The sequence below is a fragment of the Ascaphus truei genome, chromosome 6 (genome assembly GCF_040206685.1).
Source record: "Ascaphus truei isolate aAscTru1 chromosome 6, aAscTru1.hap1, whole genome shotgun sequence".
Lineage (NCBI taxonomy): Eukaryota > Metazoa > Chordata > Amphibia > Anura > Ascaphidae > Ascaphus > Ascaphus truei.
In genome coordinates this window covers 99,282,653-99,426,831 of record NC_134488.1, presented here as the reverse complement: position 1 = coordinate 99,426,831, position 144,179 = coordinate 99,282,653, and the positions used below count along the sequence as shown (strand labels likewise).

General features: G+C 44.7%; 1 protein-coding gene across 2 annotated transcripts; it reads left to right on the top strand.

Annotated features, from left to right (window-relative positions):
* The first annotated feature begins 54,541 nt into the window (after positions 1-54,541).
* Positions 54,542-134,589, top strand: FAM83E (family with sequence similarity 83 member E). Of its 2 annotated transcripts, none has more exons than XM_075605343.1 (6): positions 54,542-55,003; positions 57,599-58,251; positions 78,302-78,469; positions 80,995-81,119; positions 98,535-99,303; positions 123,791-124,155. In XM_075605343.1, exons 2-6 carry the CDS (start codon positions 57,802-57,804, stop codon positions 123,869-123,871), a joined length of 1,593 nt encoding a protein of 530 aa, XP_075461458.1. In that variant the 5' UTR covers positions 54,542-55,003; positions 57,599-57,801; the 3' UTR covers positions 123,872-124,155. The 2 variants fall into 2 exon arrangements, with proteins under 2 accessions (XP_075461458.1, XP_075461457.1); XM_075605342.1 differs by lacking the exon at positions 123,791-124,155 and adding an exon at positions 133,947-134,589 and having other exon boundaries at positions 54,546-55,003.
* Positions 134,590-144,179: the final 9,590 nt, after the last annotated feature.

Sequence of the window (144,179 nt, the reverse complement as noted above, 5' to 3'; positions counted from 1 at the left end):
ATCATCCTCCAGCTTGGGGGTGTCGGAAGGGTCTTTGGGGGTTGGGGAGAACCGGACTGGGGATAGAATGGGTAGTTTTGATTCCGGGGAGGGATCCCGGGGAGGAGGACAATTGGGACGGGTATCTAAGTCCCGGTGGGTGCCGGAAGAGGAGGATATACCGTCTGGTGAGGCCCCGAAACACAAGAGGTGGTCCAGGCCCTGTTCTGCAGGGACTTCCGGGGTGTGCTCCTGGGGAGGTACCGACGAGGGGGACTCTCAGGAGTGGAACGAGAAGCCCAGGGAGACCCGTTGGTGGGCACCCTTATTCGAGGGGTATGTGGGTTGGATGGACCGCACGCGTTTTTTGCTACAAACAGATGACATTGTAGATTACTGGTGGGCTAGAGGGGAGTTCACGCCCGCAGAGAAGAAAAAGGAAATGCAATATCAGTGGCTCATGATAGACCGAAATGAAATAGAACCCATGGGCCCTGGTATATTATCTGACCCCGTAGATCCGGATGAGCCCCTATCATGGGTGTTACCAGGGAGAGCAGGGAACGCCAACCTAACTAGGAGTAGTAGGGCTGAAAGGGCGATCATCGCGAAATACAAGTACTCCCATGGGTTGGAGTATCCGTATGTTCCTGAACCCCTCATGGAGGAGATCGAGGAGAATAGGTACAAGTGGCTAAGAGAGACCATTGAGGAGTACATGGTCAACAAAGGGGGTGCCATTACTGGTAGTAAGGCAGAAGAGAGGATAGAGCACCTAATAAGGGTCTGGAGTATTGGGAGGAGTGTGTACAAACACAGGGTAGTATACAGGCCTGAGAGGGGGTTGCCGCGTAGCTATCATGTGACTGTTCTAGACATGGGGGGTCGAGAAGTAAAGAAACCTGACCCAAGGCACTATTATTAGGGGGTACTAGTGGCATTACGCGGGCTCGTGGCTGCTGGTCAGGGCGCGCTTGGCGTGATGTGAACTGTTTCATTGTATTATGAATCTCATGTGTGATGTTCTAATAATAATGTTCCATTTTACAGTGCTTCCTGACGAAAGTTGTTCAAATTTAGGTCCCAGCCGGGGCGGTGGGATTCACCAGGGGGAGAATGTAACCATGCTGTAAAATGGTTGCAGTCATCTCTCCTGCTGACAGTAAGGCCTGGTAAGTTATGGGCATGCCAGCAGTAATTATGGAGGTTTGCCCTCACACCCTGGTGAGGTGCCCTATGTATGGATGGGAGTGGTCACAAGCTCTGACTCCCTGGTTGGTGATGTCAGAGTTGTGTCAGCCCCCAGAGGATACATAAGGCACAGCACTGATCAAAAAGTTAGTTCTGTCTAGTCTAGAAGTTGTCAGTTATCAGAGGAAGATCAAAGTTAGTGTATCAAAAGGACTAATGAGACTGTGACCAGGGACCTGGCACAGGTGAAGTATCCCTGCGGGGATAGGGAATCCCTACATTAGGAGGACACACCTTTCAAAGGGAAGTACGGTGAACAATGGAGGGCTGAATACACCCCATTGTGGAGGGCAGCTGGCCCACCGTACAAATAAAGATGTCCTTGATTACCAACACTCTCGCGTGCAAGTGTGGAGTTATTGCATGGAGAGGGGCACCACAGAGGAGTACCTCGCCAGGACCATCCCCGAGTGACCGAAGGGACCCTGATGAGGTGGAGGCGCTGCACTGGATACTGCACACTACCTCAGCTGCCTGTCTGGGTTGCCAAATCCCCACACACCATCATGCGGGAGACTCAGGAGTCCTGTTGCCAACAGGTGCACCACCAGACACTACCATGTAATGGGGACTGGTTAGACTACAGGGGCCAATATGAGATTGGGTGGGTCAGGCCATTCCAGAAAACCCGTTACATAATATTACAAAGGCATATGAAACACTTAGGCTGCGGTCCCAGTCACCGCCACAGCGCACGGCTCGGCGTGCGCTGTGCTATCAAGTCCCGCCCCCCCAGTCCGGCCGGTTCCGGTCCCTACCTTGTCGCGCACCTTTCCCCAGCCTTATGCTTTAAAGCTGCAGTCCAGCAATATCCTGCATGTGTTTTTTTTTTTAATAAATCAGTTCTGTAGTAAGAAAAAACACTTTTAGCACTTTCTGTTTTTAAAAAAACAACTTTGAAAGACCAATTTTCTTGTATTCTATTTTAACAACCATTTGCTAAGGCACTGCCCCTTCATGTCCTATCACAAGCCCTGGCACACCCCTTTGTCAGCCCTGCCCTCCCTCTAGCACATGTCAGTGCAGGAGTGCTCATGAATATTCATGAGCTTCCACTGAGTGACAGAAGCAGAAGAAAAACATATGCCATCTCTAATGATGTCACCAAATTTCGCCGATCAATACATGGAGAACGAATTAACCTGCAGCTATGCAGTTCTTTAGGTAAGTAGAGATTGCCCACATGAAACTATTGAAGTAAAAAAAAAAATTCAAATAAAAAAGACTGAACTGCAGCTTTAAGAATAGAAAGGGAGTCTTTAAAGATATTAAAATGAAAATAAGTTTCTAAAAAAATTAAAAAAACCAGTGGTACTTCAGGTTTGTAAATAGAAAAATAGCGACCCATAGATCTACATTATAACCACAGCTTACTCCATGTTCATCCATAGTTTGTAATTAGTGGACATTATACTGGAAATTGGATTAGTATTTGTGACTTTTTGTCATATACATATTTCATATAGACAGACTTTTTTTGCCCCACTAGATGGAGCCCTGGGTTTAATAAATTCACCTGCACAGAAATAAGACTATAATTACAGCAAGGTGCCCAAGAAGAGAGCTGAGTGAGGGAGAGAGGGAACCCAGAGAGTAGTTAGTCTGCAGTGGAAGTCAGTACAAGGTCGATGTTGGTGCTATTTAGCTTGATTTCTAAGAATTCAGTTTGTATTTAGAGGAGCAGGTCTACTTTGCAGTTCTCAGAACTACTTAAAAAATTAATTTTTTTTAATATAAATTGACTTTCTTTTTATTCACTCGGATAGAGCTTCAATTCAAATGTCAATAGAAACACATTTTTGGCGGAATTCTTTAAATCGATCACTGTTATTTTCAAAGACATTTTTCTAGAAAACTGCTGCTTGTAAAGCAATTTTTCACTAAATCAGCCCCTAACAAGTACAGCAGGGCCCTGCTTCTCGGCGCTCCGCTTTTCAGCGATCCGCTGATACGGCAGCACTGAGAAGGGGGCCGCCATGTTGAATTTGTAATCGCACATGCGCAGAACGGGCGGGTGGTCCCGACGCGCATGCGCAGACCGCAGGTCGCACAGAACGGCGAAAATGACGGTTTGCGCATGCGCAGCACTGAAAATCGCCGGATCCTCTTTCCGGCGATTTTCACTATACGGCGGGCCTCTGGAACGGAACCCGCCGTATACCCGGGCCCTGCTGTATATATATATATATATGTATGTGGGGGGAGAAGGGAAAGGGAGGGAGAATGGGGGAGGGAGAATGAATAATACAACATACATGGGGGATGCTATTAGACAAATAACATTATAATATTTATTTTTTAGTGATATCATAACATTTTTAATGTGTCCCAGATTTTAATTGTGAAAATCTGGTCTACTTATTGAAGCTTAGTGAACCCTGGCAAAAAAAAAAGGGGGGGGGGGGTACTTTCAGGCCCAAAACATATGTACCTCATTTTATATTTAACTAGTCATTTTATATTTAACTAGTGATACCGTGTTATCTTTAACATTAGATCAGTCAATCTTTATTATTCTGTTTTTGTAATTAATAACACATGAAATGTTGTTAAGAAGCAGGTATAACGTCTCCACGCTTGGTCTTTTCATTGTTACTGCTAACAGACCATAGTCCTGCGACAGTTAATGTGGGGCCCTTAAACCAGCTCTGATCGCTTCCTTCCTCTGTTATTCTTCATTATACCAAGAATTTTATCTGCAGATTTATGCAGACACTCAAAAAGTAGGAATTTCACCTATAACCATTGAAGAAAATACAATATTTTGAAGGCATCTCAGGCTGAGAATATATGAGGGTACACACAGAGTCTTTGTATCTTCATATAATATTACAAACATACTACACGATACTGTATACTTTTCTCTATATAGTTTAATTTTTTAATGTCTCAATTTGTGGCTGCACTCCCCAATTTGGAAGTAGCATTAACAAAAAAAAACTGTTTGCATTTGGGTCTGAGAGGCAACCAGTATAAGTGCAACAGTTTTTCATCTATTTCTATATCTTTGCAATTCCAAACTTTTATATACACCCATTTTCTGGGGGTTTTCAGGGAATCGCACATTACTTGTGCTTTTTTCCTTCACTTTTATTTCTATACAGTTGGTAGCATCTAAGGTTGTTTTTTTATATATCTCAGGCTGTGCAACTTTTTCAGAAGGATAATGTGGACATTTGTTTCACACATTTTAGTGCAATCAGTCTCACAGATGTCATAATGCCATGGTTTGATCCAGAACCCACAAGTGTCACCCATTTGGCTCCTTAAAAATTGACATCTCACTGGTGCTCAAGAGATAAACATGAGAATATGAAGAGGATTGATACTGGGATTATACGTTTATGGCGTAAAGATGCTCTGGTTAATTATTCCAAAATGTGCAGTGATTTTGATTAAGTTATATTACATTTCTGTCAAAAGTCACAAGGGGAGACATCTTTAAGAGTTCCCACAAAAATGGTGGATGGAGGAAGAGCTGGAGGTTTAGGCAGTTTGATGGACCCCCTTGCTACCAGAGAGGCCTGCAACACATTGCTTTGCAGTGAAGACGGCTAGTGGAGCTGCTGCATTACAAAAACCTGCTTTTATGTAAGTACTGAAAGGTGCAGCCGCTCCAAAAGAGGGGGAAGGAGGTGATCAAAGCAATAATACATTTACACATCATTCCCAATATCTTTTGTTTTCCCCCTACCAATGCCTTGGTTTTTGTTTTTTTAAATGATGTCAAAGACACAGTCAGTTTATGGGGCTTTGACAAGGTGACACCATATTTCCACTGTATATAGTACCACAAAAATACAATACAGTACGTTTGAGTTTATCTGCATATCTTTCACAGGACAACAAACCTCTCCCAGATGTTAGGCACAAAACATGCACTGAGGTTTATCTAGTTTCCCCCTTAGGCTCAGCAGGAAGGACTGAACTGCGAATGATGCTGCCACTGGCCCATCTCTCATTCTTGCACAGCTGTGAGCGCCAGAAGCTCACTAGTCTCAAAAGGAATGTGAAGTATCACATACACATTATATAAGTTACGGTGGGTAAAAAGGGACAAAAACCCTCCACCGTACAGTAAATAAAAATACCACTTGTGAGCACATTCACATGTCTCAGATATGTCTGCCACCCTGCTCTTTTCACCATTATCTCTTGGCATACAGTGTTTCCACTGCAACCATGGATTCTTGGAAATGACATGCAAATTGATGACACTTTGCTCATTTGCATGTCATTTCCCAGAGTGTCACATTATCACATAGGAGCAGGGTTGCCACCACTCTAGGTTTCACCCGGAGACTACGAGTTTTGGCCACATATCTCCGGGCAACAGGTATATCTAGTAAACCTCCAGGTGGCGGCGGAGGCAGCCGATCACTGCATATCCTCCTGCAACTACTGCCAATATGGATGGCGCTGCGTTGCCATGCCAACGGAACCGCTATGTGATGCAACAGTATCACATGACACCCGTTGCCATGACATCACAATGTCATGCGCCACCGCATTGCCATGACAACTTGATGTCACATGACGCATAAGCGCCATGAGGCGCCATTGTCAGGGTAATTTGATGTCGCACAGCCATATTGACAGGGGTAGCTGGGAGAGATGTCTGGAGGATGCCAGAGGATGTCGCTGAAGGTAAGTGCTACATTTAAAAAAATTCTCTGGCTTGGCCTTCAGTAGAAGGTGGTAACCCTGCATAGGAGTTTATGTAGGGAGCAGGGCCGCCAACAGAAGGGGAGAGCCAGGACAGGTCCTCTCTGACATCGGCGCGCACCGGAAGTAAGCTTGGCCCAGCTTCCGGCGCGCGACGGCATGAGAGGTCTGGTGTGGGACTGAGTGAGGGAGGTCTGCAGCTGTGGGAGAGCTGGGGCCTGGCGTGAGACCATCCCCAAGGTAAGGCCGCGCTTATAGTCCCGGTGACGGCGACGTGACATTGCATCAAAACAAATATATTGAATCCGTTGCGTGTGCTTATAGTAGGAGCGGCGTGACGGCTTGGTCGCGATCGCTTGAAGTCAATTCAATTTGATTTTTTCAGCGACCGCAGCGTGACATCAGCGTCGCCGTCGCCAGGACTATACACGCGGCATAAGTCTGTTTTTTATATGTATTAGGGGGTGTATTTTGATAGGTATTGGGGTGTGTGGGTGTATCTTTATATATATTGGGGGATGGGTGTATTTTTTATATATTATTGGGGATGGGTGTATTTTTATATATTATTGGGGATGGGTGTATTTTCATATGTATTGTGGGTTGGTGTATTTTTATATGCATTGGGGTGTATTTTTATATGTATTGGAGGAGTTATATTTATTAGGTTTTTTTTCCCAGTATGTATTTGGGGTGTAGGGGGGTTTGTATGTATTTAGGGGGGGTTGGGTTTTTTGGTATGTATTTTGTGGTGGGTGGTTTGTGTGAGGGGAGGGGGGATTGAGTAAGAGTGGGTGGGGGGTTGGGGGGGGGGCACCGTCATGGACGGGAACCGGGGGGGAGGAGTGGGGGGACAGATGTAACTCTAGTCCTGGGCCACGGAAAATCTATCTGCGGCCCTGGTAGGGAGAGAGCAAACTACTGAAAAAAGGTCACAAGATAAGAACATCTGCTGAAACATCTCACAGCTACTGCTAAGCCATTCTCTACTTTATCCCCAGTGAGGAGATAGAAAGCCTTTCACCCCAAACTAAATCCCAAATGTCAGAATATGAATCCAAAGTTAAAAACCAGAAGAATTCCAAAAGCCCTAAAAAAAAGAATAGTTGCAGAAAGCCAGATATAGATCATACTCTATTTTGCCTCTCTCTTGTCTGCATTTACTTTGTGGCAATGCATCAAGTCACACAACATTGATGTGCCTGCACTTTATAAATTATTTGGCCTCTATAATCCACAAGAAAAAGGGGAGGGAGTCTGCACATATTTCTTACAGTAGTCAAATGGCAGCTAATTTATTGTAAAGCTCAACTCTCTTAATCTGGTCTGTAACTGTTACATACGCCTATAATATATATTATCTTTAACTGTATGTATGTAAGTCTTTATTTGTATAGCGCCAGTAAAGTACATAGCGCTTCACAGCAGTAATAGTTACAATCATATAAATAATAAGATATAAATAACACATAATAAGATATAAATAACAAAAAGGGGAGAAGTGCTTCAGACTTAAAAGTAACATTTAGTAACATCCCTGCTCCGAAGAGCTAACTGTGCATGCAATGTCTTGAATATACGGTAATGTATAACCCTGTTCACTTATGTTACTGTTTTTGTACCATGTATTATTTACTACTATTTATTACTTCCTGGTAAAACATTTTTATAAATAAATATATAATAAAACTGAAAAGTATGTGATTGTTAGTAGATGTGTTGAATCTGATTGGTCCATGTGTGCGCCCGCCCCCCTACGACTCTCATTGGCCAAGAGGTACGCTCCACATACACACACAGACATTGGTCCCTCTGTCCGCCCGCCCATGGTCAGCCTCCCCCACGACTGTCATTGGCCAAAAGGTACACTGACATCACTGACACACACCTACTCCACTGTCACACACTCACACTGACACACCATACCCCCTGAGACTGTCATATGAGACTTCACCCCTGCGGAGTCACACACCTTGATAAATTTAATCCATCTCAGACTATCACCCCTGTCTAAATTTTCTCCTTCCCGCCTGCTCCACACTCACTGTGCCTTTCACCTTGGTAACTTTAAGACACCTGAGACTATCACCCCTGTCTAATTTTTTACCTTCCCGCCTGCTCCACACTCCTCCTACACCTCTGCCCGCTGCACACTCCCTACACCTCCACCCGCTGCACACTCCCTACACCTCCGCCCGCTGCACACTCCCTACACCTCCACCCGCTGCACACTCCCTACACCTCTGTCCGCTGCACACTCCCTACACCTCCGCCCGCTGCACACTCCCTTTACGCCATACAAATTTCACCAACGCCCTCCACACCACCTTCACCTACTCAAAATTTGACCCTTCACAAAATTTCCGCCTTCCCGCGCAGCTGCCTTCCCGCGCAGCTAAGCACACAAAATTGCCCACTTCACATACTGTAAATGTCCGCCTTCCAAACATTTTCACCTTCCCGCGCTGCTACGCACAGTACATTGCCACCTTCACCTTCCAAAAATTCACAAAAACAAATCTTCTATTAATTCTTTCCGTCTTCCAAACATGTCCGCCTTCCCGCACCCACCTTCACCTACTCCAAATTTCAGCCTTCACAAAATGTCCGCCTTCCCGCGCAGCTATAAAATTGCCCACTTCACCTACGTACTGGAAATTTCCACCTTCACCTTCACAAAATGTCCACCTTTGGCCCCTTAACCTACTCAAAATGTCCGCATTCACACTATTTCTGCCTTCCCACACGTTACAAATAACACTGTCGACGGGACGCAAACACGCTGCACACTCCCTGCCACCTTACAACATTTCACAAATAATAAAAATCACAAAACATTTCACCCTTCCTTCACCCACGCTCACCACCAAACCCGGCCGCTCCGCAACCTCCCCATCCGCATAACTACCCCCCCCCCCCCCCGCCTCACACAAACCCGGCCGCTCCGCAACATCCCCAGCCGCACCATCACACTCACCTGCGCCGTCCTGCACCGGCTCCCGGAAGGAGGGGAAGCGCGGCATGGCCCTCCTGCCCCAGCCGCAAACTCCAGGCTCCTCCCCCCTCGCTCCCAACGAGGACCGGAGGGGAAGCGTGGCGCGGGCCTCTTGCCCCCTCTGCCAACTTCCCGAACCCACCTCCTGCCCCAGCAAGATGCCACGGGGACAAGATGCCACGGGGATATCAGTGCCAGGAGGGGAACCGTCGGTCGCCAGGAACCACCACCTGGTCAAGGTAAGTCACCCACCCTCTCCCACCCACCCACTGTCACCCAGTTACCCACCGTCTCCCACCCACTGTCACCCAGTTACCCACCCACTGTCAACCTGTCAAAGTTAACCACCCACACACCCTGTCAACTCCAACTCAACCCACACAGTCACCCACCCACTCACCCAACCCACCCACACAACCCACCCACACACCCATAAACCCACTCACCCACACACTCACCCACACACTCACTCACCCACACACTCACCCACCCACTCACCCACCCACCCACCCAGTCACTCACCCACCCACCCAGTCACTCACCCAGTCACTCACCCACCCACCCAGTCACTCACCCACCCACCCACCCAGTCACTCACCCACCCACCCAGTCACTCAAGTCACTCACCCACCCACCCAGTCACTCACCCACCCATCCGCCCAGTCACTCACCCACCCACCCAGTCACTCACCCACCCACCCAGTCACTCACCCACCCACCCAGTCACTCACCCACCCACCCAGTCACTCACCCACCCATCCAGTCACTCACCCACCCACCCAGTCACCAACCCATCCAGTCAGTCAGTCACCCAGTCAGTCAGCCACCCACCCACCCAGTCAGTCAGCCACCCACCCAGTCAGTCTCCCACCCAGCTAGTCACTCACCCAGTCACTCACCCAGTCAGTCACTCACCCACCCAGTCAGCGAGTCAGTCACCCAGTCAGTCACCCACCCAGTCAGTCACCCATCCAGTCAGTCACCCACCCAGGCAGTCACCCACCCAGTCAGTCACCCACACAGTCAGTCACCCACCCAGTCAGTCACCCACACAGTCAGTCACCCACACAGTCAGTCAGTCAGTCACCCACCCAGTCAGTCACATACCCAGTCAGTCAGTCAGTCAGTCACCCACCCAGTCAGTCAGTCAGTCAGTCAGTCACCCACCCAGTCAGTCACCCACCCAGTCAGTCACCCACCCAGTCAGTCACCCACCCAGTCACCCACTCACCCAGTCAGTCACCCACCCAGTCAGTCAGTCACCCACCCACCCAGTCAGTCACCCACCCAGTCAGTCACCCACCCACCCACCCAGTCAGTCACCCACCCAGTCAGTCACCCACCCAGTCAGTCACCCATCCACCCACCCAGTCAGTCACCCACCCACCCACCCAGTCACCCACCCATCATCACCCAGTCACCCACCCAGTCAGTCACCCATCCACCCACCCAGTCAGTCACCCACCCACCCACCCAGTCACCCACCCAGTCACTCACCCACCCACCCACCCAGTCACTCACCCAGTCACTCACCCACCCACCCAGTCACTCACCCACCCACCCAGTCACTCACCCACCCACCCAGTCACTCAAGTCACTCACCCACCCACCCAGTCACTCACCCACCCATCCGCCCAGTCACTCACCCACCCACCCAGTCACTCACCCACCCACCCAGTCACTCACCCACCCACCCAGTCACCCACCCACCCAGTCAGTCAGTCAGCCACCCACCCACCCAGTCAGTCAGTCAGTCAGCAACCCACCCAGTCAGTCAGTCACCCCCCCACCCAGTCAGTCACCCACCCAGTCAGTCACCCACCCACCCAGTCAGTCACCCACCCAGTCAGTCACCCACCCAGTCAGTCACCCATCCACCCACCCAGTCAGTCACCCACCCACCCAGTCACCCACCCAGTCACCCACCCACCCAGTCAGTCACCCACCCAATCAGTCACCCAGTCAGTCAGTCAGTCAGCCACTCACCCAGTCAGTCAGCCACCCACCCAGTCAGTCACCCAACCACCCACCCACCCAGTCACTCACCCAGTCAGTCAGTCACCGACCCCACCCACCCACTCAGTCACCGACCTAGCAAAACCCACCCACCCACTCACCCACCCACCCACTCACTCACCCACCCAGTCACTGGGGCTCACCCACCCAGTCACTGAGGCCCACCCAATCACTGAGTCCCACCCACCCACCGAGACCCACCCACCCAGTCACTGAAGGCCACCCCTTCACCGAGAAAGTCACCGAGGCCCAACCCCAGTCACCGAGGCCAACCCTGTCACCGAGGCCAAACCTGTCACCGAGGCCCACCCACCCACCCAGTCACCGAGATCCACCCACCCACCCAGTCACAGAGGCCCACCCACCCACCCAGTCACCGAGACCCACCCACCCAGTCACCGAGACCCACCCACCCAGTCACCGAGACCCACCCACCCACCCAGTCACCGAGGAGTCACCGAGACCCACCCACCCACCGAAGCCCACCCAGTCACCGAGGCCCACCCACCCAGTCACCGAGGACCGCACACCCACCCAGTCACCGAGGCCCTCCCTCCCACACAGTCACGTAGGCCCGCCCACCCACCCAGTCACAGAGGCCCGCCCACCCACCCAGTCACAGAGGCCCACCCACCCACCCAGTCACAGAGGCCCACCCACACACCCAGTCACAGAGGCCCACCCAGTCACCGAGGCCCATGGTCACCGAGGCCCACCCAGTCACCGAAGCCCAAAGTCACCAAGGCCCACCCACACACCCAGTCAGTAATATATGTGACAATCATATAAATAACAAATAAAATAATTAACCCATAAAGGGGAGAAGGGCTTCAGACATAAAAGTGAACCTTAGAAAAAGGAGTCCCTGCCCGAAGAGCTTACAATCTAATTTGTTGGTAGGAAGAATGTAGGAGGGCGTTCTGGTAAGTGCGGCTGCAAATGGCCAAGGTGTTACGTTGTGCTCACCACAAACTAGACGAGACCCCTGTGCTGAGATGGGAATAGGCAACCACCAGCCACAGACATGGGAACCTCGTCCGGAATGTAGAATGGTCTTGCTGGCCAAGTCTAGGGCAGGAGAGATCAGAATAAACATATACTTTCCGGGTCCGATGCAGGAGAGGTCCGGAGCGTAGCTGGTACTATTGCCAAAGTCAGGACTGGAGAAGGGTGGATCGTCGGAGTTCAGAGCCAGGGTTAGGGTAGGAGAGATGCGGATCGTCAAAGTTCAAGCCAAGGTCAGAGTTCCAGAGAGCGAGGGGTCCAAAGGCAGCTGGGTCGGTACACGGGGGAGCAGAACTAGAACAAGATAATGAGGCAGGTTAAGCAGAGGAAAACACAAAGTAACGTGAGTCTATGCTCAGCCAAAGTGCCAGTGGCACAGCTGCATAAGTAGCAGGCACTGACCAATCCCCCAGGGGGTGGAGCGGAGGCGCGATCCCCGCAGAGTCCAGTCATAGGCTGGATGAGGAAAGGCAGCTGACAGTGATGGAGCTAATGAGCTCTTTCTGACCCGTCGCTCGGGAGTGTCATGCGCTGATGACGCGCCATGCGTCTGGCCTCCAATCCCGTGATACGGGGACTGCGCCTGCGCAGCGCGTCAGCGGGGAACGCTGCTCCCGTGGGGAGCGCTGTGCGCGTGCGGGGAGAGACGCGAGAGGGAGGGCGGCAGCGCAGAGGGCTATCAGCCAGTGTCGGAGCGGACCGCAGGTAAGTGTGGGCAAGCAGGAACTGCGCGGGGACGCGCGTGTGTCCACGAGTCCTGACACAAGGTTAATGTATGAAGTGTTAATTATCAGCCATGGAGCTACTCATATGCTTCCTTAAGCAGGTGTGTTTTGAGGGGGTATTAAATGTGGATAGAGAGGGTGCTAGTCAGATATTGAGGGGAAGGGCATTCCAGAGGTGTGGGGCAGTTAGTGGGAAGGGTTGAAGGCGGGAGAGGGCTTTAGATACAAAATGGGTAGAGAGAAGACATCCTTGAGCAGAACGTAAGAGTCGGGATGGTGTATAGCGAGAAATTAGGGCTGAGATGTAAGGAGGGGCAGAAGAGTGTAAAGCTTTAAAAGAGAGGAGAAGAATTGAGTGCGTGATACCGGATTTGATAGGAAGCCAGGAGAGGGATATCAGCAGGGGAGACGCTGGGACAGATTTTGGAAATAGTAGACTGATTCTGGCAGCAGCATTTAGGATAGACTGTAGGGGAGACAGGTGAACGGCAGGAAGGCCAGACAGCTGGAGGTTACAGTAGTCAAGACAGGAGAAAATGAGGGTCAGTGTCAGAGTTTTTGCAGTCGAGCAACAGAAAAAAGGGCATATCTTGGTAATATTGCAGAGAAAAAAACGACAGTTGTTTGCTGCTTTTGAATGTAAGTGTGAGAGAAGAGTTGAGGGTGAGCCCTAGGCAGCATGCTTGGGCTACTGGGTGAATGATAGTACTTCCAACAGTATTATTGATGTAGCCAGGTCCCCTGAGCCGTTGCTGGCCCCCCCCTCGGGACACACCGCGGCGGTAGGAAGGTTAGAGCCGCTCGTGGGGAGGTGCGGGGGCGTGTGCGCGCATAGCATGGCTCTTGAGCACGCGGCCGGTTGCCGGGGACGCGATCGGGCCATTGCTAAGGCCGCGGTCACGTCGTTAGGGTCCCGGCGGCTAGCGGAGCAGGGCGCCGCCATTGAGAGATAGCTCGCGCATGCGCAGTTAGAGCAGGCGCCGGGAGAACTCCAGACAGCTTGCGCATGCGCAGATAGTGGCCCGCGAAACCCTAGCCTACCAGGGAAGGCTCTAGGCAGGGACTACGAGTCCCATGAGCCTCTGCGCGCCCCACGTGATGCCAGGGAGCCAATAGGGCATAGTGACTCCCTGCAGGAGCAAATAGATACTTTTCGCGGGTTGTCTGCACGTTGGCAGTTGGTGACCGGAGCAGCTAGGGGAAGGAGGTAGGGTGCAGGAGTCAGTGACTCCCTGCACTAGGCCAGCAATCCCCCCAGGCCCCAGATAGCCCTGAGTCACCCTAGTGGAGTGTTGTAGGGACAGGCCCTAGGTTAGGGACCTTGCCCCATTAGCTATTTGATAGTAGGGAACAAGAACATTGCGTGTCTTGCTGGGAGAGAGCTGGACTATTTTCAGGGTGGGATCGCCCCTGATGGATCATCCTACGGTGGATCCCGGATATCGTGCAGGAGCTCGCCTTGACCCTTTGTGAAGTCTGTTGCAGGTCCGAGCACCGGAGTGCCCGACAGGTAACCCATAACATCAAGTGCACCAACAAGGCCTATCACCAGACATAGTGGCTGCGCAGTCACACACACACCTGTATCTGACTTGGTAGTGCGAGACATTGGGTGGGGTTAGCGGACACGGGGTGGGACCATTCAGTGAAAGTGTTAGCGTCTGCCGTGACGCATAAAGTGTTAGCGTCCGCTGTGACGCATAAAGTGTTAGCGTCCGCCGTGACACATAAAGTGTTAGCGTCCGCCGTGACGCATAAAGTGTTAGCGTCCGCCGTGACGCATAAAGTGTTGGCGTCCGCCGGGGCGCAAGATAGCGTTAGCGTTGTGAGAGACGCAGTGGTTAGTGTCTCCTCTAGAGAGGGACACCCATTATCCAGTGTGATAATATATATGTTGTATGCTGTTCACAAGTAAAAGGTATTTGGTTATCTCACATATCGTGTATATGGTTATTGTATGAGGTCCTGCGAGGAACAATTCCTGCTCTGCTAGGAACCATCGCAGGTGGCTGCACCGAGTAAGTGGTTACTCATAGTATCATAATTGCCCCAGGTTCCCTTTGGCGGAAGCTCAGCCCTCCTGTGAGCCAACAGGTAAAGCACCACACACGCTGTATGTTCTTCGCACCCACACTATAATCTGTGATTGGGTGGGGGAATACCCGTTACATTTTGGAGGCGCTGCTGAGATCTCAGACCTGGGGTGCCCTGTCCATTTTTTTTATTCTCTCCTAAAATGTCACCACCATTACCGTACCTGTCGCGCTCAGAAGTGTATGAATGGGCCATGGAGCTGGAAGTGGCTCCGCCCCACACGGCTGCGGTGTGCTGCGTCCCGGTAGATACTCCGTCATTGGCTATACGAGTGGCCTTGCGGCAAAACCATAATCTCCGGGGTGCTGCCACCATAGCCGTGTTAGATCAACGGTTGGAGGACAAGGAGTATTGCTCCGTGTTAGTGAGTATAGGGCAAGATATAAATGAAGGCCAGGGTCCGTCCAGCTTGTGGTTCGAGGGTTCGGCCGGTACAGGTTGTACGGTGGTGTACCCGGAACGGCCCATAAAACCCGAACCCCTCAGCCACCGCACGAACTTGGAAGAGATTGCTATGCATACATCGCCTTCCCCCTCTGAGAGTTATTGAGAGTCTAATTTGGGTGCACTCACCGATGGCAGTCCCCCGCTAAGTATTGCCCAGCCATCTGCTATCTTGGGAAATGAATTCAGAATGCTAGCTCAGGCTATCGCCGAGCTGGGACCGACCAAAGCTGAGGCGTCGATCCAGCAGCAGTATCGCAAACTAAAAATCTTTTCAGGAACTAAGCCGACCCCAGCTGGCGAAGAAGCGTTTGACTTGTGGAACGAATACACTGCCCAGGTTGTAGAAGAGTGGACGTGCCCTGAGTTGGCAAAACGACAACGCATAATGGAGTGCCTGCGGCCGCCCGCTTCCACCACAATATGGCTGGCTAAGGATCAGCATGCGAATGTCACCGCACAGCAAATGTTAGAGACTCTTGAGTGGGCTTACGGCCGAACTGAGGACGAAGGACAATTGATGACGCGGTACTTCAATCTTCGCCAGAAACTCGGAGAGGAGCTATCTGATTACCTTCAGCGAATTAGAGCGGTCATATGGGAGATGCGAAAAAGGGACCAGATTAAGGCCACCGAGGTGAATGTGTATTGCTGGAACCAAATTCTGAGAGGAGCACTACCCGACCATTCTATCGTCATCATGATTAAGTGTTCCCGGATGCAAGGTGACCCCCCTTCCTGGGAGGAGCTAATGGATGAGATTAAGAAACATGAAGCCTACGCCCGGTTGCATACTCCCGCCAAGGTTAAGGAGCCTTCCACCAGTGACCCTGCTAAGGCCGCTGGGGCCAAGGCCAAGAACACCCCGACCCAGGACGAGGAGGTCGCAACTAAGGGCTCGGCCTCCAAAGCTAGACCCGCCCGTAAATCATCTTCTCCGTACAGGGGCCGCTCTGAACCAAGAGACCTCCTTTGCTATACCTGCGGTAAGAAGGGCCACTTCTTCCGTGATTGCCCAGAAAGGGAGGACCTCCCCGAGGACAAAACTCCCGACGAAGAAACCCAGCCCGGTCGATGGTATGCCGAGTACAAACTGTCGGGTCTGACGTGGTGACCCCCCCGGGAACTACCGATGCCCCTGCGGAGGCCGACGCCTCCAACCGGGAAGCTTACAGCCAAGTAGGCCCTACAGCTATCATACCGGTGTTACTAGAAGGGATCTATGTGTCGGCTCTACTGGACACGGGGTCACAAGTGACCATCATATACCGCCCGTTCTATGAACAGCACCTCCGACACTGCCCCCTGAGAGCGGCCGATCATGTGACCGTACGGGGGCTAAGTAATGAAGACTACCCCATTGATGGGATTGTAAGGGTTCAAATGGAAATACTCCAGCTGAACACCGGCAAGAGACACCCCATGCATGTAGCGGCCCTGGTATGCCCGGAGCCCCAAGACCAGTGCAAGTACCCGATCATCTTGGGCACCAACGCTGATATAGTACAGGCGGTGATCCGAGCGTACCTGAAAGAGACTAACGAGTTGCCGCTAGCCACCGCTCTCTTAGATACGGTCCTACGAGAGGAGTGCAAATGGGTATACGCCCTGGAGCGACACTGGGATATCTACAATCGTCAACGCGGGCTGACGACCATATTACCAGGGGGAGTGCAAAGAATGGCCGTCTGGTGTTGTTATTCCGAACGAGATGGGAGCGATCAGTTTTTCTCTCTGGAGAGTACGCCTGAAGAAGAAGAGGTTCGGAGAGGGTATAGGGTACTACCCGAAGTGAGGGAGTGGACGACTAAGATCCCTCTACGAACCCATGTGTATGTGCAGAATCTCTCCCCCTTCCCGATGGAATTTGATGCCGACCAGAAGTTGGTTTGCATATATCTGGTCAGCCCTGTAGAAAACATGGATACAAAAAAGACACAGCGCACAACGCTCATAGTGTACAAAAAAGACACAGCGCACAACGCTCATAGTGGTAGAAAACATGCCTCAGGTGAAGGATGAGCGGTTAGTCGAGCTGGACTTCAACTTCGGTGAGTCGACGCTGTCCACCCAGTGGAAGGAACGGCTGGCAACCCAGTTGAATCAACGACGACAGGTGTTCTCCACGAATGAGATGGATGTGGGGTGCAGTCGCAGCGCCCAACATACCATTCGACTGAGTGATGCCACTCCGTTCCGAGAACGCTCTCGTCGCATCGCCCTGCGATGAGGAACGTCATTCACGATATGGAAACTGCCGGGATTTTGACGGAGTCTCGGGGGCCCTACGCGTCACCCATAGTGGTGGTGCGTAAAAAGAACGGATCCGTACGCCTGTGTGTCGACTATCGAACTCTGAACCATCGTACGATACCAGATCAGTACAACCTCCCTCGCATTGAAGAGATCCTGAATACGCTGAATGGAAGTCAATGGTTCAGCGTGCTCGACCTCCGATCCGGGTACTATCAGGTACCTATGACTGCGGAAGATCAGGAGATAACAGCCTTTGTCTGCCCACTTGGATTCTACCAATTTACACGAATGCCCCAAGGTATATGTGGGGCGCCGGCTACCTTCCAACGACTGATGGAGAAGACTATCGGGGACATGAGCCCTCGGGAGTGTCTTGTATACCTGGACGACATTATTGTCTTTGGAAGAACCCTGGAAGAGCATGAAGACAGGCTGCTTAAAGTGATCGACCGTCTGGGGAAGGAAGGATTGAAGTTGTCCCTAGACAAGTGTCGGTTTTGTAACACCTCGGTGACCTACGTGGGGAACATCGTGTCTGCTCAAGGGATCGCCACAGACCCTGCCAAAGTAGAAGCGGTAGTAAACTGGCCGCGTCCCGAAAATGTCGCCGAACGTTCTTGGGGTTCTGTGGGTATTACCGTCGATTCGTGGAAGGGTACTCTAGTAGAGCTAAACCCCCGATCAATCTGTTGAAGATATACCCTTCAGAGAACGGGAGGAAGGCTGTATCGGCACGCCAACCGTTTGGTGATAAATGGACGTCTGAGTGTGAGCAGGCCTTCCTGAAATTGAAGAAATGTCTGACCGAAGCACCGGTGCTTGCGTATGCTGATCCCAAACAGCCATACGTTCTGCATGTGGATGCCAGTCTCAATGGACTGGGTGCCATCCTGCACCAGAAGCACGCCGAGGGTCTTCGGCCTGTAGCCTACATCAGCCGCAGCCTGACGCCCAGTGAACAGAGATACCCCGTCCACAATTTGGAGTTCCTGGCTCTCAAGTGGGCTATCACCGAGAAGCTCCACGATTACCTGTACGGTGTTACCTTCGAGGTAAGGACGGATAACAATCCCCTCACATTCGTCAATATCTCGGCCAAATTGGACGCCGCCGGACACCGCTGGCTGGCCGCCCTAAGCAACTACAGGTTCTCCATGAAGTATAAGCCGGGACCTTTGAATATAGGGGCTGATGCTCTATCCAGACGACCCGGGTTAAGTGCTACTCTAGATGATGATGAATGGGAGGAACTCCCGGGACCTGGGGTGCGCGCTATGTGTAGTACTGCCGCCATCCTCAATGATCAAGTGGCCTTCTCCGAATTAAGGGTGGCCGATTCCTTGGGGTGCCAGTCGCAGGCCGTACCCGCCGCCTACTGCGACCCAAAAGGGATGAACATAACGCACGACAAGGTGCTACGGTGGAAGGATCTGGTAGACTACCAAATACGAGATCCTGTCGTTAGTATCATCAGGCGAGCCGTCGAAAAGAAGAACCCAGCCCTTCTGAAACGCGCGCCCAATGACTTGGTGGCCTTGCTCATGCGGGAATGGGACAAATTCGAAATAGACAATTGCTTACTCTATCGGGTGGTGCAATATCACAACCACCCGGATAGGCGACAACTAGTCCTCCCTAAGAACTTACAATACCTGGTGTTGAAGTCCCTACATGATGATCATGGACATCTTGATATAGACAAGACCTTTGGGTTGGTCAGAGATCGCTTTTTCTGGCCCAAGATGCGAGAGGCCGTTGAACGTCACTGTCGCCGCTGTACTAGGTGTATACAGCGCAAGACCCTGCCTACCCGAGCAGCCCCCATGGGCCATCTAAAAAGTTCTGGCCCCATGGACCTTGTGTGTATGGACTTTCTGTGCATTGAGCCTGATAGCCGGGGAATATGCAACGTGCTGGTCATCACGGACCACTACACCCGGTATGCCCAGCCTTCCCCACGAAAGATCAGAAAGCCATAACAGTTGCAAAAATATTATGGGATAAGTACTTCGTGCACTACGGTCTCCCCAACCGCCTTCACTCCGACCAAGGGCGGGACTTTGAGAGCACCTTGATCGGAGAACTACTCAAAATGCTGAACATCACCAAGTCACGAACGACCCCCTATCACCCCGAAGGAGATGCACTGCCCGAGCGCTTTAATCGAACCTCACTGGACATGCTCGGAACACTACAGAGTGCTCAGAAAACTGAATGGAGTCGACACGTGGAGGCCCTGGTGCATGCGTACAATTGCACCAGGCACGAGTCAACGGGATTCTCTCCATACTTCCTCATGTTTGGGCGAGAGGCGAGACTGCCTGTGAACGTACGTCTTAGAGTTTCGACGGATGGGATACATAATGCTACCCTTTTCAAATACGTGCAAAGACTTAAAGACAGTTTACAGCAGGCCTATCAACAAGCTGAGAAGGCTACAGCTAAGTTGAACACTGGCAATAAAAGACGATACGATCATAAGGTCAAATATCGGGAACTTCGTCCTGGGGACGCTGTGTTGCTTAGAAATCTGGGAGTCCCGGGAAAACACAAGTTAGCTGACCGATGGAGAGATGGGGTGTATGAAATAGAGTCTCAGATGCCTGGCCTCCCGGTCTATCGCATCAAAGACACTGAAGGCCGGGTAAAGGTATGGCACCGAAATCATCTTCTTCCCATCACACAAGTGGGAGATGGGGACGCAGAGATGCTGGCCACACCGCTCAACGGTGATTCCGACGTTCCAGAGATGGGTCAAGAGACTGTCCATAACTTTGAAACGCCTGAAGACCCTATGGAAGGACCCTCTCAAAGGGACTACTCTGCGGATGGGGCATCTCCCGGAGGAGCTACGGGTAAAGGGCACCGTAGGCCAATGCCTACTAAGGTGGCACCAACAGGCCAGCCTTTGGATGTACAGAGCCCGTGCTTTGTGCCTAACAGAGACTGTTCAGAGACATTTCTCCCCTCAAGGGAAGAGGCTGAGCCTCAGGACTGTGTTTATTATACCCCAGAGGAAGTTGCGGAAGAACAGCTTCGCCGGAGTCAAAGAGTAAGGTACCCTCCAAACCGGGTAACCTATGATCAAATTGGGGCACCCCATTATGAGGCTCAGCAGTGGGCTCGCGGCAGAGTGCAGTCTGTCATTGTGATGTTCACTGAAATGTGCAATCTGATCTAGAGATAGTTAAGATCGTATGTGGTTGTTGCATTTTTATTATATAACTTCTGTACATAGTTGTAGTAAGTTGTGTCCCAAGCGAGGACGTTGGGTATTTTACCAGGGGGAGGATGTAGCCAGGTCCCCCGAGCCATTGCTGCCCCCCCCCCTCGGGACACTCACTGCGGCGGTAGGGAGGTTAGAGCCGCTCATGTGGAGGTGCGGGGGCATGTGCGCGCATAGTGCGGCTCTTGTGCACGCGGCCAGTTGCCGGGGACGCGATCGGGCCGTTGCTAAGGCCGCGGTCGCGTCGTTAGGGTCCCGGCGGCTAGCGGAGCAGGGCGCCGCCATTGAGAGATAGCTCGCGCATGCGCAGTTAGAGCAGGCACCGGGAGAACTCCAGACAGCTCGCGCATGCGCAGATAGGGGCCCGCGAAACCCTAGCCTACCAGGGAAGGCTCTAGGCAGGGACTACGAGTCCCATGAGCCTCTGCGCGCCCCACGTGATGCCAGGGAGCCAATAGGGCACAGTGACTCCCTGCAGGAGCAAATAGATACTTTTTGCGGGTTGTCTGCACGTTGGCAGTTGGTGACCGGAGCAGCTAGGGGAAGGAGGTAGGGTGCAGGAGTCAGTGACTCCCTGCACTAGGCCAGCAATCCCCCTAGGCCCCAGATAGCCCTGAGTCACCCTAGTGGAGTGTTGTAGGGACAGGCCCTAGGTTAGGTACCTTTCCCCATTAGCTATTTGATAGTAGGGAACAAGAACATTGCGTGTCTTGCTGGGAGAGAGCCCAACCCTATTTTCAGGGTGGGATCGCCCCTGATGGATCATCCTATGGTGGATCCCGGATATCGTGCAGGAGCTCGCCTTGACCCTTTGTGAAGTCCGTTGCAGGTCCGAGCACCGGAGTGCTCGGCAGGTAACCCATAACATCAAGTGCACCAACAAGGCCTATCACCAGACATAGTGGCTGCGCAGTCACACACACACACCTGTATCTGACTTGGTAGTGCGAGACATTGGGTGGGGTTAGCGGACATGGGGTGGGACCATTCAGTGAAAGTGTTAGCATCCGCTGTGACGCATAAAGTGTTAGCGTCCGCTGTGACGCATAAAGTGTTAGCGTCCGCCGTGACGCATAAAGTGTTAGTGTCCGCCGTGACGCATAAAGTGTTGGCGTCCGCCGGGGCGCAAGATAGCGTTAGCATTGTGAGAGACGCAGTGGTTAGTGTCTCCTCTAGAGAGGGACACCCATTATCCAGTGTGATAATATATATGTTGTATGCTGTTCACAAGTAAAAGGTATTTGGTTATCTCACATATCGTGTATATGGTTATTGTATGAGGTCCTGCGAGGAACAATTCCTGCTCTGCTAGGAACCATCGCAGGTGGAGGCGCTGCACCGAGTAAGTGCTAACTCATAGTATCATAATTGCCCCAGGTTCCCTTTGGCGGAAGCTCAGCCCTCCTGTGAGCCAACAGGTAAAGCACCACACACTGGTAACGTTGTATGTTCTTCGCACCCACACTATAATCTGCGATTGGGTGGGGGAATACCCGTTACATTAACATTCAGAAACTTTAGTCTGTAAAGCAGGTGTAAGGTCAGGGGTAGAAAAGTAAATTTGTGTGTCATCAGCATAGAGGTGATATTTGAACTAAAGAGATGTGATTAAGTCAGTTAGAGAGTATGTAAAGAGAAAAGAGAAGGGTCCCAGGATAGAGCCCTGGGGTACCTCCACAGAGAGATCGATAGAGGTGTTAGCAAAAGAGACACTGAAAGTATGATGGGAGAGGTAAGAGGAGATCAAGGATAGAGCTTTCTTACAAATGCCAAGAGTATGGAGAATGTGAATTAGAAGAGGGTGGTCCACAGTACCATATGCTGCAGAGAGGGCGAGTAATATGGGCAGAGTGTAATGACCTCTGTCTTTGGCAGCATGGAGGTCACTAGTTATTTTAGTGAGGGCTGTTTCAGTGGAGTGAGCAGTTCGGAAGCCAGATTGTAGAGGGTCTAGGAGAGAATAGGTGTTGAGAAAATGGAGCAAGCGAGAGAATATAAGACGTTCAAGGAGTTTAGAGGCAAAAGGCAGAAGGGAGACAGATCGATAATTAGAAAACAGGCAGGGTAAAGCTCAAGATCAGATGTGTTATAAATTGTTTTGTATTTGATACAATTTTCAAATTACCTGAAAATTTCAGTGAACCTTTTAGGGATGCCCGGGGAATCCAAGGGTTCCTAGAAAACCCAGTTGAAAAACACTGGTCTAAAGTAATGTTGTGAGTTTAGGTGAAACAGAAAAATGCTTGGGACATTTTTTGCGCAAATCCGAGGGTCAATGTATGCCTCTCTCAAGTTATTACTTGTTTGGGGAATAGAAAATCATTAACATGATTTTTGTATTTACTCTTCCAGGTAATCATCATAATTAACATACTTCTGTTGTAAAACTTCTTATTGCCTGTTATTTGCATTGTGTAAAACCGGTTAATCTACTGATTATAGTTTCTCTATAGATCAGGTTCCTTTGATAGACTACACTATGAGTTCAGGATTCAGAAACACTCCAGTCTTCCTTTATTGCACAAATATTTGCAATGCCCATGTGATAATAATGCATCAGAAACGCTCATCACGTGGTCACCTGCCTTTTATTTATTCATTAGCAGCATCTCTTAGTTGACTTTCTCCAACCCAACACTCGTACACTAGCAGGTAATTTCTTAAGGAGCAGCTAAGAACCATCACATATATTTCATTTTTGTATTATAACATCAGGTGTATATTATCGCCTGATAGACAGAGCTCTAATAATCCCCAGTATGATATACACTTACATACTGTAGTTACATAGTAGATGAGGTTGAAAAAAGTCATATGTCCATCAAGTTCAACCTATGCTAAATTTAGACGACAGATACTTAGCCTATATTTGTACTTACAATATATTAATCCACAGGAAGGCAAACCAACCCCCACCCCATGAAATATCATCCAATGAAATCTCATAAGAGGAAAAATACATTCCTTCTTGACTCCAAATATTAGCAATCAGATTTCTCCCTGGATCAACATCCTTTTCATGTTTACTTATTTGGTATATCCATGTATACATGTCCTTACTAAAAAGATGTCCAACCTTTTTGTTGAAGATACAGTATCTATTGTCTCTGCCATCACAGTCTCCATGGGTAATGAATTCCACTTTAACTGCCCTTACTGTAAAGAACCCTTTCCTTTGTTGCTTGTGAAATCTCCTTTCCTCCAACCTTAAGGTATGTCACATGCCCACATAGGGGGTTATGTAGTAAGAAAGTGGTCTATGCCAACGCATATGCGTAAAAAAATCAGAATTTAATTATAATGTCTGAAATGTGACATATTTGTTAAGTGTATTTCTACTGTTGTACAATTTGGTGCATACTGCGCTGGTATTCTGCACTCACAAAATGACCTACGCCACCTTTAAGTTGACAAAGAAAATCAATGGAGAAAGATGCAAAACAAGGTAACGGAAGCCACATACTTCTTAATTCATAGATGTGCACAAATATAAAGGTAACTCCACCAACTTACTCCATAAATCCCTCATCTCGCCACAGACATACCCACAAAGGGTGCAACTAAGATTACTATGAAGACATAGCCTGGTACAGGTATTTTTAAGCATGACGCATTTAAATAAAGACTTTTCAGCTATATTTTGTGCCTTGATACATAGAGCCCACAATGTTTGCCAAAATCACAAACATAACAATTTAAGGCATGGAGAGAACACCTAAAGAGGATGTAGGTCAGGGGTGGTCAACCTCTGTCTTCAGGCATGCCAATAAATGGGCACAAATTGAGGTGAACAACAAAAGACAGGGGTGCACAATGCTCCGTCCAATTGACAAAACATATATGGTAAATAGTATAAAGTTTAAATACTTCAATAATAATAATAATTACTTGGTTATTTAGTTTAACCTTTTGGCCAAAGCGTTGTAAGCCTGCATACCAAACGTCAAGGTATAACCAAAAATGCAGGTCCTACACTACACTGTGAACCCTTCCTTTTACCTCTGTATGAGGGGAAAGAACCATAGTAAGTCCTGTACTTGCAGCAGAGTGAAAGACCTCTCAAGTTAAAAAGGTGAGGAGGAGTGAGCTCTGGGAGGTCTTTCACTCTGCTGCAAGAACAGGACTTACTCTGGTTCTTTCCCCTCATACAGAGGTAAAAGGGAAGGGTTCACAGTGTAGCGTAGGACCTGCATTTTTGGTTATACCTTGACGTTTGGTATGCAGGCTTACAACGCTTTGGCCAAAGGGTTAAACTAAATAACCAAGTTATTATTATTATTATTGAAGTATTTAAACTTTATACTATTTACCATATATGTTTTGTCAATTAGACAGAGCATTGGGCACCCCTGTCTTTTGTTGTATACATTTGCCATGCCCAGTAGCACTCTTTTTGACATAAATATATATTTTCATGATGTGGTGGGTGTAGAAGTTTGAGCTAGCTGGGAATGTGTGCACAAATTGAGGTGGCCCACTGTCCTACTACATGCACTCTCCCCCTCCTTTTTTGCCCAATTCCTTCAATTTTCTCACTCATTTACCCCCCTCCTCTCTCACCCAATTCCTTGCCTACTCTCTCTGCCCCCTCCTCCTCTTTCACTCCCCCTCCTCCTCTCTCACTCAACCCCCTCTCTAAGAATCTTACCTTGGAGGGTGGGGGGAAGCCATGATCCCATGACAGAGGTGAGCTGGGGCCCCGCAGGCAAAATTGGGCCCGACTTCTGAGCGGGGGATAGCGTGAAAGGCCCCCACAGTTTAATAGCAGCTGATCCCCCAAACGATTGTCACACGGGCCATTCCAAATGCCGTTGTGGGATGTAGATGGTTGTAAAGAAGATTAATTGCAAATACTGGTATTATAGTTCCACAATGTTCAACATTTAGCTAGTCATGCAGCAACATGCGCCCATGAGGAAGCAACATACATAAGAGCATCAGGCAACAGGACAGAGGCCCACATACAACTCAAGTTCACTAGAGCAGCTACAACACACACAAGGTGAGAGAGAAACGAGAAATGAATTAACTGCATATGTGTCTACTATATCTGGACAAAATCCTACCATGAAGTGCTGTGCCCAGTCCCGGATTTACAGTTCAATGTGTCAGCATTTACAAGTGATGTTTGTGCATGGCATGGGATAATATTTGTCTTCTTCTGTTGTGTCAAGCTAACTCCTCGGATAAACAGATTCCTCCCTTGGCTTTCTGTGACTGAGCACCGTTTACTCTTTACTCACTCCTATCTAGGAGTAATCTGGGTAGGACAGAGATTTCATATCCGCTCCATTTTCTCACGTATGCATACTGTATTTAATCTGCAGCTGCCTCAGCAAAACTGTATCAGTAGTTCTCTAAAATATTCTAATATGTTTTGCAGCTAGATCATTTTAACATTAGGCAGCAGCTGCAGGACATCAATCACAAGATCCATTTTTAAAGGTGCAATTACTGCCTTTTACCAGGGAAGTCAAGCAAGCCAAATGTTTTCTAAACACAAATTTTTATTAATCCCAACTGACTTCTGGTCCCAAATGCCAGCCCGATAACATTTAACCCTCAGTAACTGTACAACTTAAGTTTTATATACTCTGATACACATGCAGAAACACAGTGCACACATATTAACAAACTGATGCACACACAAAGGCACTAATATGCAGTCCAAAGACTGACACACGGCTACATACAATGATATACACAGGTTTTTACATGCACACACACAACAGAGCTGGTTGCAGTGTTAAAATTGACAATGGAGGTGATGGCTGAGTTTAATCTCGGTCAGCGGTAATAAATCTACATGATCTACTTGCATTTCATTCAGAAATCACAGCCTAATTCACATGGATCAGAAGTTACTCACTGCTGACCCCTGCCAAGATTAGAGTTCTTCATAGACGAAATCAGTGTACAGAGATTTCAAAACCTCATAGGTTTCTTCTTATGGACATTACACATGAAGAAATAAACGGGGAGATTTTGAAGACCCTATACACGATAATTACATCGGTGACAATGAAAATCCCTGATTTTCGACTCCTTTATGGAATCAAACATGAATCTACATTTCTCCAAAGCCGATACGGCTAATGTAAGTGTTTGCAAAGTCTTCGTTTTCTGGCATAACCAGCTCCGATACCATCAGCTGGAATTACTATAACTTTACACCTTGGGAAATGTATGCAAATCATTTCCTTTTAAATATATGAGTAAGAGGACCTTTCATGGGACGTTAGCTTCACACTGCAAATAAATAGATAATTCCATGGAAATGTGTGTGCGCTCTGCTTGTTTTTCTCACCTGGCTCAGGTGAGCTTCACCATGTACTATACCAGGTGTTATATAACCCACCCACATGCACCTCAGCTGCTCCCATCTACCATGTAACAGCTGCAGCATTCTCCATTAGCCTCAACTCATTCCACTTCTGTTAAGGAAGTTAAAGGGGAAGTCCCACATGGGTAATCAAATAGAAAAGATAGAAGAAACTTGCATTTATTTTTCCTTTTTCATCCTGGTTGCAGTACATGCCTAATTGTGAAACCATTCAATACTTCTCTCTTTTAGTGACATATTGAATATAAAAACATTTTGTGTGGGACAGTTTTAATACCTCTGATTATTGCACCGTTGGGCTTTTTCAGTGCGGTCTGAACGCTTGAACAGCATTTACCAAAAGCAGAAAGTGCAAACTACATCTACATGATCTACTTGCATTTCAATCAGAAATCACAAGCCTAATGATGCTGCATACAGCTCTACAATTATAGGTCAGCTGATTCACATAGGTCAGAAGCTCCCTATTGGTGACCCCTGCATGTTTCTATGGAGTTACACACCTGATTGCACCACATTACTCCCAAGCACAACACTGAGGATAGACTCAATGTCCTCTTTTGAATAAGGTATGAAGCCACTTGCCTGTGCGGCAGAAACATCCTTTGACTGGAGTTGGACCCTTCTCCATCACAGGTATGGATCTTTATAGCTTGTTGGATAAGGGTCAATGGGTGGCACTACTATAAAATCGTTATTATATAATGGAAAACTTGTGTCTGAGTAGCCATGCCATCTATGGCTACTAACCTGCCCTACTCCTGGCAGTAAGACCTGGTACGATCAGGCTGCCTGTAGTCAATATGGGTTTTTTATGGGTCACTGGAGCTGCAAAACATATTCAATAGGTCACTTGAGTGGGGGTGGGAGGCGGTGACATCCGGCCTGAGCATGTCCAATCATGGAACAGAAAAAAAAAGAATATCAGCTCCAAAATAAAAAAGGTAAGTGAAATCAAATAACAGTCTTTTAAATTGATAATAGCAATGTCCAGTACATATAAGTATAGATGCGGGGAGAGGGGAGAAAAACCAAGGGGTTAAGCAAGGTATAAGAAGTGGGGTACTTACAGAGAGGTTGGATTCCCACCAGGCTGTGTGACCCCCTGAGAAGCTTCACCTTACCCCCATCTCCTTCCAAATGAAGTGGTGTAGAGCCGCACGCTCACAAGGTGTCACCACTAATCCATTCCTCCCGCAACAATGGTGAAACCGGTGGTGTCCTCCGATCCAGGCAGCAATAGAAACAAAAAATGATCAAGTGCACTACCGCTTGCTATGAAAAGAAGTTGGGGAACTCACCAGATATAAAGGTTAAAAAAGTCTTTAATGAAAACTACATAAAATGACAAAACTCCTCCTCCCACATGTTTCACGCCCACTATGGTGCCCTCCTCCTAGCTGTACTTAAGGGCAGTGCCGCACTAAATTTGGCAGTGCCTCCACCAACTTGAGAGAGGCAGGTCACACAGCCAAGAGCCTGACTATTGGGCCCTCTCTGTTCCTCTTCCCCTCGGGGGACAGTGTGTGTGTGTACCATACCTCTGCCCCTGTTAGAGGGGCAGGGAAGAACTGGGACTGGTGCGGGTGCCCTTGGCCTGTAGTGAAGGTCCAGGGACCATCCTTCAGTGAGTAGCTGACAGTTGCTGCATTGGACAGAACCCTGCAGTGTATTGTGCTGCACAGAGAAAGAGAATAAACCGTTCCTGTTGTTCCTCCTTACCTTCTGCCTTGCGCCCCCTCTCCTCCTCCTCCGGCGTCAAATGACATTGCGGGGTCATGTGATGTCACGTGACCACGCGGCGTCATTTGACGCTGGTTACCATGGCGACGTGTCGTCGAAGATCAGGTAAGAGAAACTGCAAAGGCCTCAAGCGGTCGTCCCCCCCGCCCCCGGCACTTCATTTAAGTACCTTGGGGGAGAGTGCGGGACATCTGTAGCCACCGCACCCCCCTGGAAATTCTCCCGCCCCCAACTTTGTGCACCACTGCTTTAAGGTATCAAAAATGAATCTACATTTCTCCAGAGCCAATCCGGCTAATAGAACTTTGATATAAATGTAACTGTTTGCAAAGTCTTCCTTTTCTGGTGTAACGGGTTTTCTGAACCGGCCTGACCCACCCAATCTCATATTGGCCCCTGTGGTCTAACCAGTCCCCATTACAGTGTGATGTCTGGTGGTGCACCTGTTGGCAACAGGACTCCTGAGTCTCCCGCATGATGTTGTATTGGGGATTGCTAACCCAGACAGGCAGCTGAGGTAGTGTGCTGAGTCCTACCTAGATCCAGTGCAGCGCCTCCATCTCATCAGGATCCCAGCGTCCGCTTGTGGATGGTCCTGGTGAGGAACTCCTCTGTGGTGCAGCCCCCTGTGTAATCACTCCACACTTACACACAAGGGTATCTTTTATCAGAGTCATCTTTATTAGTACGGCGGGCCAGCTGCCCTCCACAATGGTGAACTTAGCCCTCCATTGTTCACCGTACTTCCCTTTGAAAGGTATTGTCCTCCTAATGTAGGGATTCCCTATCCCCATAGGGATATCTATTCTGCGCCAGGTCCCTGGTCACAGTCTCATTAGTCCTGTAGTGTACTGACTCTGAACTTCTCCAACTACTTAGCAACAATCTCTGAACTAACTTTTGATCAGTGCTGTGCCTTATGTATCCTCTGGGGGCTGACACAACTCTGACATCACCAACCAGGGAGTCAGAACCTGTGACCACTCCCATCCATACATAGGGCACCTCACCAGGGTGTGAGGGCAAACCTCCATAATTACTGCTGGCATGCCCATAACTTACCAGGCCTTACTGTCAGCAGGAGAGATGACTGCAGCCATTTTACAGTATGGTTACATTCTCCCCCTGGTGAATCCCACCGACCCCGGCTGGGACCTAAATTTGCAGTACCTTTCGTCAGGAAGCACTGTAAAATGGAACATACATTATTATTAGAACATCATCTCTTTATAACATAACAATTCACATTGCGCCAAGCACGCCCTGACCAGCAGCCACGAGCCCGCATAATGCTACCCAGTACCTCCGAATAGTAGTGCCGTGGATCAGGTTTCTTCACCTCCCGACCCCCCATGTCCAGAACAGTTACATGGTAGCTACGCGGCAACCCCCTCTCAGGCCTGTATACTACTTTATGTTTGTATACACTTCACCCGATACTCCATACCCTTATCAGGTGCTCGATCCTTTCCTCTGCCTTACTACCAGTAATGGCACCCCCTTTGTTGACCATGTACTCCTCTATGGTCTCCCTTAACCACTGGTCCCTGTTATCCTCAATCTCCTGCATGAGGGGTTCAGGGACGTACGGGTACTCCAACCCATGGGAGTACTTGTATTTTGCAGTGATCGCCCTTTCAGCCTAGCCTAGCCTACTCCTAGTTAGGTTGGCGTTCCCTGCTCTCCCTGGTAATACCCAGGACAGGGGCTCATCTGGGTCTACGGGGTCGGACAATATGTCAGGGCCCATGGGTTCTATTTCATTTCTGCCTATCATGAACCACCTGAATTGCATCTCCTTTTTCCTTTCGGCGGGCGTGAACTCCCCTTTAGCCCACCAGTAGTCCACAATGTCATCCTACTCTAATAAGAACCGCGTGCGGTCCATCCAGCCTACGACCGCCCACCAACGGGTCTCCCTAGGCTTCTCGGGCCCAGACTCTTGAGAGTCCCCTTCTTCAGGAACATACCCCAGGAACCCCCAGGAACATACCCCAGAGGTCCCTGCAGAACGGGGCCTGGACCACCTCTCGTGCTTTGAGGCCTCCCCAGGAAGTACATCCGCCTCTTCAGGCACCCACCGGGACTTTGATACCTGTCCCAATTGTCCTCCTCGCCTTGAGCCACCCTCGAAAGCAAAGCTGCTCAGTCTTTCCCCAGTCCGTTTTCCACCAACCCCCAAAGATTCCTCCGACACCCCCAAGCTGGATAATGATCCCCGGGAACAGGTGACTGGGACAGGGGCATTATCTAGGGCGTGGGGCTGGGCGTAGGGATAGGCAGTCAGCAGCCGCGGGGTTCCGACCCGTTCGCCTTCATGGGATTGTCCCGTACCACTGGACAGTGGTATCGCCGGTTGCGTCTCACCCTTCTCGGTCCGCCGCTTGCTCCGGGTCTTTTTAATCGATCGGGAACCACCACCCGATCGCTGAGATGCGTGTCCTCTACTTCCGCTGGTTCCGCCACTTCCGCCGGAAACGCCGTCATCGCTGGAGTCGGATGCGCCGCCATCTTGGGATGGACCCCCATGCGGGATCTCTTCCTCCACGATTAGGTCCGGAAGTCCTTCTGTGTCCACGTGCGCCGTCCTGGCCTGGCACGGCCTCTCCTCCTCGAGCGGTGGTATCGGAGCCTGGCAAGGACAAGGACTATCCTTACCAGTCCGTAGGTTGGGCGTGGATCGCCCGTTGCCACTGGACCCGCCGGTCCCGAGAACAGCTGGGCTCCGCCTCTCCGGTCTCTGCTCCACCGGTGACACCCGGCTCCGTCCACTGTCACTTCCGGTAAGTGGCCTTTTTATTCCATTCCCTCCACAGGACACCGCCACCGGCCAGACCAAGGTACTAGTCAGTTCTTTGGGTCCCTCGTCCGAGGGATCCGCACTAAGGGTACTTGGGGTCGCCGAGCGCGGCGGCCGCCTTCTTTTCTCACGGTCGGTTGCCGGACCGACCACTTCACACTCTTCTGGGTCCGCACCCTTGGTCCATAGTGCACCGGGGGACTCGGCGGACAGCCTAGCCGTATTCCCCCCTGGGCCATTGGTCTGAATAGGCACAAAGGTGGGCATCGGCCACAGGTATTGTGTGCCACACTGGGGACAGCGCGCCGCCGTGCCCATGGTGCCGCAGGGCAGTCTGCATTGCAGGCAGAGGCCCACTACTGTCTCCGCGGCCCCCACGCGTATCACTAGTACCCCGCCGGGCACTGCGTAGGGCTGAGTTGATACCATCCGGTTCACATCTGGGGAGCAGGCCATTGTCTTGGTGGGAGCCACTCTTAACACTGGTCTGTCCTGGAAGCTGGTTCCGCGTGAGTGACCAACAGGGGTTGAATGGTCAGCCACTCCTTGGTTCAGCTCCGCCCTCATCTGACATAGTTGGAATCCGCCCCCAGTAGTAGCGATTATGGGCGGGTCCCACAAGGGAATAGGATGTCCTTTAATTGAGGCCGCACGTCTTTCAGTCCTAGAGGGCGCGACCACAGCTTTCGCGCGCTTTTCCCCAACAGGGTGGGGTTCTTCTTTTGCCGCCAACTCCAGCCATTGTCTTTCAGCTGCCTTGTGTGCAAAGTATCCTTCTTTCTTGCACACAATTTCAGCTGCCGGAACTACTTCTGGTAATGGGGCCATCAGCGCACCAGCTCCTGGGCCCGTGGGATTCATACCCACGGGGCATAGCTGGAAACCACTCCCCCTGGTTGATATTAGGGGATGGTCCCACAGACTAAGTGGTTGACTCAGCACTGGGGCCGAGTGAGTTACTGTCCATGAAGGCGCGGCTACAGCTTTCGCACCATACCCCCCATGCGGGCGGGGCTCTCCTGTTGGCGCCACTTCTGGCCAATTCTTTGTAACTTGTGCCTTTGCAGAATAGTCGGCCATCGGCCCACGCGGTCTCCCAGGGAAGCGGGAGCCACCATTTTTGGTAGCACTGTCAGTCTGGTCAATGAATGAGGTAGCGTTCATATGTTTGTATGCCGACTGACAGTCACTCTCACTGTGTTCTCTTCCTGTTATCACAATGTCCTCAACACAGTCCTCCAGGGTGGCGCCTCGTCCTAGGCAGGACCAAAACGGTGCGGCCACAGCTTTCGCTCCACTCCAGAGCAGGCTTGTAAAAGACATGTCAGCAACAGCTTGCTTTTCAGTGGGGCGCACGCCACGTGTTCTCAACCTATCAGCCTCCGGTCGCCATTTTGGACTATCCGCACCGCGCGGATCCTCCATTCTTGCGGTCGTCATTCCATCGTAGTAGTTATCGTACATGGGGCTCCTCTCTGCGGGGCAGCCACCACACCGGTACAATAAAGATTGCCCTGATGCACCACCTCGTGTACCTAATGTAGGCTGGACTCGTGTATGCACTAACTCAGGCTAGGCTCACTCTCTCAGTGTCTGCTGTATCTCCTTCCTCCCAGTCTGTGCTCCCTATGGTGAGTGGTCCGGAATGGGCTAGAGTACTCTGGGGCTTCCATGCAGTACTGGGGCGTCTACCTATCTTGGTTAGCCTAGCGCAGACCCTCTCCAGGATTCCTGACCACGTTAACAGGCTATCCCTTCTGGCATCCTACCAACTAGCACTACCTCAAGGTGACTAGGACAGCTATAGCCCGGCTCCAAACCACCAACTCCTTTCAGGCCCCTAGGTCGTCCCTGTGAACTGACAATACGCCATCAGCCCCCTGACTACCCCTAGGTCCGTCCCAACGCAGCACAAAGTGGCAGCAGACACTTGTCCCTGTTTCCCAGTGTGTCTAGCAAAAGCCTGTCCTGTTGACAGGTCATCTCCCAGCAGCGCCTCCAAATGTAACAGGTTTTCTGAACCGGCCTGACCCACCCAATCTCATATTGGCCCCTGTGGTCTAACCAGTCCCCATTACAGTGTGATGTCTGGTGGTGCACCTGTTGGCAACAGGACTCCTGAGTCTCCCGCATGATGTTGTATTGGGGATTGCCAACCCAGACAGGCAGCTGAGGTAGTGTGCTGAGTCCTACCTAGATCCAGTGCAGCGCCTCCACCTCATCAGGATCCCAGCGTCCGCTTGTGGATGGTCCTGGTGAGGAACTCCTCTGTGGTGCAGCCCCCTGTGTAATCACTCCACACTTACACACGAGGGTATCTTTTATCAGAGTCATCTTTATTAGTACGGTGGGCAAGCTGCCCTCCACAATGGTGAACTTAGCCCTCCATTGTTCACCGTACTTCCCTTTGAAAGGTATTGTCCTACTAATGTAGGGATTCCCTATCCCCGTAGGGATATCTATTCTGCGCCAGGTCCCTGGTCACAGTCTCATTAGTCCTGTAGTGTACTGACTCTGAACTTCTCCAACTACTTAGCAACAATCTCTGAACTAACTTTTGATCAGTGCTGTGCCTTATGTATCCTCTGGGGTCTGACACAACTCTGACATCACCAACCAGGGAGTCAGAACCTGTGACCACTCCCATCCATACATAGGGCACCTCACCAGGGTGTGAGGGCAAACCTCCATAATTACTGCTGGCATGCCCATAACTTACCAGGCCTTACTGTCAGCAGGAGAGATGACTGCAGCCATTTTACAGCATGGTTACACTGGCATAACCAGCTCTGATACCATCAGCTGGAATTACTATAACTTTACACATTGGAAAATTTATGCAAATCATTTCCTTTTAAATTTTAGGGTAAAAGGACATTTCATGGGGCGTTAGCTTCACACTGCAAATAAATAGATATATTCCATGGAAATGTGTGTGCGCTCTGCTTGTTTTTCTCACTTGGCTCAGGTGAGCGTTGCCATATACTATACCAGGTGTTATATAACCCACCCACATGCACCTCAGCTGCTCCCATCTACCATGTAACAGCTGCAGCATTCTCCATTAGCCTCAACTCATTCCACTTCTGTTAAGGAAGTTAAAGGGGAAGTCCCACATGGGTAATCAAATAGAAAAGATAGAAGAAACTTGCATTTATTTTTCCCTTTTCCTCCTGGTTACAGTACATGCCTAATTGTGAAACCATTCAATACTTCTCTCTTTTAGTGACATATTGAATATAAAAACATTTTGTGCGGGACAGTTTTAATACCTCTGATTATTGCAACGTTGGGCTTTTTCAGTGCGGTCTGAACGCCTGAACAGCATTTACCAAAAGCAGAAAGTGCTGTATATCCTGCAATATTTGTGCTTTTCGCAGTTACTCTTTTATGCCAAAATGTGCGCAGCAAATACATTTATCTTAAATAATTAAACAATTATACAAATAGTACAGTGGGCTATGTATTGCTGAAGCTTTTTAATTTATTGCAAATGTAAGTACATGTTTGTACCTGTGACCGCAGTTTTAACGTCATTCCTAAAAGGCTCATTACTTGCAGCTATTTACAGAAGGCGGTGATTTAGGTGACAGATGGGGGTGGGGGGGGTGGAGCCAAAAATTGATAATACCAGGTCCCTTTGCTAAACTGGAGCAAAACCATTGCAGAAACCAGCTCCATATTTATCAAAGTAAATGTATGCCACAGGTACGATTTCTTCCTTTGGTAAATCTGGTGCTATTTTCTTGCACTGTGAAGCTGTTCCCCTGTGCTGGTGAATATTTTAGTCCTGTTTGAAAGTGAAAGTTGGGCAGCAGCGTTACAGCAAATAAAAAGGGGGTTCTACAATTGTTTTCAATTCTCAAAAAAAAGATATCTTAGTAGTTCAGTAAAACTGTGAAACAATCTTTAAAGCAGAACCCCCCCACTTTTTTTATTTCCAGGATGAGAAGCAGGGGGTCCTCAGAGCTGGACCACGTTATTTTCAGCTAAGTGGATCCCCTGGTTCCTGAGATAGTTATTGGTAGTAGGGCTTATACTTCCTAGTATTTAAATAGCCCCACAACACACATGTGAATACAAAGCTATTGGCCTGCGTTACACAAGGGATTTAACGCGCCATTTTGTTTCCCCTGAAGGAGATGCTGCAGGCGGCACCTTCCACCGGTATGTATCTCTGGAACCATGGGGTCCCGGGTAGGGTGAACATATTTGTCCCGGCAAAAACCGGGACAAATGTTGCGCAGTTGTGAGCGCTGTCTGCGAATGCGCAAGTGGGTCAACTCTACCATACTTGTTTTATTTAACATACTTAACAGGATTTACGTAACATAGAAATTGTATCATAGTTACATAGTTACATAGTAGATGAGGTTGAAAAAAGACATGCATCCATCAAGTTCAACCGATGCTAAATTTAGACGACAGATACTTTATCCTATATCTGTACTTACAGTATATTGATCCGGAGGAAGGCAAACAAAAAACCCCCGTGACATATCATCTAATGATATCTGATTAGGGGAAACTCAATTCCTTCCTGACTCCTAGAATTAGCAATCAGATTACTCCCTGGATCAACAGCCTTCCCATGTATACTTATTTTGTATATCCCTGTATACCGTCCCTTTTTTTAAAAAAAGTCCAACTTTTTTTTAAAACAAATCTATTGTATCTGCCATCCCAGTCTCCATGGGTAATTAATTCCACATTTTAACTGCCCTTACTGTAAAGAATCCTTTCCTTTGTTGCTGGTTAAATCTCCTTTCCTCCAACCTTAAGGGGATGGCCCCGAGTCCTTTGTACTGCCCTTGAGATGAATAGTTCTTTTGAAAGCTCCTTGTACTGTCCCTGAATATATTTGTATATAGTTATCATATCCCCTCTTAGACGCCTCTTTTCTAATGTAAATACATTTATTTAGCTAGCCTCTCCTCATAAATTAGATTGTCCATCCCCTTTATTAATTTGGTGGCTCTTCTCTGCACTCTCTGTAGTTCCATAATGTCTTTTCTAAGGAGTGGTACCCCAAATTGTACTTCATATTCAAAGTGTGGTCTTACCAACGCTTTATAAAGGGGCATAATTATGTTTACTTCCCTTCCATCCATTGTACGTTTAATGCAAAATAAGATCTTGTTTGCCTTTGCAGCTACTGCATGACTTTGGGCACTATTGCTAAGCCTGTTGTCTTTATTTAATGTTTACAGTTTCCAAGAAAATGTAAATTAAAGTGAACAGGATGGTGTCCGACAAAAGTTGTGTTTGATGGCCTACATTCTGTACACTTCGTTAACTGGACTGTGATTAAATTGGCAAGATGAGGACGTTATGTTGCCAAGATCCTTTTGTACAGAACTGTGCTGTTTTGTTCTCTATGGTTATAATGTATTTGACGTATCTTATTATTCTCTCTCTAGTTTGTTAATATATTCAGGTCTTAACACATATTTTAGATATAGAGTCACATGTTTATGTGGAGCTCAAGTATGACTGTTTTGCGATTCCTTGCACCCCTAAAGTTTGTTCTACACACAGGAAATGTTGCTTCCACACAGATCACTCCCTTTTGCGCCTATTCCCCGTGGGAAAGAGGCAAACCCAATGTCTTCTGGATGAAGTATGTTGCTAAGTTACACAGTTAGGTTTTCTGTAGAATGAACAAAACCCAATATGTTTTACAATGATTATTTCACTCTTAAGCAGTCCCCCAACTAGGTGTAATAGTGCTAATAATGCTGATGTGTTGTATAGTAGAAAGTATCTTCTAAGTGTAATGCGGCTTTTCAAGCCCACATAGGCTTCTAGATATGTTAAAGCAGTGACAACAATCCAATAAAGAATGGTGTATGAAGGATTCCCACCGTTCCTCCGTTTATGGAGCTACAGTAGGTTCCCCTAGTTTCTCCTTTCTCGCCGGGTTCTGCTTCGCCGAGACATACATTTTGTATTTTCCATCAATTATATTGTGTAAAGTCTATGTGCCTAGTGTCTTTAATATGTGACCATCTCTCTGCTTCTGTGTGATCTATCTAGTGCCTGAGTGCGTTTTGTTAGCGTTATCTGTGACACAGCAATCTCCCGTTTATTCTCACACAGCTCTTGGCTCACTCATTTTCTCATGCTCACTCTCTCATACTTCCGCTCTAGCCTTTCTATACTTCCTTTCTATTGTCCTGCATATCCATCTTACTCTATATCTACCATCAGTGGTTCTCAACCTTTTTTTGAGCAGGGACACCCCTGAAGGATTTTTCAAACCTCAGGGCGCCCCTACTCATCAGAGAATTATCACCTCCTCAAACGCAGCACATACACATACACTCCCACCACACCCAGCCACCCCCTTTTTACACACTCCACATTTACCCTCATACATCACACTCACCCTTTTATTCAAAACTCACTCCCTCCCCCTCTCTTACATACACCTCATTTATAATGTACATTTGTCTCATGCAAATTCTTCTTTTACCATCCAACGTATGGCCCCCTAAAAATAGGTACGCTGTAGTTTCCCTGTCAGTGAAAAATAGATGAACACATTCCATACAGGAATTTTAACATTCAGGCATACCCCGCATTAACGTACGCAATGGGTCCAGAGCATATATGTAAAGCGAAAATGTACTTAAAGTGAAGCACTACCTTTTTTCCACTTATCGATGCATACTGCACGGCAATCGTCATATATGTATATAACTGATGTAAATAAGGCATGGGTAACAGGCTCTATAGTCTCCCCGCTTGTGCACAGCTTCGGTACAGGTAAGGAGCCGGTATTGCTGTTCACGACGTGCTGACAGGCGCATGCGCAAAGTGCCGTTTGCCTATTGGGCGATATGTCCTTACTCGCGAGTGTACTTAAAGTGAGTGTCCTTATTGTATACCTTTATGCATGACTTTCTAATGCCTCGATCCGGTTCCCTGTCCTGATCCCAATAAACGGGGATAAACCAGTCACAGCTTTATTAAAACATAAAAAAGAAGAGGCGCAAATAGGAAAGCGATACAAGTATAAATGTATTTTATAATATAATAAGAAGTAGTAAACACTCACATATAATATTTTGAAATCACTAACTCCAGCACTCATCTTTATGACTGTGTCATTTCGGACATTACTGGACAAAGCACCACTGTCACTTAATATTATGCCGATTGGTTCTCCCCCTCGGTATAGGCACCAGGGTTTTCTTCTCAAGGCCGGCAAAGGTACAGGTGCTGACATAGTATATCATCAGTTGCCAGGTTCTTACAGTAGCTTCAACTAATAGATGCAGTATATGTCCAGTGGAGTTCTCCACTGCTATCGCATTCTTGATGAAATAATTGGAATAGGAGCAGTTGATCTTAATTAGTTGCAGAGCTGAAGAAGAGATACTGTACCAGATACACTGCTTGCGTATATGAGTGGGACAAATTAAATCCAATGATATATTGATGTTAACCCTTTGGCTGCCCGTCCAGCAATGTATGGTCACATTACTGCTCTTCAGAACCTAGAAACAGAAGAGGAGTCCGCTTCGATTTCCCTGCACTACAGATCACCCCTAGAAAATGAGCCCTCTTTGGGCCTGGCGTAACCATTATGTCATGGGGCCCCTCGAGTATCAGACCCCATGACATAGTAGCTACGTCTTGCGCCACCCAAAGGGTTAAAGGTGAAATTGACGCAGCAAGTTACTTTTTATTTTTAAATCACTGTAATTGGATTAATTGGGAAGATTCAGTCATTATTATAGTAACTTTGTTTTATTTGTATCTTGTGGAAAATGAATATACTTTGCTTTTCTCTACGTCAACTGAATTAAATCAGCAATTTCAAAGACCCGTCCTCCATCTATTGTTAAAAAAAAATTCAGGATAGGAACCAGGGAGGTCTCTTGGAAACAAATGCTGCTATTTTCAGCTCCCCCCACTTCCTTAGATACTTACCGGTGAAGTAACTGGGTTTAAATCTCCCTCCAGTGGAAACAAAATGGCGAACAAATCAAAGGCCAAGAGGAATCGCCAACATTATCAGTTGTGGCTTCCTATTGAATGGTCATTCAAATCTACCTTTTCAAGTAAATGTAAAGGTGTTTCCCCCACCCTACGGGAGAGTCTGCCATTACTGGAAGTGTGGTGCATGATACCTGCTAGTAACAGGAGGGCTGAGTCTCTGCCGATGGTTGTGGGGACACTGGACTGGGCTTCTGGAGTTCATACCCTACATATCTCTAGCAGTGCAGTGGCTCCATCTGCCGTAGGCTCCAGGGAACTGAAGATGATCTCTCACGGTAGAACCGATAACCTCCCCCCCAGTAAGATCACACACCAGGCCGGAGGTATAATAACAGGAACGGTTTATTGTCTGTACACCAACAGTGGTACACGGCAATCTTCTGCCCAATGCAGTCCTTCTCTCAGCTACCCACAGAAGGATGGTCCCTGGACCTTCACTACAGGCCAAGGGCACCCGCAGCAGTCCCAGCTCTTCCCCGCCCCTCTAACAGAGGCAGAGATATGGTCCACACTCACTCTCCCCCAGAGGGAAGAGGACCAGAGAAGGCCCAATAGTCAGGCTCTTGGCTGTGTGTGGAACAAAAACTGTGAGGCGCTTCCAAGAAAGGTGTAATAAATAAATATAGTGATAAATATAAATATATAGTGATTGATATCAATAGTGCTCAAAAATAATGATAGTAAAATTCGCTGCTCAACCCTCTTAGGAGAAGATCCGGTTTCTCCTCTCTTGACGGTTTGGAAGAAGCTTGTGGGGAGCGCAGATTTTCACCATATGAAAGGAAGAGAATATATAATAGTGTAATATGTCCAAACACCTGTGGCAATATGTATGGGGATCGAGATTAAGAGCTCACATTCTCACAGTTAAAATACAGCATTGGAAGACAATCTGAAGACTCTGTAGTTTGCAGGGGGGTCTTGCTTAGAGTACTCTCCCTGGTGTCAGTGGATCAAGCCATTAGCACCATGTGCATAGACACATAAAAATCAAAGCGCAGCAGCAGTATACACCATCTACCCCTCTCCCGGGATCGCGTCACGTCACTTCCGGTCCGTCGCGTCACTTCTGGTTTCGCGATCGATCTTGAAATGGGTCCACACGGGTTCTGGGGCATGGGTGGCACACTCTGGGTTGCTGCTGGTTTACGCGTTTCGCTGGCGTGGCAGCTTCATCGGGAGTCCGATCGGACTGGGATAATGTGAGTTCTTAATCTCGATCCCCATACATATTGCCACAGGTGTTTGGACATATTACACTATTATATATTCTCTTCCTTTCATATGGTGAAAATCTTGGCTGTGTGACCTGCCTCTCTCAAGGGGGTAGAGACACTGTTAAATTTGGGCGGCAACTGCCCTTAAGTACATCGGGAGGAGGGCACCAGGTCTGTCCCATGACATGCTCAGGCCTGATGTCACCGCCTCCCCCGTCACTCAAGTGCAGCACCAGGAGTGTGGGAAACCCATATTGGTTACTGGCAGGCCTGCTCTTACCGGGGCTTACTGCCAGTAGTAGGGCTGATTAGTAGCCATAGATGGCATGCCTACATAAGTAATACTAATGACTTCACCAGTAAGAATACCGTAACCAGGACGTTCACTGGTGCTGAAAATAGAGCTGTTCAGCTCTGGGGGACCCCTGGTGCTAATCCAAAATGGGGGCTAGTTAGGGTGGATTGCTACTTCAAAGGAGCAATTCAAGCAATATCCTAAACTTTTTTTTAAATAAATCAATACTGTAGTATTAGATAATACTAATACCTTTTTTATTTTAAATTTCAACTCTTCGTTCCATTTTTAATGAGTTCTCATATACAGATAATCCTTTGATTTCTATAGCAGACTTTAGCACACCTCCCCAGCAGTGCAAGATATTTGTAACACTTTCCTATTTGTGATAATTTGTTGCCAATTTTCCCAGCAGTTTGAGCTGCAAACTGTAACAATAGATGTTACCGTAGCAATATAAGAATACATTGTAGTTGCTAACTTACACTGACTGAAGGATTGATTTGAAACTGAAAGGCAGCCATTTAGTGATCCCTGAGAAACATGATTTTGCAGATCGATCACGGGAGAACTAATCGATCGGCTGCTTGGGTAATTCGTTTTCAATAAAAGCAATCAAAGGCTCATATATTAAAACAAAACAAATGTTTAATTTTTTTATTTTAAGCTGCTTGGATTCTTTAAATATATCAGTTTGACTAATGAAGGAACCAAAATTACAGTTAAAGGAAACAATTTACCTGGGTCTTTGAGGACAGGCAAACAGTGTTATGACCAAAGATATTTGATAAATATTTTTTTTTACCATGGACATGTTTACACAATATACTTATACAGCTCAACCCCATTATAACGCGATCAGTTACAACGCGAATCTGCTTATAACGCGATGCAAGTGTGGCTCCCAATTTTCGTATTTATGAATACTTTACAACACGATTATTGGTATCTTAATTTATTGTACAATGCATACAATTGTACATGATTTAAAACGCGATCCTCTTATAGCGCGATGTGATTCTTTGGACCCCAAACACAGCGTTATAAGGGGGTTGAGCTGAACTTTTTTTTAACCTTTAATGCATATCACTGACCTTTGTCCTGGGAGGGACTGCCCTTTTAAAATACAGAAATGGTTAATGCCTCATTCATTATCATCATGATCGTACCAAAACATATTTTTCATAGTTCACATTCACTGAATCTGTAGCTGGTTTTCTGCCATTCTTTTCATTTTACAGCACCATCAGATTATACAGCTGGTTGAAAACTATGCAGCTAATGTCATGTACTGTACTGTATGTTATGTACACATTATTTGCTTTTATAAATGATCCCCTTGAGCTGCTTACAGCTACAAAAAAAATTCTGCATTCTTTAAATAAGCCGCTTTCTAACCTTATATCAACTGCTAAGTGGGTAAAAATGGTGTTAAACCTGTCTGCTGAGTAGAAATACTCCGGGAAGTGAGTGAGCAGGTCTGACCACAGGGAATTTATTTAGCTATTTTCTCTTTTAAGGAAGAAAGAGGGTCATGCACAGTACAAATATCATAGTTACAGCAGAAGTCTCCCCTGCGTGATATTTTTTTTGTAACTTAATTATTTATTTAAATTTGTTAGATACACAAAGGGAAGGGGGTACAGAAAAAAAGAGAAATGGGGGGAGGGGGTGGAGTGGTACCACAACTTTAACAGCAGGGTCAAAAAAACAGAAATATTATATATATCTAAACGCCAAACCACCATCACTCCATACATTACACAAAATAACCAGCTCTCTGAGAGAAATACAACCCTCGGTCCATAAAATCACAAAAAAAAATCACCTATTCCCCCTAGTGTTCCAGGGCTCCTGAAATTTCGGAAATTTTCTAGAGTTGTGTCTCACAAAGGCTGTTAATCTTTCCACGGATTGCACCTGGTTTATTCTCGAGATAATCTCTCTCCTGGAGGGGGGTTGGGGCTTTTTCCAGGCCCCTGCGATTGAGCGTCTCGCTGCGGTCAGAATATATAACAATAGTTTAGATTTGTTTTCATTTACATTATCTAGCGGCTTACCCAGTAATCCGGTCTAGGGGGATTCTTATCCCAATAGTTTCTCCCACCTGGTTCTGCTATATTCGCCAGAATCTCTGTATTTTGGGACAAAACCACCAGATATGGGCCATATCCTCGACACCCCCGCAACCCCTCCAGCAGACATTCGTAGTCGTTGGATAAATCTGCCTCAATCTCTGGGGCGTCAGATACCATCTGAACATAACTTTATATATATTCTCTTTAGATATTGTGCAAATTGAGGTATTCGTTGCATTGATCCAAACATTTTGCCAATCTCCCAGGGAATCTCTACCTAGAAATTACGGGTCCATTGGTCCATATAGTGGTGTATGCAATGGGCCCTGAAATCCCAGAGAACAAGGATTTGGTACAAAATTTAAATAAGACCCCACTGATAGCTTCTTTTTCTACATAGTTCTTCAAACACAGAACACTCTGGGAAAGACCCATCCAGGGAGAAAATGAGAAACTTACAGAAATCTAAACACCTCAGCGCCTGTGAAAGAGTATCTCTGGCAAAAATCTCTGAAGCTTAGTAGCTTACCGTTCAAAAGCATATCCCCCACTTCTCTAATATTTGTACTTTTCCATAGATCAAAAGTATTGCATTGTATGTCTTTATTTATATAGCGCCATTAATGTACATAGCACTTCACAGTAGTAATACACGTGGTAATCAAATAAATAACAGATAATATAAATAACAGATAAATTGGCCTGCTGATGAATTGGCCTCTGATGAATGGGCCTCTCATAGGGTGGACGGGCTTTCAACTGACCCTTTATTTAATTTGAAATAGTCTACCAAAATATTTCCTATTTGTTCCTCGATCGCCGACTGATTAAAAAGCGAGCCGTTTAGGCGCCACTGGAACACCTTGGGCCTAATAAAGGGGGGTTTCAGGATCATTTAAACTGGGGCGTGATCGGACCATGTTATTAGACCGATACCTTTCTGGGCGACCCGATTAAAAGGTTCGCCGAGACAAATATATAATCAATTCTTGTATACACATCGTGAGGGGGAGAATAAAATGTATAATCTCGTTGTTTCTTGTTTTTCATACGCCAGGCGTCTACAAGTGTGAGATATTTTACAAGTTTCTTCAAATGTTTTGCTTTGTTAAAAACTTTGTTTGCTAACTTTTGTCGTGGAGAAACGGATCTGTCCAGATTGGGGTTTAGGATCATATTAAATTCTCCTCCAGAAATTATATCCATGGGGGGGACTCCTCTATTTCCTGTAAAATTTATTTCAGAAAATCAATTTGTTGATCGTTTGGAGTGTATATATTAACCAAGGTTAATCTAACCCCAGAAAGGGGACCCCTAACCATTATAAATCTTTCCCGTATCTCTTTTCTTTTTGGAGTAAGAAGAAAAATAAGCTATGGGGTAAGTACCCCAAAAAGTGTTAGGGGGTCCTGGTTATTAAAATGAGTTTCCTGAAGAAACAAAATGTCTGCCTGCATCCTATTAAATTCTCTCAGGGCTAGTCTCCTTTTGTTATGTGAGTTTAGTCCCTTTACATTTAAAGAGACAATTTTTATGGGCTGTTGAGTAGTCATAGGAAACCGATTAAAACTCGCTCAAGGCCCAATAGTCAGGCTCTTGGCTGTGTGTGGAACAAAAATTGTGAGGCGCTTCCAAGAAAGGTGTAATAAATAAATATAGTGATAAATATAAATATATAGTGATTGATATCAATAGTGCTCAAAAATAATGATAGTAAAATTCGCTGCTCAACCCTCTTAGGAGAAGATCCGGTTTCTCCTCTCTTGACTGTTTGGAAGAAGCTTGTGGGGAGCGCAGATTTTCACCATATGAAAGGAAGAGAATATATAATAGTGTAATATGTCCAAACACCTGTGGCAATATGTATGGGGATCGAGATTAAGAACTCACATTCTCACAGTTAAAATACAGCATTGGAAGACAATCTGAAGACTCTGTAGTTTGCAGGGGGGTCTTGCTTAGAGTACTCTCCCTGGTGTCAGTGGATCAAGCCATGACACATAAAAATCAAAGCGCAGCAGCAGTATACACCATCTACCCCTCTCCCGGGATCGCGTCGCGTCACTTTCGGTCCGGCCCGTCGCGTCACTTCTGGTTTCGCGATCGATCTTGAAATGGGTCCACACGGGTTCTGGGGCATGGGTGGCACACTCTGGGTTGCTGCTGGTTCACTCTACGCGTTTCGCTGGCGTGGCAGCTTCATCGGGAGTCCGATCGGACTGGGAGAATGTGAGTTCTTAATCTCGATCCCCATACATATTGCCACTGGTGTTTGGACATATTACACTATTATATATTCTCTTCCTTTCATATGGTGAAAATCTTGGCTGTGTGACCTGCCTCTCTCAAGGGGGTAGAGACACTGTTAAATTTGGGCGGCAACTGACCTTAAGTACATCGGGAGGATTGCACCAGGTCTGTCCCATGACATGCTCAGGCCTGATGTCACCGCCTCCCCCGTCACTCAAGTGCAGCACCAGGAGTGTGGGAAACCCATATTGGTTACTGGCAGGCCTGCTCTTACCGGGGCTTTCTGCCAGTAGTAGGGCTGATTAGTAGCCATAGATGGCATGCCTACATAAGTAATACTAATGACTTCACCAGTAAGAATACCGTAACCAGGACGTTCACTGGTGCTGAAAATAAAGCTGTTCAGCTCTGGGGGACCCCTGGTTCTAATCCAAAATGGGGGCTAGTTAGGGTGGATTGCTACTTCAAAGGAGCAATTCAAGCAATATCCTAAACTTTTTTTTTTAAATAAATCAATACTGTAGTATTAGATAATACTAATACCTATTTTATTTTAAATTTCAACTCTTCGTTCCATTTTTAATGAGTTCTAATATACAGATAATCCTTTGATTTCTATAGCAGACTTTAGCACACCTCCCCAGCAGTGCAAGATATTTGTAACACTTTCCTATTTGTGATAATTTGTTGCCAATTTTCCCAGCAGTTTGAGCTGCAAACTGTAACAATAGATATTACCGTAGCAATATAAGAGTACATTGTAGTTGCTAATTTACACTGACTGAAGGATTGATTTGAAACTGAAAGGCAGCCATTTAGTGATCCCTGAGAAACGTGATTTTGCAGATCGATCACGGGAGAACTAATCGATCGGCTGCTTGTGTAATTCGTTTTCAATAAAAGCAATCAAAGGCTCATATATTAAAACAAATGTTTAATTTTTTATTTTAAGCTGCTTGGATTCTTTAAATATATCAATTTGACTAATGAAGGAACCAAAATTACAGTTAAAGGAAACAATTTACCTGGGTCTTTGAGGACTGGCAAACAGTTTTATGACCAAAGATATTTGATAAATATTTTTTTTTTACCATGGAAAAGTTTACACAATATACTTATACAGCTCAACCCCATTATAACGCGATCAGTTACAACGCGAATCTGCTTATAACGCGATGCAAGTGTGGCTCCCAATTTTCGTATTTATGAATACTTTACAACACGATTATTGGTATCTTAATTTATTGTACAATGCATACAATTGTACATGATTTAAAACGCGATCCTCTTATAGCGCGATGTGATTCTTTGGACCCCAAACACAGCGTTATAAGGGGGTTGAGCTGAACTTTTTTTAAACCTTTAATGCATATCACTGACCTTTGTCCTGGGAGGGACTGCCCTTTTAAAATACAGAAATGGTTAATGCCTCATTCATTATCATCATGATCGTACCAAAACATATTTTTCATAGTTCACATTCACTGAATCTGTAGCTGGTTTTCTGCCATTCTTTTCATTTTACAGCACCATCAGATTATACAGCTGGTTGAAAACTATGCAGCTAATGTCATGTACTGTACCGTATGTTATGTACACATTATTTGCTTTTATAAATGATCCCCTTGAGCTGCTTACAGCTACAAAAAAAATTCTGCATTCTTTAAATAAGCCGCTTTCTAACCTTATATCAACTGCTAAGTGGGTAAAAATGGTGTTAAACCTGTCTGCTGAGTAGAAATACTCCGGGAAGTGAGTGAGCAGGTCTGACCACAGGGAATTTATTTAGCTATTTTCTCTTTTAAGGAAGAAAGGGGGTCATGCACAGTACAAATATCATAGTTACAGCAGAAGTCTCCCCTGCGTGATATTTTTTTTGTAACTTAATTATTTATTTAAATTTGTTAGATACACAAAGGGAAGGGGGTACAGAAAAAAAGAGAAATGGGGGGAGGGGGTGGAGTGGTACCACAACTTTAACAGCAGAGTCAAAAAAACAGAAATATTATATATATCTCAACGCCAAACCACCATCACTCCATAGATTACACAGAATAACCAGCTCTCTGAGAGAAATACAACCCTCGGTCCATAAAATCACAAAAAAAAATCACCTATTCCCCCTAGTGTTCCAGGGCTCCTGAAATTTCGGAAATTTTCTAGAGTTGTGTCTCACAAAGGCTGTTAATCTTTCCACGGATTGCACCTGGTTTATTCTCGAGATAATCTCTCTCCTGGAGGGGGGTTGGGGCTTTTTCCAGGCCCCTGCGATTGAGCGTCTCGCTGCGGTCAGAATATATAACAATAGTTTAGATTTGTTTTCATTTACATTATCTAGCGGCTTACCCAGTAATCGGGTCTAGAGGGATTCTTATCCCAATAGTTTCTCCCACCTGGTTCTGCACTATTCGCCAGAATCTCTGTATTTTGGGACAAAACCATCAGATATGGGCCATATCCTCGACACCCCCGCAACCCCTCCAGCAGACATTCGTAGTCGTTGGATAAATCTGCCTCAATCTCTGGGGCGTCAGATACCATCTGAACATAACTTTATAGAACAAGGATTTGGTACAAAATTTAAATAAGACCCCACTGATAGCTTCTTTTTCTACATACTTCTTCAAACACAGAACACTCTGGGAAAGACCCATCCAGGGAGAAAATGAGAAACTTACAGAAATCTAAACACCTCAGCGCCTGTGAAAGTGTATCTCTGGCAAAAATCTCTGCAGCTTAGTAGCTTACCATTCAAAAGCATATCCCCCACTTCTCTAATATTTGTACTTTTCCATAGATCAAAAGTATTGCATTGTATGTCTTTATTTATATAGCGCCATTAATGTACATAGCACTTCACAGTAGTAATACACGTGGTAATCAAATAAATAACAGATAATATAAATAACAGATAAATTGGCCTGCTGATGAATTGGCCTCTCATAGGGTGGACGGGCTTTCAACTGACCCTTTATTTAATTTGAAATAGTCTACCAAAATATTTCCTATTTGTTCCTCGATCGCCGACTGATTAAAAAGCGAGCCGTTTAGGCGCCACTGGAACACCTTGGGCCTAATAAAGGGGGGTTTCAGGATCATTTCAACTGGGGCGTGATCGGACCATGTTATTGGACCGATACCTTTCTGGGCGACCCGATTAAAAGGTTCGCCGAGACAAATATATAATCAATTCTTGTATACACATCGTGAGGGGGAGAATAAAATGTATAATCTCGTTGTTTCTTGTTTTTCATACGCCAGGCGTCTACAAGTGTGAGATATTTTACAAGTTTCTTCAAATGTTTTGCTTTGTTTAAAAACTTTGTTTGCTAACTTTTGTCGTGGAGAAACGGATCTGTCCAGATTGGGGTTTAGGATCATATTAAAATCTCCTCCAGAAATTATATCCATGGGGGGGACTCCTCTATTTCCTGTAAAATTTATTTCAGAAAATCAATTTGTTGATCGTTTGGAGTGTATATATTAACCAAGGTTAATCTAACCCCAGAAAGGAGACCCCTAACCATTATAAATCTGCCCCGTATCTCTTTTCTTTTTGGAGTAAGAAGAAAAATAAGCTATGGGGTAAGTACCCCAAAAAGTGTTAGGGGGTCCTGGTTATTAAAATGAGTTTCCTGAAGAAACAAAATGTCTGCCTGCATCCTATTAAATTATCTCAGGGCTAGTCTCCTTTTGTTATGTGAGTTTAGTCCCTTTACATTTAAAGAGATTATTTTTATGGGCAGTTGAGTAGTCATAGGAAACCGATTAAAACTCGCTCTCTAGTCATCGTGCAATGTGGGATTGGGTGTGGGTGCGAGGATGTCGTTAAATGACTTACTACGGTCAACTTTGAGAGCGGGAAGGTGAGTCCTCCTCGAAGATCTGTGGTGGTACTGGGGTGGGGGGGGGGGGGAAGGGAAACAAAAACAGTGAATGACAACAATAGAGAATATATGGGGGCGGGATGGATCTATTATACATCCTAAAACCTTTTAAATTGTTGATCCTTATGCGGACCAAAGTAAAGGGCAAAATAAAAAGCCCAAATCAGGAGGGGCACGAGCTTCGGGGATTCCGGAGCACTCCGAACTCCGCTGAAGGACTCCTGCATACTGTAACCTTCAAACTTCTTAACCTCCCAACTTGAACCCCAATCATAAAAACTGCAAAGGAAAAACAATACCTTCGGTTCAAGTGACAACATAAAGCTCTTACGTTAACTGTTTCCACTCTCCCTATGAGGTAGACGGCTAGTAACAATAATAACTGGGAGAATGGTACAGAACCTTGAAAAAAAACTTTCGTAACCAGAATACATTTTTAAACAAAAATAACATTGAGACTGAAGAAAAGTAATCTTTCTCTAAAGTTTCTTATGCTGCCTCTAGGTCCAGCGGGACCTCAGGGGGACATCGAGAATGTCAAACCTCGCCTGGGAGAAAAGTTTGCAGCGGATCATATATTCTGATCCGCCAACCTCCTCCACCAGCTAAGCTGGCTTGGCTAAAGTGAAAGGACCTTCATCTCGATCAGGTCGGATGGACGAAGTCAGAAGCTTCTGGACGGTCCTCTCTTTCACTCCACAGAGCAGCTTCCAGTCGTCGGCCCACACAGTCGGACACAGTCGGAGGCCCACCGGAGCTTCTCACCACCTCACCACTGCCCAAAGCCTCAGTTGCTCTGCTCAGCAGAGCCTGCACCTGTCTCATAAGCTCTTTAATGCCTGCCATCGGCGTACTAAGGTGACCTAAAACTTGGTTACTGCTGCTCTGGCACATGTGACACATTTCCACACCTCACTCTGCTGCTTTCTGCAACTGCTTGTCTATTTCAAAACAACCCCTTTCAAGACATCACCCCCACCATGAGACACACCAACCCACGGCCCTAACATAAGCCTATTGGAGGCAAAGGGGTGTATAGAAAAAAACAAATTCGGGGAATGCTAATTTAAAAAAGAATAATTGTTTTTCAAGTTTGTCATGAGTTTACAACAATAAGAAGAACAACTACTTCACACCACCAACAGGATGCAACAGCAAACTAGACAGCTACATAGAGAGCTTCAGATTGCGAGTTTCCTCGCTGGCAGAAAACAGCAGAAAACAATCATGTACAATCTTTTCTCCATGAAAAAACTGCAATCAAATCTCTGAATTAACCACAACATCACCATCAAACCAGCAAATAAAGGAGGTGCAGTGGTGGTTATGAACACAAATAAATACATAGAATAAGGTAACAGATAACTCACAGACAACATCTACTACAAGAAACTAACCCAAGATACAGCATATGAATATACAAAAGAACTCAAGAATCATTCAATCATTCCCTAATCACCTGCAACCAGAATTGGAGCTACTAATACCTATCTGTAACAACCCAGGCGTTAGTATCTTCTACATGCTTCACAAATTCCATAAACCAAGAAACCCTGGCAGACCAATTATAACCGGTATGGATACACTGAACAAATATCAGGCCTAGTGGAGAATATCCTCAAACCACTAGTCACAAACACCAACAGCTTCATACACATATTTCCTCAATAAACTTAACATCAAACTAATGGGGAGTGTAATGGCTGCCAGGATGGCACCACGCTATGCTAATTTTTATGGCAGGTCTGGAACAGAGATTCATAATACCATGTCTCTTACAAATATTACAGATACATTGATGATCTATTTATAATATGGACAGAGTGAAGAAAATCTAAAAAAAAATGTCATGAGTCCTTTAATACATTTCACAGACTTTCGACTAGGGGGAGGGTGGGGACCGGAACGCCTTTTCTCTGTGGTGATTGACAATACTGCAGAGAAGACTATAAAGATTAATAAAACATATGCATTACAAACTACAGGACTGAAAGAGTGTCTGAGTGAGTAAATGCACTTTCTCTGAAAACAATGAATGAGCTTGAAGCAGGTGAGTCTGATTTATATCCCAGTCTTAGCTCTCTGTGACCTTGGGTAAGTCCCTTTATCTCCCTGTGCCTTAGGCACCAAAAAATTAGATTATAAAAGCTATGTGGCAGGGACTCAATTAGCCTGCAAAGGTCTATGTACAGCACTGTCAGCATGATACAAGAAAACAAACAAACAAATAAAAACAATATTATTGTATGGCTTGGTTGCACTTTTAAATTCTTCATAACAGAAAAATCTGCAACAGACGGCAGACCGGGGAGGAAATAGCAGTTTTCTTTTAGGTTTAGATTATAGCAGGCACATAAATATTTCATAAGGTAAAGACAGTTGGTTTGGTATCAGCGTTACTTCCTGGTTTTTAAATCTCCTGCATTACATGGGCCAAAAGGAAGTCGGATGACATTGCAGCTTCCTATTGACTTGGGACGTAAATAATGTGGGATATTAAAACCGCCATATTGTTTCCCCTGGAGGGAACTGAACACCGGTACCAATCCATTAAGTATCTCAGCGATATGGCTTTCATGAATAAGTGGTTAAGATGTGGGTTTTTTTCTTCAAATCTACCACTAGTGAATTTAGCCCATACAGTATATCTCTATCTAATATGGTGTAAACAGGGGAAATGAACTGTTGATGATAGCCTAACTCTCATTCAAGTGGATGGACTTTGGTAAATCATTAATTGCCTGTATGTTACCTTACTTCTTAAAACGCTAGTCCGATCCTCCTCTCTTTATTTAATTGTATGTGCAGTGTGGAAGCTGTGCCTGTGCATTACAGCCATCACCAAGTTGCCTCTGTATATCTGCTACCAGATTGCTCAGGTAAGCAGATGTCACAAATTACGTTTAGCCTAGATGTATTTGTTGTCAACAGCCTTAGAAAAATAACTGAATGTGACGTTTAAAACAAATTCTCATTAATTCCAGTAAATATTTTCAGACGTTTAGTGACTGACTGCATGTCATGGGGAACAGGAGAAGTTTTTCATACAGTATATCGAAATCCTTCGGGTATAAGAACCATATTTAGGTGATTGGAACACGGCGCAGTCATCACCAATCTCAAGAACCATCTACAGTTCATGCATTTATTCTATTAGGTTTTTAAACCCCAAACCCTAGCAGCACTCACTCAATGAGGTTGTATAAAAAAGATACCATATTTGTTCTGTCTTCAGCGCTGTTTTTTTTTTCCCGTTGTGCCAAAGTTACCCTTACCCTAGTTTTTGTTTTCTTTGATAATATGGAAAGTGTACTATAACTGTCATTCAACCTGTTGCCTCGGCAACTATTCTTCCCAGACCCCCAGGGTTTTGGTATGTTTTCTCCCTCCCTAGCACTTGGTAAAGTCCAGCTCTATTTCCTGCTTGGTCAGTTTGCAGTGCTTGCTTTTCAAGCTTGCAGCCACCGCTAAGTGGTCTCCCCAAACTGCTCTCCCTGTAATAGCATTGTTTTGTCACCTTCTCCTAATTTATGCATCCCCAACTTTTTCTATTAATTTCTGTTTGTGCTTGTGATTAAAATTTATTGAGGCCTATGACAGAACAATATTACTTCCTTATACTAGTGACCACCTGAAGTACAGAAGGCCTGAAGCATTGTCTGTATACATTGAACATACATACACATGGTGAAATGATTGAATTACGAAGCTTAATTGACAAACCGGTGTTAATAAATGTTTTGAATGTTCAGAGTTTCATGATGTTCAGAGGCAGGAGTGGGATGCTGGAAGAGTTTTGTCACTTAGGGATAGATCACGAAGCTTCGTTAAATCAGTTAGAATCATGTGACATTATCTAAAAGAGGAACCGCTATCATTTTCTCTGAGTTAACATCTTATTTACCAAGGTAATTATATGGAAGAAATAATGGCCGTAAATCAGCCGATTAGACTAGTTTAAACGTTTGACTTTTTAATAAATGAATGCCTTAGTTGCCCATTTGGTCATCTAGTCATGGGCATCACATGGCTGGCTAACTGATGTATGAGTACTACATTATTACTATCTATTGTATTAAAAAGTTGATAAAAACTATTTGATGAATTTTTGGTATCAATTCTAGGTATTCTCACTCTCTCTCTTCCCACTCCAACAAAAGCCTTATTTCAGGGTCCTCGTGTAATGCCAAATTAGCATCTCCTTAAGAATAATGGGCATTAAAATAACTCTCCTCACTTACAGGAGTAAATCCTGCTTAACGTCACGTTATTTCTCCTTGTGAATTCTGCATTATGTTTAACGTCCATTAGGTTAATGTCACGATAAGCTAGCAGAACTTAATGAATCTGGCACTCAGAGATGATTCAACGTGTCAAAATCCGATCTGCGGATTTTCGGCGCTGGTTTCACTAAAATCCAATCAACACACTGAAATCTGAAGGTCGATTGGGAACAATTTTTTTAATGTGGAATCCACTATCGGATTTAATCTTAAATCCTATTCCGGATTCTTATAAATCCATCATGCGGATCGTGTGTGTGTGTGTGTGTGTGTGTGTGTGTGTGTGTGTGTGTGTGAACAGAAGTAGGCAAGATCCACATTATGTTATATGACCAATTATTTATTTCTGTGTCTCTTGTCATCACGCTGCCTTTGTTTAGCTTCACATCCGCCAGGTAGTGAGATAGTATAAGCTTCTCTGGGCACAGTTACATGTCAAAATAAATCTGATTAACAGTATTTTTTCACATTTGGCAGAGATGTACATATTAATTACCAGACCCCACAACAATAACTGCTGATGCAAGAATTGAACCCGCCGCATTTTGTATCTAAATTTAAACACAACACCTGCACTTCTGTAAATAACGTACCATTTACCTGTTTCCCCTGGCACCACGTATTTGCAATCTGATATGAAACGTGAGACCTGGGTAACAGCCTGGGAAGTCGCCCTTACAGGACAGTTGCCATTACCATGGCAGTAACATTGGGTAACCTATTGTAGCTGCAGCTTTTAAAAGCACTTAACGACAAGTATAATTCATATGCAAATTGTGACTCTGCTGTGGCTAACAATAATAATTCACTCTCCAATCTAAATGCCATTGTAAAAGAAAAACAATAATAAAAAAAACAAAGAGACATGCATAATATATATTTCCCTTTTAAACATTTTACTTCTAGTCACACAAATCCTGCTTGTTGTTTTCCCTTTAAAAGACTGTCCTCTTTCAAGTTCCTGGTGGTTTACATCTTTAGTTTGCAAATAAGTCAAGTGATCTGTTTAAGGTGAGAACGCTTCCTGGTTGCCAGAGGTACGTTGCATGACCTGCTGGTGTGTCTTATGTTCCTGGCGTTATGACAGGAAGAACAAAGGAAGGGATAGAGCAGGTGGAGAGAAATAAGTCAGAGAAAGCCAGAGACTGGGAACTACCCTGTTACCTTCCTCACATGCTATAAAGAAATAAGATCTGAAAACGTACCCGTATAGTAAGAATGAACATGGGTGAATGTGAAGCAGGGAATTTGTGAATGGAAAAAAGTGTTAACAACTTTGAAGATAGAGAGAGGAAAAGCAACAGAAATCAAGGGAAAAAAGGAGAGCAGAAAGGCGGTGGAAGCTGAAGAGAAATGGACGAGGAATATCGTAACATGATAAAGCTTTCAACATCTGAATGTGTAATGGATTGCCAATGATCTCATGAAAGAGAAATCTTATCAGGTACATTTTATTTAAATAATGTGTCGCTTTGGTGGCAGGTGGATAGATTTATTATTATTATTAATAATAATAATAATAATAATAATGTAATGGCAGTATAAACAAGGTATAAATGGCACACCACTGTTAAGAAAAATTAAACAAAGTAATTACTTTTGGTGCTTACCTCGTGCTGATCCCGGCGTCCCAAAGCTGGATCCTATGTAACAGTAGTAAAAAGAAAAATAGAACGAGCACACAAAAGATTTGGATGTTTTAAAATACTAAATGTATTTATGCATCAGAGTTAGTACAGGTAACGTTTCAGGACCCTTGGTCTGAGGAAAGGACCAAGGGTCCTGAAACATTACCTGTACTAACTCTGATGCATAAATACATTTAGTCTTTTGACACATCCAAATCTTTTGTGTGCTCCTTCTATTTTTCTTTTTAATAATGTAATGGCAGTAGATAATATTTAAAATTAAGCTATGTTCATTGTAAAGCTAATCGGTAGACAAAACTAAATGCTAAGAAATATATATACACCTCTCTATGTTGATGTAATATTCAGATCTACAAACACATAGAAAGATAGAATTAGTTCACACGTATACAGAATTATCATACACAGCACATTCATTTGTCTGTTTATATGTATCTCTATTTTATATTCTATACAAATACCAGTGTATTTTGCAGTTACTGGTAATTATAGTTGTTGATCTGTTGCTTCTTAACTACAAGCCATCCGTCACCACTTCATGTTAATGGTTCATGATGATAAGTAATGATGTACTGTAAGCTTCCTCGGAACAGAACCCCATAGTGATGTTGAATGGGTCATCCCCAGTCAGTGGGAGTATTATTCTGCCCACTGTTGTTTTGTTCCTTTAGAGATCTCTACTGGAAAGTATTAAGAATGTACTGCTCTCAATAAAGCAATATGCTTCTCATATGACACGCTTAAAAAAAAGCCTATAAAACTGAAGAACTCTGAACATTACTACAGTACATTAAGGGATAAGAAGATGAATAAACTCAACATTTTATTCTGTGAAGCAGAGAATAATTGAACTTCCTCTAATTTAGCTTGACTATTATTATGGGGTCGTAACGTTCTAAGGGACATATGGACTAAGCGTCACAAATATTTTTGGGTGCAAAAATTGGCACACAGAAATCTCATATTAGATTGTGCTTGTGAGCGCTTATGTACTAACCAAAAATGTCCCAATCTGCACCCATCAGTGTAAAAAATATTTTTTTCCCAATGTGCGATGACCGCAACCTGGCCGGTTGAGGAACGGAAAAGGACTGCTCCTCTTCCATCATTAGTGACGTGGTGATCATGTGATCCTTCCCAAGGAGCGGTCACATGAACGCCAAATGTCAGAGGGGCTGTGGCACTCTGGTGCCGTGGCTCCTCTGGCACACAAAGGGTTAATTAAAGTTTGTGCTACTTTTAGCACTACAATTTTGCCGCACCAAAAAAAATAAAAAATATGATCGTAGGCCATTGTAATTATGTATGGAATATTATTTTTTTAATAATATATTATATACAGTTTGTGATCTCCTAGTGCAAGACATTTTTTGACCCAGAATTGCTCCTAAATAGCACCTCCTAAATCTTCAGGGGAGCTACCTACCCAGTAACAACTCATCCCACCTCAGGTTTTCATCTTAAATTATCTTGGGGTCTATGACCTTTTTATTTGCTTGCTAATTCTATGGTCTGATTGCAAAAGGCAAATGGTATTTTGTATAATATAATATGAGATTGTTGCTCAGTCTATTTACAGTTCTCCTGACTTCCATGGCCCTGGCAATTTCTGCAATGGTTTTCTGCAAGATAATTCTATAAGGGAAAGCTACAACGTATATATATATATATATGCAAATTTAGACAGTGCCAACAGAAAGTATGAATCAGGGGTAATTCACACATGGGTATATGGGCAAGGGCAATGTGATAACTAGCAAGCCAATCAATAACAAGTACATTCTTGTTTTTGATTGGCTGGGGTGTGTTTTCCTGCCAGTCCTCAGGTAAGGCAAATTAATTTGTCCTGGGGGATTCGTGCTTTAAATAGATTTCAATGAGACATTCAATTATGCTTTAACATAGCATACTGTATTCAGCATCAACATGACTCGGTGTCCGTTAGTTCTGTCCACATTCTAGGCCGGTATTTTGCAACCTGAGGAGGGACCGGAAGATTAAAGGAGTCTTAGAGTGACTACGCACTAGGAGATACAGAAAGTAATGAAGCAAATAAAAAGGAGGACATAATGTGACAAACACAAGAGAAGAGACTGACAAAGTGTGAATGACAGATATAATAAGGATGTTTCCCTGCAAAAATAATCCAATTAATATATTCCACCATGTAGAAGCCATATCATTTGAGCATGGACTGTCCTTTGAGCATTTAATACATAGTGGGGTTCTCAGAAACAGCTTTGTGGGGGACTCATTTTAAAAAGTTTGGAAACCACTGTTCGAATCTTTAAACTGGACACAATAAAACACAGTTTATGTATCTTGAAATGTATAAAAATTGGTTTTGTCAAAAGTGGTAATGGTAACCTATGTCTCATATCTTTCACAAGGCCCAACATCAATTTACTACAAAACCCAGCTATCATTTTACATCACTAAATGTGCAGAAGAAAAGCCTCCTTCCATAGTAACACGGCCATAAAGCTCAAGGAAGACACAAACTTGCCTACATTTTGGATCTGTAGATAATTGCCTAAAAAAGTTCCTGAAGGGCTTGGAGGAGATAGAACAAAAAGAGAGGAAGGAGGGAAAGATGGCAAACTCTCAGCTGAAATGCCTGGAAGAAGACCAGGCGTTCCTGGAAATGACTGAGTCGAGTCCTGAATGTTACTACTCCGAAAAGCAAAGGACAGCCTTAGAAACTCTGTTGTCTTCTGGGGCCCAAGCCTTCCATAACTGTGTCAAACAGGAAGGGATTCGTCCGTTTCTATCTCCGGAAGAAGTTACATGGATTGAGAGTTCTGTTGTGGATTCTCAACTGGGGAAAATAGATCTGGGAGATGATTCTGAGCTTGATGAAGACTTGAGTATTAGCTACTGGCCAGGAAAATCTGATATTGCAACCCCTTTGCTGGACCTGGGGTGGATTGACCAGGGCATGTGGAAAGGGATTACACGGGCAGAGGTATTCACCCATCCTCCTTCTGATAATGCTCCTCACATCAAGGTGGTGGTTCGAAGGACTATACAGAATGCTTTAAAGGTATAGTTCTGTTTGGGTTTTATTTTGCTTCACATAAATTACCATAAAGCATCATTTGAATGTATGAAACGTAAGATCTGTACAGTATATGTGTATAATGTAGGTAATCACTGCAGTAGCAGGTTCTGAAAGCTGGGGTTGTAAAATGATGGTGTATTCAAGTGAAAGAGGATACAAATGGAAGTGTAAACTGGTTTAAGTTAGAAGCAGCAAATCAAAATGTTCATGTCAAGAAAACAAACATTGATAATATACAGTACTATGCATAATGGAAACATGAATGCAAGCAAAAAAATATTCTGTTAGGTGCATAACATATACGAACTCTACATTTTGGTGGCTTATATTAGAGACATCTTTACATACATACAGCGTTTATTCAATTTTATTAACTGATAATTACTTGTTTTTCTTCTCTTTTTGCTGCATTTTGCTTGGTTTCTTTTGCTGTTTCTTTATCAACATATTTCCACGTATTTACAGTTCTAAAAAAAAAGTATTTTTTTTCTTCTACTTCTAACTCAGTTTCTTGGGCTTGTTAGGAGAATTATTTAAAAGTTGCGTTTTCTCTTTCAGTTACATGCTAAATCCCTTCCAAGGTTCTTCTAAACTTATCTTGTCATTGTGCACATTTTGTCTAGTACAATTCTGAGATTTTATAATATATTGGGAGTTATGTGCTAAATTGTCTCTGTAAAAAAAAAACTAAAAACAAGGGCAAACGTTTGAAGATGTTGAGATACACTTATGCGTGTAGGCAGAAAAGGGATTAAAGTTCTGAATTTAGGCCTTAAACCAGGGGTGGATAACTCTAGTCCTCGAGGGCCACCAACGGGCCAGGTTTTAAGGATATCCCTACTTCTATTGTATTGTATTGTATGTCTTTATTTATATAGCGCCATTAATGTACATAGCGCTTCACAGTAGTAATACAAGGGGTACTCAAATAAATAACAGATAATATAAATAACAGATCATGGGAATAAGCGCTTTAGACATAAAAGTAACATTAAGGAAGAGGAGTCCCTGCCCCGAGGAGCTTACTTCAGCACAGGTGGCTCAATCTTCGACTGAGCCACTGATTGAGCCACCAGTGCTGAAGCTGGGATATCCCTAAACCATGACCTGTTGACGATTGGAGTTGCCCACCCCTGCTTTAAACAACAATCCATGGTCAATAAGTATGATGTCCTTGAAACCTATAAATCTTCCATGTTGCAGTATTTCCCATCCGTTCAATACAAGACGTCTACTCTCTAGTGTCAAATGCCCATTAACTACTTATAAAGATTATTAAATAATAACAAATGCTAAATGAATGCATGGAACACATCCCAGTTTTTTCATGTTACTTTAAAACAACAAATGTCGCACAGATGTTGCTGTCTTGATTAGGTTTGAGATTCAATTATATCCACAGAGCACTTGCAGTGTTTGTGTTTCCTCTGTTTGATATGCTTAAAATGAACAGCCACTATTCAGAAAATATAATTAAAAAATGCAGTGCCATCCAAAAACAACTTTGATTTAGGAGGAACCTGAAGGAATGTGGAGGGAATAGAAGGGGTTGAACCTTTAGGCTGTCTTTAGTTGCACCTTTTATTTGTAATATATTGCAGGTGTGTTTTGATTACTGGATAATAAGGCCTGAGAACAGACAAGAAAACTAAACACAAATACACTTCCGCAGGTTGGGATTAAGGTTTTGGCAACTGCATTGTTGCAAAGGATTTTAACCTTTTTATTACTGTTTTAAAGTAGCAATTCCAATCCTTTTTTTTATATTGATCCCCCGCCCCATCCCCGAATTTAAACCATGATGCCCTCCAAAGCTGAACTGCTTTGCAAACAATTTACATTTTATGATCTGGTAAACGTGCAAAAAAATTCAAGATGGCTGCTAGAGCTATCCAATAGAATGCTGCAATGTCATTTATTTATTTATTTATAAAATATTTTACCAGGAAGTAATACATTGAGAGTTACCTCTCGTTTTCAAGTATGTCCTGGGCACAGAGTTAAGACAAATAATACATGGTTACAAATACAGTTACATAAATGAACAGGGTATACATTATATACAAGACTTTGCATGCACAGTTAAAGAAAATATATGTTATGGGCGTATGTAACAGTTACAGACCAGATTAAAATGTGAGACAGCCTTAGATTTGAAAGAACTTAAACTGGTGGTGGATGTGAGAGTCTCTGGTAGGTTGTTCCAGTTTTGGGGTGCACGGTAAGAGAAGGAGGAACAGGCCGGATACTTTGTTGATCCTTGGGACCATGAACAGTCTTTTGGAGTCAGATCTCAGATGATAGGTGCTGCATGTGGTAGGGGTGAGGAGCTTGTTCAGGTAGCTGGGTAGCTTGCCCATAAAGAATTTAAAGGCAAGACAGGAAAGGTGAACTTTGCGCCTAGACTCTAGTGATGACCAATCTAGTTCTTTGAGCATTTCGCAGTGATGTGTGTTGTAGTTGCATTGGAGAACAAAACGACAAATTGAATTGTAGAGGGTGTCAAGTTTGCTAAGGTGGGTTTGAGGTGCCGTGCCATATACTATGTCTCCATAGTCAATAATTGGCATTAGCATCTGCTGTGCGATACGCTTTCTGACCAGGAGACTTAGGGAGGATTTGTTCCTGTAAAGTACCCCTAGTTTGGCATAGGTCTTGGTTGTCAGGGTATCAATGTGCATCCCGAATGTTAAGTGGGAGTCAAACCATAAGCCCAGGTATTTAAAACTGGTAACAGGAGTTAGGGTGGTGTTAGTGTTGGTTCTAATATGGAGCTCAGTCGCTGGAAGCTTTAAGAATTTAGTCTTGGTCCCAAATACCATTGTTACAGTCTTGTCAGGGTTTAAAAACAGTTTGTTTTGGGAAATCCAGTTTTTGAGTCTCAAGAAGTCAGACTGAAGTATGTGTTGAAGGTCAGAGAGGCTATGGCTGTGTGCATATAGGATTGTGTCATCTGCATACATGTGTATTGAGGCTTCCTTACAAGCTGTGGGAAGATCATTAATGAACACTGAGAAGAGAAGGGGCCCCAGAACAGAGCCTTGCAGGACACCACAGGTGATATCCAGGGGGTTGGAGTTAGAGCCTGAGATGGACACATGTTGGGATCTTCCTGATAGGTAGGACTGAAATCAGTTTAAGGCATGCTTCCCTATTCCAGAGCTCTGGAGTTTGTTAAGCAGGATAGCATGATCAACTGTATCAAAAGCCTTTGCAAAATCTAGGAATACTGCACCAGTGAGTTGTCCCCGTTCCATTCCAAACTGGATTTCATTGCAAACTTTTAGCAGGCTAGTTACGGTGGAGTGTTTGGGACGAAAGCCAGATTGGAATTGGCTAGGGAAATTTGTCTTGGTGTAGTAGTCCTTTAATTGGGAGTGTACACATTTTTCCATGACTTTTGATAGAATTGGGAGAAGTGAGATTGGTCAGTGTTTTTGTCCCCACTTTTGAAGATTGGGACAACTCTGGCAGTTTTCCAGGTCTTAGGGATATGGCCTGCAGACAGGATAGAGTTGACCACGGAAGCAATTGGTTTGGCAATGGCTGGGGCACCAAGTCGTAGGAACCTAGATTGTAGCAAGTCAGGTCCGCATTGGCTGCTTAGTTTTAGTTTGAGGAGCGCTTGTGTAATCTCCTCTTCAGATACTGGGCCAAATTGAAAATTGTGGGCAGTGTTAGGAAGGGGTGGGGCTATGTGGGCACTCCCAGTATGAGATTCAGGTTTGTGGTTTGGGCTGCGTTTCGCTAATACGTTAGTGACACACCCCACAAAGTAATCATTGAATGCATTTGCAATGTCAGTGGGGTTTGTCAGAGTAATATCCCCCTTAGTGATATTACTTGGTTTTTGATGGTTAGGAGGCTGGAATATATTGTTGATAACCTTCCAGAAGTTAGCTGGGTTTGATGTATTTTGGTGAAGATTGTCAGAGTAATATTGTGCTTTTGCGTGCCTTGTTTGCCTTTTGCACATGTTCCGCAGGCATCTGTAGTGATTGAGATCCTTGGTAGTGCCAGTTTTTTTGTAGCTTTTCCGCAAGGTATCCCTGAGCTGGTAAAGTGCTATAAGGTCAGTTGTAACCCATGGAAGATGGGCCCCCCGTACCCTTATTTTGCGTAGTGGAGCATGGGTATCGCAGAGTTTTAAGAACTCGGATTGGAAATAGTCGAGCGCAGAATCAGGGTCGGGAATTAAATCTATTCTGTGCCATGGGCAGTTGGTAAGGTCATCCAGAAACTGTTGTGGGTTAAAGTTTTTAAATGTTCTAGTGAGGAGAACTTTAGGGCTTGAATGGGGTGTTTTAATTTTCCTTACACAGTACACTATTGCATGGTCACTGAAGATGTCCGGAAGGATGCCAGAGGATTGGATTCTGCTGGGGTTTGAGGAGAGAATCCAGTCTAGCAAGGAATGGTTATGCGATTTCAGGTTTGTCCGTGTGGGTTGGGAAATGAGTTGCGATAGGTTAAGTGACTTGAGTTGTATCTGGATTTTATGGTTTTTAGGGTCAAGCCAGTTGAAGTTGAAATCCCCTAGAACTAGCAGCTCAATCTTCTCGTCATGGCCCAGAGACGTTGCAACTTTCTATTGGCTAAGAGGAGCGAGGCAGACCCGACATTGATATTTACCCAAAAGGTTTGATCACTGAAACACGATCACTGAAAAATAAAAAGGATAATTTCTCGGGAGCCAGGGAGTCCCCTGAGTTAAAAAATAGCTCTGTTAGTTTCCAGAGGATCCACTAGTTCTGATCCTGAAAAAATGTTTAAATACAAAAAGTAATGAGTAAGTTAGGTTTGCTGCATTACAATAGCATGGATCGGACTATTCAATTCAAATGCAAGTTGCAATCTTCTAATACTTGAGTGGAAGAGCGTTCCATAGGTAGGGAGAGATTAATGACAAAGGTTTAAGATGGGAGAGGGCTGTAGAGGTAAAAGGTGCCAAGATGAGACAATCTTGGGGCGTAGCGAGATGTCAGCGTTGAGATATACTGTATGGATATGCAGAGGAGTGTAGAGCCTTAAACGAAAGGAGAATGTTGTCGTTTATACGGAAGTTCATAGGAATCTAGCAGAGAGAGTTCAGGAGGATGGAAGCAGATACGCGCCTAGAAGAGCAGGAGATGATTCTAGCAATTAGTGTTTTAGTGGTAGTGGAACATAGGAAGAGTGATGACCTTGTTTTGCCTGATATAACCCACTAATAGTACCGATTAACTCAAATTCACTGCATTTGCTAAGCTATGCTGTCATTTAACTGACTTCATTGAGCTATGGTGGATTTACAAGCCCTGCTCCGCAAGGAATTATTGGCAAAAATATGGAGGAAAAGTTACCCTATTTCTTCAGTTTTGTATAGTTATTTATTACTAAACACTTCAGTGGCTATGTAACAGCTCATGAGAAGTGCATACAGATGCACACCAAATAAATCATTGTTAATTAAGTCTTACATTTGACATTTCAGATGTGGCAGAATATTTTAATGCCAAGGAAAAGGAAAAAAAATAATGAACGGAGATATCACATTTGCTCCATGTACATCCCATTAATATGTGCTTTGGTGCCACTTCTCTCTAACATCTCAGATAATCCCTGAGAAAGTCACAAGCTAATACAGCAGATGTTATAGTAGTCACAATCAATGTCGACTTACCTTGCTACACATGCTTAAAATATCTTTTCTAGCATTCATTTAATAAAATAAAAATAAAAAATAACCTCTTATTTCCTAACTTAAAGCATAGGCCCCATGGTACTCATATACACCTCACTATTGCCTCTTTCTAGGTCTTAAATTGTAGAAGGCACTTTCTGAAACATAAATAAAACAATGTAGAAAGTCCATTGTAGGAACAAAAAATGTACAACACAATATAGAGTTACACTAACCTCAAACCCCCCACACAAATGGTAAACACACATTATATGAAGGAGAAAAAAGTAGAATTTGCGCACTCAAACCTATCCAAAGTAAGACATTGATCTGCAAGTCATATGTCAATACAGAAACTCCACAAAGTCATCATCATCAAAAGCAATTGAAAGAAGCATTTATCTGACAGTCATGTACTGTATACAGGGCTAAGGGTTGCCACCACTCCGGGTTTTTACCCGGAGACTACAAGTTTCGACTAGGTATCTCCAGGCTAGAGGAGGTTGAGATTTGAAATCTCCTGTTGACTGCAGGGCCGGCTGGGATGTTTGGTCCAGGGACATGTGCGAAGCCTTGGCTCTTACCTTCTCCGGCATCATCATCATTGGCGGCATCTACCACTTCATGGTCCCGTGAAGATGGCTCCGCAATGTCAAATGGTGTCGTGTTGCCATGACAATGGGTTGTTACGTGGCGTCCAGTTGTCATAACAACGTGACATTGCATGGCGCCACAACATCACATGATGTCCCATTGTCATAGCAACATGATGGCATTTGACGTTGCAGAGCCATCTTGACTGGGCCATGGAGGGGGAGATGTAGGATACTGTCGCCGGAGAAGGTAAGAGAGTTAAATATATACAGTAAATGGGATTTTTTTTCATAAATCTCCGGGTTATTATTTAACAGAAGGTGGCAACCCTGACATGGCTGTATGTATTAACATGTGTTTTATAGAGATATTCTGTATTTAATTGGATTTGAGTGATCAGATTTGACCTTTTCTCTGCTTTACATATAAAAATGCAGACTTTTCAGTGTTATCATTAGGTAAACAAAAGATAGTGGGTGTAAAGTAACAGTACATAGGCCTGTTCTCTGTTGAACAGAAGAATCCTTTCCACACCCAGACTGGGCAGGAGTTCAAGATAAAGGAAGATATACATCAAGATGGTGGAATTTGCTCCATAATTCTGAGCATACAATTTACGTTTGGCTTAATTTTTGTGGATGGCACATGTATAAATCTTGTTTCTTTGACATTGATCAGAGATCTTGTGAGAGGAGAGGTTTTATGCAACCCAAACCTGGCAGATGTATTTGATTCAACCAGACAGGAAAACGGCACCAGGTCCAGAAGCAAATATTGGTGTATCCCATTATAATATTAAAATGGCTATTCCCTCCATTAGCTACGTCACTAATTGCTCAGAGGTGCTTGTGTGGAACAAAACGGACACGGTGCACTTTGATGCAGTGGCATAAAGAGTCAAGCAAAATGCACCAATTTATAGCACTTGATACCTCTGCCCATTGGATGTAGCGTCCTCACCTTACAATCAATTTTGTCAATAAATTCTTACATTTGAAATTTATTTATTTTATTTATAAAATATTTTACCAGGAAGTAATACATTGAGAGTTACCTCTCGTTTTCAAGTATGTCCTGGGCATAGTTAATATGACAAATAATACATGGTTACAAATACAGTTACATACATGAACAGGGTATACATAATATACAATACATTGAAATAGGAATGTATGTATCAAGTATTGAGTAATTTTTTGTTTACATGGCTGCTACACCCCTGATAAGGCCCTAGTGCATAGCAAGACATGGAGTCATGTTGTGTCTCTTTTCATGTTCTGTACGTCAGCAAGAAGTGGACTGGATCAAAAACTAATTATACTGCCAGAAGATGTATTCCTGTGTATACGATATTGCAATCATGAGTTCATGTTCTGAAGAGTTTGCAGTTAATATGTTGATGCCTTATACACTGTGAGATTAAGTGATTTGCCCAAGGTCCTAACAAGATGCTGACAGTAAAATGATATCAATGTTCTCCCATTACTATTAGGCCACACCTTCCCTCTTTACATTTGTAACATTTCAGAGTTATTCTGGCCTCCTGTGAACCTGATAGGTAAAACTCCACACCTGGTAATACATATAGATTCCCCTCACATGCACTCTATCTGCGATTGGGGGGAGCAAACTGTGTTACATCTATACAAAATATATATATTTTGTGTAACTTCTTCTTGTATGGTAAATATAGCCATGAGCTAAGTGTTTTATTGGTAATCATGTTGGCGAGAGAGGAATTGGTGTATCATTGCAATCTGAGGACCCTGCTTTACTGTTTATTTCTATACAAAAGAAAAGCATTTTATGGGCTATTTATGGCTATGCTTATAGTGCCGGCGACGGTGATGTCGGGCTGCGGTCGCTGGAAAAATCAAATTGAGATGACTTCCAGCGATCGCGACCAAGCCGTCGCTCTGTCGCGCTGCGCTTACTATAAGCGCACGCCACGTCGGCAATGCATTTGTTTTGAGGTGATGACATGTCGCTGTCGCCGGCACTATAAGCGTAGCTAAGAAAGTGAGAATCGGGCAAAATCCTTGAACACCAAGGGAATTTCCTAGATTATTTTATGTTTCTGCTGTTCAGCATTTATAAAGATTATTTTATTAAATAATGTATTTATCTAATATATTTAAATTTCCTTAATATCACTATTCCATAACTATTTGTGGTATTAATACTAAATGAGTAAGTTATATACAAATGTTCACATACAGTTTATATAAACTATTAATAATGGTAAATTGTTTCAAGAAAAGTGCACACAAACACACACATCTTTATATATATTCTGTTTGATTTATATAATTGACAACACAGCCTATTTAATAATACACCTTGTGCTCTCACTACATTCATTAGCATTTTATGTCACACGATACACTTAAGATTGCATTTACTAGTCTATTTGTAAATTTGACACACGCGCAGTGCATTTTCCCATTTACTACAAAACATGCCTTGGCCAAAAGTGTGAACACTAAATCTCGCTCAAAGCCAATAGCTCCGTACTGGGGGTTATAGGCAGTTTTTTTTATTCAAGTTGCTTGACTCACAGATAAGTTATCAAGTACTGTAAGTGCCTGAGGACATATTGGCCCATATTTACTCAGCAGTGCTAAGACGTAAAGTACTTTATGGCCCATTCACTCTAATTGATCACAAGGTGCCTTGCAGTTTAGCACAATTTAGTAACCATGCTCTATTGTAAAAAATGTTTTTCAATATAAGAACTATAGTGTAATACCATGATACCATAGAATGGTTAGATTGTAACAAATCCTGAGGTATGAATTTGAAGATGTAACAACAGAAAGTTCCTCCTCCAGCTGAGAATGGAATTCAGAATTTCAGGTTTCTGTTTCACATGCTCTGAATTCTCAATACCAGTTTATAATTTTCTTTCATGTAAGCCTTTGTGTAACTTTTCCCAGCCTCTAATTTCTAGAGAAGGATCAAAGTTGAAAAAACATACAGGCATACCCCGGTTTAAGGACACTCACTTTAAGTACACTCGCGAGTAAGTACATATCGCCCAATAGGCAAACGGCAGCTCACGCATGCGCCTGTCATCACGTCCTGAACAGCAATACCGGCTCCCTACCTGTACCAAAGCTGTGCGCAAGCGGGGAGACTATAGAGCCTGTTACAAATGCGTTATTTACATCAGTTACAGTATGCACGTATATAACGATTGCAGTACAGTACATGCATCGATAAGTGTGAAAAGGGAGTGCTTCACTTTAAGTACATTTTTGCTTTACATACATGCTCCGGTCCCATTGCGTACGTTAATGCGGGGTATGCCTGTATTCAGCATTTAACTGGACACAGAACCCATAAATGTTTGATAACATTGATTTAAAAAAATGTATATTAAAAAAATATTTTCCTTTAAACACTGCAAATTATTTCCTGCTAGTGGTTTTTTTTTTTAGCAACTACAGTATATAAATATGTGCAGTATATACATATACCTATACTCCTGTCTGTGATTGCAAATGATTTATTATTAGTTTTTTTTTAGCAACCATATTAGTTAAAAGAAGAAAGGGGTGATATGGCCACTTGAGTAGCTGTTGACAATTGCTAATGACAATAACAGTTTGGTAAATAATAATAATACTACAGGCATACCCTGGTTTAAGGACACTCACTTTAAGTACACTCGCGAGTAAGGACATTTCGCCCAATAGGCAAACGGCAGCGCACACATGCGCCTGTCAGCACATGCTGATCAGCAATAGCAGCTCCCTACCTGTACTGAAGATATGAGCAAGCGGGGAGACTATAGAGCCTGTTACAAATGCGTTATTTACATCAGTTATGCACGTATATCACGATTGCAGTATGGTACATGCATCGATAAGTGGAAAAAAGGTAGTGCTTCACTTTAAGTACATTTTCGCTTTACATACATGCTCCGGTCCCATTGCGTATGTTAATGCGGGGTATGCATGTACTTTCTTTTAACTAATATGGTTGCTAAAAAAGATATAAATATATATATATATAAAACAAAAGACAGGGGTGCCCAATGCAATATCAAATTAACAAAACATATATGGTAATGAGTATAAAGTTGAAATACTTCCATAATAATAGTAATTACTTAGTTATTTAGTTAAACCCTTTGACCAAAGCGTCGTAAGCCTGCATACCAAATGTAAAGGTATAACCAAAAATGCAGGTCCTAACACTAAAACTGTGAACCCTTCCTGTTACCTCTGTATGAGGGGAAGCAACTACAGTGAGTCTTGTCCATTCAGCAAAATGCCAGAACCTCCCAAGTTGAATATTTAAAAAATATATATACAGCAGGGCCCCGGGTATACGTCGGGTTCCGTTCCAGAGGCCCGCCGTATATTGAAAATCGCCAGAAAGCGATGCGCATGCACAAACGGCATTTTTGCTGTTCTGCGCATGTGCGATCTGCGGTCTGCGCGCGCAACCTGCGGTCTGCGCATGTGCGCCGGGCGCACCCGTCCATTCTCCACATGCGCGATTTCAAATGCAACATAGCGGCTCCCTTCTCGGTGCCACCGTATCAGCGGATCGCCGAGAAGTGGGGCCCTGATGTATACATTTTTTTTTGCCCACACACACTGCACACACTCACAGCACACTGCACACTCACTTCACACTGCACACACTCACAGCACACTGCACACACTCACAAAACACTGCACACACACAGCACACTGCACACTGCACATGCTCACAGCACACTGCACACACTCATAGCACACTGCACACACTCATAGCACACTGCACACACTCATAGCACACTGCACACACTGCACACACTCACAGTACACTGCACACACTGCACACACTCACAGTACACTGCACACACTTACAGCACACTGCACACACTCACTGCACACACTCACAGCACACTGCACACACTCACAGCACACTGCAAACACTCACAGTACATTACACACACTTACAGCACACTGCACACACTCACTGCACACACTCACAGCACACTGCACACACTCACAGCACACTGCAAACACTCACAGCACACGGCACACAATCACAGCACACACACACTCACAGCACGCACACAGCCCCATACCTTTGGTGTCAGCTGCTGGGGCATCGTGGGGCTGCTGGCGGGGATCAGTGCGGGGCTGGGAGGGTTTGGTGTGGAGCTGGGAGGGATTGGTGCGGGGCTGGAGGATTGGTGCGGGGATCGGTGCGGGCTGCTGGGGGAAGTGAGGCTGCTGGGGGAAGTGCGAGGGGAGTGCGGGAAATGCTGGGGGAAGTATGGTGGCTGCTGGAGGAAGTGTAGGACTGCCAGCGCCTCACTCCAACTCTTCCCTCCCTCCTCCCTCCTCAACCCTCCTACCGATCGGGCCCGCGGCGGCCATTTAAAAAAAATTAGCGCAACCTCGGTTATAGCGCGGCTGGATCGGGTGGCCACCGAGGAACGCGCTATAACGGGGTTGAGCTGTATATGTACACCTATACTCCTGTCTGTGTTTAATTGTACAAAATGAAACATGTTTTGTGGTGCTAAAAGAACCATATTTAGATAATAATCCCAGGGGACAGGGCATTACCTGGCCTTTAACGCCCCGGGTGGAGGGGTTGAAGGCCCGAGGCCAAGTGCATTCATGGCCAGGTAATACTGGATGAGAAATGTTCTATGTTGGTTAAGAAACTTTGCATCTTTTTTTTTCTTAATCTTTCTTATTTTCTTCCAACGTTATTTTTTTTTCATCAGTTCCTCTGTCTTTCTCCTCTCCCTCTATTATTCTTTCCCGTTAATTCTTTCTCTCTCCAATTTCCTATTCCTCCTTTCTCATCTTCTCCTCCCTTCCCTTGTGCTCCTACGTTCTCTCCTCTTTCTTCTCTTTTTCCCTTCTGACATCTCTAGCTCCCTTTCTCCTTCTCTTTTTCTTTCTCTCACACTGTGACTTGTTCTCTCGTCCTCTTTTGTTTTGCGTCTTCTCCTCTCCAATTCTTTATTTTCTCTTGATATAATTTCATTTTTTGAAATATATATTTTTGTTGTTTTGTTTAAACGTCTGCCATTTTTTGTAAGTGTCTATTGATATCTTACTGCAATGTTTACAACATTGTAGACATCCCTGGGTGAATAATTCCCAGGAAGTGGAACCAATCAAATTACAGGATTGTTTTCTGCATTTCTTTTTTTCCTATACTATCGGTTAATCAAATTATTTTGAAATCTTGAGAAAACAAGCTAAGTAATTATTGAGCTATGCTCTCCCAAATTAACATTCTTAAACAGCAAAAAATATTTGCAGACACTACAAAACTGACAGGTTTTACCTGTGTCTCAGCCTTTCATAACATTTACAGGGCAGAAACAAAGTCTTTAAATTGAATTCCCTAGTGAATCCAAATATGTGTGTGACTGTTTCACAGTTCTAATGAGGTGTTATTTTTTAAACATTTCATCACTTTCCTCTTTCCAAATGAACTACAGCTAAACCCCGTTATAACGCGCCTCGCTATACCGCGATTCGGTTATAACGCGGTTTTCCCGTGGCACACACTGCACACACACTGCTCATTGCTCACACTGCACACACTGCACGCACACTGCACACACTGCACACCCACTGCACACTGCACACACACTGCTCATTGCTCACACTGACACACACTGCACACTGCTCACACTGACACACACTGCACACACACTGCTCACACTGACACACACTGCACACTGCACACACACTGCTCACACTGCCACACACTGCACACTGCACACACACTGCTCACACTGACACACACTGCACAGACACTGCTCATTGCTCACACTGCACACACTGACACACTGCTCATTGCTCACACTGACACACACTGCACACTGCTCACACTGACACACACTGCACACACACTGCTCACACTGACACACACTGCACACTGCACACACACTCCTCACACTGCCACACACTGCACACTGCACACTGCACACACACTGCTCACACTGACACACACTGCACAGACACTGCTCATTGCTCACACTGCACACACTGACACACTGCTCATTGCTCACACTGACACACACTGCCACACACTGCACACTGCACACACACTGCTCACACTGACACACACTGCACAGACACTGCTCATTGCTCACACTGCACACACTGACACACTGCTCATTGCTAACACTGACACACACTGCACACTGCTCACACTGACACACACTGCACACACACTGCTCACACTGACACACACTGCACACTGCTCACACACACACACAGCAAGGTAACCCAACCTCTGGGGTGCCTCTTCAACATTAACCCCCTCACAGCCAGGGGAAAGGGTGTCCGAGCGTCCGGTGTGTCCCCCTCCCCTCTAGGCTGGTGTTACGGCCCGGGGCGGGGGGTGGGACGTCATTATGCTGTGGGGGGGGTGGCGGGGCCCTGCGCTGCGGCTGAGTGGCAGGACGACCCTGCGCTACGGCGGTCCCTGTACTGCTGCGCGAGGGCCCTGTGCTGCGGCGGGGGGGGGGGGGGTTAGCGGTCTTCCAGAGACTGTGCTTACCTGTCTCCAAAGCAGCACATCCCGACAGCGATCACTTTAGGCACCCCTCACGTTCGCCGTGCGCATGCGCATGCGCCGTGCGGCTCGTGAGGTGTGGATGTTCCCTGCCAGTTCCCTCTGCTCCTCCTGAAGTGGGGACCGGAGGGGCATCCCCCCTCCCATCCCGCGGCCTGTCACGCGGTGACAGGGGGAAGCGGGGACCGGAGGGGCATCCCCGCTCCCATCTCCTGTCCTGCGGTGACCGGGGGAAGCGGGGACCAGAGGGACATCCCCGCTCCCATCTCCTGTCCCGCGGGATAAATATGCGCTGATGCGGCGGCCATTTAAAAAAAAAAAAATTAGCGCGACCCCGTTACTAACGCGGTGGTCTCGGGGTGGACCCCGAGGACCGCGTTATAACGGGGTTTAGCTGTACATAGTAAAACACTTATCACTTAATGAGTAAGCATGCCTACAATACTTTAAAAAAAATCTTACCCGAGCTAGGTATTTCCCAGAGTTCATCATTCTTCCCCAATATATGGGGACACCCAGGTTTCGGAGCAGCAAGTCTAGGTTGGATCAGGGGCATAACTTCCAGCCGTACCTATTTAGCAGGTATGTTGCTCCAAAAATGTTCTGATTCATGCTCCCATCTTACTTTTAATTTCCTTTTGAATACTGTTGAGTGCCGTATTTAGATTCCTTCTTCTTGTGATATGTCTAGCCGATTGCCATTTTAATTTCTTCACCCTTGTGATATCATGGACTTTTGTTTCGTTTCGAACTCATTCATTCTTTTTCCTGTCTCTTTGGGTGACAGTCAGCATACCTCTCTCCATACGTATTTCAGATGTCTGAAGCTTCTGAATTATTTTAGCATTTAGGGTTCACATTTCACATCCAAAAGTGAGCACAGTCAGAATATACTGGTCGAGAACTGCCCTCTTGAGGCACCGTGGGAGATTCCCTTTAAAGACTGTCTTGTTTCTTCCAAATGCGCTCCATCCCATCTTCATTCTCCTACTGATTTCATTTCAAAGGTTCCCATCTTTTGTTACTTTTTGGCCAAGGTAGACACAGTCTTCGATTTCTTCTAGTTCTTTTCCATTTATATACTGTAGATTTTGCAGAGTTGACACATATTTTGAACAACACTTTGGTCTGGCTGAAATTCATATGGAGGCCCACTTTCTTACTTGCTTTGGCAAAAGTAACAATGTCACCTGCAAATTGTGGGTGACTCAAGTATTCACCATTGATTTAGATTCCTTTTTCGTCCCAATGCAATGTATTGAACAATTTTTCAAGTGTTGCTGTTAAAAGCTTTGGTAATATGGTGTCTCCTTGTTGCACTCCCTTGCTTATCCTCATCTTGATTGCATATTCATTTAATCTAATGGTTGAAGTGGCATTCTCGTAAATGTTCCTTATAATACATCACCGCATAGAGATTTTCTCTCACATGCTTGTTATTCTTTTAAATCTATTGAGTGCAGGTCCAATAGATCCTGCACTCTCCTTTTAACATTAAATTCAACTTTTATACACAGTAATATGCTATGGAGCTTGCGCTTCTTTTTTTCTTTTCTTTTTAGGTATGCTGTGGTCTGCTAGACCACTAAGGCCTCAGGCATGGTCAGCGCTTACGCGCTGACCCATGCTGAGGCGCGCTGGTACTTATCAGTGAGCCCCTACAGCCGCAATGAGAGTGGCTTTAGTAGGGGCTCGCCTACGCTTCCGCAAGCGCGCGGAAGTGTAGGTCTTAGGCCTCGGGCATGGTCAGCGCTTATGCGCTGACCTGTGCTGAGGCGCGCTGGTACTTACCAGTGAGCCCCTACAGCCGCAATGAGAGCGGCTTTAATAGGGACTCGCCTACGCTTCCGCAAGCGCGCGGAAGCGTAGGTCTTAGATAAATTTTAAATTTAAGCGCTTGCCGGAGCGCAGGGCCGGTCACGTGAGCGGTTCGCCCAATGAGGGCGAACCAGCTCCGTGACGTCACTGGCCCGCCCGCCGACACGGCCCCGACACACCCCCGGACGGCGCGCTGTCTAAGGCCAGGGAAAGCACCCGCTTTCCCTGAGCCTCAGCGCGCCTCCGCACGCCAGTAAGAACCTTGGCTGAGGCCTAAGAAGCTGCAGCAGTCTCCATAGGAGTCACTCTACTGGGACAGGATTTCTTCATCACACTGAACACTTTATTCATATTTTTGGAACTGGTTTGGATTCACTTGCATCTACACTGATTTACTGTTTCATTTTTGATCCATTTATGTATTCACGTTTATTTGATTATATTATATTATATATACTTATATATTTATATTACTTATAACAATAAGCCTTTCTTCACTGTTAGTCAAATCACTGTTTAGTTTCACACATTTTTTGTACACTCTATAAGCGCTACTTATTGTTTTTGTTTGTCTGAGATATATATAATATATATATATTGTGACATAGTCCAAAGATGTTAGGCAGCTTTCTGCCCCATTTTAGGTCAGAAAGTGCAGGAATAGTTAAAAATGATCCGTTCCACAGCTTTCCATTAACTCAGGCAGCTGGATGGAAAATCCAGACCACAGATTACAATGGCTCTAGTTCTCCCTCACCTGCTCTTCTAATCACATGCACAGGTATTTAGAGCAAAGAGGTTTTGCATTTCACTCTCTCTCCTTAGAGCCTGGAGGCTGGGGGTATCGCTGCTCCCCGGAATCCAGTTCGGGGTGGACGGCCCCTCCAAGTATCACAGTACCAGAGGATTTGCCTGGACACTTGGGACCGTGTTCCCACCATGAACAGATAAGACAAAACAAAACAAATGTTTATTGCTGTTGCTTAAAGACTGTGCTGTATCTAGTGACCCTAAATGAGAGGGCATTGTTTTAAGCTGGGGAACCAGGTTAGTTGGCCCAGTTAGTTCGCAGTTAGAGGCTGATTCTGATTTGTAGTTAGTTCCCTGAAAGGGATAGGATTTCTTTATATGATTTGGTTTTTATTTCTTAAAAGTGACACTATGTGAAGTGCTATGACACCGATATAAGTGAACCACTGAATGAAAATGTCTGAGTGCCTCTTTCCTACACATTTTAAAGCTGCAGTCCCTTACTTGGATGAAAGTAAAGCAGGCAGAAGCCTGAGTTAAGCAATATAATACTTTGCATGATCCTGTTTGTTGTATAATTAACCCTAGAAGACTGTGTCGGGAAGAACCCAGACAGACGTCAGCGCTACAAAAGAGGGGCGTTTGTCACAATATATACATATATACATATACATACACACATTAAGAAATACAATTCAATTGTGAAGGGTCTGCAGGGGTCCACTAGGCAAATTGGGGAAAAAGACCTATCAACACTCACAGATTTTCAGCTTTGAATTCTGGGGCACGATTTCTCAGTGCTCAACAACTGTCACAGACTCTCCCCCATCCACCTTATGCATGCTCCCCCCACACCTTCCCTCTGCTGCCTCTGCAATCCATCCTCTGTTGCATCCTCCATTTACCCTCCTTTGCCTACTCCTTCCACACTCCATTGCCCCTGTCCTTCCAGCCTCTATTGCTCCCCTCCATTTACTCTCTGCTGCCCCTTCCATTTTAAGATGCTCTCTCCTTACTGTATATATCCTCAGCTCTGGCTTCCTAGACATTTATGTATGTCACTACAGTGTAAACTCTGTGGATTAGTGTTCTGTATCTACACATTAGAGTGTAAACTCTGTGGATAAGTGTATTAGTCCTTCCATGCTGACACCTCTGGGAAAACAATATAGCCCAGCGGTGCATAACTGAGTGGTGCAAGATTTTTTGGGGGGAGGGGCGCGGGCGGTTGCAGAGTTCCGTGCTCTTCTCCAAGGCATTTAAATTAAATGCTGGGGGACCGCACGAGGCCTCTGCAACCTCTACTTACCGGGATTCAGCCGGCTTCAGGACGTGTGACCATTGCAACGCGGCGGGGTAATGTGACGTCACGGTTGCCATGGTAAAGTGACGTCAATGACACCACGGGTCACAAGACGTCACACGCGCGAGATAAGGGGGGGCACAACAACAGAAAAAAGCAGGGGGGGGGGCGCACAGCAAAAAAAAATTTGCGCACCCCTGATTATATGTGAAGGTTGAAAACTGATCACTGCGAGAAGAATAGGGCTGGAGGCTCACATCCAATACAAAAATATTTATTAAACTAGTTAGAGATAACAACAATAGGGTGCTTTATCAAAGAGTAACCCGACTTGTAATCAGTCTTCAACCTTCACATTCTCACTTACCTGGACTGAAGCACGCCATGCTGAGACCACAGACATGCTGCCATTGTGATGTTCATTTATTGCCTCCCGTCAGCCAGCGTATCTGCACATTGCTCCAGCCACCTATGCCCCCGGGTTGACGCCAGGACATATTATTGGGTGAGTGCTGCTATATTCATCACCCACCCTTTTGCCCTGTGTTAGTCTCCCAGAGTTAGCTCTTATGGGGCTTTAATTGTGAGCAGGATATTCTTTATCATATATACGCTTTGGTGCAACATCGTGGGTTTTCAAACTTTGCATTTATATATGGTCTCGGCTTCACTATTATTATCATGGCTATATTGGATTACCTGTAGCACCAGTGTAGGAGGACTCTTCTATTTCTCCTAACCATTACACCCCTGATTATAGCCAATGGGAAAGGCAAAACATATTTAAATTAACTTATTTCCCAGATGTCTCATGTTCTTGACAGGTATCTCTCCACGTGTTTTAGGAGATGCATAAGTCAATGGTACTCTACTAAATATAGGACTTCTCTCTCTCAATCTGACTCCACTCCATTGTATGGTGATGATGATTTCTCTGTCACTTTACTACTAAATTAAGGGAACACAGTTGGGACACTTTTGCACATCTTTATTCTTCCAAAACAATACATATGGAATCTTTATAGTCAATCAAAGGTCTTCAAGGCGCATATTTATTTGCTTGCTGTATTGATCATCATTATCAGCCTCACACTGAATTGTATTACATTCGGCCCCATATAAAGCACAAACCCCACTAAAAGCCACAGGGAGACGAAATCTGTAAGGGTCAAGTTTAGAGGGTGAATTAACTTAGAGTGGAACCATAATTCGAGTTGGCAATCCTTCTTAGGACAATAACATGGTTTATTTAGGTTTATTTCCTTCCTAACATGTTAGCCAATTTCACTTCCTTCTAAATACAGGGATACCCCGCATTAGCGTACGCAATGGGACCGAAGCATGTATGTAAAGTGAAAATGTACTTAAAGTGAAGCACTCCCTTTTTCCCACTTATCGATGCATGTACTGTACTGCAATCGTCATATACGTGCATAACTGATGTAAATAACGCATGTATAACAGGCTCTATAGTCTCCCCGCTTGCGCACAGCTTCGGTACAGGTAGGGAGCAGGTATTGCTGTTCAGGACGTGACGACAGGCGCATGCGTGAGATGCATTTTGCCTATTGGGCGATATGTACTTACTCGCGAGTATACTTAAAGTGAGTGTCCTTAAACCGGGGTATGCCTGTATAGGCTATAGAACTAAAAGCAACAGTTCAGTCTATTTGCTTTTTATCTTTCTTTTTTTTTAGCATATCTGAGCCTGGTAGTTCCTTGGAGCTTATCCATGGTCCTACGACATTTAGGCACCCCCTTGTTCAGGAGTGATGACACAGCAGTCCTCCGGGATAACTGGAAGACTCCAAATGTCAGTGGGTTCAGAACGCGCTCTGGCCACCAATATTTGTAGTTTATTGGTGTCAAAACTGGCACAGAAAAAACTACAAATATATTGGAAACCTGGGGATCCCAGGATGCCTTGGGACCACGAATCGGCTCTGGGGGACAACCTAGTTCAGGAACGACAAAAAAAAAAATTGGGGCAGGATTGCTGCTTTTAAAATATGCCCATTACACACACATCTGAAAAATGTATTCTGTAATTTGTTATTGTACAACTCATAGTACTAACCAACAGGAAAGACCTTACCCCCAACTGTATATTCTTCCTAAAATATATATTGGGCAACATTACTGTCAAGCAGTGGTTGCAGAGAGAGATAAAGGAAGTTTGGTATGGCTCGTCAAAATAGTGTAAGCATATTTGTAATTTGTATTCGGTATTGTATTGGAAATATTTAAGCTCAAAATGCTGCTTAGCCTTGAACAAAGATATGTATTTTCTAGCAAGGTCTACATACAAAGCGTTTGTGTACAGTTTCCCTTTGTAAATGTGACTTGCTTTACAGGTTATTGCTGTTGTCATGGATGTTTTTACGGATCCAGATATATTCTTGGACTTGCACGAAGCAGCCACCAGACGCATGATCCCCGTTTACATTATCCTGAGCCTACATCATCTATCTTCTTTTCTTAGCATGGTAGAGAAAACTGGGGTCAACGTTCGGTTCACTGAGGTATGGCTGCTGCAAAAAGGGATGCATGGGCTTAGTTATTTTATTCACTGGTCATCATAAGTAACCCCATGTACAAAAACAAATAAGACATTTGGATTTCATGTTGGCTACAGAGGCAGTCAGTTCTATCTCTAACCTGCCGCATGTGCTGGTGAACTATGGACCAAACATGGAGCGTTCATGGCAAAGTCCATCGCAGAGGGGAATGGCCGATAAGGATTAACACAGTGGGGGTACTTGTTTCTGAATGCAAGTCCCGCTGTGTTAATCATACCGGGCTACACCAGCCTGGAAGATGCGTGCAGTGAGAGTAGACAGAATCAGTCCCTCTCTCTGTGCACCTCTAACAGGCGATCGAGCTGCTTTTATTTTATTTGTCTTCATTCTAAAGACCAGATTTACTGAATGATGTTAAGACTTACCACACCCTAAGACTAATTCATCATTAGGTGTGCTAAGGCTTAGTACTGTTTTGTAAATCTAGGTGTAAGCCTTTTAATACTAGTAAATAGCTAACAATCATTGTTTTTATATTCAAGCCTATTACAGGTGGATTTAGGAAGTTATTCGCAAAGCTTTTAGGACATGATCACTCTTCTGAAAAGAATTACAATAACAGATAAGCAGAAAACAAAACAACAACATCAATACAACCAATAGATGTTTTTTTTAGATCCGATCACAAGACCGGATAACTGTTTAGGAACTTGTAGATCAGTTAAGTGTTTTTAAACTATTTTTAAGGTCGGAGTCTAAATATGGCTTTAGACGGATCCACACACTATGAATGTTAAAGTTTTCATGCAGAAAGAAATTAAATAATGATACAACTGGCAGAAAGTATAGAGTGGGACTATTAGATTGTAGTAGATGTGTAGTTGCAGTTTTGCACACTTAAATAAATACTTAGGTGATGCCTATTTATTTGGACAAATCACTGAAGACATGTCCCATGGAGAACAAATGTGTTGATTTGACCAGGCACATAATAAGGTTATGATGGGTAAGAGAATTACAAAAATCCCCCCAAGGGACAAAGTACAGCAAAGATATAATACCCTCGAGCAGCGGCGGATGTAAAAAATATGACACCCGTAGGCACTTACCTGGTGCCGCCCTCCTCCTCCACTGTCATTTGACATTGTGCATCCCATTACCATGGCAACATGATGCCATGTAACATCACATTGCCGGCAGTGCGATTGGTGCTTGGCGCCCCCAAATTTTGCCGCCTATCAGGCCTAATGGGAAATCCGCCACTGCCCTTGGGTGTATCTGCATGTCTGTTATAGGTCCCAAAATCTGCTTTATTCACTCCATTATTATCACGGCATGCAGTGGTTAGGCTGCAGACAAGGATTCTGGGTAGTGACATGCAAATGACACTTTTTTTTAGCCACTATAACCTAATTGTGTGTCTGGTTTGAAATCAGGCTTCATGAAACAAAATTAGTGACCAAGCCCAAACTGATGAGTCCAAAGGGACAAAACAGTTCTCTTTGAGTGGGTCCACTGAACCTACATTGTCATTGACCCAGGCTTACTTGTATAAGCTGTGTAATGCAGCAAACAAAAGCTCAAGGGAATTCACACATTTATTTTTTTATAAAATGTTTTAACAGGAAGTAATACATTGAGAGTTACCTCTCGTTTTCAAGTATGGCCTGGGACATAAGGTGCATAGGGAGCCTAAGGTGGCATTGTCACTGGGTACTTCTGTGCATGTCACTACCCATAATCCTTGTCTGCAGCTGTACCACAATATGACATGTGACTATAGAGTAGCTGAAGCAGATTTGGGGAGCCTGGGGACGTGTGGAAAATATTTAAATACGCTCAATGGTATTCTACCTTTGCATGAGGTTTTTGAAAATGTTCATGAAATCAGTGCAGTAAATTAATGCACTGATCGATTTACCCAAATACAACATTCAAATCGAGTCCATATTGTACAGTAAGTTACAATGGCAATATGTACATAGACATTATAGAAGTTTATTGAAGCCTGGTAAACCTGAAATGTGTGTGTTTATTATGCACATGTATACATAATACATGTGCATGAGAAATCAGAGAGCCTACAGTAGCATAAAATGTTCAAGAACTTCACAAGTTTTGTTCAAGTAACAGATTTACCTTTGAGACTTAAAAAATAACTGGCCCAGCTGAGGGGTGAAGGTTCAGTACCAAAGCATTCGGGTTTTGGAATACATTCTATATTCTGGTAGTTACAGATGACTAAAAAATTGGTTATTTAGGGGTTTATTTACAACAGTTCCAGTTGCAACATCAGGGTGAAACCAGTGCACAAAACAGTGTATTCTTCATCAAAGAAAATAAATCTGGTGACATTATTCTGCTTTAGCTTTATCCCAGTTTTACAGATGGAAGACCTTATTAAATAAAAATCTCGATTGCAATAGTAATTTGCTACCTCTCGCCTAGGGAGCTGAGATATAGAATAAATATATAACAGTGGCTTAATATTTATATTTATGACATCTTCTTTCCCCAATTTCTGATAGAACATGCGCATAAGAGTGATGTCAGGATGCACCTTCAACACCAGACACTTGAAACAAGTTACAGGAATGCTAAAAGAGAAATTTCTCCTGACTGATGGGAACTCTGTAATCACTGGAACATATAGGTAAGCACTCTGAGTTAATACATGTAAAATTACTGTGAATGATTGTTCCTAAATAAGTGGATTTGTAACTAAGATGAACTGGATAGAACAAGCAGGCAAACCGCATTGTAACAGTAGATGATAAGGACAAAGGTTACTGAGGGTTAACAAAAAAGGGGAGAAAAGAGCATTAATGGACTAATGAAAAGATGAAATATATATGTCGTTATTGATGGCAACACTGTCACCTTTCAATAAAGGTCCTTTCAATAAAGAGGTTACTCTTCATACTACACAATGCCCAGCCTTTTCTTTTTGTGTGCCACGAGAGAGAAGACAACAAGAGGGGAGAACCGCTAACTTATGCGAGTCCACTTCTGACCCGATTTTTACCTTTTCTTTGGTAAAATCTCCTGTGCTCGGCCAACCAAAAGAATCCATTACCTAAATGCAGACAGTATCATTGATAAGATTTGGCTCGAGGGCAGAGGTACTGTAGACTTTGTAACAGATATAAAAGAGTAGAAAGGGGGGGGTGATAGACAGCACTCTGACACAATGACTCAGCAAGGTTGCAGGGTGCACGGAACAGGAAGGGACCCTAATACCCTTCAGAAGTACTAACAATCCAAAAAATAGTACCAGCACTCTCTGTCTCACAGCTACAGATATAAGCGAATACCAGTGTAACGGCTGGACCCCCCTTGTCTGACCCCCCCAATCTCACATTGGCCCGTGTGGTCTAACCGGTCCCCATTACAAGGTCGTGTGTGGTGGTGCACCTGCAAGTAACAGAACTCCCGAGTCTCCCGCTTGGTGTTATTAGGGGATATCATCAGGACAGGTCGCTGAGGTAGTGGGTACGAGTCCAACTTACTTCACGTGCAGCGCCTCCACCTCATCAGGGTCTATGCTTCCGCAGGGAGATGGTCCTGGTGAGGAACTCCTTCTCGGTGGTGACCGCCACTGCAGAGTAATCTCACACTCACACAGTGGGGGTTTCTTTGAACAAGACATCTTTATTGTATGCTTGGATGTAGCAGACTGCCCCATGCAGCTGCCGGCTCTAGCCGCACATCTTTCCGTGCTGTCCCTTTGCCAGGTACGCCCTCCCGTATTGAAGTGGGATTCCCTTTCTCCTAGGGAGATCACCACTGCGCCAGGTCCCTGGACACAGTGTGGCTTAGAGAGACTTGATTGGTCACTCTGCTACCGCTAGTTACAGCACTAGGGTCACAAAAGTATTCCTCCAATCCCTTATGCAGGAAGATACATTCTCCCAGATGCTTCTCTGCCAACCTTGCAACACTTTACAACAACAACTAACTGACAGTGTTGTGCCCTTTATATGTCAGGGGGCAGGCGCATCTCTGATGTCACTATCCAGGGACTCAGAGCATACAGCCACTCCCTTCCTTACACAGGGCACCACACCAGGGTGTGAGGGAAAACCTCCATAACTACTGTTGGCAGGCCTGTACTTACCAGGACTTACAGCCAACAGGGAAGATGTATGCAGTCATTATTATGCATGGCTACACCAGTGTAGGGCAAATGAATAATTTAATGACACTAATAATAAACTGAAAATATAGCAACAATAGCCAATACGCCAATGCAAGAATAAATATCACCATAGAGGAAATTAAAATATAGGGGGTAGAGGGGAAAGAAGGAGAAGGGGAAAAAAACACAAAAGAAAAGCAAAAAATCACAAAAATGGAAAATATCAGATATTTGATATCTGCTTATGTGATTTGCCCTCTTTAGACTTTAGATTTATATCATTAGCTGAGTGTGGGATCATTTGACAGTGGGGAGGGAAGGCTTAGGGAAATACCTCTGGGACCCTTTGGGACCAGGGGGAATGGGCCAGATGAAGAGGTCACCCCTCGAAACGTCGCCCCCCTAGTTTGCTTTCCTTTTTCCATTTTTGTGATTTTTTGCTTTTCTTTTGTGTTTTTTTCCCCTTCTCCTTCTTTCCCCTCTACCCCCTATATTTTAATTTCCTCTATGGTGATATTTATTCTTGCATTGGCGTATTGGCTATTGTTGCTATATTTTCAGTTTATTATTAGTGTCATTAAATTATTCATTTGCCCTACACTGGTATTCGCTTATATCTGTAGCTGTGAGACAGAGAGTGCTGGTACTATTTTTTGGATAGATATAAAAGAGTATTATGTATTACTCTACGGTAATGAAGAGAGACATGGCCATATGAGAAGTAAATAAGGTACACTTTGTATAAAAGATCAGGGAAATCAGATCAACGATAAAGATTTGTGTATTAGTTTAAAACCAAATTGCTATATATTATCTTATCTCTCTAATTTCTCCATTTTCCCTTTCCTCACTTGGACCATCATCTTATCACATTTTCTCTCTCGCTTCTCCCTTCCTCCACCTCAATCTAACCCTCGTTACTGCGCTCTATTAACCAAACAGCTGATGATTCCACTTTGCGCTCATTCCTCCGTAACGCTGCAAAGATATGCCCTTTCCTCTGTTTCTCTACTGCTAAAACACTAACGCAGACCCTCATACTCTCCCGTCTTGACTATTGTAACCTTCTTCTGTCCAGCCTTCCTGCCTCTCACCTGTCCCCCTTCAAACTATCCTAAACACTACTGCCAGAATCACTTTACTTTTGTGACGGTTCAGGGGATTCCTTCCCCTTCTTTCACCGCCTCTGTCCCTTCCCTTGCCAATCTCCCTGCGCTGATCAACTCCTGTCCCACTCCGTCTACCTCTCAGGCTGCCCCTTTGCCTCAGCGCATGCCCCACAAGTCTCGCGCACCCGCGCGGTCCCGGAGCCCCTGCGGCAACGCTCTCCACTCCCAGACTCCCTCAGTGTCCCCGGCCAGTCCCTCACCTCCGGCGGCGATCTCCTCCGTCCCTCCGTTTCCCTCTGCTGGTGTGCCCGCGGCGCGGTGCTCCATGCGTCTGGTGACTTAGCCTGTGCGTGCGCACTCTCAGCTTACAGAGGGTGCGTGCACATGCTCCTCTTCAAAGCCATGTCACTCTCCTGACTCCTCCTCCCATTCCCTGCAGGCTATCTCTCTGTCTGACACCTCTGTCTCCTCCTCTCCTCCTGACCTATCCCTGTTGTCTCCCACTACTCTCTCTGCTCCTCCCCTCTCTTCCATTGGTGTGCCTTCCTTTATAATCCCTGTCTGCCCGCTCTATCATCCCTCTGCATAGTTCCTGTTATCCCTGTGTGTGCAGTCCTATGTTTTGCTCCCTCCCTGCTTGTTCCTGCTCCTGTGTTACTTTGGATTTCCCTGGCTTTGACCCCTGCTCGTCCTGGACTACCCTGCTCTCTGTACCCCTTGAACCTTGCTACGAACTCTACCTTGTTGACCTCTGGAACCCTTGGACTCGGCTTACGAACTTTGACTACTCTGCTCTCTGTACCCCTGGACTTTGGCGCATGGACACGACTATTCTTACGTTAACCCTTCAAGGACGTTGCAAGTATAACAACTCTCTTTCTGCAGGCCCAGCAACGCCATAGAAACAACGAAGGGATAGGGAGTGATCACAGGACCATACCAATTGTATAATGTAATCAATTATGTAAGTGAGGTAATTTTGGCCCCACACCTCTGGAATGCCTTCTCACTCAATATCCAACCAGCACCCTCTCTCTCCACCTTTTAAGACCCAAACTGCCCCCATTCCCTCCATCCCCCCATCTCCCAAGTCCCATTTAAAATCCATTCAAGAATACCAGAGTCATGCTTTCTTTGGCATAAAGAATAAAGTCGTAGCTTTAACAAACCTAAATATATTGCAACAATTTGCTACATTGTTGCTTTGATGGTGGGCCAGCTTGTTCAATTTAACCAGACACAACAGGCAAAGCTTTTGCTAGGGGCACTGTGGCAGGACGGCCTGTAGCCGAGGTCAGGGAACAGTCCACACGTGTAGTTTCAGGATAATGAAAACGTTCAGTGGCTTTATTTCTCCACAACATAACATAACATGCGGGTACACTGTCCCTTCAAACCAAAACAAAACCTGCTCCAAATTGGGAGATCTGACTAACACACCAGGCCTATCTAGCAGGCTGGCTGGCTAGACCATAACCAAACCATAATTGTACTTTCAGCAGTCAGAAAAACAAATCAACAATCCTTACTTGGGTTGAAGTAGTGACTTTGGTGAATCCCTCTGGCTAACAGCTCACATAGCAGTATTCTCTGGTCTAAGGCAGGCAGCTACTGCCAGTAACAAGATCCTTTTCTACCTTGCTGGCTATCAGGTGTCAGGTTACTTCCTGATTGCTTATCTTCCTCCTGAGTTAACCTTCTGAGTGCTGGATGCAGCACTCAGACATATGTTTCCCAGGCATAACTGATAGGGGTTGACATCAACCTGTCACATACCTCCCCTGTTTGTGTGTGGCTAGGGTACCACACGCATGAAGCCCGATCCTCCACTCCTTCTCTTGACAAAAAATCAGCATTTCCATGGACCTTTCCAGGTCTATGCTGTATATCAAAAGAGAAGGGTTGGAGGGCCATATACCACCTGATCAACCTTGAGTTTGTGTCCTTCATGGTGTTTAACCATTTCAAGGACGCATGGTCAGTGACCAGGGTGAAGTGTACTCCGGCGACATAATGTCTCAAGGCCTCAATTGCTCATTTTGCAGTGAGGCACTCCTTCTCAATGACGGAATACCTCACTTCCCTTGGGAACAGCTTCCGGCTGATGAACAGTATGGGGTGTTTAACACCATCAAATTGTTGGGACAGCACTGTTCTGAGTCCTACCTCTGAGGCATCCGTCTGGATGATGAAGGGCTCTTTAAAATCTGGGCTCCGAAGAGCGGGGCTCTCTGACAGGCACTTTTTTAGCATGTCAAAGGCGTCTTGGCACTCCCAAGACCATTTAACTTGGGGCGGGGCACTCTTTTTTGTCAGATCTGTTAGGGGTGCAGATATTTCTGAAAAATTGGAGATAAACCGCCTGTAATACCCTGCTAACCCCAAAAGGGAGCGGACCTGTGTCTTTGTCTGTGGGGTGGGGACTTCCTTTATGGCGGCCACCTTGCTAGCTAGTGGCCTTACTATCCCTCCCCCAATGGCATAGCCCAAGTATTTTGTAGTGGATTTACCCAGGGCACATTTTTTTGGATTTGCAGTGAGTCCTGCTTCTCTTAAGGACGTTAGGACTGCCCTTAACCTTTTTATATGAGACTGCCAGTGTCTGCTATAGATGACAATGTCATCCAAGTAGGCCGCGGCATATTTCCTATGGGGTTGTAGTAACTTGTCCATTAACCTTTGGAACGTGGCTGGAGCCCCATGTAACCCAAATGGCATAGTAACAAATTGGTATAAACCAAGAGGGGTGGCGAAGGCAGTTTTGCATTTGGATTCTTCCGCTAGAGGTATCTGCCAATATCCTTTCATGAGATATAGGGTGGAGATATACTCTGCTTTACCAAGAGAGTCAAGCAATTCATCCACCCTAGGCATTGGGTATGCATCGAATCTGGATACAGCATTTACCTTTCGCAGAGCCACACAAAACCTCACCTTCCCATCTGGTTTAGGGACCAACACTATAGGACTACACCATTCGCTGTGGGACTCCTTGATCATGCCCAATTCCAACATGTCTATTATCTCCCTCTCTACCAGGTCTTTTCGGCCCTCTGGCAATCTATAGGGACAGGACCGTACTTTTACGCCAGGTTCTGTCTCAATCCTATGGGACACTAAATCAGTCTGCCCTGGCAGCTCAGAAAAAACATCTGGGAACTGGTCACATAATTCTAGTAGGTGTGACCTTTGTTCTTTTGTTAACTGCCCTCCCATGGGAACCTGCTGGTCATTGTACGTACTACCCTTTGGAAGCTGTGGACCCAAATCCGTCTCTCCTTCCCGAGGGTGGATGAACAGCGATCTCATCGTTTTCCAGGGTTTCAGGAGGTTTACGTGGTAGATTTGTTTACCCTTCCTGGACCCTGGTAGAGAGATCTCATAGTTCACCTCCCCGGTGCGGCGGAGAACTTGGAAAGGACCCTGTCACTTTGCCAGGAGTTTACTCTCTGATGTCGGTAGTAGTAGCATCACTTGGTCCCCAGGTTGGAAGACCCTCAAGCGCGCATTTTGGTTGTACTGCCTCTCTTGACGTTCTTGAGCAGATTTGAGGTTTTCCTTAGCAAACCGACCTATCATGTCTAGGCGGTTTCTAAGGTCTATGACATACTGAAGGGTATTCTTAGAGGGGGAGGGCTCCTCCTCCCAGGATTCCTTCAGTAGGTCGAGAATACCCAGAGGTTGGCGTCCATATAGGAGCTCAAACAGGGAGAAGCCTGTGGATGATTGGGGAACTTCTCGTACCGCAAACAACAGGAAAGGGAGAAGTTCATCCCAAGCTCGTTTTTCAGTATCCACAAACTTCCTAAGCATGGTTTTTAAAGTACGGTTAAACCTCTCTACCAATCCATCAGTCTGAGGATGGTAGACTGAGGTCCGGACGGATTTTACCTCCAATAACTTCAGGACATCCTGCATTAACTTTGCCATGAAATTTGTTCCCTGGTCAGTTAACATTACTTGGGGAAGTCCTACCCTAGAGAACAGTTCTAACAGCCTGTGAGCAACCTGTTGGGCAGTGGCTGATCTCAGAGGGAAGGCCTCAGGATATCTGGTGGCATAATCTACAACAACGAGTATAAATTTATGTCCCTTCGCAGAGGGTTCTAAAGGTCCAACCAGATCTACCCCAATTCTCTCGAATGGGATGGCTACCAAGGGCAGAAGGACCAAGGGAGCTGGCTTCTGTCCTTTTTGGCTAGTTAACTGGCATTCAGGACATGTCTCACATAGTTTCATGATGTCACCATGTATGCCTGGCTAGTAAAACCGGGACGAGATGCGGTCCGTGGTCTTATCTCTGCCCAAATGACCACCCCATGGGAGAGTATGGCCTAGGGTGAACACTGTTTTAATCAACCCTTTAGGAACTAGCATCTGTCGAATGACCTTCCCTGTTTGTGTAACCTTATTCACACGATATAGGATGTCATTCAACAGTTCAAAATGTGGAAACACTCTTACACCTTGTTCATCCATTATCTTGTTGTTGACCTGTACCACCTTCTCATATTGTCTAGCCAGAGCTGGGTCTTCCCTCTGCCTCTTACGGAAGTCAGGAAGATCCAGGTCTGGCAAAATTCCCGTATCTATCTGTTCCCCACCCTGGTCATCTCCGGCCATGACCTGCAGTCCTTTGGGCTGACTAATGTTACCAAGAGTCCCAGCCTTTCTTAACCAGTCCTCTTTTTCCGCACATCTCTGTTTACGTGTCTTTGGGACGTGGTGTCTACGGGGGAAAATCTCTGGGGAAAAAGGAAACAAGTCTCCGGGCTTCTCCGGTACCAGAGAAGTAGGCTCCGCAGGAGTAGGGGCCAACAATGTTTCGAAGTAGGGCCAGTCTCGGCCAAGTAGAGCAGGAGCAGGTAGCGAGGGAGCAACTCCCACTAGTAGGCTAGCCTCTTGATCCTTGATATGCAGTAGAATGTTCGCCGTCGGGTATCTCTTTGTATCCCATGGATACACTCGATATTCCAAGGAGAGTCATAGGATAGTCTGTTGCTTGGAATTAGGCCCTCTAGGATCAGGGTTTTTCCAGATCCCGAGTCCACCATGGCTTTTACTATTTTCCCTTCCAGAGATGCTGGGACTAACCACGGGTTGTGGTCCCCTCGGAGAGAAGATGTGGCAGTGGTTCTGCCATATGAACAGTCCATCTCATCATCTCCTGAGTCTGCAAACTCGGTCGTCAGCGGTAGCTCTCGACGGGGTTCGATGTTTGGACTTCTCCGCTGTTGGATTGGATCCTCCCTTCTGGTTGGTGGGAGTATCCTCTCCACCGGATGGGTGACTGAAGCCCAGGTTTTCGGGGAATACTGTGGGTGGCGGCCTCCCTTGAGTGATCCAATAGCCTCGGACCCGGGATGGCCGTCTCTGCGGGAGTTTGTACCAGGAACCCTCCGAGATGGAAAAGGGTCTTCCGATCGGGTTGACTGGATCTCCCAAGCTGGCGGGTTGTAGACCCCTCGATTGTCTGCTCTCCTGCCTCTGGTATCATCGGAAGCAACTGCTGTTTGCACGGACCGTTCCCAGCTATCCTGTTGGGTGTCACCAAGGAAGTTTTCCACCAAGCGGACCGCTGAATCCAGGGAAAATGCAGCGTGTCTTTTTACCCAGGAGCGGGAGGAGGGGGGCAGTATCTGTATGAACTGCTCGAGCACAAACTGTTCAAGGATCTCTGCCTTGGTATTGCTCTCCGGTTGTATCCACCTGGTACATAAGTCTACTAAGCGGTGGGCTACGACCCGGGGTCTGTCTCTGTTTGTATATTTGACTGTCCGGAACCGCTGACGGTAGGTCTCTGGGGTAAGGCCTAGGCGATCCAGAATAGCAGCCTTTAGTTGCTGATAGTCCATGGCCTCGTCTGCTGGAAGAGCTTGATAGGCTGCCTGAGCTTCTCCTATGAGGAGTGGAGCCAGAGTCGTTACCCAGCGTTCAACTGTCCAGCCGTGGGCCGTGGCTACCCTTTCAAAAGTGAGAAATGCCTCTGGGTCGTCGGTTGGCTTCATTTTGGGCAGCATCACTGGTGGGTTATTTGGAATCTCTGGTCTGCCTGGGGCTGGGCCTTCGACCAGCAGTTGGAGTAGCTTTTCCTCTCGCCGGGCCTGTTGCTCATCTTGCTGGGCTTGTCGCTCAATTTGCTGAGCTTGATGTTCTGCTTGCTTGGCCTGCCATTCTATTTGCTGGACCTGTTGCTCAGCTTGCTTCTCTGCTAGCTGGAGCTGTTGCTCAAGGAACTGAGAAAAAAATTTCTCCATTTTTTTTTCTCCTGTGTGGCCCTTCAGATACAAGGGCCGTCCGATATCCCACTTCTGACACCACCTGTGGCAGGACGGCCTGTAGCCGAGGTCAGGGAACAGTCCACACGTGTAGTTTCAGGATAATGAAAATGTTCAGTGGCTTTATTTCTCCACAACATAACATAACATGCGGGTACACTGTCCCTTCAAACCAAAACAAAACCTGCTCCAAATTGGGAGATCTGACTAACACACCAGGCCTATCTAGCAGGCTGGTTGGCTAGACCATAACCAAACCATAAGTGTACTTTCAGCAGTCAGAAAAACAAATGAACAATCCTTACTTGGGTTGAAGTAGTGACTTTGGTGAATCCCTCTGGCTAACAGCTCACATAGCAGTGTTCTCTGGTCTAAGGCAGGCAGCTACTGCCAGTAACAAGATCCTTTTCTACTTTGCTGGCTATCAGGTGTCAGGTTACTTCCTGATTGCTTATCTTCCTCCTGAGTTAACCTTCTGAGTGCTGGATGCAGCACTCAGACATATGTTTCCCAGGCATAACTGATAGGGGTTGACTTCACCCTGTCACAGGCACCTTCTTGCTTACCTATCAGGCCATACAGCCTAACCCCAAACACCCCAGCAATTGGCCCGCTAGATTAATTTGCTTATTGCAGATTTGGCTTTAGAGGTGTAACAGTGTTAGCCTGGGCCCAATCTCATATTGACCCCCTTCTGTGGAAACTGGCTTATGTTACATAAGGTGTAGTGTGGTGCACCTGCTGGCTTACAGAATCCCTGAGTCTCCCGCGATGGTATGGGGAATGGCATCAGGCCTGGCTTATGAGGTAGTGCTGAGTAATACTCACTCATGGTATAGCGCCTCCATCTCTTCCAGACCCCCCGCGTAGTAGGGAGGAGTCTCTGAAAGAGAACCTCTTTGTGCACCTTCTTCCCAAATTACTCCACAATCAGGACAGAAGCGATCTTTATCTTTGCCATCATAGTGGCCAGTCTTCAGCCGCTCATTATAGGTTGCCAACCCAAAGAAAGTCCCTGGACACCACTCCTAGCCAAGGCCCTAGAAGCTGTCCTTGCTCTTCCCTTACTCCCTGATGGAGTAAGGGGAATAGCCTGCCCACACCTCTCCCCTAGGGGAGGGCCACAAAAGCTGCCAAAGCCTTGACAGTTTGCTGGGTCAGACCAGTCTCACTCAGGTGGGGTGAGACACTCCTAAATACAGGAAATACTGTGCACTAAATAGCTCCTATAGGCACCATCCCTGTGTCACTGTAATTGGACACAGAGCCTGATGACACTATCTTCACTGCTTGCTACACAACACATGGGGGTGGGGAAAAGTCTCATGATTACTCCTGGCACCTGACTTAACAGGGATTATTGCACAGGAGGAGAAAGACATATAGCCCCAAAACTACACAGGGCTACAGAGGGTTACAGTCACCTCCAACCTGCCACACCCACCCATGTGGCACTTCAAACTTGTCCGGTGCAGTGCAATTACCTTGGTTCGCCTGCAAAGGTGGTCCCATAGTTCTGCTACCTGTGATATTAACCCCAATGCATGAGATTATCATGAAAATGTAACATTGAGGTTACACCAACTGTGTTTGCCTTTACTTTTAATTTTTCACACTAATCACACACTTCAATGTGGATGGAAAATAATTTTGTGGCGGTCTCTTAAATATATCCACTAGTTGGACTTTTCAATCAATTGCCTAATAACTCACAGGAACTTCTGCTACAGATTCTTACTCCAGTTAGATATAATTGATTCTGTAGCTCCTAACAATAGAAAACGAGAGGCAACACTCAATGTATTACTTCCTTGTAAAACATTTTATACATTTTTTTAGAGTTTAGACGCTTGAGCCGCATTTTAAAAAGTTGCCCAATTTTTATTCAACTTTAAAACAAGCATTACAAATGCTAGAGAACGTGTTACATGCTTGAGTGCTTTTGTTGTTCTGCAACTCCAGTATATGTTGCTGTGAGACTAGATTTATCAAGCAGTGCTAAGACATAAGGCACCTTATGGTCCATTCAACTGAATGAGCAGTGAAGACCTCAGACTTAACTCTGCTTAGTAATAGTGGCTTTACATTTTAAATAAGGCAGTGAGTGCTAATCCCAACAAAATGTAGCTCCTGTAGCTTATTAACGATTTTATCTACTCATGTTCACAATTTGTAGCTATTTTCAGAGGCCACAGAGGTGATTATCCCAACTCAATGGGTATATGCATGGCTGAAAAAAGCTACAAGTTATTATGATGTCATCATTCTTGTGATGTCACTACTATTTCCTTGCCTAGAAAAGGCAGGATTGATTTTCTGAGGGGAAGAGGCAATGTAATTTAAATGCACTGTGACGTCACCACTTAGACAGACAATACATGAGCACCAGCTGTCAGAAATACAACAGCACACACACTCTGGATACAGATTGCCTTGCTTTGGAGGAAGCTACTAGTTGAGAAGAAAACTCTACCCACTTTCATACGTGCCTTCCCTTTAGCAAATGAAGATAATGAAATGGCATGTCATCATTCTGGGACTTTGTTTCATGGTCTGCTGCCCCATGTGTGAAGCCTTTCAGTGCTACTTTTGTGAGTTCACCACTGCTACAAAGTGTCAATATACCCCGATGGACTGTGCAGAGGGGCAGGTATGCTTCTATGGACGAGGATCGGCATTGGGAGTCACCATAATCAGGAACAAAGGTTGTATAGACCCGGGGAAGTGTGAGAAGGAAGAAGAGATAACACAGTATGGGTCAACCTACACCCTGGCTTATGATTGCTGCCCAACCAAACTGTGCAATGGTTCGAGTGCCAAGGAAAGCACCATTTTCTTGGTGGTGACAGTGGGCCTTACCCTTTTACTGTGCTTTCTGTGAGCAGAACCCCAAAGATAAATGAAACTAGAACAGAAATGCTGTGAGCAAGTGGGAGGGATCGGAATCACTTCTGGATTGGAGACATTCAACACTAGAGCTAATAAAATAGAACATATATTTGAATGCAAACCCTTTCCCAGCGTTTTATGTTGTATACAGTGTTATTCTCTAGTTTATATATAATAGTTTATGGAATGCTTCTACTCAAAGAATGCTTAGTTTATTAAAAATGGACAATAAAAAAACAGTGACATGTTATATCCAGCTGACAATACATTTCCAATTCCTTGCTGAAATGTTTTAAGGGTAAAAAGGTAAGTGACAGTGATAAAAGAATAGGTGATTCAGTGCGCAGCTAATAATTAGTGGAACACAGTATGCAATGTGCAGTGCACAGTGATAGTATATTCAAAATAGAAATTTCAACCTTAATTGTGGGAAGATCACATATATTACGTCTGCAGCCCTTCTTGGGGGTGTCCCAACACCCCTGAAACTATGCAAAAGACAAAAAAACAAGGCGCACAACGCACATAGTGAAGTAAAATTAAAAATACAATTTACTCATAAAATAAGATAAGTTCTGCGTACATCAATATGGTTAAAAATGAGCAGTTGGTAATTGGGTATACCACACCAGTAGACAGCTACAAACAGCACTCCTCACTCGATCGCAGGGTGCAGGGGATTGGTTGTCATCTGATGGCAAGCTGGTGTTTGTAGATGCCGTCTCCCTCTCACTCAAGACGGGGCAGGTCTCAGTCTTTACTCCCAGATGATCCTGGAGCACCGATCAGCATCGGCGTGTAGCGGCCTCCACTGTTATCCGCATGTAAGCACGTTTGTCACGTGCTGCTTCTCCTCTACGGAGCGCCCAATAATGACGTCACAGTCCGGTCGCACTCTCCTACGAACCGCCTGCAGGGGCTCAATGCGTGCAGTGTAGTGAAGGATACACGCCGCCTCTTGGAAAGGAGATTTCTGCACCGTGTCTTGCGGGAAACGGGGGGAACACTTGTATAGAGTGTTAGCACCAAACAAGAGGGTACTAGGAAATGAGCAATGACACCCTCCAACGCGTTTCGTAACTCGTGGTTACTTCTTCAGGGAACGTATGCAGATGGGGGGGGTTTCACATATATATACACCCACTAATCTTCAATTAAAGTTCATGGTGTCAAATTGCTACTCAAGGAATTAAAGGTGCAGTGACTAGCTTAATATAAGACTGCAATACAATGGTGTCAAATGAAAAAATAAAACATCTAGTACAATTTTTATACAATCAACAATAAAATTCAGTTAAATAAAGTTTAATAAAACGTATTTTTAATCTAAAATCAATTGGTCAAATAGTAAGTATCTGAAAAAGAAACACACGATTAGAGACATGTATATTCAGCAGCAGTTCAGCATAAAGAAACAAGAGCAGGGGAATACGCATCTAATACAAAGACCAGATATCTATATCTTCATTTAGCCCCTTAGGGGTTAGGGAGTTAAGTTGATAAATCCAGAATGTTTCTTGGTATGAGAGACTCTTAATTCTATCTCCTCCCCTTCTTGCCCTAGGGACCACTTTGATACCTTTAAACATCAATTTTGATGGGTCCTTGTTGTGGTGTGATGCAAAGTGGCGAGAAACACTGTGTTTCTCATAACCTGCCTTAATATTTCTTATATGCTCCTGTATCCTAATTTTTAGGCATCTTTTAGTGCGGCCTACATATTGCAGGCCGCAATCACAGTTGATCATGTAGACCACATGGGTCGAATTACAATTTATAAAGGAGTCAATATTGAAAATTTCATTCGTAGTAAAGGATTTAAAGGTTTTTCTCTCAGGATGTAAATATCTACAGATAGAACACTTCCCACATTGGAAGTTTCCTAGGGGTTTGTCACCAAGCCAGGTTTTTGTAATGGGCTTTGTGCGGGCATAACCCACATCACTAGGTGATAGTGCATTTTTTAAATTTTTTGCCCTTCTATAAGTAAATTTTGGAAAATCAGATATATGGTTATTTAATACTGGATCGGAACTCAAAATAGCCCAATGTTTTCTTATTATGCTTTCAATTTTCTTGTTCATAGAGTTAAATGTGGTAATAAAAGGTATAGCCAACACATTACTTGGATCTCTGAGTATTTCTTTGTTTTTGGGTGTTAACATCAGCTGTCTATCCATCGATCGGACTACATCGAGATCTCTAGTTAAACTAACACTAGAGTACCCTCTCTCCAAGAATTTATCAAATAACACTTTCGATTGTATCTCAAAATCTTGTTCCCCATTGCAATTCCGCTTAATGCGAATAAATTGGCCCTTGGGAATATTCATTATCCACGATTTTTTGTGGTTGCTGTTTGCCATTAGAATGTTATTGGCATCAATTTCTTTAAAATAAACTTTTGTTGAAACATTCCCATTGTCCAATGCTGAAAGCATAATAAGAAAACATTGGGCTATTTTGAGTTCCGATCCAGTATTAAATAACCATATATCTGATTTTCCAAAATTTACTTATAGAAGGGCAAAAAATTTAAAAAATGCACTATCACCTAGTGATGTGGGTTATGCCCGCACAAAGCCCATTACAAAAACCTGGCTTGGTGACAAACCCCTAGGAAACTTCCAATGTGGGAAGTGTTCTATCTGTAGATATTTACATCCTGAGAGAAAAACCTTTAAATCCTTTACTACGAATGAAATTTTCAATATTGACTCCTTTATAAATTGTAATTCGACCCATGTGGTCTACATGATCAACTGTGATTGCGGCCTGCAATATGTAGGCCGCACTAAAAGATGCCTAAAAATTAGGATACAGGAGCATATAAGAAATATTAAGGCAGGTTATGAGAAACACAGTGTTTCTCGCCACTTTGCATCACACCACAACAAGGACCCATCAAAATTGATGTTTAAAGGTATCAAAGTGGTCCCTAGGGCAAGAAGGGGAGGAGATAGAATTAAGAGTCTCTCATACCAAGAAACATTCTGGATTTATCAACTTAACTCCCTAACCCCTAAGGGGCTAAATGAAGATATAGATATCTGGTCTTTGTATTAGATGCGTATTCCCCTGCTCTTGTTTCTTTATGCTGAACTGCTGCTGAATATACATGTCTCTAATCGTGTGTTTCTTTTTCAGATACTTACTATTTGACCAATTGATTTTAGATTAAAAATACGTTTTATTAAACTTTATTTAACTGAATTTTATTGTTGATTGTATAAAAATTGTACTAGATGTTTTATTTTTTCATTTGACACCATTGTATTGCAGTCTTATATTGAGCTAGTCACTGCACCTTTAATTCCTTGAGTAGCAATTTGACACCATGAACTTTAATTGAAGATTAGTGGGTGTATATATATGTGAAACCCCCCCCCATCTGCATACGTTCCCTGAAGAAGTAACCACGAGTTACGAAACGCGTTGGAGGGTGTCATTGCTCATTTCCTAGTACCCTCTTGTTTGGTGCTAACACTCTATACAAGTGTTCCCCCCGTTTCCCGCAAGACACGGTGCAGAAATCTCCTTTCCAAGAGGCGGCGTGTATCCTTCACTACACTGCACGCATTGAGCCCCTGCAGGCGGTTCGTAGGAGAGTGCGACCGGACTGTGACGTCATTATTGGGCGCTCCGTAGAGGAGAAGCAGCACGTGACAAACGTGCTTACATGCGGATAACAGTGGAGGCCGCTACACGCCGATGCTGATCGGTGCTCCAGGATCATCTGGGAGTAAAGACTGAGACCTGCCCCGTCTTGAGTGAGAGGGAGACGGCATCTACAAACACCAGCTTGCCATCAGATGACAACCAATCCCCTGCACCCTGCGATCGAGTGAGGAGTGCTGTTTGTAGCTGTCTACTGGTGTGGTATACCCAATTACCAACTGCTCATTTTTAACCATATTGATGTACGCAGAACTTATCTTATTTTATGAGTAAATTGTATTTTTAATTTTACTTCACTATGTGCGTTGTGCGCCTTGTTTTTTTGTCTTTTAAAAAGGTAAGTACTGTGTTTGTTACTTTTGTTTTGGACACAATAAAAGCTTTCTTTACCTGTTGCATAGAGGATACGTGGAAACTGAATGCAGGAAGGATAGCATGCATTGAGAACCTGCCGTCGGACAATTTCAAGGTGAACGCAGGCTGCACTAATGGCAACCCTATGAAGACAGTGGAGTTCAGGATGCGTATATGGGCAACCCTATGAGAAAAGAACAATGTTGCATCTTTGTCCAACAAACGCTAGGTTTCCTTATCCTTTTAATAGGTGCTGAGTTAGGCAGAGTCCCCGCTGGCGCTGAGCGCACTCATGTTTGAAGAGCGCTCCAAGCATGAGCGGCGGGTGTCCTGTTGTACGCGGGCGTGGGGGAGAGGGGGGCATTGCGGGGAGTTGAGCGCGCGTGTAAGTATAGATTTTTTGTTTATCTAAGCGCCGATCGCGGCTGAGCGTGTGTGCACGCGCACGTGTGTGCACGCGCACGTGTGTGCACGCGCACGTGCGCTGCGCGCACCGCGTGAGTAGAGACTTACATATATCTATATATGTAAGTCTCCTCAGCAAGCGCTGCACGCTCAGCGCTAGCGGGGACTTAGCCTCAGAAGGGGCATGTTACTAAACTGGAAAGTTGCTCCATTTTTTCCTGTACTTCACCCCTGATGTTATATTGATGAAATAAACCTTTTTTACATTGGAAACTTACCAGAGTGCAGTTCTTTTTTCCTGTCATATATATATCATATATATATATATCAGTATATGCCCTTATCTGACTATTTATATATGTATACTTATATCTATTTTTATTTTTACCTGTTTTCCTATCTTCCTCGATTTCCACCTCTAGTGCTCTGTCTAATGTCCTCTCTCTTCAGTTCTTTAATCAGTCTGCCATCAACTGTCATTAGCTGCACTCTTTTTAAATAGTCGTAAGGTTCCTTTAAATTGTAAAAACCTTGGTGCATGCAGCCTCGCACCTACTGTATGCTCCCTGTGCTGGGGGCTGTGTGCCCCCTAACTTCCTCAAGCACCTTTCAGAATCGGCATAGTGCCCCCCACCGTTGCACCATGGTGGAGTCCCCAAAAGGCTCTCAATAGCAAGGCCCCACCCCTCACAAAGCCCAAAAGTTACCATTGTGGTGTGACATTTCTACTTCTTGTTTCTTATGAATAATCAGTACTGTACATATTTGCACACGTAGACTGTACTTTATTATTTTGGATGCTTATTCCTCAGGAGCTCAGTGATTGATTACTCCTGCACAAAACTAGCACCTTCAGTGCCGATGGGACTTGTAATAATTGTAAGACAGTTTACAAGAACAAAGTGAGAGTATTGGTATAATAAAACATAAAAAAGCACAGTACAAATACAACATAACCTGTCTGAAGAACTGGATGTTCAGAACATTATACAGAACTTTTGTGAAAGGTGGAGCAGACTGACATGATTTGTGAACAATGGAATTCCAGTGGACTTGGTAAAAACTATTGGATGGGACAGATTATAAGAAGTGATAGACAACTAGGTAGATATGTACAGCATATTACATATTTACAGCATACAGTAAGAAATGCATAGAGTTTTCCACTGGGATATTAAACCGATTTGCTTTTAATTATATCCCTTTCTATATTGCAGCTTCACATGGAGTGACGCTCGATTGGAAAGAAACCTCATCACGCTCTTAACTGGTGAAATAACCGACTCATTTGATAAGGAATTTCGAACACTGTTTGCTGCCTCCCGGCCTCTACAGCGATATGATTTTGCCAAAGACGCCAACAGAGATGTAAAATGGAGAGCACCAGTACCTTCACCTGCAGCAACAGAGCCCAAGAATGAGTCTAAAAGCATCAATCAGAATGCCGATCCTTCCCCAGTAGTTCCAGAGCCCTATATAAATGGTTTTTCTTCCCCTCAAAGGTTTAACACCAGTGGAACCTTACAGCCAACAGATGTTATAGCTGCCCCGTACATTAGCCCACTAGGGGGGACTCAGTTATCTAAGAGTGCTAACAAAATAGCAGAACGACGCACAGTAGTCCCACAAATAGTAAAGAGCATTGGCATGGATGCTGGATTAAATAAAATGTCTGATGTTACCCAGGATTCTTCAGTTATGGCCAAAGAAACTGTAAATTTGCCTGACTATTCCATCCGGCACCGCCTAGCAGCCTGCCGCAATTTTGAAGGGCCCACAGATAGATTACGAGGTGGGCAGGAAGCACATAGTGCTCTGAGCGATATTCTTAAGAATATGCAGCGCTCCAGACTGTCTGCAGCCAAAACGATAGGAGGAAGGCCCAGCAAATCCCTATGGGATCTTAGTCGTCTGTCCCAAATGTCTGGCTACAGTGGAGAAACAGGTGCAGGACAAAATCCCATGGAATTTGGAGAGGAGGGAAAGGTGAGTGCAATGTATTTGGTCTTTGAATGATTGCTCATCAGGATGATAAGAAAGCTACAGCCATAAGCTGCTACATTTCTAGTGGTACTCATTAAATCCACATTTATTGGAGGCTATAATAATAATGTTCTCTTGAACCTAAACTAGGGCATTAAATTAATCAATTTCATGTTTTTTTTATTTTTTATTTTATAAATATGATCCAATTTTCCGCATTAGTATTATTACTGTTTTGCAGAAATGCAACTTTGATATACAGTCTCCAAAACTGAAAGAGCAGCAGCAAAGCACGTACTTTGATGTTTTTGTGTGAAATATTTGAAAGTGGCCACATGGGGGGTTATTTACTTAAAGTGATTTTTTGTTCTCACACCTACATGCTGACGCATGCTTTTTAGTTAAATAGTCCAATGAATGCACTTCTCCTTTAATTGATCTCGGAACTTATAAATGCAATTTTACCTTTAACTGTTTGTACGAACGTAGTGTGATGCAAGGAATCCTAATTATTATGCTGTGGAGTTAATCAGTTGCAGCGAAACAGAAGAGACCTGGGAATCGCTCTGTGCATTGTGAATGGTTAATTAGTGTTAACATTACATTGCAAAGTATATGCAACAATATTACCAACATATTTATTATCGCACACAAAATTAGCAAAACGTTATACTAAATAAATTATACATGTATATAGATGTCCATGGCTAAAAAAATCGTAGTATGTTTAATTTCTTCTATAAACACATACAGTATCTCTCTCTCGGAATATACAGGTATATAAAAAATATCTATATTAGATGTATATAGAAATGTATATATAGAGAGGTGGGTTATATATATATATATATAAAGCAGAAAATAGCCGTGTTAGTCCAGTTGCGATAGTGCAGAATAAATGAGTTCTTCAGTATTAGGCGATACCCAGATTTAGTGCAATAAAAAAGGTATCACCTAATACTGAAGAAATCATTTATGCAAATTGACAAATTGTGAGTGTGCATTTGTCTTGTGATTTTTTATTAAAATTTTGTTACCAGATTTTACACATGGATCGGGCGCTTTTTCTCTTGTTTCTCCAATATATATATATATATATATATATATATATATATATATATATATATATATATATATATATATATATATATAAAAGAAACACACAGCGCAAATCTAAACAATTAGTTCCTGTGGATTGTAATGTTTACACCACAAATAGAGCCAATATTATTTGAATGAGGTACATACCCTGGTGTACACCTATCCCTACACACTGCAGCCAAGTTAGGTCTGCGGCTCCACAGTCGCCGCCTTGAAGATATGTAGAAGATTGACCTAGGCGCAAATATGACAGGGAAGAGAGAAAACACAGAAAGAAATCATAGGGCAGTATATCTATTACATAGACTTTGAGATGGTAAGAGATGCGCTTACACTGATTAGATGGGTAAGAGCCTGTAATCCTCTATGGGACTCGCCAACGTTGTATTAACTCTGCGGCTGCTGGATCTCCAGATGTCCTCTCCACGGGAACACAGATGCTGCTGCTGCATGCACTTCTTGTTCCTGGCACTCATGTATCTCTATGGATGGATCTCATAAGAGGGGGGGGGGGGAGGGGGAGGAAATAATGGAAGGGAACAGAAATAGTGTAAAATCGTTTTTAATCTAAAAAAAGAGACTTGTAAAATATAGCTAATCAACTCACATTCGGTGAGAATATAGCAGGCGGTAGAGAGTATTTAGCGAGTCTCTCACACTCGTGTAGAATCGCCGGTTACCAGTCCTCTCCGCAGTCTCCGCTACTTCCGCATCACGTGCTCGAACGTAGCGTGTGACGCGGTGTGTGGCGCGGCTAGCCCCTGACGAAGCCCAAGTGGAGAAACGCGTAGGGCCAGCGTTGACTTGCAGCAGAGAGCAGAGAGAGAGACACGCCGAGGAGCCTGTGTGGAGAGACACTTACAGAGAGCTCCGGCAGTGAATACCTGCATTGGCAGACAGTGAAGCTCGCGAGAGCTGGGCCGCGTCACACACCGCGTCACACGCTACGTTCGAGCACGTGATGCGGAAGTAGCGGAGACTGCGGAAGTAGCGGAGACTGCGGAGAGGACTGGTAACCGGCGAATGTGAGTTGATTAGCTATATTTTACAAGTCTCTTTTTTTAGATTAAAAACGATTTTACACTATTTCTGTTCCCTTCCATTATTTCCTCCCCCTCCCCCCCCCCCCTCCTCTTATGAGATCCATCCATAGAGATACATGAGTGCCAGGAACAAGAAGTGCATGCAGCAGCAGCATCTGTGTTCCCGTGGAGAGGACATCTGGAGATCCAGCAGCCGCAGAGTTAATACAACGTTGGCGAGTCCCATAGAGGATTACAGGCTCTTACCCATCTAATCAGTGTAAGCGCATCTCTTACCATCTCAAAGTCTATGTAATAGATATACTGCCCTATGATTTCTTTCTGTGTTTTCTCTCTTCCCTGTCATATTTGCGCCTAGGTCAATCTTCTACATATATATATATATATATATATATGTTTTAATATAGATATCAATATTGTTTGTAAAATAAAAACACCCCATAAAATATGTATTTTTAATATTTAAAAAAAAAACACTTTATCAGAAAGTGGTCTGAAAAAGTGTAAGTAGTGCTTGAATATTAAGCTATTTACCAAGATAAGTGCTAATCAAATTGTATGGAGAATATCGCGATCCCTAATTAGATAACGATTTCCTATTTTGTTGTATGCTGCACCAGGCCAGGGCAAAACAATATGCACGCCCCTAAACACACCCCTTTTCAGTGATATAAATAGCTTTCTTTTGCTAGGAGCGTCAGCCGACACATGACGCGCTAAGTAAGTGCATAACAATCACCTTATGAAATGCCAATTGGGGCCGCAGAAGGTCATTTAAGATATTCCGTAAGATTTCTAGGATTTTGCCATTTTTTTTTTGCCAAAAGTATTGTCTGTAGCGCCTAAAGAGTTGTATGGCCATGTGGGATGTTAATGAGGCAGGATAAAACTAATTTATACTTGACTACGTTACAATAGTAATATTCTTATCAGGTGTCCAAATAAATTGAGTTATTTAATAGTTACTCAATCATGTTGCCCCTATAAGTGAACTAGAGGTACATGTGAAGCCTAAAAAGTCAACTATGGGCCATATTTATTAAGCAGTGCTAAGCTTTGAAACCTCTTGTAGCACATTGATTTGGATGGGCCGTAGTGCTTTGCATTTATTCAGCACTGAATAGTAGCACAGGGCCAGAAACATCTTCTGGTGGAGCAAATATCATAAGTACAGTAACATACTGGTCTTGCATGTCTGGAGATACAGTACTGCTGTACTGTAAGGTTAACAAAACATCTGCAAGTGGTAGAACTGGAATGCAATATCAGAGGCCAGTGAATATATTGCAACATCTTCCTAAATTACTTGAACAATTTACTATATGGAAACTGACCACAAAGGTTCAGTGTAAATTGGGTATTTCTAAATATGCTAAATAGCAATTGTGATTAGCTTGTCTTGACATGAATACTGATAGTACCCTCAGCTACGTATCTGTTCCGTATAGCCGGCCAGTGGTGGAACTACAATATGTGCAGACAGTTCAGCTGCACCGGGACCCGACTGGTTAGGGGCCCATCCTGTCTGCTGTTCTGTAGGGTTAGCACCTGGGTGGGCTCCCTTATCCCTCTCAAGGCCCAGATTCTAAGTTGGGCCCTGGGGGAGGGGGGCTGAGAGAGAGCATAGTGAGGGTAGGGGCGGGGAGAGAGCATGGTGAGGGAGAGGACAGGGAAAGAGCATGGTGAGGGAGTAGGGTTGCCTGGTGGCTTGTCCAAAAATACTGGACAAAATGGTGAAAGGTGTGACACGCGCAAGAATCGTTGCTGAGGAAGAATGTTATTTATAAATTACCTGACTGTTACGTCATTTTTTCTAAAATTCACCAATTTGCACCACTTTATATTCTGTTTCGTAAAAAAAAATCTGGGGAGGAGTCTTGGGAGGGAGTGCCCTTCCAAGGATTGTTTTAGGAAATATGAATATGAAATAGTGCAAATTGGTGCACGCTTGGAGTGAAATTTGGAACAAATTACGTAATGGTCAGATCATTTATAAATAACTGACCTGCAAGCCCATACCGAGCAATACTGCACCGCTCCTCATCCTCTCTCTCTCCCCTTATCCTCTCACCCTCCCACCCCCTTGTCCTCTCATGCCCCCCTCATCCTCTCTCACCCCCTCCCTTCATCCTCTCACCCCCTTCCCCTCATCCTCTTATCCCCCCTCTCATCCCTCCCTCCCTTCATCCTCTCATCCCCCCGCCCCCTCCCTTCATCCTCTCACCCCCCCTCCCTGTCATTATCACCCCCACAGGACAGCCAGAGAAGACACATACACACACACACACAGGACACAACCTCACCTCTCTCTGCTACATGCTTTTCCTCTGATTTTTGGCATTGCACAGCAGCAGCCAATCAGGGTGTAGGAAGCTGCCCAGCCCCCTAGCAGCAACAGCCCTGTGCTCTCCCTTCTCAAGGGAAATCCCGCAATTGGTTACCAAGTCCAGAGAGATTGCCCCCCCGCCCCGTACACATACATGTCACCCCCCCCCCCCCCATACATGTCCGGTATTATCTCTCATTTTTTACCGGACAGAGTAACCAAATACCAGGCTGTCCGGTTCAATACCGGACACCTGGCAACCCTATGAGGGAATTGGTGGGGAGAGAGCATGGTGAGGAAGGGGATGGGGAGAGAGTATGGGGAGAGAACATGGTGAGGGAGTGGAAGGGTGTGGAGAGAACATGGTGAGGGAGTGAAGGGGTGTGGAGAGAGCTTGGCGATGGAGGGAAGGGGTGGGAAGAGAGTGAGTGGGGTAAAGCGTGGTGAGGGAGAGGGTGGGGAGAGAGCATGGTGGGTGAAGGAGCAGGGAGAGAACGTGGTGAGGAGGGAGCATGTGGAGGAGAGCATGGTGAGGAGGGGGCATGTGGGGAGAGCATGGCGAGGAGGGAGCATGTGGAGGAGAGCATGGCAAGGAGGGAGCATGTGGAGGAGAGCATGGTGAGGAGGGAGCATGTGGGGAGAGCATGGCGAGGAGGGAGCATGTGGAGGAGAGCATGGTGAGGAGGGGGCATGTGGAGGAGAGCATGGTGAGGAGGGAGCATGTGGAGGAGAGCATGGTGAGGAGGGAGCATGTGGAGGAGAGCATGGTGAGGCGGGGGCATGTGGGGAGAGCATGGCGAGGAGGGAGCATGTGGAGGAGAGTATGGTGAGGAGGGAGCATGTGGAGGAGAGCATGGTGAGGAGGGAGCATGTGGAGGAGAGCATGGTGAGGAGGGGGCATGTGGAGGAGAGCATGGTGAGGCGGGAGCATGTGGAGGAGAGCATGGTGAGGAGGGGGCATGTGGAGGAGAGCATGGTGAGGAGGGAGCATGTGGAGGAGAGCATGGTGAGGAGGGAGCATGTGGGGAGATCATGGTGTCAAAGGTTCATCCACATCTTTAGTGCATATTTCAACAATTCATGGCGCATCCTAGTTACTCCAGAAATAGGGAAGTTAAACTAGCAGGGCACTTTTTATGGGGTAACTCACAGAAACGAAGGGACTTTTACTAAAATCTCCTGGCTGCAAAACGGACGTAACCTCATTGCATAAAACAGCTCCATATTTCTCAAAAGAAAAAAATACCATTGAAAACGGAGAAATCAAATATATAAATATTTAGTGAAATAAAGTTATGTGTTCGCTGATCCGATTGGTAGGATTATCTGTTTTCATCCACCAATTTAAATCATGTTCCAGCATAGTGTTTTGAAGTATACTGTCCTTATTGACGCTTCATATATAATCTCAAACAGTCGTACATCAGGGATAAAATAATATGTAAGGATAGTACAGTGTGTTTAGTATTATTCCTGAATTACCATTGATTTCACTAAACCAAATATATGCAAAAGTAGCATGTCCTAAAATGGATTTAATAATAAAATAAAATTAATAATTTTATGGATTTCAAATAATAAACTACTTCCCCCTCTTTTTTCCTTCTTTTTATGTGTAAAGCATGTGATGATGTATAATTCTACATTCTTACCTAAACTGGCAATCGTTTGATGCTCCTGTTATAAATCTGTAAAAATCCTGATTGTGTGTCTAACGAAATGGCCGCCCCCTAACTTTGTGCTGCAGTCTGTGAAATTCTGCAGCTGCAATGTAACATTACTGTATATCACTAAGTGTAACACATTATTGTTACAGCTTTCAGAGTAATAGACAGTCTGCTGTTTGGAACATAGCAACAGATATGTTTGTGATACTTTGTTGCCAAAGAACAGAACTCAAAAAGTTGTGTGTCAGAGCCTGTTTCAAAAGAGGACGTGGATATGACTTTGTAAATGGTTGCTGTAGCAACCTACTGTAAGGATGATCAATACATTAAAAAATAAAATAAAAATGGCATTAGGAGTAAAAAAAAAATGCAGACAGTACTATCTAATACTATAGAAATTATTTAAAAAAACACATTGGATTTGTCATGTTTTGACTCTTTAAAATGCTTAGTATGTGTTATTTCTGATAATGTTGCAGTAAGCTTTAGCATAGTGAGATATAAAATACAGTTTTCTCGAAAGGAAGATAAATAAAGCAAAGTAAGCTATAAAGAACATTATATATTATAAAACTTATAGAGATCAAACAGCAACCCAAATAAAACAATAAAAATGGTGTGTGAAAAATGGTGCAGTGGGAGCAATAAAGGGAACCCTATTTCCCTTAAATACTAGAACAATGGGTTATGTATGTATGTATGTCTTTATATAGCGCCATTAATGTACATAGCACTTCACAGCAGTAATACACATGACAATCATATAAATAACAAATAATAGATCATGGGAATAAGTTCTTCAGACATAAAAGTAACATTTATGAAAAGGAGTCCCTGCTCCGAAGAGCTTACAATTTAATTGGTAGGAGGAACACACAGATACAGTAGGAGGGTATACTGGTAAGTGCGTCTGCAAGGGGCCAAGTTTATGTATCAGGTGTATAGTGTTAGTCACTGAGCTACTCATATGCTTTGTTAAGCAAGTGTGTTTTAAGGTGGGTCTTAAAGGTGGATAGAGAGGGTGCTAGTCAGGTATTGAGGGGAAGGGCATTCCAGAGGTGTGGGGCAGTTAGTGAGAAAGGTTTAAGGTGGGATTTGGGCATTAGATACAAAGGGGTTAGAGCGAAGACTTCCTTGAGAGGAACACAGGAGTCGGGAACGCAGGAGTCAGGATGGTGCATAGCGAGAAATTAGGACTGAGATGTATGGAGGGGCAAAAGAGTGTAAAGCTTTAAAAGTGAGGAGGAGAATTGAGTGTGAGCTGCGGGATTTGATAGGAAGCCAGGAGAGGGATTTCAGCAGGGGAGACGCCGAGTCAGATTTAGGAAAGAGCAGAGTGATTCTGGCAGCAGCGTTAAGGATAGATTGTAGGGGAGTGTGTGGTCCCGTGGGGTCCGATGGCGGAGCACTGCAAACACAAGCAATGGGGGCTGCAAACCAGTTCCAGATTAAAAAGAATTTATTGGGTGGTCATAGGGAGTACAAGAACACTCTGACGCGTTTCAGGACCTAAGTCCCTTTATCAAAGAGTAGATGCGTGTCTGCTATGTTCCCCGTTATAAACTCTGGCTCCCGCCCCCAACGATGACGTCACGGGGACTCCAAGTATCGCGCGAGTTGCTGAATAAGCTAGCCCATTGGTAGATATGACAACCAATGGCGCAACTGGCTAAAGAATAGCCTCCCCTGTGGGAGTGGCCTGGGAGCCATGTGTATAATGGGGAGATAACAATATATACAAAACACAGCGTGAATAACAACAAAAATTGCTTACTAAAGCTATACTAATTTAAAAGTGCAATCATTAAAAACACAAGTGATGGAGAAGCTGTCTAATGTCTAGCACATACACTATTATGCTAGTTCTCAGGAAGTGAATTGTATCAGATAAGCAAACAGAGTTATACATACAAATTGGTCCATAATGAGCAAACATCATAGCCATACGTATATGGACGTATATATAGCCTTATCTAAGATTAATAACTTTCTAGAAGTCACCTTCTCATACCCCAAATAGATAAATGGGTAGAGCAGCTCTGTAATAAAAGTAGGTGTGTATATATATATAACATTGCTATATGGAAACCATACATATAGAGATTCGTGGGGACAGGATATTGTATTCCCAGTATGTAAGACGTCTAATCAATACATTAGAACCAGATAATACCACAAAGTTTTTTCAGTCTTGTCACTATAGCACAATCCATTATCTGTGCACTAATAGCCACACTAGATGCACGGGGGAATATATGAAACATAAACAATGGTTAAATATTGGTAAGTATACATGACATTGCCATATGTAAACCACACAAGGAGATATTAAAATTAATGCATATGAACAAAATAATACTACAAGATGTGTAGTCTTATTACCATAAGAAAATCTACTTTTCGTGCATCTGATATCCCTAGTACGTACATCGGGGTATATATATCATAGACAATAGTTTGATATTGATCTAAAAACCATCTTGATGTCCATCAAATGGATAAATGGGCAGCACAACTCCATAATGAATATAAATGGATGTATGTAACCTGACTGTGTACAATCTATATATGTGGACAAGAATATTGTTGCAGATGGCTATGCAGGTGGTATATATGCCTTGTTGTTAGTATATGGAGACAAGATTACATAACACCTAATTTAACCAAGGAAATGTTTGAGTTCCCAGTCTAGATTCATGCCCTTGGGCACCAATGTCCCAAGGGCATAAATCCAGAACATTTCTCTTTTATTGAGGAGAGATTCTCTATCTCCTCCACGAATATGAGGGCGTATATGTTCGATTGCACTAAAAGAGAAATTCTGCAAAGAACCAGATTGACATTTTGTAAAGTGGCGCGCAACTGGGTATCTCTCATCTTTATTTTTAATTGTTCTAACGTGTTCTACAATCCTCTCTCTTAGTGGGCAGATTGTCCTGCCCACATAAGAGCTGCCACATGCACATCTCAGTGTGTATACTACAAATTTGGTGTTGCATGTCATCAAGGAACTTAGGGCCTCATGCAGTAAGCCCCGATAAGGCTTTTTCGGCATTTTATAGCCGTTTTTTGCCCTCCTGATTCAGTAAGCTCCGATAAGTGGGAATTATCGGCAATTTTTTCGCCACCCGGCTGCCGATAAGCCACTTATCGGGACTTTTTTTTCCCGCCTGAATTCAGTAAGCCCCGATCAGCTTTTTGGTGCTGATCGGCAGGCCAGATTGGAGATTTTATGGCCAATCCAGCCCGCCAACTAAAGTTGGCAACTTGCTGAAGGAGAAGCATCGGCAAGGGCGACACTTAGGAAAAATCAGCCCTTTTTCCTGCCTGTGATTGATGCCGGGGGTCTCCGGAGCTGATACCCGCACCGGAGCCCCCCGGCATGCATCCGAGGCAGGAAAAAGGCATTTAAAAGCCACTTCATTACCTTAGCGGCTAACCGCTAAGGCAATGAAGGGGTTAACCCACCGTGCCAGCGTTATTGTGGGTAGCGGGGATGGGTGAGGGGGGTATTTGGCCCTGGGTGTGAGTTTAGGACTTGCGGGGGGGATGCGGGGGCACTTAACCCCTTCACGACCGTAGCGGTTAATACCGCTACGGTCCTGAAGGGGTTAAGGCCTCCCGCTACCCACCCGCAAGCCCTAAACAACCACCGTTGGGGCTAATGCCCCCTTCACACACCCCCACTACCCACAATAATAAAAAAAAAACACCCCAGCACCACAATAACGAATTAAATAAATAATTAAATAATTATATATATATATATATATATATATATATATATATATATATATATATATATATATATACCCAACAACACCTATACCCACCTAACATACAGTATAGTAATGGGCAGAATGACTATTATCCACAAATGGATAATAGTGCAGTTGTCCATTTACAATACATACACAACAATAAAGACTTTAAATACATATAGCACTCACCCATGTCCCACTGCCACGATGAAGGCCATCCTCATCTTCATCCTGCCCATGCCCCATCCGCTTCTGCAAAACAAACACAAGAATTACAACATCCAAATTAATGTCCCCTAACCCCTTAATCACCATAGCGGTTATTAACCGCTACAGTTATTAAGGGGTTAAGCCACCATCACCCACATACCCTCCCCCACAAAGCCCCCCAACCACCCTCACCCAATACCCACAGGGGAGTCCTACCAAATACCCTTGGGCCTAATACCCCCTCCCCCAGCACATACAGTACAATAATGTGCCAAATAACTATTATCCACATAGGGATAATACATTATTTGGCCATTATTAAACACATTCAATAACGTTAAAATGTAAATAAAATTGTACTAACCTCATCAATAAGAAGTCTCCGTCGCCAGCATCATCCTTGGGGTCCGTTGCCAACATTAGAAATAGCCACAACATTTCAATATCATTAACATAACACTGAACCCCTTAATCACCTTATCGGGTACTAACCTGAAAGGTAATTAAGGGGTGAAGCCATCCTGCAATGCCTACAACAGTTATGCATAACATCTTCAGTGAAATAAAAACCAATTGCCTAACCAAATTCCATTTAATCATTCCATCTGTAGGCTCACATGCCTCATAAAACATTGCATTTACAGTGTATACATGTAGCATAACATGTAAACTGCATGTACACGCTGCAAATCAATGTTAACAATACAATAATGCCACTCAAATCGCCATACATCACAAGAAGTATATTATTTAATACAATAAACTCACCATCAATGAATTACCACACATCAATTACATCCCTAAACAATTAAAATACCATCCATACCAATTACACAATGAACTAAAGCTATCCTAACAGAGAACCACTTCAAAACATAGAAAAAAGTACACCAACAAATACAATATACTAAAGCAAGGCTTTCCATATCCTATTGTACGGCCTGGAAGCCCAAAACTTACATCTGTCTAAAAATAAAATACATTTAGCACACATCAATGCATAGCCACAATGATTAACAATACAGAATTAGAAGCTTTAACAACACTATCATTTCTTACCCTGTATATATATCTGTACACATACATACAGACATACATACAGTGGGAAGAAATGATATGCATTATAAAAAATGAAAACATGAAAAAGCAACACAAAAAACAGTTACATTAAGTACATTTCTTTATTTAACTTACCATTACTTGCCCCCACCGACTCCCGTTGATCAGCTTACTCACGAACCAATCCACGACACCATCCACGACACCATCCAGGAACAAATCCACGACACAATCCAGGAACAAATCCACGAACCAAACCAGGAACCAATCCAAGAACAAGTGCAGGAACCAATCCAGGAAGCAAGCCACGAAGAAATCCAAGAAACAATCCACGACACGATCCAGGAACAGGAACCCATAAAAGAAAAGAAAAAAACAAATTAAACATTAAAATAATAAAACATGACAATCAAGGGTTGTACTAGTTTTATTCTTAGTGAATCTGTATTACAATACCTTGTTCCGGGGTCTTCTTGACATCCGGTGCCACGCCCTGGTCTTCAATCTTCAGGAGGAGGTCCGTCCTCCTCGGCATCTGCCTTCAAAATGAGACGACATAGGCTTTTATAGGCCTATGACGTCACATTTGTCGTCATATGGTTCCCACGGCCCTGATTGGGCCGTGAAAACCATGTGTTTTGGCCGATGTAAAAAAATTGATGACGTCACTTAAAGGCAATGCCAGCACAGCCAATCAGAATGGCTTTGCTGCTATTGCCTTTAAGAAAACGTCATGAAATGACACATGGCCGGACTCACATGGTACTTGAACCAATCAGAGTAGGGATGGAGTTCCCACGCTCTGATTGGCTGGCTTACCATGTGAGTCCGGCCATGTGTCATTTCATGACGTTTTCTTAAAGGCAATAGCAGCAAAGCCATTCTGATTGGCTGTGCTGGCATTGCCTTTAAGTGACGTCATCAATTTTTTTACATCGGCCAAAACACATGGTTTTCACGGCCCAATCAGGGCCGTGGGAACCATATGACGACAAATGTGACATCATAGGCCTATAAAAGCCTATGTCGTCTCATTTTGAAGGCAGATGCCGAGGAGGACGGACCTCCTCCTGAAGATTGAAGACCAGGGCGTGGCACCGGATGTCAAGAAGACCCCGGAACAAGGTATTGTAATACAGATTCACTAAGAATAAAACTAGTACAACCCTTGATTGTCATGTTTTATTATTTTAATGTTTAATTTGTTTTTTTCTTTTCTTTTATGGGTTCCTGTTCCTGGATCGTGTCGTGGATTGTTTCTTGGATTTCTTCGTGGCTTGCTTCCTGGATTGGTTCCTGCACTTGTTCTTGGATTGGTTCCTGGTTTGGTTCGTGGATTTGTTCCTGGATTGTGTCGTGGATTTGTTCCTGGATGGTGTCGTGGATGGTGTCGTGGATTGGTTCGTGAGTAAGCTGATCAACGGGAGTCGGTGGGGGCAAGTAATGGTAAGTTAAATAAAGAAATGTACTTAATGTAACTGTTTTTTGTGTTGCTTTTTCATGTTTTCATTTTTTATAATGCATATCATTTCTTCCCACTGTATGTATGTCTGTATGTATGTGTACAGATATATATACAGGGTAAGAAATGATAGTGTTGTTAAAGCTTCTAATTCTGTATTGTTAATCATTGTGGCTATGCATTGATGTGTGCTAAATGTATTTTATTTTTAGACAGATGTAAGTTTTGGGCTTCCAGGCCGTACAATAGGATATGGAAAGCCTTGCTTTAGTATATTGTATTTGTTGGTGTACTTTTTTCTATGTTTTGAAGTGGTTCTCTGTTAGGATAGCTTTAGTTCATTGTGTAATTGGTATGGATGGTATTTTAATTGTTTAGGGATGTAATTGATGTGTGGTAATTCATTGATGGTGAGTTTATTGTATTAAATAATATACTTCTTGTGATGTATGGCGATTTGAGTGGCATTATTGTATTGTTAACATTGATTTGCAGCGTGTACATGCAGTTTACATGTTATGCTACATGTATACACTGTAAATGCAATGTTTTATGAGGCATGTGAGCCTACAGATGGAATGATTAAATGGAATTTGGTTAGGCAATTGGTTTTTATTTCACTGAAGATGTTATGCATAACTGTTGTAGGCATTGCAGGATGGCTTCACCCCTTAATTACCTTTCAGGTTAGTACCCGATAAGGTGATTAAGGGGTTCAGTGTTATGTTAATGATATTGAAATGTTGTGGCTATTTCTAATGTTGGCAACGGACCCCAAGGATGATGCTGGCGACGGAGACTTCTTATTGATGAGGTTAGTACAATTTTATTTACATTTTAACGTTATTGAATGTGTTTAATAATGGCCAAATAATGTATTATCCCTATGTGGATAATAGTTATTTGGCACATTATTGTACTGTATGTGCTGGGGGAGGGGGTATTAGGCCCAAGGGTATTTGGTAGGACTCCCCTGTGGGTATTGGGTGATGGGTGGTTGGGGGGCTTTGTGGGGGAGGGTATGTGGGTGATGGTGGCTTAACCCCTTAATAACTGTAGCGGTTAATAACCGCTATGGTGATTAAGGGGTTAGGGGACATTAATTTGGATGTTGTAATTCTTGTGTTTGTTTTGCAGAAGCGGATGGGGCATGGGCAGGATGAAGATGAGGATGGCCTTCATCGTGGCAGTGGGACATGGGTGAGTGCTATATGTATTTAAAGTCTTTATTGTTGTGTATGTATTGTAAATGGACAACTGCACTATTATCCATTTGTGGATAATAGTCATTCTGCCCATTACTATACTGTATGTTGTGTATTGCTGCTATGTTTATTGGGGGCATTTGTCCCCAATAAACATGCTACTATGCGTTAACCCCTTCATTGCCTTAGCGGCTATCTGCTATGGTAATGAAGCAGCATTAATGTATTTTAATAATATTGTGCGGAAGCAGGAGGCCCCCTGAGCTGAAGCGCATTTATTTGTGGCTCAGAGACCCCCTGCCTCCCGAGTTACAGGCCCCGGTTTGGGCCATCGGTTACAGTGTGGACGCCATGTTTATTGCGGGGACGCTATAAACATGGCGGCGACACTGCCACCCGATGACACATACCGGGGCCTGTAACTCGGGAAGCAGGGGGTCCCTGGTCCACAAAGCAATGCGGTTCAGCTCAGGGGACCCCCTGCTCACTGTACAGTATAATTAAAAAGACATTCATGCTGCTTCATTACCGTTGCACATAGCCGCCAAGGTAAGGAACGAGTCTTTATTGATGTGTGTGTGTTTTATTTATACTATACATGTGCAGAGGGTCTCCGGAGCAGAACAGCGTTGGTTTGAGGTCCGGGGACCCCCTGCCCCCCGAGATACAGGCCCCTTTATGGGGTGCCGGTATCCCTCTGGTTTGTTTACAGGCCGCGGTCACGTGATCGGGACCTTTAAACGCCGAGGGATACCGGCACCTCATAAAGGGGCCTGTATCTCGGGGGGCAGGGGGTCCCCGGACCTCAAACCAACGCGGTTCAGCTCCGAAGACCCCCTGCACATGTAGAGTATAAATAAAAGTTGTTTTTAAATACTTTTTTTGGTGCCGAAGTTTGCGCTGAGAGAGCGGCTTGTCTCTCTCAGCTGCAAACATCTATCGGCACCAAAGGCTTATCGGGAGCCTTATCGGGAGCCAGGCTGTATCGCCACAGCTCATCGGCAGCTTTGCTTTCGCAGTGCTTCAGCAGGGATCGGAAGGATTCGGCCCTTACTGAATACTGCGAGGGCAAATCGCCCAAAAAATACATTTTCGCAATTCGTGCCGAAAATTTTGTATCGGGGCTTACTGCATGAGGCCCTAAGAGTGTGATTTCTCTTTGTATGTATATTTTTTATGTGTTTCATGGGGGAGGCGTATCGGCACATTCTACAGTTGCCACAACTGAAGAAGCCTTTGACTTTGGGTTTATTATTCTTTTTATTGGGATCAAAAAGACTGGGTGAAATTCTATTGGCAATTGTTTTAGCCCTCCGGAAAACTATTTTTGGCTGATCTAATGTATAGTTATCCAGGTCCTTGTCAAGTTTGAGTATATCCCAGTGTTTTGTCAAACCAAATCAGAGCCATTTTGACAAAACACTGGGATATACTCAAACTTGACAAGGATCTGGATAACTATACATTAGATCAGCCAGAAATAGTTTTCAGGAGGGCTACAACAATTGCCAATAGAATTTCACCCAGTCTTTTTGATCCCAATAAAAAGAATAATAAACCCAAAGTCAAGGGCTTCTTCAGTTGTGGCAACTGTAGAATGTGCCGATACGCCTCCCCCATGAAACACATAAACAATATACATACAAAGAGAAATCACACTCTTAGTTCCTTGATGACATGTAACACCAAATTTGTAGTATACACACTGAGATGTACTTGTGGCAGCTCTTATGTGGGCAGGACAATCCGCCCACTAAGAGAGAGGATTGTAGAACACGTTAGAACAATTAAAAATAAAGATGAGAGATACCCAGTTGCGCGGCACTTTACAAAATGTCAATCTGGTTCTTTGCAGAATTTCTCTTTTAGTGCAATCGAACATATACATCCTCATATTCGTGGAGGAGATAGAGAATCTCTCCTCAATAAAAGAGAAATGTTCTGGATTTATGCCCTTGGGACATTGGTACCCAGGGGCATGAATCTAGACTGGGAACTCAAACATTTCCTTGGTTAAATTAGGTGTTATGTAATCTTGTCTCCATATACTAACAACAAGGCATATATACCACCTGCATAGCCATCTGCAACAATATTCTTGTCCACATATATAGATTGTACACAGTCATGTTACATACATCCATTTATATTCATTATGGAGTTGTGCTGCCCATTTATCCATTTGATGGACATCAAGATGGTTTTTAGATCAATATCAAACTATTGTCTATGATATATATATACCCCGATGTACGTACTAGGGATATCAGATGCACGAAAAGTAGATTTTCTTATGGTAATAAGACTACACATCTTGAAGTACAGGCATACCCCGCTTTAAGGTCACTCACTTTAAGTACACTCGCGAGTAAGTACATGTCGCCCAATAGGCAAACGGCAGCTCGCGCGTGCGCCTGTCAGTACATCCTGAACAGCAATACCGGCTCCCTACCTGTACCGAAGCTGTACGCAAGCGGGGAGACTATAGAGCCGGTTACAAATGTGTTATTTACATCAGTTATGCACGTATATGACGATTGCCGTACAGTACGTGCATCGATAAGTGGGAAAAGGTAGTGCTTCACTTTAAGTACATTTTCGCTTTACATACATGCTCCGGTCCCATTGCGTACGTTAATGCGGGGTATGCCTGTATTATTTTGTTCATATGCATTAATTTTAATATCTCCTTGTGTGGTTTACATATGGCAATGTCATGTATACTTACCAATGTTTAACCATTGTTTATGTTTCATATACCCCCATGCATCTAGTGTGGCTATTAGATGCACAGATAATGGATTGTGCTATAGTGACAAGACTGAAAAAACTTTGTGGTATTATCTGGTTCTAATGAATTGATTAGACGTCTTACATACTGGGAATACAATATCCTGTCCCCACGAATCTATATATGTATGGTTTCCATATAGCATTGTTATATATATATACACCTACTTTTATTACAGAGCTGCTCTACCCATTTATCTATTTGGGGTATGAGAAGGTGACTTCTAGAAAGTTATTAATCTTAGATAAGGCTATATATACGTCCATATACGTATGGCTATGATGTTTGCTCATTATGGACCAATTTGTATGTATAACTCTGTTTGCTTATCTGATACAATTCACTTCCTGAGAACTAGCATAATAGTGTATGTGCTAGACATTAGACAGCTTCTCCATCACTTGTGTTTTTAATGATTGCGCTTTTAAATTAGTATAGCTTTAGTAAGCAATTTTTGTTGTTATTCACGCTGTGTTTTGTATATATTGTTATCTCCCCATTATACACATGGCTCCCAGGCCACTCCCACAGGGGAGGCTATTCTCTAGCCAGTTGCGCCATTGGTTGTCATATCTACCAATGGGCTAGCTTATTCAGCAACTCGCGCGATACTTGGAGTCCCCGTGACGTTATCGTTGGGGGCGGGAGCCAGAGTTTATAACGGGGAACATAGCAGACGCGCATCTACTCTTTGATAAAGGGACTTAGGTCCTGAAACGCGTCAGAGTGTTCTTGTACTCCCTATGACCACCCAATAAATTCTTTTTAATCTGGAACTGGTTTGCAGCCCCCATTGCTTGTGTTTGCAGTGCTCCGCCATCGGACCCCACGGGACCACACACTACCTACTTATGCTACTGGCGTGATGCACGCATTCATCAAAGACTGAGCAGCTGTTCCACTGAGACTCCAACAAGGACTGCTTATCATGGTATGTACTTTGGTTTTACTGGGGATTTAGACAGTACCTTTATGGTATATATAGAGATCTGTGTCATTCCTCCAGTTTAACTAGTACACCTTTTCTGCTTATATTACCACAGTGATTCTCATACAGCTTTTATTTATGCTCAAGTGTCTGGATGGATTTATCACTGTTGTGATCAAATGTACATTTATATTATGTACCTAGGATAGCTGAGCCCTGAACACTGGGATTATATCCCATACAAATAGATTGTAGGGGAGACAGGTGAGAGGCAGGAAGGCTGGACAGCAGGAGATTACAGTAATCGAGACGAGAGAGAATGAGGGTCTGTGTCAGCGTTTTAGCAGTCGAGCAACTGAGTATAGGGCGGTATCTTTGTGATACTGCAGAGGAAAAAGTGACATGTTTTAGATATGTTTTGAATGTGAGAGGAGAATGTGAAAGAGGAGTTGAGTGTGACCCCTAGGCAGCGTGCTTGCGCTACTGGGTGTATGATAACTTCCAACAGTAATGTGGAAGGAGGCCGTGGGGCCAGGTTTTGGAGGAAGGTTTTGGATAACCTGGAGACTTTCCTGGAGTCCACCTGGATGTAAGGGGATCTGTGAGGACTAGGGGGTCTCGGCAGCCACAGCGCATATCTCCCTTAACTCCTGCTGCCTTAAGACGTCCTCCTCACCGGTGCCAGCCATCTTCCGTTGCCCTGGTGTTTCCTTGCCGTCTTCAGCGGCCCACCTCTGCTCCGCAGTCTCTCCCTTCTCACGTGGCTGCCATTAGTCCCATTGACAGCGCGCACCGGGTGAAGATAATTTATTCACTGCACTAGCAGTGAAACCACGCCCCCAACTTACGTACAGGCTATTTCTCCAGACCAAACTTGCTCACCTGCCTGCCAATCAAGGGGACCTATCCAGGTCAGCTCCACACACTCCTTCAGGCCTGCCCTCGCTCCCGATTGGTCAGCCGCACTATATATTGCCTTTCTTGCCACTCTCTCATTGCTCGACATAGTCTCCACTACAGATGTCTACTCTGCACTTTCTTCCTCTGTTTATTCAGGTCACGACCCGGCTTAGCGGATTGCACTCTCTGGCTCTGGACCCCGGCTCTCAACTGACCTCGCTGCTCCCTACGCCTCTCGACCTCTGCTTGGACATCGACCTTCCGGAACTCTCCTCTCCCTGACCTTGGCTAACGGCAATGACTACGGCTCTTCTTTACCGGAACCGGCAAGTATTGCTGGCTAATACATCCAACCCTAAGGGAGGTATACCCGCCCCGTACGCAGATTTTCTGGATGTCTTCAGCAAAATTTAATCCGAGCTACTACCTCCACACCAATCATAAGATTGCCTGATAGCTTTGGTACCTGGATACACATTGCCCAAGTCTAAATCCTACCCCCTCTCTCTGCCTGAGACGGAAGCCATGGACGAATATATTCGCGAGAACTTGAAGCGAGGCTTCATGCGGCACACCAATTCGCCCGCGGGTGCTGGATTATTTTTCGTTAAAAAGAAAGACGGTACTCTCAGACCGTGTATTGACTACTGGGGACTAAACCGCATTACGGTGAAGAACCACTACCCACTCATCTCTGAACTCTTCGACAGACTTCAAGGTGATAACCTGTTTTCCAAGCTCGATCTTCGGGGTGCTTATAACCTCATTCGCATCCGGAAGGGCGACGAGTGGAAGACCGCCTTCAACACCCGTAGCGGCCACTACGAATATCTCGTGATGCCCTTCGGCTTATGCAACGCTCCAGCGGTCTTTCATGACTTTATCAATTACATTTTCGGGATGTCCTTAACCGTTTTGTAATTGTTTACCTGGATGACATTCTCATTTTTTCTAAGAATCTACAGGACCATGTTATCCATACGAAGTTTGTTCTCTCCCGCCTCCGAGAGAACTGCTTGTTTGCCAAGATGGAGAAGTGCCTCTTTCACCAGTCTACCACCTCCTTTCTTGGGTATATTATTTCCAACAAGGGATTGGCCATGGATACCGAGAAATTGAAAGCCGTACTGGATTGGCCGCAACCCGATTCCCTCAAGTCTATTCAGCGGTTTCTTGGATTTTCCAATTATTATCGAAAATGTATTCGCAACTTTCCCATCGTCATCGTCCCGATCACGGCGCTGACCCAAAAAAGGGCTGATCCTTCGTCTTGGTCACCTGACACATTCATGGCTTTCAAGACATTTAAACAAGCATTTGTCTCAGCTCCCATCCTGCGACACCCGAATACCGATTTTCCTTTAACCCTAGAGGTAGACGCTTCGGACTGCGGGGCTGGTGCAGTCCTATCCCAGAGATTTTCTCTTCAGGATAAACTTCATCCTTGTGGTTTTTTCTCTAAGAAGTTTTCACCAGGTGAGAGAAACTATGACGTGGGCAATAGGGAACTTTTGGCCGTCAAGTTGGCTCTTCTGGAATGGATGCATCTACTGGGGGGGTCAAAAGAGCCGTTCACGATTCTCACGGACCATAAAAATTTGTTATACATCGAGAGTGCCCGCCGCTTATGTCCCCGCCAAGCCCGCTGGTCGTTATTTTTCTCCAGGTTTAATTTTATTTTGTCATACATTCCCGGCACCAAGAACATCAAGGCGGATGCCCTCCCTAGGCAATTTTCTTCTGAAGAGAGACCGGTGAAGACTACCAAGTCCATCCTTCCCAAGCAGAAGATCCTTGTGGTCGCTGCATTCAAAAATCTTGAAAGGATCATCAAATCTCAAAAACATCTGCCTAGTGACCTCAAGATACCGAAGGACACCTTGTACGTAGAGCCCAGGTTTGCTCCTGAGATTCTGGATTGGGGACATGCTTCCCATTCGGCAGGACACCCGGATTACAAAAAAATTTGGATCTCATCCGTCGCACCTTTTGGTGGCCCAATATGGCCAAATCCATCCTTGAATTCACTCGGGCTTGTCCGGTATGTGCACGCAATAAGATTCCTCGTCAGAGACCCCATGGTTTTCTTTTACCTTTACCCATTCCGGAGCGCCCCTGGTCCCACATATCCATGGACTTTATTGTCGAATTGCCTAGGTCGAAGGGCATGAACACCATTCTAGTAGTGGTGGATCGGTTTTCCAAGATGGCACATTTCGTTCCTCTCAAAGGATTACTCTCCTCACCAGCCCTTGCCGATATTTTCTCCAGAGAGATTTTCCGGATCCAAGGCATTCCCACATCCATCGTATCGGACAAAGGCTCTCAATTTGTTTCCAGATTCTGGAGAACCTTCACCAGAAGACTGGGCATTTCTTCTTCCTTTTCGTCAGGATATCACCCTCAATCCAATGGGCAGACTGAGAGGGTCAATCAATCCCTCGAGAAGTACTTGAGGTGTTTCGTCTCTGACTCCCAGGACGACTGGTCGAAACTACACCCCTGGCCTGAGTATGCCTTTAATTCATCCAGGAATTAATCCACTCGGGAAACACCTTCCTTTATTAATTACGATTTCCACCCGTCTCGCCTGCCTATTTCCAATATCACTTTTCTCCCTCCTACAGGACTCTTGGACTAGAATTCAGTTGGCACTTCAAAAGGCCTCTCTGACTTCGAAAAACCAGGCTGGCCATCGTCACTGACCTGCACCCAATTACAAGCCAGGGGATAGGGTTTGGTTATCTTCCAAGAATATCCACCTCAAAACCCCTTCCCCTAAATTGGCACATAGGTTTCTGAGCCCATTTCCTATCATGGAGCAGGTAAACCCGGTGGCCTTCCGTCTTCAATTACCTCAAAGCATAAGAATTCCTAACGTTTTTCACACCACTTCTCAAGCCATTCGTCTCCAGTCCTCTCTTTCCGGACCACACTCTTAAACCAGACCCTGTGATTATACAGGACAACGAAGAGTACGAGGTCCAAACTATACTGGATTCCCGCCCCTCGAGAGGTTAAGCTCAATTCTTGGTCCATTGGAAGGGCTTTGGACCCGAAGAGAGGTCATGCGTACCTCTTAAAGACATTCATGCACCAGGGCTTCTCAAACGCTTCCGAAAGAAGTTTCCTTCCAAACCATGGAAGGATCGTCCTGAGGCCGATCCTGAAGGGGGGGTACTGTGAGGACTAGGGGGTCTCGGCAGCTGCAGCGCATATCTCCCTTACCTCCTGCTGCTGCCATAAAATGTCCTCCTCGCTGGCGCCAGCCATCTTCCATTGCCCTGGGGTTTCCCCGTCGTCTCCGGCGGCCCGCCTCTGCTCCGCAGTCTCTCCCTTCTCACGTGGCTGCCATTAGTCTCGGGCGCACGCATGGACAGCGTGCGCTGGGTGAAGATAATTTATTCACTGCACTAGCAGTGAAACCACGCCCCCAACTTACGTACAGGCTATTTCCCCAGACTAAACTTGCTCACCTGCCTGTCAATCAAGGGGACCTATCCAGGTCAGCTCCACGCACTCCTCCAGGCCTGCCCCTGCTCCCGATTGGTCAGCCGCACTATATATTGCCTTTCTTGCCACACTCTCATTGCTCGACATAGTCTCCACTACGGGTGTCTACTCTGCACTTTCTTTCTCTGTTTATTCAGGTCACGACCCGGGTTGGCGGATTGCACTCTCTGGCTCTGGACCCCGGCTCTCAACTGACCTCGCTGCTCCCTACGACGGCTCTTCTTTACCGGAACCGGCAAGTATTGTTACAGCTATTACCACCTGGCCTGGCAACGCCTAAAACACCACACTCCGGACACGCTCCTTTTGCTGCGGGTGCGTGCACATATACGTCCCCACCTCAGTATAAGGGACAGGTCTGGTCTGCGGGCAGCACCGGCATAACAGGATCCTCCTGATGTTACTTGGGGTCTTCCCTAATGGCATTGGGATCCTCCCTGGGGTCTGAGTACAAAAATGGAGGAACCCACCTTTTATACCCAGGGGGTGTGACCAACAGTCTTCCCCAGTATCTGGGCAGAATAAATGTTGAGCCCTGGTCCCACCATTACCATGTGACCATCTATCAACTTCCAGAACTAAATGTGACTAACACTGCCCCTCTAAAAAGGCAACATACTGTATAGTAACAACAATGTGACTAACTCACATGTCTGAGACCTGGTGAGAATTTAACCGCTACATTGCCTGCAGCTACCAGGGACGACATGCAGGGATTTTCTAAACTTAGCAAGGGTGTTGTACATGTATGCTCATATCAAAGAGAAATATAAACATGAGCAAGGGTAGCGTAAAGAAAAAACGAAAACACATCAAATAGGGATATCGAATGTGAAACAAAGGTACACCCTCAATGCAAAGATAAAAAGGAATAAATATATATATATTTATTTATTTATAAAATATTTTACCAGGAAATAGTACATTAAGAGTTACCTCTCGTTTTGAAGTATGTCCTGGGCATAGAGTTAAATGACAATACAGTACATGGTTACAAATACAGTTACATAAGTGAACAGGGTATACATTATATACAAGACATTGCATGCACAGTTAGAGAAAATATATATTATAGGCGTATGTAACAGTTACAGACCAGATTAAAATGTGAGACAGCTTTTGTTTTGAAAGAACTTAAACTGATGGTGGATGTGTGAGTCTCCAGTAGGTTGTTCCAGTTTTAAGGTGCACGGTAAGAGAAAGAGGAGCAGCCGGATATTTTGTTGAACATTGGGACCATGAACAGCCAGATGTCAGATGATAATTGCTGCATGTGGTAGAGGTGAGGAGCTTGTTCAGATAGCTGGGTAGTTTGCCCAGAAAGTATTTGAAGGCAAGAGAGGAAAGGTGAACTTTGCGCCTAGACTCAAGTGATGACCAATTTGGTTCTTTGAGCATTTCGCAGTGATGTGTGTTGTGGTTGTATTGGATTGCATATACACTGGCGACACACTTTATTCGAGCTCGGCTAGTCCCACGAATTCGGGTATACCCGGGTGTATTGAGGTTTGTGACTGTTTTCTGCCCGAGTGCATTGAGGTATTTTCCAGGCAGGGATTGAAGCATTTTATTCCCGCTGGCTGCAATACTGCACAGTATATATATATATATATACTGCATTACAATTCATGAATTTATGCCATCTGGTAGACACGCGAAGCATTGCAGCCTATTAAATCCTAATCATTATCATTTAACAGATCAGCCGCCCGTCAGCCAGGCATGAACCCAGGCTGGGAAGGCAAACGCAACGGGGCTTGTCAGAGGTGAGGAGCGGCGCATTCCAGGTATCTGCCAGGTACATACTGGGTATTTGCTCGAATAAAGTGTGTCGGTGCAGTAATGCTGGATTAAAAACAATGGTATATGAAGAGCAAAAATAATGTTCCTATATCCTAAATAGTGCAGCAAAAGTAAGGATACTTATCCTATCCATAGGTGACAGGCAACCGGGAGGTCCAAACATGGAAAGTATCCAAGTGGCTGTACAGCTATAGACAACAGGGGGGAGAAAAAGGGGAAGAGAGAGAAAACAACTGCAGCAAACAATAGCGGCAATATCTTGGGGGAAAATAACCCCCTTCTACCGTTCCCACGAGTGATGCGAAGTGGTACTTCACTGTCTAAACTCTCCAAAGTGGATGAAGTCCCCAATATTAAAAAAACAGCAAAAGTGACTGCGCAAACGTTCTCTGACGAGCCAGACAGCAAAAGGTCATTTTCTGCTGCCTTTGTTTTCTCTTCTCCTTTTCTTACCTATGTAATAAGTTGTTCTATTAGTGAATAAGTAGAGGTGTGGGAAATGAATCCCGAGTGGGTGCTCTAATGATTAACAGTGTAGGCGTGGATTCTATGAATAGTCCAATAAGTCCCAGACAGGGATGAGTCAATGATATGGAACAGTTCTTAAAGTCAATCCTTCGGTAGCCCAATAATATGTGGAGCAGACAGAGTATAATCACTTAGGGAAATGCCCGGGATACTTGTGAATGGGGATTAATACAGCTGAACTTGTGTGTTATAGCGTGAGGTCCATGTCTCCGATATCCTCCAACGTAGCCGCTCCATCTCCTCCCGTCACCCCGTTGTATGCAGGCTTCACTAATGAGAGCCACGTTGGCTCAATGCTGCACAGAGTCGAAATAGATGGGAAGAAGGGAATACCGCTGACCTTGACCGGTTTAACGTGAGGTCTGTGACCACTGGATTCTCCCGCAAGACTATGCCGTCGATCCCCGTGATGCCGAAGTGGGCAAGCTGTCCTGGTATACCAAAAGACTTGTCCGTCTTCACGTGGTGTCTGTATCAACGACGTTCTCCCGCAGGGCTGAATTACAAATACTGATTACAAATAAATGGGATATACTCACACACAGACCTTCTGTTCCTTAGCGTGCTTTCAATCCGTAGACGAAGTAAGTTTGGAGAAAGAAGGGGTAGAGCACTGCAAGTGTAAATACTAGGCTGGCAGCAGGTACAACATTATTTATTAGGCATAACAGCCAAAATCTTGTTTTTTTTCAAGATTTTGGCTGTTATGCCTAAGGCCGCGTCCATGTTTAGTGCTTGCGGGCGTAGGCGCGCTGAGGCGCGCTGAGGCGCGCTTCCACTCGGCACTGAGCCCCTACAGCCGCAATGAGAGCGGCTTTAGTAGGGTCTCGCCTACGCTTCCGCAAGCGCGCGGAAGCGTAGGTCTTAGGGAAATTTGAAATTTTCCCGCTTGCCAGAGCGCAGGGCTGGTCACGTGAGCGGTTCGCCCAATGAGGGCGAACCAGCTCCGTGACGTCACTGGCCCGCCCGCCGACACGCCCCCGACACGCCCATGGACGGCGCGCTGTCTAAGGCCAGGGAAAGCACCCGCTTTCCCTGAGCCTCAGCGCGCCTCCGCACGCCCGGATTAACCATGGACGAAGCCTTATAAATAATTTTGTACCTGCTGCCAGCCTAGTCTTTACACTTGCAGTACTCTTCCCCTTTTTTCTCCTATTACTGAATAAAAATGAAATTGACAAAATGTGTAACATAAAAAAAGAGTATATAATTAAATATGGAATCAATATGATAAATGTATATGTGTAGTTTTTTTTATTTAGTTCAGTTAATGGTAAAATATATATATATATATATATATATATATATATATAGGTTCCTTACCGAGTAGATCCAGGATCCCAAGATCACGAGCCATATATATATATATGGGTTGACAAATCCCCAAAAAATCTACTCGCCGCACAAAAAAATCTACTCGCCACCTAGTACCAAACGTGTGCTGCTTGGGCCAATATTTACTCACCCGGGGGTTAAATCCACTCGCCCGGGGCGAGCAAATGTATAGGTTTGTCGAACACTATATATATATATATATATATATATATATATATATATATATATATATATATATATAAAATGTTAGCTTAAAGGGGCAATTCCCCTGTGTTCGATTTCTTCCCCTGCCCAGGAGGTTTGCAATACCACACAAGAGCTGAACACCTAGCAACCGCTCCACAGCATATTGAATAAGGGCCATTGTGAATAGAGCTGCTTAGTGAGAACCTCCTTGATATCTAATCCTCTCATTATGTACCCATTTGAATCGATATCAATATGTTTAAGTACATTACAGCAGGCCCTTTATTAGGGTACTTATTTAAATATAGAGTGTGTTATCACACTAGTCACATAGTAAATGGCTGAGTAATTTGCATAGTAGGCTACATATAGCCAGTGCAGTGTAGAAATATTGGGAGTCATGAACAACCATTGAAAACAAGTGCAAATTCCAAACCTCCAGCAAATTGTTTGATATTGTGCTGGTGTTTTTGTAGCACAGTTTACTAAAGGTTTTGCCAGCATTATTTTTGACCAGATTATGTGCTCTTCACCTCTTTACACCAGAGAATTCCCAATCCGATTGGTAAATCAAGTCTTCTTCAGACCACGCCAACTTTGAAAAACAATTAGCAAGAAAAACTAATGTGCGGGCTCCTTTAACTATAAAGTTTGTACACGGCTGCCATTATGCACTAAAATGCTCACCATTGTTTAGTGAATGAGGCTCGTTGTACACTGTGTGTATGTCTAATTTTCACATAATAATGTACTTTAGTAGCATATTTCCAAGTAACATGAGTTTGATTGTGAATTTCTTTAGAGAAAATGAGATAGTCAGATCTATGTACAGTATACCTGTAGGAGTAATGAGCTTTACTTTGCTGCACCCAGAATGCTTTATTCATCACAGAGTACAGAAATGTTGAGCGACAGTCATATTTGTATGCTGTTTTACAGTGTGCGGTTCCCTCCTTTGTCTAATATTCCCTCCACCTTCTCTCAATATTTACTCACCAGGCCCAGGTGATTTCTTAGTGTGTCTACAGCCTGTAACTTTCAGATCGGTTTTGATCTTTTCAGCAGTGCAATCTAAACGGTGTATGTATCAAGAAGTTGGTATGTGCTGAAACATTTGCGTTTTAAGAATTAGCACTTTGTTTGTGTGATTCGTACCATATGTATTGTGAGTATTTATACTGTTTCAGCAACAGTATATACTAGATTTGGGATGTTTATTCGATATATAATTGTGTGCTAAAGCACTTCCTATACTACCTTTAAGGTGAAGGAGGAAACCAACGCAGAAAACCGAAAACAAAAGTAATGCACATTTCTTAATTCATATACCTGCGCCAACATGAATATGTAAATCTTCCCATTTGCTATATAATATAAATCACCCTTATTATCACAAAGGCACACATACAAGGAAATGCCACAGATAAGATTAATACACAGGCGTTGCCTGTCACGGGTATATTTCAGTGCGAATTGCGTCCTAAAAAGCACTTTGCTCTAATTTAGGCAGGAGTGCATGAGCTGAAGTGACCACTGAGCTGTACATTATTCTGTCATTGAATGAGTTTATCTCACCCAGTGCTCTAACCTTTAGTCTAAATATAAATCACTTAGGGCATGAATACATTCAAATTGCATTAATTGGGTCAGAATAATATATTACAGATTACCATAGTCTGAATATATCATCAAAACGAATTCCTAGCATGCTAGTAATGAAGAAATATTTCATATAGCCACCTCTGAGTCAGAAAGTCATGCTCCCATTTTTCCAATACATGAGTTCCACTATAAGTTTGGGTATTTAAAGTTAAGACAAGTAGTATAATTATTCCCCCTTCCCTATTACCTGAGAGATACTTGTTGCAGTGTATGTTCTCTAAGTTGGCATGGCATTTATGGGCCAACTGGAAGTATCATGCAAATTGGAAGTTGCAAGTCCCAACGAAATAGTTGTAGTCCTAAGCTGTAAAGCAGAATAGAATACTGATCCAGTTTTCCAGAGACACAGGCATCACAAATTGTATTGTGCAGGATCTAGGGCCGTAGGTATCTCACATTCTCTTACTACAAATATACAAAGTACTAAGAAAGCTTCCTTTTTTAGTACTGATGGGCAGGTGGGAAATGTGTGTCTGTGGGACACTATTTGTTGAAGTGCTATACAGAAAGCTAACTACTGCTCAAACCCCTTATAACGCTGTGCTTGGGGTCAAAAGAATCACATTGCGCTATAAGCAGATCGCATTCGAAATAATGTACAATTGTGTGCATTGTACAATAAAGTATTTAAGATACCAATAATCGTGTTGTAAAGTATTAATAAATACGAAAATTGGGAGCCATGCTTGTATCGCGTTATAAGCGGATTTGCGTTGTAATGGATCGCGTTATAATGGGGTTGAGCTGTACTTATTCATTTATCTAAAATGTGTCTCTGAAGTGTGTTTAACATTTAATTATTTGCAGTAATATTCTCAGAGACCTTCAGATTTTTGTCATAAATGCCTCCATTTTTAAAACCATGGACAATGTTATAGATTTCACTCTCTACAGATCATAAACATAGGTTGGTGAGAACTAACATGTTTTAGGTTTATTGATAGCATCATACATGTTATACTGTATATATATATTAGCTCTCTTATTCCACAACTCAGAATTGTCTCTATTTCAATATTCACAATATAAGGGGAGTCCTATTTAGTATGTATGTATTTATGTATATCTTGTATAGCGTCATCCATATATATAGTGCTTCATAACAGTAATAGACCCACCAAAATAATATGAGTTGATTACCCATTGACATCTGTCTCCCAAAATAATTCTCTATGCAACATATGGAGATGCATTGAGACATCTGGAATATATACTAATTAAAATCTTTACATATACTTTGCATATTCAAAGTAAGATATTTCCCATGTATCTCAGGTGTGTTTACAGGTATGCCTCCATGTGTTGTATAGAAAAGTATTTTTTGGTGGTCTATAAGTAAATTAGTTCTCTACTAACTAGGGCTCTCTCTACTTAATGTCATGCTCTGTCTTGCTTTCTTGCAAATAGAAATAATGCTTGTGATGTTTTGCATGCAAATCTGAGGGTCTATATTTGCCTCTAGTTATCCCCATTACTTATTTGAGGAATAGAAAATCATTAACATTATTTCTTTCTTGATTCTGCCAGGCAATCATAATAATTAACAAACGGCAGTTGTAAACAGCCTATTTATTGCCACTTATCTGCATTGTATAATACTGGTTAATTTGCTGATGATAGTTTCTCTGAAGATCAGATTCCTGTTGTGAAGCTTTATGTACATGGATGGTGCTATACAAATAAAGCTATACATACATACTAAACAGGACTTTCTCTCCCTCTCTCCCTCTCCTCTCTCTATCCCTCTCCTCTCTCTCTTCCCTCTCCTCTCTTTCTCCCTCTCCTCTCTCTCCCCCTCTCCTCCTCTCCCTCCCCCTCTCTCCCTCTCTCCTCTCCCAAAATTTGAAGTTCAATCGTAAATGTCGAATTTCACGTTGGCTTTGTCAATTTCAACCATGTTTTTGTTAAAATATTCTATCGAACTTTTCACAATTTTCAAACATTTTCGAAGAAGCGATGCACATTTGTGCAATTTAGCACATCTTTAATGAATAATATGAGAGCTATGACCTTTAATAGAGTGACACATATCGCTACCTGGTGTGATAGACATACAGATTTGGGAATGGGATGTCCTCCACAGTTAGGTCAGTGTGTTGCTATTGAGGGTGTTATAACTGATACGCATGAATACAACAAAATGGCCATTGGCTTGTTGCCAGTTACACACTCATCTTGGAGTTTGTTCTTTAGCACAGCGGTGCGCAAACTGGGGGGCGCGAGACTGTCTGCAGGGGGCACAGGGTTTACAGAGGGCCCGCATGCTTCCTGAAGGCACTTAAATTAAGTGCTGGGGAAGCGGCGAAGGCCTCTGTAAACCTCACTTACCTTGGCTCCGGCGGCTTCTTAGACCCGTCACCAAGGCAACGCGGGGTCAAATGAGGTAATGACACTGACGCCAGAGCCAAGGTAAGAGGGGGGGGCATGCAGAGAGAGGGGAACTGTTGGCAGGGGGGCACAGGGGAAAAAGTTTGCGCTCCCTTGCTTTAGCAGATAATAGAAACATGAATTCTACATCTTTATATAGTCTTTGTTTGTCATAGTTCTAACGCTTGGCATGGTTGCTATAACAGCAGTAACAAGCTAGGCCCTGTGCCAGGCATCCCACACAACATCTAATCTTTTCTACATTCCGGCGGTTCCGTTCCAGGGGCCCGCCGTATAGTGAAAGTGGATCCGGCGATTTTCAGTTGTTTGCATACGCAAATCGGCATTTTCGTCATTCTGCGCATGTGCGATCTATGGTCTGGGCGCGCAAACTACGGTATGCGCATGCGCGCCAGGCGCAACCGCCCGTTCTCCACATGCGCGACTGAGGATCCAAGATGGCGGCCCCCTTCTCGGTGCTGCCGTATTGGCAGATCGTCGAAAAGCGGAGCGCCGAGAAGTGGGGCCCTGCTGTACTTATTTCAGTTGTCTCTCTTTGCCAAAGTCAGGGCCCTTGAACTGGGGGGAGTTGTTGGGGGGTGCTGAAGGTCTGTTAAACAGGGGGGGCATCAAGGTTTCTTCAGCGGGGGAAGGTGTACTTACCGGAGTAGGCCCGGCCGGTAGCGGAAGTTGGACCTAACTTCCACGTTCCGCTGCCAGGCTAGGACTGTTGACCCGGCGCTTCCCCTCTGTTTGCGGCCAGGGCCAATGTCACTTGCATTCAGCATACAATATTTTAAACCTTCGCCAGCCAGTCAGTATATACAACATCCAGTTGGCCAGCGGGCCAACCAGAGAAAGAAAGGGTTAAGTACTAAGTAAAAAAAGAAACCTTCTCAGTGCACTATTTAAAATAAAGTGCACTAAAAGGGGAGGTGGAGTTCAAAAGGAAAATCATGGGGGAATACCGTGCAAGACCATAATACTTTCCTTGCAAGAGGTTCTAGCTGCAATGAACTGTAACAGTGCGGGCCCACGGTAAGACTAAATTGAACTAATGGCAGTGTTTCTTTTTTTATTTTTAAACAAGACAAGTTATGTCCTTTTTTAACGAAAAAAAAAGAAAAGTATTTTTAAAACCATTTTTTTAAATATCGTCCTTGAAATGTTTGCACAAACTTTACTTCTCTCATCGCTGCCTTATTGTCTTTTACCCTTTCCACTTCTAAAACAGGTCGGTGAACAGAAGTGCAGATAATTCTGATCCCCTTATTGCCAAGTATCAATCTAGATTGACAACAATAAATCTCCACTTAGAGACCTAATTGCATAGTGCAAGATATACCATTTCACAAACTGACTTAAATATATTGTAACTGTCTGATTTTTTTAATTTTTTTTTAAAATGGTATTAATCATTTGAGTCGCCACATTAGTATATGATTGCTTACATTAGAAAAGTGGCATCAACAAATGGACAGAATTTCTATTGACGTATTCAAGGTCAATACAAGACACTTGCATGGTAACTTTTCATCCGAAGGACAGTACAGAGTTATCTCTTAAGATAAGAGAAAAGGGCTGTGAAAATGTGAAATGTACAGTACTGACTATGGAGACTGTGATGGCAGACGTTAGTACGTTTTTGAAAAATATATTTTTTAGAATGGACAGGTGTACAGGTAAAGTACAGTAGAGATGTGCAAACTTTTGCATGCATTGCAACTTTAGCAAATGTCAACCTTTTTGATTTGAATCAGAAGCTTGCAACAACCTCGCTTAACGTTTAAAGTCAATGGGCATTGCATGATCAAATATACTTGAATACTTTTGCTTTTGAGGTTTGTACGCTAAAAAACAAATTTGCGGGGCCTGTTCTTTTGCCATTTTGAATAAGTGATATTTTGACACTTTGGGCCGTGTTGCTAGAACTTTTGGCACCAAAAGCGCAATTTATATTTTTGCAGGTTTTTTAACTTTTTGGAAAGTTCAATTGAAACTGTGATGAAGCGAATCTTAGCAAGTTTGCACATCACTTTGTACTGGGATACACCAAATAAGTTGAAACAAATATGTTTTGCACATATCTCATTATATCTGCGTTAGATGAAATCGAGTATAGCTATGATTTTGATCCTCCCTACTGAAAAACAGTAATAATTACATTGTAATATAGTATATGGGGAAAAAGTATCCACACTTGTTATTTTATAAAGATATTTTTTTTTAGGAACTAACCTTTTTTCCTTCATCGTGTAGTAGATAATAAACATTTTTAAAATAAACAAAACCTTAAACATTTTCAAGTTACGCCCAGCATCTTCTACAGCCGGGGTGAGCAAACTTTTTATGCCGAGCCCCCCTTTTCATCCATGACATTTCTGGGGTCCCCCCTCCCGGATGTAATCAAAGCACATTGGGGAAAAAATAACTTTATTAAACGGTATACAATGTAAATACAAATACGTCTAAATACTTACATATTTCAACATTTTTAAAACAGTTAAACTACAATTTAAGTGTTTATTTTAATTTTTAGTAGCATGGCTTGTGTTGGCTAATTTTATCTATGGGCTGGGATTATGGTGCTGGCGCCGCTGCATGCACGTACATGGGTGCGCGCGCCCGGCAACCATTCTGCTGTATCTTCTTGTGGGAGCTACCCCCGTGCCTGTGCGTCTAGAGGCGGAGAGGCACGTTGACGCGGCAGAATTTTGAAAATACAACAAACTTTGTATTTTCAGGCGGCTGCCGCGTGACGGCGCACATGAGCTGGGTCAGCCAATGAGGGCGCACCAGCTTCGTGACGCGTCCGCCACGCGCCTACAATCTCCTGCAGCCAAGTTCACAAATCGCTTGGGCTGCAGGAGTGCGCGCGGCGGCGCGCTTGTTCGCACGTGGCAGCGCAGGGATTATAATCCCCGCTTTATTCTTACATTCCTTGCTAAAGAGCATTTCCCTTATAACATTTGGAGCTGTAATATGTTTATAAGATGTCCCATGCAGGCAGTATACTAGTATTGGATCACTATCTGTTTATTTTATTGTTTGTTGGTATCTGGTAATATTATTTTTTTCCTGGTGGACTGTCAATATCACAAAGGCAATCCATTTGGGTGCATCCATCCACCCCTTTGCCACCTCTTTGCCCTCTTCCCCCTTTTTGTTCCATCTCCCATTTGCCTTCCCACCACCCCCCCCCCCCCTGCTCTTTAGCTTGCCTTCCCCATTCCTACAGTAACTACTGTACCAGTATTATTTATTTATTTCCCCGTTTTTAATGTTGTGTTTTTACTTGTTTTTTTAGTATTATTTTATTGCATTCAAAGTACTGTAACATTTAGATAGCTGCAGCTTACCCTTTCAAATCTCAGCTGTGCAGAGGGTCATAGCAAATCAGGGTGCCATCTGAGAGCAGGACCACAGCCCTATTGCCGGGCAGACACTGTGAGGGGCATTCGACGACACAGCGCTGGTTCGTGCCCCTGCTCTGCCGTCCTGCTGCAGTACTGGCCTTTTCTGATTTTCTTGTGCAGCCGCCGTACCTCCACCATGCGCGCACACATACACAATCAAGTTTGGCCAGCTAACCCGGCCGCCCACCCCCACGCGCCCCCCGCATCAACATTTTTGGCTGCCTGCACCGTCCGCGCACAGCATTTTCAGCCGTCTGCACCGCACACTGCATGTTGTGCCGTCTGCCCGCCTGCGCACAACAACTTTCGCCACCCCCCGCCTGCACCGGCCATGCGTACCCCTTAAATAATCTTGTGCCCCCCAGTTTGCGGACCCCTGTTCTACAGTATGACCTGATGAAAGAACAAAATTTCCAAAAACATGTTCAATATACATTTTAGTTGGTCCATTAGAAAATGTATAACAAAACAAATGTGTAAATTACATTTTCTTCTAAAGAGCTTTCCAATTATTACAATGATATTATTATTATTATTATTATTATTATTATTATTGTGAAGGAGAGGCTCAGTGAGTAATGGCACTGACTCCAATAACAACAACGCTGTGTTTGGGGAGCCTGGTTCAATTCCCAGTGTCGGCTCCTTGTGACCTTGGGCAAGTCACTTTATCTCCCAGGGCCTCAGGCACCAAAAACATAGATTGTAAGCTCCACGGGGCGGGGACTGTGCCTGTAAAATTCCTTAGTGCTGCGTGCTGTGCGCTATACTGTAATTGTGACGCGCTTTGAGTTCCATTGGGAGAAAATCTCTATATGAAATAAAAAAAGCTAAAGTAATTATTATTATTAGAATAATACACTTGTGCACTTGATACAAATGTGTTTAATCTGTACCCAAAATGCTAAAAGGAAAGATAATTTGTATCTGAATAAAACTGTGAAGACTATTGGTAATACAGTACTAGTTGATTGTGTGTATAAATGATTTTGTTAACAATCAAAAGCAAAACACTCTCTTCAGCGTGGTTTAAACTGTATGAACTAAGGGCTCCCTCTACCAGTCTCTCACAGTGCTGCACAATTAAAATAAAATCCAAACTTTTGAATACACTACTCATTCATACCTCAATCTAACACTCTTTTGATGTGAGTGCAGATGTTTGTAATTTGCCTTTTTTCGTGATCTTTGGTTTAATAACCAACTAACCAACCAATATTATAAATAATGCAGCTGTCTATTATTAAAAAGTAAACAGCATTTCTTGCGGACGCAGGTCAGAATGACTGCATCTGCAAAGTTTAATTAGTAAATTAAGTTATTTTCATAAATTGTCAAAACAGTGTTTATTTATTTTTAATTTTGTTCTCCTTTTACCAACAGACCAAATCTAGATGGTTATCAAAAGACACTCCTGCAATGCTACTGATGAGGCAAAGAGCTCATCCTAGTGAGGACAACAGAGCTCGCGAGCCTCCCAATCCATCAGGTTTCACATCATCAGCTGCTATCTCACCTTTAAGGATCCAGGGTCAGTTGGTACATGGAATGTCTGGAACCACTCCTAGACCTTGGGGTAGCCCATCAAGGCATACAAGATCACGCTATTACTGACCATTCGTGATGATGAATAAAGATCTTTCCTTCCCACTGGGTTTCTCATATTTTGAATGTGAAAGAGCATTTTCAGACTTTCGTGTCTAAAGTTCAGCAGCAAACCACCCTGAACTTATTCATTTCAAGATGATACTAGGGTGTACTGGAACAAGACTTCATGGAACTAGTGTTCTGTGCATAAATGCAGAAAACATGTCGGAGATTATTTTGGGATCCAGAAATGACTGCATTTAAACCAGTGAGAAGTAAAACGAGTGTTGTAGAAACTGTGAAATATACTTTATGCTAAGTCTTGCTTGAAAACAATATTATTAAGCCACAATTACATGAGAGCTGTATGAGACACACAGTATACTGAAAATGATTTAACTCCAAGGGAATAAACTGGGGTAATCAAAAAGAACTATGATCTGCAATCATTTTTTTATGGTAGGTTTTGTACAATACACACAATATACTCAGACCCTTCAGAGAAACGCTTTGCACTGTACAATGCCACCAGACGTTTATATATTCCTTAAAAAAAAATATTTCAATGATTCAATAAAAATGTGAAATAAACATGGTTTATTTGATTTAATGGTTATTGTAAAGTTTTACTGAAACAAAATTGACAATTATAAATGTAGCGGCGTTTCTTCCCCCTCCCCCCCCCCCCCCTTGCTCCCCCATCTCTGGGAGATTTCACCATTACACGGTGTGGTGTGGTGCATACCTGCTGGCTTACAGTACAGTACAGTGCTGTGGAGGAGAACAGGACAGGCTTCTGGGGTAGTAACTGATTCTTTCTCACGGTGACAGCGCGTCCATCTCTTGCAGGCTCCAGGGATGTGGGGACAATCCCTGCAGGAGAACTTACTTCCCCTCCCCCTGATAGATTGTAGTCTCAGGCAGGAAGATATCTTTGAACAGGATCACTTTATTTATTACACTGGCAGATGGAACAGCATACACAGCATTGACAGTCTAAGGCCGAGTCCATAGAAGGACAGGCCGTGCTGAGCCGTGCGGACGCTCCGCGCTGAGCCCCTGCATCCTCAATGAGGATGCCTTGAGAGGTCCGCAGGCGTGCTGACGAGTTGGAGTTTTCAGCCGAGCGCAAAGCTGTTTTTCAGCGCGCTGTCGGCTGAAAACCTCCAATCACAGCACAGCAGTGTCAACGTCACGGCGCCGTGACGTCGGCGCCGTGACGTCGACGTCAGTGCGTCGCGGGCGATTGGCCCAGCGACGTCACTGCCCCGCCTATCTCAGTCTCCCCCCGCCTCCGATTGCGCCCGCTGGCTCGCCTGCATGGGCATAAAATCACGCAGAATTCAGCAGGCGAGCCTCAGCGTCAGCGCGGCTCGGATCTCCTCACCCCTCTATGGCCCGGGCCTTAGATAGAAAAGGATCCCTTTAATGTGGCACAAAGAGAAGCACCCTAAATTAAAACATAATCTTTATTAAGGTAAACTTAAAATAAAACTGTTTGGAAACCACATATATGTAGCCCCCTATAAACAGCTAAGGCTATACCTATCTTCCTTCTACTGTGATAAGTCCTGTTAAGATCAGGCGCCAGTAATCATCATGGGTTTTCCCCCTTCATAGCCCTAGCCTGAGTGGTAGACGCAGGCCTGGACTCTGCTGCAGGCGTGAGCAAGAGGGGAGGCTCTGCTGACACCATGAGGGGAGGGGCTAGCTCTATATTTAGCAGCCAACGCCGGTGAATTTGTGGTTGTTCTTCTTCTGTGCTTTGGTGCTGTGTTCCTCTCTTCTGATGGTCCTTCGGAAGAGAGAGTAGCTTAGGAAGAGTTCGAGTGAACAGTATATCGAGAGTCTAGAGTTGCTGAGTATTATGCCGTAAGCCACGAATCCTGCGGAACGGTCCGAGGAGTATCAGGAGGGCTGCGGGCTCCCCGGCGCAGCGTGCCGGATGAGAGTGAGAGGAACTGGAACGATCAGCGTCTATAAGTAGAGCTGATAGAATCATAGACTGGTGGACCAATGCCCTCACCCCACTGCCAGGGGTGATGGGGGAGAATTCAAGACCCACGGGGTATTGAAGCCCTAACTCAGACCATCCTGTCGGAAGAGTGACTTGGAGGGAAGGAGAGGAGGTGAGCGGTGTGTACCTCGTCCTGGAGATTGTATTGCGGCTGCTGGAAGCCTTATCATTGGGATATCGTTGCTCTGTCAAATTAAGAGACTGTTCTGTACTCGTAAAGACTGTGTGTGATTTGGAGAGTATAACCCTGGGACCTGAGGGGTTCTTCTATACCGGTCCTGTCCCATTACCCTGGGAGTATAGAAGATGGAGGCGCTGCACCACTAAGAGATCATGGAGGCTATCACCCCAGAAGCCCGGTCCTGGCTCCCCCACAACACCGCGGGAAGCTCAGGCCCTCCTGTTCCTCACAAGTACGCACCACACTGCATGTAATCGGCCCCATGTACCCTAGACACCACCGAAGAGTCTGAGGGGTGGGGGTGGGGGAAACAGGGTTACATTTGGAGGCGCTGCTGAGATGATATCTATCAGAACAGGACCGGCTTATAGCAAGGTGGAACAGGCAGACTAAGATGCACTCTCCCGGCAGGTGTTTTAAGCAAGTAGCGTGAGGCAACTGGGGGGTCATAGCGGTAACCAATCCGGGGACCATGGCCCAGGGCCCGCGTTATGCAGGGGTGGATAGTTAGAGTTGATCAAGTCCCTTGAGGCGGGTAGCGTGAGGCAACTGGGGTTGTCAACCTGTTAACCAGCCCAGGGACCATGGCCCAGGGCCCGCTATCGTGGCCAACAGCAGGAGACGCCCATACCTAGCCAAGAGGTATCTTAACTATCACCTGCACCACAGAGCACTTGCACGTAGATATCGGGAGTACAGTGCATAGGAGGAGAGAAGTTCCGTTGAGCCTGGGGTACCAGGCACCTACATTTAGTGGGTCACATAACAGTATGAAGATGCAGAGTCCACAGTTGGAGGGAAAACATGGTCTAGGTACGAGATACCCGTTAGACATGGAGAGTAGGGCACAGGCACATTTGGAGGGAGTATCCAAGATGGCGGCCATCCCTACATGTGCTCCACGGAGAGGCGAGCTAAAATGGCTGTTCCCGCCGAACCTGCAGCAAGCACGTGAGATTTGCAAAAGGACTGTGAGATAGTTGTGGTGGGAAATGTGCAAGAGTCTGGCGCCAACCCCAGATTTCTTGCAGGAGGAGCGGAGTGGCGCGAACGCCGACAGGCCACGTCATGCTGACAAGGAAAAGACCCCGCCTCTGGATTCCACCAGAGGGAGGGGGCCCACAAAGAGCCAATCAGGAAGGTCCTCCCCGCGAAGGGAGGGACCGGAGACCTGAGCGAGGAGCGTCACTTTTGTCTGGTGTTCAAGGAGCAAGGAGCTAGAAAACGGAGTTGTCTTCCCTCTGAACGAACCATGTCAGAGATAAGTACCTCCATTCACCAAGTACCTGGAGGCCTACTGGTCGTGGCAGTAGCGGAGCACGAATATGTTCGGTGCTTGTGTTTGCACTGCGGACTACCCGGCGCGGTACCAAGTACCAAGGCCCGGTGTGCTAAATGTGGCACGTTTTACTTGTGGCCAACCGAACCACGGGATTTGTTCGGCACGCCACGGGGTGCCTCTCCAGGAACTTTGACGGAGGTGGCGGACGACACAGAAAAGACTGCCCTGGGTCCCCGTTATACCATATCGGGAGGAACCAAGGCCCAGCTAGTTATCGAACTAAGCAAGCTGGCCACTCAGACAAGCGCGACCCCAAGGGAGGAACACAAACGAGGACATTTTGTACCTGTATCCACGGGTTGTATCACTGAAGAACCAGGCGACTCCCCAGCGGAGGAACCGATCGTGATTTCTTCGGAGGAGGAGGAGATGGGTGTAACATCGGTGGCGATGCACCTGCCGGCGAACCACTCCAAAGGCATCAAAAGAGAACAGACAAGTCCGGGGACCATCCGACGGCGAACGCTGGTGCGGCCGGAGGCCCGTACGAGTCCCACCGCCGTGGTGACTCCCAGTGCAACGGAGACCGAGACGATCCTAGCGGAGCCCGATGTCATCAAAAAGCAGCGGAGTGGTAAGGAGACCCCACCACCCCCTTACTCCCGCCAGGCACAGACCGCACTCACGGTGAACGAGAAAGAGAGGCTTGAGGCCTACTTGTTCGATCGTGTACCAGAGGTTTCACCGCTGCCCCCTGCCGGTCCACGACGCACGGCCGGTGCATGACCCCGGAGCGGATGGGGACTCTGCCGGCGATTCGGATAACATCAGTTCCGGTTCCACTGGGAGAAAGACCAGTCTTGGGGGGATATTCTCTCCGCAACACATAGCCTCTGTCATGGCCAGGGCTAAGCTACAGAGTCGAGGCCCCTCCCAAGAGACCCAAAGTATGAGGGGGAGTGCCGCTAAGAAAAAGTTCGTTGGGCGGGGTGTTACCCGTTTGCTGGACAATGTTCTGGACATTTCTCCAACCCCGGCCCTTAGCCCCCCTGCCCCGGCCACTGCCCCTGCCCCGTCACGAGTGGTGCCACCGGGACCTACCAGGGATAAATTATGTAAAAACCCCAAATACTCCAAGGACTTGCGGGATTGGGAGCTGAGTGAGGAAGGGTCTGAGGGGGAGATACCGTATTCAAGTATTATACCTGTACCTAATCCTGTGCTGTTTCTCCTGCAGCTAAAGGGAGAGACCGAGGGTCTCACACTCCAGTAGAGACTGTGTCTACTAGTACAGTGGTGTCCAAAATGAACCCCACTAGGTATTATAATGCCAAGGGAAGGAGAGATTGCTCGCGATCTACTGATGCGGGTACGTCCGGTGTATCATCACAGGTAGATTCTGATGTAGAACGCACTAGTCAGGCCGCTGAGTACGAGCACCGCGATAAAAGGTGGGCGCCTTTGTTCACTGGGTACCACGAAGGGATGGACCGTACGCGATTCTTGTTGATTAAGAATGATGTAGTAGACCATTGGTGGGCGGCTGGTTCTTTCACTCCGCAGGAGATGGGGGATGAGTTAGATCACCGGTTGAGGGAGATAGAGCAGAAACGTATTGTACCTAAGGCCCCAGTATATTGTATGACGAAGTAGCCTCCGAGGAGCCATTGTTTTGGGTACTGCCAAGCAGGGCCGGGCACCGCACGCTTACCAAGCTAAGTTGAGCTGACCGAGCCATAGTCGCTAGATACCGGCAGTCGCACGATTATGAATATCCCTACGTGCCGGAGCCCATCATGAGGGAGGTTGAAGATAACCGAGACATTTGGCTTAGGGAGGCAGTTCAAGAGTACCTACGGACCAAGTACGGTCGGGCGGGGTATCACAATGAGTATAAGATTAGTGAGCTAGTGCGTATATGGAGCATCGGTAGGTGTATTTACATGCACGGTGTTACATACAGGCCTGAGCATGGACCGGTTCAGTCGTTCGCTGTGACTGTCACTGACCATAACGGACGACGTGTAAGGAAGCCTGATCCAAGGCACTATCTGTAGGGTTCTCCATGTTGGGAGTATCCGGATGTACTTACAATTACTACCTCATTATGCATGTATTATGATTGTTATGTGTGCTGTTTCCCAGGTGGTTCGCCACAGGATGGTACTGCTAAAGATAGGTCCCAGTGGGGACCATTGGATTCCACCATAGGGAGAGTGTAGCCCCCTGTAAACAGCTCAGGCTATACCTATCTTTCTTCTACTGTGGTAAGTCCTGTTAAGATCAGGCGCCAGTAATCATCATGGGTTTTCCCCTTTCATAGCCCTAACCTGTGTGGTAGACGCAGGCCTGGACTCTGCTGCAGGCGTGAGCAAGAGGGGAGGCTCTGCTGACACCATGAGGGGAGGGGCTAGCTCTATATTTAGCAGCCAGCGCCGGTGAATTTGTGGTTGTTCTTCTTCTGTGCTTTGGTGCTGTGTTCCTCTCTTCTGATGGTCCTTCGGAAGAGAGAGTAGCTTAGGAAGAGTTCGAGTGAATAGTATATCGAGAGTCTAGAGTTGCTGAGTATTATGCCGTAAGCCACGAATCCTGCGGAATGGTCCGAGGAGTATCAGGAGGGCTGCGGGCTCCCCGGCGTAGCGTGCCGGATGAGAGCGAGAGGAACTGGAACGATCAGCGTCTATAAGTAGAGCTGATAGAATCATAGACTGGTGGACCAATGCCCTCACCCCACTGCCAGGGGTGATGGGGGAGAATTCAAGACCCACCTCGAGGCTAACCTCGGAGGTGGGCCAAGGGGTATTGAAGCCCTAACTCAGACCATCCTGTCAGAAGAGTGACTTGGAGGGAAGGAGAGGAGGTGAGCGGTGTGTACCTCATCCTGGTGATTGTATTGCAGCTGCTGGAAGCCTTATCATTGGGATATCGTTGCTCTGTCAAATAAAGAGACTGTTCTGCACCCATAAAGACTGTGTGTGATTTGGAGAGTATAACCCTGGGACCTGAGGGGTTCTTCTATACCGGTCCTGTCCCATTACCCTGGGAGTATAGAAGATGAGGCGCTGCACCACTAAGAGATCATGGAGGCTATCACCCCAGAAGCCCGGTCCTGGCTCCCCCACAACACCGCGGGAAGCTCAGGCCCTCCTGTTCCTCACAGGTACGCACCACACCGCATGTAATCGGCCCCATGTACCCTAGACACCACTGAAGAGTCTGGGGGGGGGGGGGGAAACAGGGTTACATATACAAGACGCAAAACTGATAAAAACAATTAAAAGAACCGAAGAGGTGTGGGTAGGTGTAACTGAAGTACAAGTATTGCAGTGATTTATATATAACTGCTCCCCTTACGCAGTGGACTAATACTGTGCTAATTTAGGACACACCCAGTCTTGTCCGGACACCATACAGGCATTTTCTACACCATTTAAGTGTTATACTATGTCTAGTACCAGTTATATATAAATCACTGCATTACTTGTACTTCAGTTACACCTACCCACACCTCTTCGGTGCTTTTAATTGTTTTTATCAGTTTTGTGTCTTGTATATGTGGTTTCCAAACAGTTTTATTTTATGTTTACCTTAATAAAGAGAATGTTTTAATTTAGGGTGCTTCTCTTTGTGCCACATTAAAGGGATCCTTTTCTATCTTAGACTGTCAATTATCCCTATTCCCTGTGAGCACCACCCCACTCATACTGTTTGGGCCCCCTTCCCTTTCCCTCTTATATGTTGAGCAGGGTACTCTCTGCATTACACACTTACGCAGCCTTTTTTGTATATAAGAATACACAGCATACTTCGTGGGGCTTCACCCTCAGGATTTTCCCTGGACCTCCACTCCAGGCCAAGGGGCCTTGAAGCAGTCCTTGCTCTTCCCTTACTCCCTGGTGGAGTAAGGGGTATAGTCTCCCATTCACTCCCCTAGGGGAGGGAATACAGATTGGCAGAGCCCTACACAATAGTTAGGGTAGACCAGCGTCTCAAGGAGGTAGAGGCACTGACTACATTTAGCAGTGCAGCTCCTTAAGTACAAGGGAAGTAGGTACCTGGTCTGAATCCAGTGATTGGACACATACAGCCCTAGTCCCACCGCCTCCCCTGTCACTCAAGAAGCTACAGGGAGTGGGGAAAACCAATGATAAGTCCTGGCAGGCCTGCTCTTACCAGGACTTACTGCCATATGGGGGGTGGGCAGACATAGTAGCCAAGGAAACCAGCCTGGCTACACTCTGCCTCTGGTGGAATCCAACGGTCCCCACTTGGAGCCAAATTTTTGGGTCCATCCTGCAGATGAGTAACCTGGAACAATATAACATGACATTAACAACCAATAATGTGGGTATACAGTTAATAATACCACCACACTGCAGGTCATTACCCACCCACCTTTGGATGGTGCTAAAGAGATAACAGGGATTACTCCCAACATGGAGAATCCATTTTAATTGTAATGCCTGGAGTCAGGTTTCCAGACTATCCTGCCCTCATGATCGGCTACTTTGACAAAGTATGTTTTTACAGGACCATTCTCAGGCCTACACCATACCCGGTCCATGAATATCCCACGGCTTATACTCCATACTCTCATGAGATCCCATACCCTCTCCTTAGTGTGGTAGGCAGAATAACTGGTCTTGGACCACAGATAGTCCAGAATAGCCTCCCTAAACCAGGATTTTCTGTTAGTTTCAATCTCCCGCATGATGGGCTCGGGAACATAGGGGTACTCATACCCATGTGATTGCCTATACCTTGCTACAATAGCACGATCTGCCCATCTCAGATTAGCCAATTTCTTGCCATGGGCTTGTCCTGGCAAGACCCAGTATTTAGGTTCTTCTTTGGACACTTCCTGATGTAGTATGGAGGGTTTCGCAGGCTTAACAATACCCAGCTGTATTTCACGAACTCTCTTCCTTAGTGCCTCCGCTGTTTCCTCAGGAGTAAAGGGTCCCTCCTCCCACCAGTGATCCACTACGTCCCCATCTATTAATTCAAATCTGGTGCGGTTCATAGTCAACGAGTACACCTGGTGGTGTTGGGGGTAAAGGTGGTGTTGGGGATATGATGAAGATAATAAAGTTAAGTATAATTTAACAAAATATTGAAGAAAATTGAAGCTAAAAGTAACATGCTCACACCCAGAATGCTTGACTCTTGAAGCTGTGAGACTAATGTGAACGAAGCAGGTTGTGGGGACCTGTTAATCATGGCTGTTGTATATTTACTATATGTTGTACAGTGGAGGGGTTTTGTCACTTTTTTTAAAAAACAACTATAGTATTACTGTGTGTGGCTTGCAAACACAAAATGGGTGGAATATTTAGAAAATAACTCAAATACATTTTTTGACAAAATCTATGTAAAAACTTTTGTATGAGCAGTTTTCTCTCATACTTGTATGAGAAGATTCATTGGTTGAAATGAGAGATGTGTGAGAGATGTGTGAAGAAATGCACATCTCTAGCTGAAGTGTTACAGTCACAGTGTCACAGAATGTCTAATAGTCTGGGTAATTAAAAGATCTCTGTACATGAGAATATTCAATGAGAAAACCTAATTATGGAAATATTGACTTTGCATTACAGTATTTTTTAACAGCATATTCAAATTGTAGCATTTGATGAACACAAACAATGCAAAGAGGTGTTTTGGGTTGAAGGTACAGGTATGGGTAAAAGTTCATTGTGAGTGCTTGTTTTCTATCTTACATCTGTATATTGTTTTTGGAAAAACAACGGAGATGGATACACCTGGAAACCTAAACTGGTACGGCATTCCACCAAACACTATCCCTTTCCCCCCTTCTCACACGTTGGCTCCTTGGAGCAGGGGCCTCCTGACCAATGTGTTATACATTGATATCAACCTGTTAGTGTTGTTATTGCCTTTCACCTCTATTGTACTGTGCTGCGGAACAGGACGCATTATATATAAATCTTAATAACGATGGCATCTATGTTATTGTATCTGTGAATTAATTGACCATTTTTTTAAGCAAGCATCAAAACAAGTGTCGCCCTTGTACCTCCCCCCCCTTCCCCCAAGTGAGATTGGGGTCATCTGCTTCTCTGACTACTCCATTTCAGTGTGGTGCTGTTCCTGTGAGGCAACAGGAGGGCTGAGTGCTCCGCGGTGTTGTGGGGAGAACAGACAGGACAGGTTTTCAGGGTACCTTAGTTATTTGGTGCAGCGCCTCCAGTCAGCATGGATTCTCTGGATAGCAGCAGGATGGCCCAGGCAGACACCTTTCTTTCAGCAGCCAGACATTGAAACACACTTCTTATGGTTCAATGATATTTATTGCAGTTAGATCAGATGTACAAAGCAGGTGGATTCTTCTCCTAGCTCACCCTGATGAAGGTGCACTGATTAGGGCTTGAGGCCCAGACCAGGCCTCCTAGTGAGACAGAGGGTAGCTGTATTTCCTCTGCAGGGGGAGGAAAGAGAGACATGCACTTTAGGAAAGTGCCAGAATATATAGCCTTGAGTTTGTCTTTGTAACCCTGCCCCTTAACAGAGCAGGTTGAATACTGATAG

Excerpts from the sequence above, each read along its gene's own strand:
- FAM83E (XM_075605342.1), top strand. The coding sequence starts at position 57,802 with ATGGCAAACTCTCAGCTGAAATGCCTGGAAGAAGACCAGGCGTTCCTG. Across the intron at positions 58,252-78,301 it reads CTATACAGAATGCTTTAAAG|GTTATTGCTGTTGTCATGGA; the intron begins GTATAGTTCTGT and ends CTTGCTTTACAG. Across the intron at positions 99,304-133,946 it reads AATTTGGAGAGGAGGGAAAG|ACCAAATCTAGATGGTTATC; the intron begins GTGAGTGCAATG and ends TTTTACCAACAG.